The sequence below is a fragment of the Pleurodeles waltl genome, chromosome 3_1 (assembly GCF_031143425.1).
Source record: "Pleurodeles waltl isolate 20211129_DDA chromosome 3_1, aPleWal1.hap1.20221129, whole genome shotgun sequence".
Classification (NCBI taxonomy): domain Eukaryota; kingdom Metazoa; phylum Chordata; class Amphibia; order Caudata; family Salamandridae; genus Pleurodeles; species Pleurodeles waltl.
The window spans coordinates 960,800,900-960,945,078 of record NC_090440.1 but is presented as its reverse complement, the minus strand read 5'-3'; the positions used below and the strand labels follow the sequence as shown (position 1 = coordinate 960,945,078).

At 44.8% G+C, this 144,179-nt stretch overlaps 1 protein-coding gene across 1 annotated transcript; it reads right to left on the bottom strand.

Annotated features, from left to right (window-relative positions):
* Window positions 1-34,199: 34,199 nt before the first annotated feature.
* On the bottom strand, window positions 34,200-94,070 carry PDIK1L (PDLIM1 interacting kinase 1 like). Its single transcript, XM_069223993.1, has 3 exons — window positions 93,873-94,070; window positions 55,545-55,846; window positions 34,200-38,197 (listed from the first exon to the last, which is right to left on the bottom strand). Exons 2-3 carry the CDS (start codon window positions 55,827-55,829, stop codon window positions 37,457-37,459), a joined length of 1,026 nt encoding a protein of 341 aa, XP_069080094.1. The 5' UTR covers window positions 55,830-55,846; window positions 93,873-94,070; the 3' UTR covers window positions 34,200-37,456.
* Window positions 94,071-144,179: the final 50,109 nt, after the last annotated feature.

Below are 144,179 nucleotides of genomic sequence, written 5' to 3'. Positions count from 1 at the left end.
CAGAATAGGTTTTATCCCCTCCCCAACATTTTTCCTTTCACAGTGCCACAGGCACCAAATTTATGTATCGGTCAGAAGGGGCATGCTGCTTTTGATGGTGGGCGGCCTGGATCTGTCAATCAGGCAGGGATTGCAATGTCTCTCCCCTTGCTCTGCCTGTGTGGCCCAAGTCTCCAACTATTAATCCTGCATACAACGGCAGCACCTGTACCAGGAGAAAAGGAGGCTGGGCTTTGGTTACGGTGCTCATGGTCCAATGGATCATGCAATTGAGTTTTTCATCATGCCCAGACACAAACCAACCTTCCCCTAACCCCTTCCAAACAACCTAGATGCCCTCCCAAAGATGCAGCAGTGAGTGCTTTGTACTAGTTGGAATCCCCTCTCTTAGTGTAGCACCTCATGCTTAGAGGTTTTTCTGGGGTGTAGTCAGGATTCTCTCGCACCCTAATCCTTCTTGGTATTCAGTCACTTCGGCAGAACTCAAAGCACTGAGTTGTTATACAAGGAGTTTAAGTCACATGACAGAATTTAAAACATGAAATAATGTAATCAATCAGTCAGGGATTTGTGAATCGCGGCTACTCCCCTGTGAGGTTCTCAAGGCGCTGGGGTGGGGTGCTGAGGAATGTGTATGTTCTAGTTTGTTTGCACATCTATTTGTGGACAGCATGCATCATCAAACGAAAGAGGGTTGAGAGCTAGTATGGTGTCATCTTTCTATCAATGTGGAACACACTAAGGCTAAGGTTTTGTGAGAAAACATCTTTTAGAGGGAGGGGGAATAGCAAGATTAGACCTCGTGGGTGTTCAGAAGAGTTTGGAATTGCCTGGTTTCAATCAGTGAGAGTGCTCATCTATAAGCAACAGCAGATTAGGGGAGATGAACTAGTACTCCTAAAGGATTAATAGTGAGGTGGAGCTATTAGGGTGAGAGGTGTTGCATTTGAAAATCTTTTTAGGCATGATCTGAAAGATAAGATGATTGGATTCTGCCTTATCTCGATAGGTATATGGTTTCAAATTATGGGTGCATAGCCTAAAAAAGAAGGGCAAAGTAGAATTTTGGTTGTACAATTTGGTTTCTAGCAATGATTTAATAGACAAGGAAAATATTAATAAGTCTGCTATAAATATAAATATATATATATATATATTTTTTTTTTTTGCCTTCTTTTTTTCTAAAGGGTGCTGCTCTCTACGATTCCCTGGTAAGCCATGAGGAGTCTGTGACAATGGGAGGCTGCTGAATTGAACATATTTTCTGGAGGCATAGAGTCAAAGATCCCCAGGACGGGCCAGAGGAACTGATCCTTTGTGTTGATCTGGGCTTTAGCCTCACTAGAAGTGCATTGTAATCCGTACTTCTCTTCCGCAAGCCAGTCCAGCCCACTAGGTGGGTGTACCAACTAAGGACCTAGTAATGATCTTATAAAGCCATGTGAATGTTCTCCTCTTGATCAGAAGTCTGTTAAAAGCATTTTGGATGGCTTAAAATCATCCTACACAACAAAAGGAAATGCTCAGGGTGGCAACCAGTCTGCGCTGATGAATCCTAACTTCTCAGTATGGCATGTTTGCTTTAACCAGTTGAATGAGAATCTAAGCCCAAACACAGTATGGATTACCAGATTCAGTTTGAGAGACAGAGCTTGCCCTGAGACACCATCGCCCAATTTAGGGTCCATATTATTGCCACAGTGGTAATATCTTGGTGAAAACACTCGGGTCAGCTTTTCGAATGGAGCTGGAATTTGGCAACTAAGTCCTCCAAACAATATCCTGTAATCCTTTGGTCCTCTTCAAACAGGGATGGGCAAGTCGGAATACCAGGAGTCCAATAAGTAAACCTTAACTGTATTCATTAAATTCAGCATCTGAGCTAATCATCCTCTGCTACACTGAAACAGCAAGAGTAAACACCCAACCAAAGCGCATGAAACAGTATGATACCCAAACCAAGTACACCCTCCCCTTCTTGAACAGATTTTGAAATGCTTTGTGAAATCCTAGTTGGAACGCTGACTGGAAAACCTGAAAGCAAATTAATCACAAGGATTCTGTGTTCCCAAAAAAGTCCTTCATTTAAGCCTCAAAATATGTTACTTGAAGGGAAGCTGCTAGTTTGTCTTCAGGGCTGTCAAGGACAACATATTCTGCACGTTTACATAAACTTGGAAGGCAATATCAATGAAATGAAGAGCTGAAGTTTTGTATCAAAACAGGGGAACGAATCTGCGCTAGGAACGCGGCAGCAAACAATCTCCTCTAGCAAAGAACAGCAGAACGACACACAGGGACACTTAATTTAGGAGTAATATATTTTTTGTTAGAGGTAATCGTGGGACTTGGAGGGAAGACCCAGACTTAGTATGTAGCAGTGTCTTACACAGTATGTGGAATGTAATAAATAAAAAAAAAAAGGAAGAAAGGCAGAGGGACTGGTTTGTAGGCTGTCTATACATACCAGTGTGACTCACTGTGCAGTCTCGAGAGTCCGGATTGGGGTAACAGCCATATCTTTTGCTTTGCTGAAGTCTTCAGAATTCTGCTAATGCCATTTCTCTTCATAAGCGTGATCCATAAACAAGGATAAAAATATACCCAAGAAAGCACTTTCAGATTTAACAAATTATCGTGATTGGACATATAAAATGAACCTACCGGACTGCGAATCTTTCATTACAGATTTTTCCTTTCTTGTCCCAGCACCCCGAGCCGAGGAATGTGGCTCAATCTCAACCTTTGATATATTTTCAAGGACAATGGGGTCTCCAACGTTATGTTCCCTCCATAGAGAAGTTACGGCGGGTACAAAGGTTCTTTATGATTTGCAGTAAGTGGGTCACTGTACTAGGAGGTGGCCAACTAAAAGTGCTTACGAGTGGACATGTAAGTCAACCCGCCGGTCCATTTTTCTCAAGGCTCTTAATACACACATGTTGTAGTATCTCCGAAAGACCAAACCAGAACTTTCTTCCTCTCTAGTACTCTCTATTCCTATATTTGTTTTAAAGTGTTTCTCTTGATTAGATTTAGAGTTATCTGCTACTTTCTGATTAGGCCACACGGTAGAAGGACTTCAATAATGAACCATTTGGCAAAATGCTCTTGAGGGAAAGGTCAGAACTTCCTATTCCAGATACAAAAACAGTAAAGAAGAAAATCTCTACGCTATCTTCATAACTGCAACTTACCCTGTAGAGTGTGTGGTCTAACTCTGCTGAGAAATGTGACACACGCAGAAGCTCAGAGATGCTACTTACTCACAGGTTATGCTTTGCACAAGGGGAAAACCTTTCGCCAAGCCTTTTGCCCCCCCCCCCCCCCCTGTAATCAATGCAGGTGGAACAGGTCACATTTAACTGGTATGGGGGTTCATGCCCTCTTTTAGGCTCACCTTTATGACCAAGACAACTTTTCTTCTTCACCAGCTTTTGTTCATCCTCACGGGACAGAAGGCGATTATTTGGAGTGTTGCTCGACACAGACTGCTAAAAACGCAATATGATCGGAGAGCCATGGAAAATGATCACACTGAGAAGAGTTACAAGTCAAATCAAGCTGTACTACTGGGGTTTATAATAATAAACAAATTGTTGCTCAAACCCTTCATAGTTTAAACGGTAGTCCCAGCAATGCGTCTTTCCACTCCACTTGCAGTGACTCTTCTTGAGACGTGACGGCGCGTGGTGTGCTGCTGCTGCTTTCAGTCTCCAAGCAACGGTGCGTCATAAAGGCATAACATCATGAAAGGAATGTAATTGCCAACACCCTAAGTGACAACATGCACATGCAGGAACTGACATCAGGACAGCTGAACCTGCCAACCATTTCAGTGGAAACCTCTGGCTGCACCTCATGGTGCGTAAGAAGCCAGCGCGACTGGCCTAGAGCTTCGTCATTTCTGGCGTTAAAGACAGGGAAGTACTTACCACCGTCACATAAATTGATCTTAAGTATACAATAGCTGTAGCTTTATTTTATTTTCATGTTAGGGTACTGCAGCATTATTAGAGAGCCAGAACCTTTTTATAAACTGCAGAAAAGTCTACACAGATGAAGCTGATGTGCAAATAAACAGAACCGAAGAACAACAATTTGACTTTAAAAAACATGAGTAGAGTAGTTTTTAGTTCGAGCGCTGGTCACATTGTTCATAGTTACCTAATCAGTCATTTCTTGTGGCTCTCCCCTTAAAAATGGGAGAGCCGATACTACAGTTATACTACCACAAAATGTGCGGCATAATTTGCCTTTTTATTTGCTGCATAATTTGGACAGCGCCCAATTTGGTACTCCACGTCTCATAATTCCAGTGGCCCTGAAAATAAGGAACCGGGGCATAGGCGAAGGTGACTAAAGCCACTGGTTTCACTTCTATGGAGCACCAAAGCCCTGGAAGTAGCCGGGCGTTGGTTAATGACACCTCTTAAGGTATAACAAGAGGCAGCTGCCCGCATAGCTCCATGAGGACTACAACTGTTGGCTGGTTCACGGTGCTGCCCCAGTCTGCTAAAATTACGGGAGCTGGAGGCCTTCCACTGCAAGTACCAGAACGGGGTTCTCGCTGCATGCATCGCCTTCCACCCCCTCCCCCCCCCAGCGGTGTGCCCTACGTCACCTGGAGCCGCAAGAGTCCGCGCCTAGCACCAGTTCAACAGCTGCGCTGCGTGAGATGGCCTGCTCGCTCTGCACCGCAGCAGAGATGCCTGGCACAGCTGGAAGAGCACACTATGCCCCCAGCCCAAAGCTCGGAGTGTAACGCAGCCGCCCCCAGGCCAGACTGATACCGCAGCGGCCATTCCTAGAAACGGCCTTGCTAACGCGCACACCCTACTCTCAAACAGCTCTGCGCTGGACACGGCCCTCCGCTCCTCATGGAGCCTGGCGTGCACCACTCTCCATTCCCAATGGTCATAACAACCCATGCTGTGACAGCGTTGCACTGACAGTGTCCCTTACTTGTGCCAAGACAGGCATCTACCGACAACTCCCATAAACAGCTTTACTGCGTCAAGTGCACCCCGTTTCCTACGCCTTTCAGAGACAGCCTTCTCAGGTTTTTAAATGGGCATCTTCCACCACTTACCTTTAAGAGTGCAATACTGTTAACGGGGTGGTACCGGCAGTTCTCAGCAGCAAAGAGGCACAATTGAATAGTTTGAATGCCTACAGCGATATGTCCATTTGTAGCATATACTGTACTGTAACACGTATTGTGCCTCCTACTTAGCACTCAGGGAACTGGCCTAATAGATCTACAGACACACTTATACATAGACATCAACTCTCATTGTTAGGACAAGAACGCAAGCGCTTTGACCTGCTGTAAGTATTGTGGGCTTTTAACCACGCCCATGTTCAGACCAAACATAACATCCTTATTACACTATAACTGTTTGAACACTCTTGATCTGCTTGGGTGACCCTTCTAGTTTATTTCTCCTCTGTGGCTGTCTTGTGTCTTTTTTTTTGGGGGGGGGGGGGGGGGGGGGGGGGGGGGATTATGTTAGCCATCCAGCAACTCCGACGGTGGGGTGGTCTAAGTGGTATTCTATTGGAATTAGCATGGCGGGTTTAAATTAGGATGCTAAATGACATTTCCATTTTTTGCTGCAGATAGAGAAAGGTAAATGAAGGTGCTTTAGTCATATGCAGGGGTACAGGAATTATATGGCAGGAAAAGACAAAATTATGAGGCAGGGCTGACCAATTTGTGTGGCAAGAAAAGTCCAGTTATGAATTTACAATGGCAATAGCTCTAACGCAAGCAAATGCAAGAGCTATTGAATTGCAAATGCTTGTTTGGAGTTTGTGATCGTCCTGGTTCTCCAGTCTGTATTCATTTCAAACGTTATTCGCTGCACTTCTGCACAATAAAAGCACAGAATAAATAGCACAAAAACATTATAAAAAAAAATACAACAGTACACAGCAAGCAAGGGTACACAATTAAAAAAACAGTCTAAAAAACATGCATATTATATAAATGCTTTAAAAAAAAAAAACACAAGTTAAAAGGGACCGGCCTTAATAAAATGCTGACAATGAGACAAGCAATATGACGGTCTGGGATATCACCCATCTTAAGCTCCTCATTTTCAGTGCTTGCCAGATAAAATTTAACAAGGGAGACCGTAACTGCTGGAGAAACAACAGCGCCGGTTTACACTGCCAAAAATTAAATCGTTTGAGAAGTGGAAGCAGCAACTTTTTCTTGAGTGTTGTATAAAAAAAAAAGCAAAATAACAATGTGCAAGTTTGACTGGGTGTATTAACCATCACAAGGACAGGGGCAAGCTCCAAAAAGGAGTTACACTTCGCCGGATAACCACTATGATTGGAATATAGCTAAAACAAAATCTGGCGAGAACAAAACAACGCTGATGATTCTGAACCATAAATACACACTTTGGACCCCTACCTGAGGCGGTAACTGATTATACATACTGTTGATTTGTTACAATTAGCAGCTTCTCTAGCAGTCAAAATTATTCCCCATATATTTCTCTTTCAGCCTTAATTTAGAACCGCTGCTACATGTACTAGGGCGTAACCCGATGATCTCAAGCTCAATGCAGTACGAAGCCAAGGGATCTCCAAGGCTCCAGACAAACTTAAGCAGTCTTTAATGACTAAACGATTCAAAGGGCAGACTCCCTAGCCCAGATGGCCCGCCAGAACAAAAGCGGAGCTAATTTAATTCTGTTCTCAATATGTGGCATGCCAAGCTCCTTATGGAACAAGATGGTGGAACACCCAAGTGGGACAGCTAACACATTACTAAGGAAGGCGTTTTCTGCCCTTTGTGTCCACTATACCCCAAATACCTGTCCCATACATGGCAATAGACACTGATTTGGATGCATAGACTGTCAATACCTCTTTCATGGGTTTTGTGTCCAATTCCTTTTTTTTTTACAAAAGTTCTGTAGCCCTATTAGGGTCTTTTCCATCAATGCCACTATTTGCCACCATTGGCTTCCATAAGAATTTACTATCAAAAATAAACTCCTAGGCAGGAAAAGGTCAGTGTCTCCTCAACTCTAAAATCGTTAATTTAAAAATAAAAGGGATTTTCTTGGGGCGCTTACCACACATCATGATGAATGTTATGCTAACACTGACCTGTAGTTCGAGATTTTTCAAAAAACTAATATAATCATCAATGAGGCCCTGTACCGCTCGCCCTGTCCTTGCAACTAAAACCGCATCATCCACGTCAAGTAGGGTCGAGAGGGGGCAGAATCCCACGTAGGGGTTATCTCTTGGTCTAAAAGAGAGCTGCCTCCATTTTATTTGTATAAAGCGAGAATAGAAAGGGAGCAAGATCACACCCTTGCCTCACACCCTTAATATCAAATGGGTCCGTACCCTCCCCATCCCTTTCAAAGTAGACGGACGTTTTGCCTTCGAATAGAATTGTCATTTAAAGGTAATAATATCTTCTACCCATCCCGGACATAAGTACCCAAAGATTATAGTTTGTGACAGAGTCAAAAGCTGCTGATAAGTCCATGAAAGCCATGAACAGAGTACCTTTTTTAATGACAGCTTATTTTGCTATGATCGAACTGGGTTCAGGCACTGATCCATTGTGTCCATTCCATTCTTAAACCCATATTGGGTATCCACAAGGATGTTATTAGTGTTTGCCCACTCCTCTAGTCTTTGGAGTAAATTACGTCCCATTATTTTGGCTGTAGAGTCCAGAAGAGATGTGGGCCTGTACTTCATTGGGAGGGTCCTATCTCCTTTTATATAGATATTGACAATGACAGATTTTTTTCCATGCGGGGGCTGGGCCGACCTTTGCAATCGCATTAAAAACATCGGGTTAATAGTGGGCCCTACAGTTCCTGACAGTCCAAGTATAGGTCAGCAGGGACCCCATCCGGATCGGTGCCTTCCCTCTACAGCACCCCCTAAGGGCCATAATTACCTCCGCTTATTCAAACACCAGAGGCGTAGGTGCTACAACATTGATCACATCACCTCTACGGCCCACTGCTTACATGAGTATGTTAGAGAACTACTCAATCCATTGCACACGCTGCACATGCACCACGGTAGAATAATCCGACTGGTCTCTAAAATAAGGGGAATTCAGCACCCTCCAGAAAGCGGCACCATCTTTGGCTTGGGACACCACCTAGAGGTCTTCCCACGCCTTTTCCCTAGTCTCTCTAACCCGCTCTTCCCTTGTTATCCTATATTCAGCCCTGGCCCTCTTTATCAGGTTTCTAGCCCTCGGCTCAGCACATAAAGCAGTATGGAGTTCAGCGAGGGCTTTGGTGCCTGCCGTGTTAAACCAGCCCCTACAGTGTGACTTCACTAGATCAGATGCTCTTGTAAGTGCTACACTGATCAATTCTGTAATTTCCATAAGTCTCCTCGATCTCGCTGGATCCAGATTCAATACTAAGATAGAGGGAAACGGCCCGTTTATCATGAAATAAGGAGGGCATAAAGTTATCCTTATCCACCTTAACCCATTTATTTAAAAATAATAATCATTTTTTCCTTCCTAGGATGGGGGTAGTAGGCTTTTTCACTCCCACCCCCTTTAAACTACAGCACAGCAATGCATGATTGCTGAAAGCAGTGAACTTGACTTGAAATCCCACCAGGAGAGACCCTACCAACTCTGGACTGAGAATGTAATCAATAGTAGAAGGGCAATTCCTACCCAAAAACGTCTGTGCCAGACCACCCTCATCCCTCCCATCAACATTTTGAGATTACATTTTACAATAAACCGGTTGAGGGTATTATAATACTCACCATGCCTAAAATGCACAAGTAAATCTTCACTTCTATCTGTAAAGCCACAACTCAATTTCGAAAATATTGGGCAGTGCTGAGCATTGAAATCACCAACCCAGAGTATTTCCACTGGTTTCTTGTGAACCTGATTAAGCAGCGGAATCACAGTCTCTAAGGCATCGATCACGTGGGAGGCAGTCCAACTGAAGCACGTATTATAATAATTAATTAAAAGGAGATCCCAGTCTCTATCGAACTCAAATACAAATGCACAGAAAGAAGGAAAACTTGCTAAAATGCATGGTAACTCTCCCCCTAAAGGAGTTTATGATAGGTAGGGCCAAGGGGGGTTTGGCTACATTTGTCTTAGAGGGGCTTTCGGGGGAGAAGTATGTCTGGTACCCATCGATTGCCCACATTTCTTGAAGGCAAATAATCTGGTAATTCCCCACCAATTCTAACTACTCAGGGTCACCCAACTTCTTGATTAGCCCTGTGGTGTTCTATGATAGAATCTTCACCATGTCGGGTGGGGGGGAGGGAGGGAATTTGTTGAGTGGTCATGTTTTAACTGACCCACAGCCATACTAGTGAGCTCTCTGGCAGACTGTTAGCCAGTCAGCCACAGCTCTCCAACCCCTCTAATGGCTCAAACCTAATAGTGAGGGGGAGGCCTATGGCATTACCATAGTTCCCTTTTGGGTTATACATATTAAAATTACCAATGCTCTGCTCTCGGAATGAGATGAGGTTTATAGAAATAAGCTAATGGAAGGACAGTGGTAGCTGATGGCCGGTGGAAAACATTGGATGCCAGATTCATTAAGTTGGCCACCACTCCTGGTGATCTAAAGTTGACCACTACACAATCCCCAGCAACAGACGTAAGAGACATACAGTATTTGAGCTGGCAGAAAGTGCTCCCAGCCAAAGAAAGTAGCTAGCCAGTGTGACCTTAGCAATTAGCTGCTCAAACTGGATTGGCCTAAACCGCGGCACACTTGTCAGAATGAGGACAGACGGGCACAAAGCTGTGGGAAGGCCTAGCCTTAGCTGGTCGCTACCCGTCCTCAGTGCTATGGCTGATATGGGGCCCTTGCTGACAGAATAAGTATTCCTCCCTAAAGGTTCTCTGCTCCTGCAAACAACCCTTTGCTACATTATTGGGTATACCAGGGGAATGGAAGGTGCTGTAATGTTATTAACGGTCATTGCTCTAGTGGCTTTCGTAACCCCTTCAGTGGTGAGACATTAACCCCTGAGGATTCCGCACCCCGGTTCTCTCCCAAGTTGGCAGGGGATGATACCCGATACAAATTCACATGAACACCTCTATCTTCTTGCCCACTTGACATCGCTGGGATGTGCGTGCCACCCCAGAGTTCGGTGGTGATTTAGCACTAAGCCGAGTCGCCAGGCTAGACAATTTAGCCTTAATGCCATCCAGGCAGTCCTGCAGGAGTTTCAGAAGGAGCTTCATTATAAATTAAACCCTAGCACAAAGTTTGTAATTATTACATTGGGATGCTGAGGGGGCTACCTTTCCCTGCATCTCCTTTTGATCCTTAGAAGTAGTAGCAGGCCTTTTCCGCACAGCTCCCCTCACCCCCCCACCACCTTTTTTTATTGGAGGCTCCCCTGATAATGGCAAATGAGAATGCGGTGGACTAAGCCCAGTTGGGAATGTTAGGGAGACAGACAAGTTGTGAACCAGGAAGCACTCCCAGCTCCCTGCCAACTCCACTTTAACTTGGGGAAAGGAATGCTTTGACCAACTTCCCAGGAGGCGTCGCTCAGTTAGTTCAATCTCTTGAGAGGACTCCAGCGGCTCGAGACAAAAAATAATCTAAGGAGGTACTGGTATCCCCCTCCGAGGTACCTGCTGTGGTCTTCTTTCCCCCCCCACCCCCCAATGATCCACCCTCAAGTCCACAGAACCGAGGGGAGTCGAAAACGAACTGCGTATTCAAAAACACAGCCAAGAGGGGGGCCAGGTCTGGTCCGTGCTAGGCCCAAACTCATCCTGTGGCACAGGGCCTTGTAGCACTTTAAGCGCAGAGTGAGTCGTGGCCGCCTCTCCTCCTCACCTGCGGTAGCAGTGCCCTGGAGGATGATGTCCCATCTTAGGGGTCACCAACAGAGTGTGTGGCAACAGCAAGCAGAACACCCACATTGTAGGGGCACTGTAGCGCTTTAAGCGCAGTGAGTCCTGGCCCCCCTCCTCCTCACCTGCGGCAGCAGTACACTGGGGGATGAAGACCCACCCCAGGGGTCACCAACAACGTCCGTGGGCAGCAGCAAGTGGCAACGGACCCTAGAAATTCTTTTGATGGTGCCCCTCTGACCAGTTTTCTGCATGTTGTATCTTCAGTTTTTATGTCTCAATGAATCATTGCAACTGTTGGTTTGGCACCCTGCAGTATCGTTACATCTACTGGTAAAGCTGAACTCTTCAGATGGTCTGCAGCAGTATCTGCATCTGTGACTTTCTTTCTGAGGGAACAGGCCGGGAAGGAGACCGTACCACCCGAATTCCTCAGATAGTTTGCGGCAACATATGCATCTCGGACTTTCTTTCCGAGGGCACTGGCCGAGAGGACACCAGACCATCTGGGGACGACAGAGCATAAGGAAGTCTTCCACAGTATTAAATATGGACTGCAACTTTGGCATGCTTTAGACTTGGACTTGTAAACAACCGACTTAAATCAGGAGAGCCTCCGCCAAGCCCACGATAAGAGGCACCATACCAATCAGCACTTCTCCAGTCAATTGCAGCATTTTCTTCAGAGGGAATAACAATGACAAACCGGTGACAAAGCAAGGAAGAAAGGCAGAGGGTAATTTCTGCGCCTCAAAAAACGTACAATATCAAAAGAAAATAAATATACCAGGATGGCTTCTCAGAATACCCTCCGGTAACACGTGTTTTAAAACAAAATTTCTTGTCAATAGGAAAAATGTCCTTGCTTTGGTCTGGACGATAGAGGCCTGGAAGTCTCATCTAACAGAAACATAGCTTCAGAGGTCCACACATTTAAAATTAAAAAAGGCACTTTCTCACAAGGAGGCAAACAATAACAGCGTTAAGTCACACCAGTGAGCTGGACTAAAATACAGGGCAAAGTAATACTAACTAACAAGCACACCCCATTGTATACTGATTAAACTGGGAAGAACAGTGTAAGAGTGCTGAGTAGATGAGTCAGCCCAGAGGTGAAAAGCACGCTAACTTTGGAAAAACTGACAAAAAGAGATGCGAACTTGAGCCAGAACAAAGACCATATTGTGATGAATTACTGAACACTGGACGCTATTTAAATCAATAGGGCAATGTTTACAGGAAGACAGAACTCTACGTTGCCAAAAGAGGAAAGCCATATCTTCCCATGAAAATCATGATACACATTTCTGTCCTAGAGATGAGCAGTCACTGCAAACACATTTGTATTTGTTCTTCTGTAATTTAATGCAGCACTGTGCAATATATTTGTAATGGCTGTGTGGAAGAGTGTAGTTTTCAGACAATGCAATGCTACAAAACCACTTAGAATTAAGGGGTTTGGAAAAGTTCTTACAGGCAGCTATTTGATTACGATTACCAATTTGTGACTACAACTGTTGATAGGGACAATTGGAGCTTCTACTCTGAGAAATAAAAAATATTAAATATTTACTGTGATAAGGATACTGAAACTGAATTTTGTTTTGAGGATGGTTGAAGCAGTTTATTAACAATTAGTACATAAGGATTATGTATATGGTTAGGGAATTTTATAGCTGGAACCATAAATTAAAAATGGAACCTTAATTTCAGTTGCACAATGGATACTACTGTATGTAGAAGTTTCAAAGGGGCATTATGTTTAATGCAGGGTCCACTCAGCCATGAAAATCATACTTGCTACGGTCAGAACAAACCCCAGGAAACATTGCAACCACCATCACACACATGGATGCCCTGAGACAGTAATGGTATTTCACTCTTGAACACCAGCCCTGTTCAAAATGCTACTACCCCACAACTGTTATGCAACCCTGGGAGTGCAATGCAACAAGTTGATACTAGCAGGCAAGTGGAAACGAGACCAACCCGAAAGGGTTTGGTGGTCCCACCGGGATTCTTCTACTGCAGTAGAGATAGAGATGGTTTTGAGAAGTTTTTTTAGTTTCAAAATGGTTCCAGTCAAGTTCACAATCCAAGAGATACAGGGAAACAAGCGAGTATGCCATGGTTGGTTCTCAAGGATGCTTACAACTATAGGAGCCTGAACATCAGAAGTGGCACTCTTGCGAGCAGTGGTACTCGCTAAAAGGGTAACAGACCGCCCTCCCCCCCCCCCCCCCCTTCACACACCCCCAGAAAGGATCAGTGACGGTCGTGATTGGATTACTGCAGGAGAAGTTTAATCTCAATAGTAGGGAGTCCGCTCAAATCAAATATTATGTAAGAAGTTTCTAAATGTGCGAAGGAAGAAGCCCTAGTGTTCCTTTCGGGCCCCTGCAAAGGAGATAGGTCAATCCCAGAACAACTAGGAGCGACGTCCTCATCCACCACAGGGTCACAGGTCCAGATTCCCAGTACCAAACCACAAGACAGGGGTATAAGGGAGGGTGGGGGTGTTGGGGGGGCGGTAGGCTGGTGGGAACGGTAGTTCAGGCTCATTAGTATGCTGCCCTTCAGGGTCTCTTAATCTTCTCATGAGGTGAATTTCACAGGCTTGATTCAGACTTTTTCCTGGCGAGCTGGGCTGCAGATCGTCAATACCTTTGGGCATTGCTATCTTAGACAGTCAGACTCATGCAAAAGGTCTCGGTTTATGCCAGCTGGCCCTTGCCTCTGCATCTCTGCCAGGGATCTCTTCTCTTCACCCTGTACTCTAGTTCCTAGGTCCAGACTTCGAAAAAGCAGCCACTGAGTGCCCCGCAAGGGTGGAAATTTACATCAGATGGGTAGGACAGCGTCCACAAAGACCAAATGAGTATAAGGTCAGGCTGCAAAGAGATGGTACTCATCTACAACTAGGGCACTAAGGCAAAACGACCTAACAGTCACAAGGTGTGCACCTTGTGTCTTGAACATCGTTTTCTCTCGTGCTCCAGTTGCCTCGTGATATTCCAGTCACACGCTGTGCCATTAGAAATTCAGATTCTCCCCCCCCCCCCTAAGTCTAAGTCAATAAGAACAGGGAACATCAACACAGTTTATTTCCTATGCCTTCTACACTGGAGAGAAGGGGGTAAGCAACGAGTGGCCCAGACAAGGAAACAGGGTCTTAAGTTAACTCAGTAACTCGAGTGAGTTAAAGCATGTGCAAGTGGTGTGCTTGCAGAATAAATTTTTGGAGTTTAGAGAAGCACTGAACACTTTGCAAGAGGGATAATTTCGGAAGCCAGGGACCATCAGCACGTCGTAAAAAAGAGACTTTATCTCGCCACTATAATGTGGCCCCTCAATCAAAATTAGGGATTTGCATAAAGTCCCGTGGTCGACATCCACATCTGTACAATGTTTAGGCAGCTCACTCAGAATCTCTCTCTCAACCGGGTGGGAACACTCCATACTGGCATAAGCAATTATAAAGAGGTTGCCCACACTAAATTCGAGTTTGAAAATGAACACACAAATATTAACAAGCATTGGCAAAAACCAATAAGTCGCCTCTACACAACGTATTAACTTTGTCCATGTTTTATAGTCATGTTGCACAGTAGCTCAACTGCTGTCCGGCATGGGTACAAGTTTAAATACAAAAAAAAGAACTGATGTAGTCAGAGCAACCACATGAGCCACAGAGTTTTAAAATGTTTGCTTTAGTGTTAGTGGGTGAAATCTATATCCTCAACGTAACTACAATGCAGCCAGCGCTGGGCATGTTATAGCACTTTTTGTTTTGTAAACTTTCAGCATTGCTGCAGAGCGGGCTCACTGCTGTGCTACATGGCTAAAAAACATTGACAAAGCCAACAGTTTACATAGGAAAGCCAGCAACATTCATTCATTGGGTAACCTCCTGTGGTCACAAATAAAATACATCTTTCTTTAAGCCTAATTAAGCAAATACAAGTAATTGCCAGATACAATAAGGAAGTTATTAGGGACTAGCATTCGCCTTCTCCCAACTTTCCCTTGATATGAATGTAGATGTAATTTGGCTGGCATCAAACCATTTTATGAAGCTAGAAATGGAACTTGATTCTGCCCATGCACCCACACTATAACTTGGCCACTGTGTGGAAGTCAGTCTGCCCCGTCAATACAGATCAAAATATGTCTGGTCCTTCTATGCTGTTTGTAATCATTAGAATCCACTCAAGTTCAGCTATAGTCAAAGCCTGAAAAAATAATCTAGGTGGTAACTTACCAGTAGGGGTATTTTTGCAACTTAAATAATTTTCTGGATTCAAATGCTGTGCATTATTCCGCCATCTAGTGGATGAGTCCGGAAACAACTTCTTAGTCCTCTTCCCACCCCCCCCTCCCCCAACCCCGGCATCGTCTGTACTCATTTGGTGCTATGTTCAAATGTATTTTTTTCCCTTTGGTGACTTACTCCTGTACTCCCTGGCTTCCCTTTTATTATTTTGTATTGTAGCATCCCTCTCTTCTGGTCTCACCTAATTTCCTAGGGAGGTGGAGGGTCCCATGTGAACCCAGAACATTCTCCAGGCTGCAAAACAACTCCTACTGGTGAGTAACCATTTCATTTATCAGTATGAATCCTTTTTAGGATTCACAAGCTGTGCACTGATTCTGTACTGGTAATTTGGGTCTCTCTTGACAGTGGTATTAAAATGAGACTGAACTTAAACAGATGCTTCTACACTCTCTCTCACACCTGCCCCTCTTTATTTGGATGTCCACACAATACCATTTTGTGAGGGTTGTGTATTCAGGAATATGTGGCTGCCACACGTTTTTGGGCATGTTTGCAGTGGATCGTTTTCTCCTTGTGAAGTGTGCTCTGGGTTTCTATTACAAGCATATTCCAGTCTTTCGGTCTCACAGTTGTATAAGTTACTATCCACCTTGGGGTTTGCAAATGATACAAAGAACTGACTTCCCCTTTCTTATCTCCTTTGCCCTGTTTAGGTAGTACATCACAGCCTTGCGCATAGCTAGCACACATTCAGCATTCTCCCAGCTTGTGTTCTTGGTTGTTGAAAGAAACCCAGTAACAGAACAGCTTGGTTCACGCGGGAACTGTGATGTGATCTTTTGGAGAAAATTTGAGTTTGTCCTCACAGTTATCCTAACCATGTGTATTTGCAGTTATAGTTGTTAGTGCTTGCAGCTCGCTCACCTTGCACAGCAATGTGATTAGGAAGGTGGTATTCTAGGTGAGCCTGCCTTATGCAGTGGACAGAACAGTGCTATCGTAAGTTCTGTTAGTACCAAGATGAGGTTCCACTTGGAATCGGTGGGGTTAATCTCTTCGCCCCTTTCATAGATCTCTTGATCTGCATTGTTATTCCTTCTTTTGTGTAACATACTATTGTTACCAGGTGAAACCTTTAACAAAGTGTACATCCGTTTTTTGTTTTGTTTAGCAGGTGGATGAGGTACCTGATGACTACAGGGTCTTCAGTTCTGCTGAGGAGCGGTCCGTGTTCTTCACACCATAAAATGTAACTGTCTCATTTGGCCATGTAACAATTTGTCACGCTCTGCATTCTGTCTTGCTTTAAGGTATCTGTTGAATGTTTTGGGAGATTCAGGTGCCCAAACTATGTACCAAGGAGCTAGACTCAAGCTGTCTACTTAAGACCATGCCTCCTTCCATCAAGAGAAGGTTGCCTTTTTGACAATTTTTTAACATTTCCCTGCATCATCTCACTAGGACTGAGAACCAGGTTTGTCTTGCCCATTGTGGAGCAATTATGATTGTTGTCATCTGGGACTGTTTGCACTTGCTTATCACTAAAGGTATGAAAAGAATTGGAGGTAAAAGGTACACCAATCTCTCTGACCAGTCTGTCAACAGGGTATTTATTCCCCTCGAAGAGGCGGTTTTGGTTGCCTGGATGTTAAGTCCATTTTAATTTTCTAGGTTTTTTGCATTTTCTAGGGTTACGAATAGGTCGATCTCTAGTGTGCCCCACTGCCAGAAGACCTCTTGAACCACTGTAGTTTAGTTCCCATTTGTGTGATAGAAACTTTCCAGGTGTCCTCTCCCCGCTTATGAACTTACATTCATTATAAGGGCACCCTCTCTATTGCCCTCTTTTTCAGTAGTGCTTGAACTTTGCTCTGCAGACAGCACCTTTCCTCCTCTCAATTTAGTATTTTCTTTGGTTTAAGGGTGGTGTCTTTACCAGTTTTATGCAGTAATAGTTTTCAATGATATTCAGGATACATGTCTGTCGTGCCTCCAAACACCCCCCCCCCCCCCCCCCCCCCCCCCCCCCCCCAATCCACTCCAGGAGGAAGGCCTTTAACCTACCCCCCACACTGGTGTTATGTGGTGGGGTGTCTAGTAAGCAGAGTTACTTGCTGGAAGAGCTGGCTCTTCTGGAAGGATAGCCTCTTCCCTCTGGCTCTGCCGTGAAATGGTTAAGTGCCACTGCTGCTGAACACTTTGGCGCTCAGCCAGCCTGCTGGAAGGATGGCTGGATCGTTGTACCTTGGAAACTTCCCTACAAAACGGATCTTTACACTGGTGCTGTTCTCCTTAGCTGTCCACTTAACTGCAATGCCCCCACTGCCTTTGCATTGTCATCCTTCTTAATTTGCTGTCATGTGTTCCCCACAGCAGATCCAAACAGGCTGTCCCCCAAGAAGGGTGTGTTTATAGTGTTCACCTGAAACCTCATTTCCGAATCCAGAAACCAGCAGCCCGACAAACCTCCTCACAGATGTTCCAGTAACAAGTTGCCTACTAGCTGGGTCTTGCAAATCCAAAGCTAATATCAGACGTGTTGCTACTGTTTGGCCTTCTATCACTGCGGCTACCCTCTTGATTGAAGGTGTTTCAGTAGTTCTCTAACCTTCACCCAATGACTGTGTACTTGGCGATTTAGGAGCTGATCCTCCATTGTGTCACTTACCATCTTTAGGATCTTGCTTTCCTTTTCTGGTAGGCAGTCCTGTGGATGTTGAAACATTAATTTGCTCTCTTTCTTGCTGAGACCACAATGGTGAAAATCCGTCATTGCGTTGCCTTTAACGTAGACAGGGTCTTTGGACTAACGTTTGTATTCCTTCTCTACCCACGGTGTTACTACCATGCCAGATGTTGGATTTCTAAAGGCTTCCCTCCCTTGATCTAGAATGCTTGGCAGCCATGGGGCGGTCTAGGTTTTTGCTCTGAGATGATAGAAGTGTCTATAGGAGGAAACAGGCTTTGTCCGCTCTTCCTCTAACTGTACCCCAGACTAATCTCTACGATGTCGTCCGGTGAGGATGTCTTTTCAGGTGTGTGATCAGCCTCTGCCGTGAGTTTCTTTCAAGGTCCTGTCACTTTTCGCTGCCACTTTCAACGTCCTGGAAGATCCCTATGTCCTCCTCAATAAGAACATCTCCTGCTCCTCGTCTCTTAGTCTTAGAGTAGTTGGTGGCTTGAGATCACAGTGCTGTTCTTCCTCCCTGCTCTCTTCCCCTGGTAGCCTCAAGGAGATTTTGAATTCCTTCACAGACACCTCAAAGTCTTTTTCATCTGAAGTATCACTGCCATTTCAGCCTTAAACCTTCTCTTCTTTCTCACGATTTCTAAGGTTCACTCCTTGCAGTCGACATGTTTTAATCCCTCTTGGTTGATTCCAGCAGCTCTGCTGAGCTTCCTTGGCCCTCTCCTCTCGATCGCCCTTTCGACATCGAAGGCTTCTCCGCGAGAAGGCCTCAGTCCGTGTCTCTCTATCACAACCCATGGGGTTCTTCTTGTGTTTAGACTTTTCTTCTGTCATTGAGTGCTTTTATGCTGAAGCAGTCTTATGTGACTTTGAGCCCAAAGTCTTCACCCTAGGCCCAGTTTTTTTTTTTTTTTTTTTTAACTGATCCTCGAGGTTCTCGATTCCTAGGTTTCCTTCCCTGCTGTTTTGCCTCAACTTCACCGACCTACTCCACCTCGACATCAGAGCCTTCTACCTTTCCCACTTCTGTCTCCAATGTTTTGCTCCACAATCACTCGGTAGGTGGCGGTCTCTAAGTGACAGGCTCTCCTCCCTCTACATAGCTCTCTGGTGCTTTTTGTTTTTCCTCTCTCCCCCGCCCCCCTCACCCCTCTCTCCTTCCCTCCCATGCATCATAGTACTCCTGTAGTCTGAGTTAACAGACCTCTTGGCTTTCTTTTCGCACATTTTTGGTGGCACTCTGGGCAGAACCTAAAGGGAGTGTCCTCCATTTGCCTTTGTGGTTTCTCATCCCTTCCATGCATTCTTCAACTGTGTGGTCGACAACCTATGTAGTATGCTTAATACTTTTTGGTTATCCTCAGGCACTTTTTGGTGAATTGCAATGTCCTCCAGTTTTCACCCCTTTGTTCTTTATATTCATCTCCCTTCTTAACGATCCAGCGTATTATCATCCATGTTTCCTTCGGCATCTGTACAGCTTCAGATATTGTTTCCAGAACCAATAGTAGAAAAAAAAAAAAAAAAAAAAAGAGAATCTGAAGATGGCATACACACACACAGAGGCTTTCCAGAGCATGTCTGACATCACAGGAGGAGAGACAGCACTAAATGGCTACAGATGACTCCGAGGGGGGCGGGTTAATTGGGAGCACACAAAAAATAAAAAAGACTGACAAAAAGTCTTCTGGACCCAATCACTAGGTGGTGGAATGATGCACAGCATGTGAATCCAGAAAACGATCATGATGCAAAAACATGTTTTGAAAGAAGCCCAAGAGTTTAACATATTGCAACACAGGATACATGTATAGCAAAAGGGAAATATAAGCAAGGAAAATAGCATGATTAAGCCAACCAGTGGAACGCAATGGGTTAGCTCTAAGCCCCTCTGCAAGTAAACAAATTAACTTGCATGTGACACCACATGTGCGGTCTCAAGCGAGGCCTAAAAAGAAGTGAGCAGCCAAGTCCTTCAGAACACCCTGTAGTTTGGAGAGAATATCAGAACAAGGCAAACCTACTGCTACAGTTTGTGCTCAACAGAAATAATTTCACTAGACCTCATTAGATATCTGAATAGCCCTGACCCTCTTTAACACGTATGTGGTCTCTATTGTGGAACGGAATACAATCGAGCAGAGAAGAATGAGGGTAAGTACTATGTTGCTTTACATCTTGTGTCACTGAAGTGAGTAGAACAAAGATCCACTTTCGTGGTGTATTTTTTTTTTTTTTGGGCACATGGCTGGCGGTTGATTTCGCATTAATTTTCAGCTCTGGAGGCAGCGGTCATGGTTTTCCCACTGCTGACTAATGTATGTGGATCGTAAACAATCATGGATACATGGGTGGATAAAGTTTTAAAACACGAATGATTTTAGTTTGGGGCCATGGAGTATGGGAAGAAAGATATGTGGTAGGGGCATGCAAAGAGATGACAGAGGTGCCCTACATCACACACCTTCTTTTTATGAGTTTGGTCAAAAAAAAAATACTGGGGAGTTTGTTACATATCAACATATGCCATGTCAATGTACATCACAACATGCAGCTTATAATACATGTAGTTTGTTTCTGTGTCAGGGAAGGGGACCAGGAGTGTAGACAATCTTTCATGACACTCACTGGAACTGCCAATCGATTATTGGGTCACTGATTGAGGAGGGTGAAAACTCTACTCAAGAAATAACCACAATCTATGTCAGAGTGAACCACTAAATTAACCAGAGTTTAACCCTCTTAACTTGGCAGAAAAGCAGTCAGGCTTAACTTAGAAGTGATGTACAAAGCAATTTGCATTACATATAGTAATGAAGTGAAAGCACAAAAAAAATCCCAGACCATTTAGAAAAAGAAAGAAAAAAAAAGTAAACTTCAGAAAAAGTACATTTTGGTAAATAAAATGATGCCAAAATGTCAAAGAGCAAACCAGTAAAACTTGAGATGCAATTTTAAAGTTTTAAATAAGCAAAGCACCTCAAAACACAAAGCTCCCACTCGCAGTCATCTGATCATGCTAGACAAGGGGAAAGTCACAAGTTAAGGCTGACCGTGATGGAGCACAGGCTGTATAAACAGACCATGTTAGTCCTACTGAAAAGATTACCTTCTCAAAATTCAACGCTCAGAGTTCCATTCGTGTTGGTGGCCTAACATGCAGTGCAGATCTTATGTTGCCAGTTGCCGCTATAGTGTGAAGAGTATGGTTCACTGGAGATTTTTGTGGCAGTCTTGCGGGGAACAGTAAGTTCGCAGTTGTAAAGATCTCAAAACTTCATTATTTCATCTTTTCTTGTAGAGAAGTGCCTCTGATGCCCGTTAAGGTCCAGGACTGGGGAGGAACCCCTTGGGGATCAGGAACTCACTCTAGTAGAGGTCAGCAGGGCCTCAAAGTCCAGTTGAAACTCCAAGCCACAAGATCATCTGGTCAGTTACAGACAGGCCTGGACCTTATTGTGTCCAATAGCTCAGAACAGGAGGAGGTCAGCCAATTGGCGTCACTCGGGTAGCCTGGGACGAAGGGAGCAGATGCAGTCTTCCTTCTGTGAGATCAGAGCAGGCCACACACAACAGGGCTGTCCTCTGGGGAACAAGACAGTCATTCTGTAATATTCTCAGGTCAAGGACTGTACTTGAGAGGATCTAATACTTATACCTAGTGCCAACCTTTGAAATGGGGAGACATGGGCCACTGTCACATCTGATTCTTCCTTTCCCCCTGGCAAGACTCTAAAAACTCTGGGGTGACAAAAGGCTGGTGTCAATTCCTTTGTGTGCAGGAGGCCAGCCCTTTGAAGTGTAAGTGGGGCAGGGGACATTTCCACCCCCAGCCATCGAGCCAGGATGGCCCATTCCCTTTTATCTCGCTGACCAGCAGGAAATCGCAAACCCGAACAGGGAAGCCTTTCACAGTCATGTGACCCAGGGCAGAGGGACAAAATGGTTAGGACAGGAAAATGCCAACTTTCTAAAAGTGCCATTTTTGGAATTGTGCCTTAAAATGCAACTTTATAATTGAAGAGGCTTTTAAATGACAATTTATCTGAGTCTAAATATGACATCAACCTGCTCCCAATCATAAGCTAATGCTTATTAAATGTAGTAAGGTAACCTAATGTTATCCAATGGGAAAGGTATGCCTTACGTTAGTGAAAAACAACTGTAGGAGTGTTTCACTACTATAAAGGAAAAGTGAAACACTCACTTGTGTTGCTTTTTAAATACAACGCACCCTGTCATATGGGTGTTTATGACCTACCGTAGGGGAGACATAAAGGAAGATTTATGCCTAACAAAATGTTTGTTTTGTCAGGTCAAAATGGAAATTTACAATTGCACATATTGCTGTGGCAGGCCTGATGCAAGTTTTTGAAGTGCTACTTGAGTGGGTGGCACGAGTGCTGCAGGTACCCTTGTAGCATTTAATTTACAGGCCTTGGGTACCATATACCAGGAATTAATAAATTAAATGTGTAAATCAGATGTAGTCCAATTTTATCATGTTTTAGGGAAAACATGAAGCACACTGCATTTTACCACTCCTAATCAGTGGTGAAGTGCACAAACTTCAAAGGCCAGCAAAAACAAATTCAGAAAATGGGAAGGTTGAAGGCCAAAGGTTTTTTTTTTGGGGGGGGGGGGGGGGGGGGGGGGAGGGGGGGAACCACACCAATGATGTCTGGTTTAACAATAATGTAAATTACAAGTGTATACTTAGAGGTCAATTGGACAAAGTAGCAGACCTCAAACTACACAGACTGTGCCACTGGGACAAATTAGTGGCTTTGGTCACCTTCAGATCTGCAAACCCATCAAGATAGTTGGATGGACTACAAGTATATTGCTGCAATGGCCTGGCTCCTCTACTAGTCAAACTCGCTTTTCGAAAGGCTCAGGCTTCTTACTGGTGATATTCAACCTGCATGTGGAGCTCCAAAGGGACTATTTGGCAAAGGAATCAGTATTCATCTAAAGACATATGACACTCATGTGCACTTGAAAACACAAGGTAATGGCACTGACCTGCTGAAGAAAGGCCTTGCCGCCATGAAGATTGGATGCTGAACTCTACTAATGTCTGCAAATGAAATGACATGTAAAACTGTCTCCTAAAAATAAATATGGACTGGTTAAACACACAACTGCCAGCAAAACATCCAGTGGCTTCCATGCAGATAATGACCTCAGTTGCAAGCGCTACATGCAAAACTCAGTAGGCTGAAGCCCTGTTCACTTAAAAAAAAAAAAAGCAGACTTCAAAACTTATCAAGTTGATTGTTTTTATTCGATGGAGAACACCTTGACAATCAGCCAAGAGACCTTCCTGCCAAGTGCAACAGGCGGGCTTATCCAAGGCCTTCATGACAGAACATGAGTTACTCCAGCACCTCCTGTGGCTTACGTCCATCCAAATGAACTGCTGCATTGTCCACAAGGCAGTCAACAACGGTAACGTTACCTGGTAACCAACATCTAAACAGACAGCAGAACATGTACAAAGTGCAGCCATACTATCTCCAAGCTGAAATAATTAAAAAGGAAAGTGACATCAAAGCATAACAAGTCTATCAGTTTTACTCTGACAACCTTCCTTTCTTCATTTCTGGTTAGAAGTGGATAACTCAAATTTTCAAGAAACGCCAAGTTACAATATAAACCACTGTTCTCAATTGCAAAGTATACCGTTGCTCTCTTGCTCGGTTCAACTTACCATTATCACGTTGCATTTGCTTCAGACTTGCCATCAATCTGGATCCAATGATTGGAGATTGGTGAACTTCAGATCCAATTTTAGCTTAAAGCAGGACATCTTCTACAGACCACAATATATTGAGGGATCAGATAAAGATTAATAGAAGCGGTGAGAGGGTTGTAGGTTTAGGGTGACTAAGGTTGGTTTCTTTTCACAGCTTTCCACGCTAGAAGCGCGGAGCCATGAAGAACACGGACCACTGGTGTGGAGAACAAGGGCCCTGAAAAGAACTAGCCCTGTCCCTAAAAATCCATTCAGAAAGCGGAAAGTATGGATGGGTCAATAAGCAATCTGCAGCTACATATAGTCTCTACGAGATCAGCCATTACAGAAAGTAAATAACTTATTCATCTGAGATACTTCTACCTGTAGATTCCTTACCTCAGAATAGATACCCAAGCAATACCATCCCCGGAGGTGGGTCTGCAGACCCATTTAAAAAAAATGAAGTCCTGCAGCACTAAAGGGCAAAGTGCCCATTCCTACAGACCTGGTTGTCCAGGCAGTAGTGCTTTGTGAAAGTGCGCAAAAAGAACCCTACGTTTCTGCCTGCCAGATATCCTGGACCAGAACTCTGTGTGCCCTCTCTATAGCTCCCTTGAGAAGGACATACTTTTTCTCTGGCTCCCTTGGCAAAAACAGCAGTGACTTTCTGATGGAGAAGGGAAAGATGATCTTCTGTCAGTCGGTCATAAAAGATGGTGGCATGGGGAAAATGGGTGGTCACAAAGGGGAGACAGCAGCCCCTTCGGACTATTTAGCTCTCTGATGTTATGGATTTTCATTGATTAAGCCTATTTGTGTCAAATACTGGTGTTTCTTACATGGATGCGTTCATTTTAAATGTTTTACAAACATTTCCAAATCACATTACTGCATTTCACATTTAAATAATGCGTTTAGCCTTTTTTATTGAAATATTTATGGTGAAGCATCAGTTCATTTACACATAACATAATGGGGCCGTTGATTCTGGTTGAATGTGAGACTAGAGTATTTTGTTTACTTCTGTTGTGCCCATGGTGCAGTTTTCAAGTCATGAGGTTTTAGTTTAATTGTTGGTATTTAAGATGTCTGGTTGCATCTGGTTTTGGTCATCATGGTTGCTGGCAAGGGCACAAGAGGGTGGCTGGACTGGACATCTACAGCAGCGTTTTCTGACATTTTGCGGACATGAAATTGCCACATTCCTTTGTTGGGGTAGTAGGAGTTTCTTCATGACATATTTGAGTAAGTTTGTTTGGTCATGAATGTAGAATTTTTTTCACATGTGCCGAATATAAGTGGGATACCACTTGCTTAGGTGCATTTCAAAATTTAATGTAAAAGTACTTTTGGTGTTACGTTTCGGGTTACTTTCCTGCACGCTGGTGTATTACATACGTTTCTGCATAGCGTGGGGTTTTATTTATGGGGTGGTTTTGATTCATCAGTTGGTTCGGGGAATTCAGGTGTAAAATGGAAGTGTTTATGCAGACTGTTGGAGGATATGTTAAGAGTCAGAATATATTAAATTGTATGATAAAATCGTCTGGTAAACACAGCATTTGATTGACCATCACTGAGCTACTGAGGGTGCATGATTGAGGGAAATGGGTTATCTAATACTGATTCCGATTGAATTCATTTTTTCTGTTTAATACCCCTGCCAAAGACTGAATCTCAAAATGCACTGGGTATAAAATATTAAGAATAAAATATGGATTGTCAAGTGAAGTCAGTAAACTCATGGATTTCACATGTTGGAATCATCATCTGGTCAATAAAAGATGGAAGACCTGAATATTTATGTTTAATTTTCTTTGAAATTGATTAAACACTGATTGAAATGGATGAAGTTAAATAAAAACGGATGAATGATTATTATGTGTCGCTGGATTCACATTGACCTACGGACCTTTTTAAAGGCTGTGCACCTTGTGACTTATCTAATTTGGTCATCACCTTGTTCACCGATGTTATGGACTGCTAGCATGGCAGATGATGGTGAATCCTTCAGTCGACTGGATACCCATGATGGTATGTCGGCAGATTAGGAGGGTTTGGAGACTGCAGCTGCCGGGGAGGTGGTGGAATGACTAGACTGCTGGCTGCCTGCCACACGAGGTCTGAGGGAACTGCGCCATCGGCCACGCAGAGGCTATGGCGTATGCAGGGCACTGTGGCTAAGAGGATACTGGTGTGGCTGGAAGTCACTTCTGTTGTCATGAGAGGAATGAAAGGCTGATTGTGGGTGAGGTGGGGCCATAGAGAGGCCCAAGGACCTGGCTGTAGCTCGATTGTCCTTAACGTGCTCCAGTACCAAATCAGTCTAGTCTCCAAAGAGAGACGGAAGCCATCAAAACGCATGTCCATCGGGGAAGCTTGGACATCCTCGTCCTCAATCAGGTGTCTGTCGATAAAACCGCTTAGCTGCATCTCTCCCACTGGCAACAGCCTGAGAGCACACGGCCTAGGCCTCCTCTGGGACAATTGGCAGCAATTGTACAACTGTATCCCACAAAGCATGAGAATAGCAGCCCAAAAGGGATAAAGGGTTCACAAACTGCAAAGGCAGACTGGTGGATGAAAAAATCTTCCCCAAAATGCCCAGCCTTTTGGATTCCCTGTCCGGGGGTGCAGTACGGAATGCATAAGGAGTTACATGGGACGTAGAGGCCAGGATCACTAAACTCCGAGGTAGGGTGTTGGATGAAGAAATTTGGGTCTCCAAGTGGTGGGCGGCGACAGGCAATCATCCTCTGATCTGTTTGGCCCAAGTCCCCAGAAGAACATTGGAAGCGATTCATTGCACAGGAGTAGCAGTTCTAAGGGGGGATAAGTTCAGGTTGCAGTATTTTTGCCAAGACAGTCTAGACTGCCACCGAAAGCAGTTGAGGTCAAGGAGTTCAGCTGCCCTCCAATACCACCATCGCAAAAGAAGCAACCTTCTCCATAGGTAGGGAGAGAAAGCATACCAGTATCTGGAGAAGTATACAGTTCAGTGGCTTCATCCAGTTCCTAACAGCAGTCCATATTGAGATCTTCATAGGGGTAGTATTCTTCAGGGCCCAGTGACCCCGCTTCTCCCCAAATCCTAGCCCATAACAATGGGGCTCAGAATCTGACCTGGAAGGCATGGTTCCAGTCGGTACCAGAAACTGTTGATAGACGCCCTCCTGGCTTCATATCATCAGGGGATCAAAATTGCGGTGCCGGGAGCATCGACACTGGCACCAGGGAAGGTTCAATGGTATGACCAGTGTCGGTCTGGAGCCAGAAAAAGGATTCTTGGGGCCCAACTGGAGCCAAAATGGCCCCTGTTGACTCCTCAGGGCCTGAAGGCACACCAAAGGAGTCGGCCCGCCCAAATATCAGGAGCACGGCCTCATAAAACACCTTTGAGTGGTGGTCACTTTGGCTGCCAGAAACCCAGGAAGGCACGGAGTCCACCCAGCTGCATGCTCAACTGCAGTCAGGCCTTGGAAGCCAATGCTTTCTCATCGGCCTACGGATGAGTAGTCTAAGAACTCTTATACTACTTTTTCATGTGCCAGAACTTATCTAAGGTACCCAATGACTTGGAAAGAAAAAACAAACTTCCCCTCGACTAGGACTTCGAACGTTGTGGCGTCACACGTTGGGCTGCTATAAACTTGAGGGACCGCTCTGTCAAGGCCTTCGGGTTCATAGTGTGGCAGTCAGAATACAACTTTGGTTCATGGTCACGCTCGAGGCACTAAAGGCAAACACGGTGTGGGTTCATCATGGACATCGATCAGCAACGTGCGCCGCAGGGCTTGAAGCCATCCTTCTTAGAGGACATCCCTGCCACACCAGGAGGAAAACCTCAAAATAATTAGACAAAACGTTGAAAAAAGCTCAGTCAAAAACTGATTGAAGGGGTAGATCGTCTCTCCGATCAGTGCAGGCTGGCACAGAAAGAAAAGAACGGACGTCAGCGCACTTGGGCGGCACCTATACAGGTCCCATGGACGTCACTTCCGGTACAGACAAAACAGAGCCGACTGACGCCACCTACCAGCGTACCACTCATGAAATTTTTTCTGGATCGAGTTCAACGCCTGAGGAAATTATATGGTAAGGAATCTGCATGTAGAAGTCTATTGGATTCCAAAGTCACTTTCAGTAAAAGTGCATTAAGTTTAAGGTGCACTACTACATTTAAATAGCATACCACAGGAAGATCTCGCCTTCCCGGTCTCCAGTATGAGAATCAGACAGCATGCACAGCTCTAGATTGAGTAACCTCCCATGCCTGAACACCAAAAGACCAAAAAGGAGACACCCAGACAGCAAGTCTTTTCTTAGGCCACAACAATTTGGAACAACATTCAAGTCCATGTTCGACAAGCACCTACCCCTTCCTCTTCAGAAAGCAAAGACAATTCCTGTCGGACAGCATCTCACTGCCCCCTGGTATCTCTCCAGGTGCCACACCCCAAAATTACTCCAATAACTTTCATAAACCCCTCCAATGTACGCTTGCCATGTTATGGCCCATCATCTCATAATATTTGATCCTTTTTTCTGCAGAGCTCCAATGACTTGCACTTCATAAAAGCCAAATATACATACGAAAAAAGCACCTGTACTAGACAGATGAACCTCAGGTCTACATCTTAACACAGCAGAGAAGGTGCAATATACCAACAAATATTAAACAAGTCTCTGTTGTAAAGGAGAGGAAACAACACAGCTGTCTAATGGCAAAATATACCAGAGGCTGCCTAGGCTATGCATGCAGAACTAAATTAACAAACCATGTCCCATGACATAAGGTAAATGTGCAACTACACGAGACTTTGCAGAAAAAAAAGACAGTTCTACCAACTGAAGGACGAATAATGGTAAAGTAAAACATTCATACACAAAAATACCAATCAACTAAAGTCAAGTCATATTACCCATCACTTAAATAGTAGGTTATTGTCACAAGTGTGACATCGTGGCTCTCTGGCTGTTCAAAGCAACAATATGCAGATTAAAATTATGTTTGTAGGATGACCTATGTGGGGCGAATTTGGTCCGGGTGTGCAAGATCCCGAGACACTAACTTGTCATATTACAGCAGACTTTAAACTACTAGTATGCAAGCAATAAACCGACCCTCCAGCTTAAAGTGATTTTGCTGTGAGTCATCAATTATGCCATCTATCGCCCTGACAGCCTCATTACGAACCACAGACCTCTCTCTAGGATTACAAACTCTACCCTTCTTTGAATTTTGCATAAAAAGGTGGAACTCCGCTGCTTCAGAATCTCTCTACCACTATACACGGAAACACTGTTTTGCCTGTGATCTGAGCCGTTGCTGTTTCGTTTAAACCACCTGCAGTGCATGACTGAAGTAATTCGCTCAGATAAACTCAAAGTAATCCCACAATCCTGAAATGTTCTTCCCAGGCCAGCACACACCTTAGCATACATTCAATTTGAAACCTGCAACGGAAACGTGTGAAGTTACACTATATACTCTTGCTCAGATAGACTGATCCCGTAGCAATAACTGAAAATCACAGGTTTCACCACTATGCGAAGTTGGCAAACAGTTGAGTTTCACAATTCGTCAGGTGTTTGAGATGCCATCAACTGAGCCATCAATCTCCTTCAAAGGCTCCTTTTAATTCCCACACTGTTCGAGGGAAACTGCAAATCAACGCAGGTTATTTCCTTTTTCTTAATCCATCTATGCAGGATGAATTGCTTCGAAGGGTCTTGCTATGTATAGGGCCACTGGAATTATGCAGTGGGGCAGAACCAAATTAAACGGTAGTATTGACTAAACCATGTAGCAAGAAAAGGAAAACTGTTTGACATTTTTTTTCATAACGTGCCATCATTTTTGACATTTCTACACATTTTAATACTATCTGGGGGGAAAGGTTGCACTTAATTAGTACCAACTTGACACCCAAATACTGCAAAAAGCAACAGCAAGGTGATCAGTCATCCTTTGTGAAGAGCCATCTACTGGGTGACATTACATGTCAATGCATTTAGTAACTTTTGATCTGTTTGCGGTCTAAACAATCTTTTTTTATTAAAATCTGAAAATATGCCGCAGATGGCAGATTATGTGCCAAATTATTATTTCCTAGAACTCTGCAGCTACAAAAAAAAAAAAAAATCACTTAGTTCATGTAGCCCAGCAAACGCACCATCCTCCTTTTGAACCACTTTATTATATACTTGTGGTGGGGAGAATTTAGTTTCCTCTCGATTGCATTAGCTTACTCTGATGTAGCTGGCTTCTCACCAGGCCTCTAAAGTGTTGGGCTGGTGTCAAAATCAGGCATGGGCTGGAAGGCTGGGGGAACCCGAGGCAAAAATCCTCACTGCAAGCGATAGCTGAAGGGCCCATGGACATGGGCCATGAGTCACAGATTCGGTCACTCCATCTGCAGCGGGACGGTGCTGCTCCTACATAAGACGTTAGCAGGACTATGTGAACATGGCCTTGTGCGGTAACTACAAAAGCCCGCTTTACTCCCAAGAAGTGGGAATTGTAATAATTGTTATTATCCTAGGTTTGTGAGTTTTTTTTTTTTTTTTTTTTTTTTATGACCGATGCCTCAAGACTAGGGTCTAGGAGAAATGTTGACTATGTCCAGCTTGTTGGGCGTCACTTTCATGACAGAACGTAAATGGTCTGGCCAGCATGGTCAAAAGGGGCATAGTAGAGAAATCTTTCTACCAACACGACCCAGACTTGATCTTCCTACAAGAGACACTTGGTAAAAAAAATGGCACTTCTTGGAATGGGGCAGGTTAAAAAGAAAGAAAAAAAGGATACAAACAAATAAAATGGGGCAAGTAGAATTTACCTTGGGCTCCTGCGTGACAGTAATCATGGCATGCTTGTGGCACAGACCTGGACAGACGGAGGGCTGCTGTGCAGCTGATTGGCCAAACTGGGAGAGTGGAATAGACTTCAAATTCTGGTTGTCACATGGTACATGCCCCCTGGGCTTCAGATAAGAACCCTTGAAAGGAAGGGAAAGTGGATTTCCCAGGAACTAGATTCAATCTTGATTACTGGAGGCAACAAATTGAACTATGCATCCAGATATAGACATTTAACAAAACTATGCAACAGGAGGGTAATAGACTGATATTTAGTGACCGCAATGGGGTTATGGGATTTGTGGAGAAGGGCTTCTCCCAGGGAGAAACAGTTCTCTTAAATGACACAAGGATTACACGCCATATACAAGACAGTTACTTTCTGATCCTTGTAACAGAGGCAGATATGTACTCTAATACCCAATTCCTATCAAGAGGAATTCTGGTAACAGCCCCACTACGCATTAGTTTATATCTCGAACAGCAATAAATGGGGGTTTGGGGAATCTGGGGATTGAGTGGCAGTTAGTTAGATCCTTGGCACATCAAGTACTAGGTACCTGAAAAGAACAGCAGAGTCCTACTTAGCCGATTATGTGGGCTCAGTGACATCGTGGTGACCTTTTAGGAGACAAAATCGTTATGCGGTTATTAGGGGTGACATCTCATATCACAAATCGTGGGCCAGAGACATGACAGACCCCACACAGTATGGGGGTCAGAAACACAACTCACCCAATAAGAGGGCGGATACATTTAACGTCCCAACAGAATACCTGGTCCGCCATACACAAATAGACAGAACACTACTGACAGATTTTAAACGACAAAGCTAGGCCACTTCACCAAGAGAAACAACAAGCTACACAAAACTGGCAACAGAGCAAGCTAATTGCTGGCCTGGCTAGACTAAAGAGAGGAGGGTCGGAGACGGGTCCACAAAAATCAACACTCCGACCAGAGGTGACTGCCCACAAGGCAGTTATTGCTCAAGCCTTTGCAATGTATTTGGAGGGCTTGTACCTTTTCAACGGGGACTACACAGATGAACTCCAGGATATCATTACGGATATACCCTCCCTGGTTTAGATGTGGAAAACAGAGGCCTGGAGAAGTCAACGCAGTAACTGAAATCGTGCAAAACAGTGGCCCAAAAGGGTTCCCGCACGAGTTTTTTTTTTTTTTTTTTTTTTTTTTTTTTTTTTTAACGTTTATGTGGCACACTCATTGGACACCTTCAGCTGTAAAACTATGCCCCCTGAGACGGCAGGCTCCCTCATGATGCCCGGACAGCCAATATCTTCGTTCACAAAAATGGGAAACTGCGTCTCATATAGACCCATAACTCTACTGAACACAGAAAACAAAATTCAAGCTAAAATATGGGCCAATTACTGGTAATTGACAAATTGATAGTGCCAGACTAATCTGGCCACACAGAACCACTCTCCACAACACCAACACCGGTATGTAGTCCTGGCATGGAAACACTTGATACAACAACCGGTGGTACTTTTATCCTTGGATCCCAAAAAAAGCATTTGATTTACTTGAATGGTTGTATTTGGTCAGGAGTTCCAGGAATGGGTTTAACTACTGTCCCAGGAATTAGTCAAACTGAGGCTTGAGACAGGGGTGCCCACGCCCCCCCCTTTTGTTTGTGCTTGCAATAGAGCCCCTAGCAGTGAGGGTTCGATGGGATGCTCTTCGAGGTGTTTGATGGGACTCAGGTGGGCGCATGTCGTCTCCCTAAATGCAGATTATGATCTCCTCTACTTGACTGACCCTGCGCAATCAATTCCCAGGATCCTAGAAATACTTAGGATTTTTGCACCATTGTTAGGGATCTTGATTAACTGGCAAAAATTGATAGCATATGGGCTGTCCGAATGGGTACCCCTGACTGGAAATGCCCCTGGATGGGCTTTCGTCTGATACAACTGAAAATACTTCCTAGGGAGTACTACATTCGCACTTGACTGTTTTGGATGGGAAAAACAGATACAGACAAAATGTTTTAGGGGATGCAATTGTACAGGCACTTTGATACACATACTGTAGAATTGCCAGAGACTTCCAACATTTATGAGTGGGGGCACAACTTAATTTAGCAAGTTACTAATCGCAGGCAGTAGATCAACGCACAGGTTATATGCTTGGGGATCAGAGGAGACCAGTGTCTGCAGAGACACAGCATTTCGTTTTGTAATATTGCCCATGTGGAAGCGAAAAAGAGGTGTGGTCTGGCTGTGAGGGAGCGAGGACATACCCCAAGTGACCCAGTGGTTCTGCAACCTGGACTGATGCATTCAGGCTCAAGAGGCTGAATATAGGCAAGGGGTTGCCCAAGCACATTCAAAAAGATCTGTGAGCCTGTGGCATGAGGTTTAGGAACAGGATGAAAAACAAGGCCCCCCCATATACTCAGCCAGCAGCCAATTTACAGGAAGGGACCTGTATTATCCCCTAGAACAGTGGGTCCCAGGACCCCTGGGGGTCCGCGAAGCCTCCTCAAGGGGTCCGCGACTGCTTAGAAAATTTAATAATATTAGGTTCCAACTATCAGTAATGACTCAGTGGGGGGGGTCCCCGAATTCCAATAATGATTCATTGGGAGTCCCCGGGCTCCAATATTGATAAAATGGGGGTCCACATAAGTCAAAAGGTTGGGAACCACTGCTCTAGAATATACAAGCCCTGGGAATGGTTGTTTGAAGATGGCTGGGTGGCCGCACAGGAACTTCACCCTAGTGGAAGATGTCACTAAAGACAGACTGTTGTGTTACGTTGTTCTGACATGTCATGCACTCTATCTTTGCTATGTCACTATCAGCATGCTTTGTTTGAGAAAATAAATACACCTGTCGAAAAAAAAAATATAATGGAAGAAAATGCCCCACTGTGAGGTTCAACATTAGTGGTAGAGACATTAACAATGAATGGTGAAATAATGGGATATGTGCCGTTGCCGAAGCGTAAAAATCGACAAAGAAAATCACTGCTCAGATGTACTATACGGAGAATAAGTGCTGCCCCAAATCGTATATCCAATAATCAGGAAAGCGACTGCTAAAGTAAATAAAAAATAAGTACTAAGAAGAGATGGTTCCACAAGGTCCCATGATAGAAAGACTGCTTCAGAATGAGACCCACCACTTGAGAGACTGTGCAACAAGGAGTTAAAATACTGAAGAGGTACTCCCCCAGGTCCAATTCTGAATTAAGGTTGAATCATCTTCCAGTGAAACCGACTCGCTAAAGCGTAAAAGTTCCGTGGCTAGAAAGGCTGACGTGAGAGAAAAGTAAATTCCCTTGGCAAAAAAAAAACACACAAATTGGGAAGAAGAGTACACTCTTTCAGTGAGCGAGATCAGATACTGCGAGAATGGACACTTTCCAGGAGAAAAGTCAGTAATGAAGGCTACAATATTTGGGAGAGAGAAGTCCGACTAAAAACCAAAACCAGTCAGTTCTGCAGTATTACTGCTGCTTCATCCTTCTTCCTATCAAGGCATATATTATGACAAGCCAAGAAACAAAAGCAGGAATTAATCCATTAGAAAAAGCAAACAAATATAACAATCGACCCACGAATGTTTGGCTGTTGTAGGCGTACCCGCACCACACATCATCTTAGCTGTATGGATGGTAGATGGTAAATGGTTCCTTGGAGGATCCAACAGTGAATGAAAGTCCGCAGAATAAGTGCAAGGCCTTAGTGTATAATAAACATTTAGAAAGAAAACACAGGAGTCGTAACTGAAGTCAGATTTTATTCTTAGTCATGAACTGAACAAATAAATTACACATTCAATTTTTTTCCCCTTTTACATTTTTTCATAAAATATAGTTTACAATTTTGCTGGATTAAAAAAAAAACGCTTTTGCTTTCAGGATACAGTTTTCCTCTCGGAGTGGAACAATATCCCGATGTACAGTCGTACAACATGTAGTCGCCGCAGCAGTCTGTATGGAAAAGATTTACAAGCCCCCCTACACAAAAGAGCTCTGCTGGAAAACAAAAGAACAAAGTGTGCACGAGTGTTAAACGTTAAATATGATCTGAAGCATTCACCAATGCAGAGAACCGGAAAATGTGATTTGATCGTGTAAGAATCAGGTTACCCATATGGTGCTCTATACACCTCAGCTCACCCTCCGTGCCTGAACTATTGTAGGAAAAGCTAAAACAGGGTTATTCGTGTACACCTGCTGGTTCACCGTTCTCTACAGTCTACGTCCTGTAGTGCGGATCAAATCACAGCGATGATAAAGAAAAAGGATATTAGAGCAGCAAACTAACCTCCAGAACATCCTTCGATAGGAGAGGATGATTGGAGAATACAAGCCAATTTCACTGCGCAGCTCTCAGTTGGCATCAGCAGAAACCTCTGCCTTGAACAGTATAGGAACCATGAAATTTCAAAAGGAGGGGGGAGAACCGAAGTGTCATTTCTTCCCTTGGTTTCCCTTTATGTAGTAAATACAGTGCACAGCTCTAATCTAACCAACGTGCACATCATGAATTGAATGTGCGTATTCGTAGAGGTAGGACATTTAATACCAGCCAAGACTGAACAGACAGTTGTAGGTGACCACTGACAGAGGGAGCAAGAGCAGATGCTAAGATACCTTGTCACTCCAGATCAGAAACTGTGCGTGGAGTTGGATGCAAGCTTTGGGAAGAGATTTTTTTTTTTACGGTAGCACTGGTGGCCTCGCAATATACGGTTATAATTGTAACAGGTTTGTGCAAAGTTTACCCAAACACTTCTCAAACCCAGTAAATAGAGATCCACTACTATCAAAGATGCCTACAGTTCTGATCAAGGGACAGACTCAACCCCGTAAGCAATCCAAATCAGTGGCAGAAAGACTATCTTAGCAGTTGCTTTAGCTAAACCACAACAGTGCAATGCTGCCGTCTCTCATACAGACTTTATACTTTTATTTTTTAGACAAAGCAGCAAACCCAACATTCTGGAATGGGGTCCCCGACACATAACTAACACAACAAAGCAGCAGAGCAGTCAAGGAGGTACAGGCAGATCAAACCTGGGTCAATAAAGAGAACACTTGGGGACGGGACAGTGATTTACATAAGTAATGTGGAGTCAATAGAACAAAGGCCAAAGGAAGCACAACACAGGAAAATGAGTTGATAGGACTTAAAGGGTTGGCAAACATTAAGAGTTTAAGGCAACTTGCATCAGAGCCAGTCGAAAAGTGGAGGTCCCCAGGTGAGCCTGTTTCAGGTAGGCATAGTACTTGAACGCGTCTGAAATATCAACAAAAAGTCCAAGCACTAACAGTTTAAATGGGTCGGGAGAGTGATGGGCCACAAGTTTATTTTATTTTTATTTATTTAATACGTGAGCTTGAGTTAATCAAGCACTGCCAGCACAGGGACAAAGATAGGTGGAAGGCTGATGGAAGAAGGATTAGTAGGTTTGGAGATTAAATCAGTAGAACAGTGTGAAACGTCTTACCCCATTCACACTGTAGAGGTTCACAGAACGAACTGGGAGCAGCAATAAAAGGTAATTTAGCTGCCTATTAAAATGTACTTTGCAAATTAAAAGGTTTGTGAATTAACTTTGCATTACAAAGTTGCAAATGTTTTTAATCGTGAGAATGTTTAAATGGGATGTGTCATTTTCACTTGCATATACCACATTCCCTTTTTTTGCACTGCAAGATCCACTATGCTAGCAGGTGAATTTTTGTTGGGCAAATGCCATTTTGTGACAATTTACATGGTTCGGGAAAAGTACAGCATTCGAGGTTTTTCTTTTCTTTTTTTTACACTACACCTCTTAATTCAAACTATTTACCAATGACTAACTAATTTTATCACTGGTGGTACAGGTTTGCCCAATACACTAACCCAAGCCAGAACGCTGTTTAAAAAAAATAATAATAATCCAATAGTCTGGCAACGTTGGCACTATTTTGTGTGTCTTTTTCTCCACACCCACCTCTTTCAAAATCTATGAGACCAAGAGGAATCGCTGTTTAAGGATGCCCAGCTAGGATATGCAGCCTGAACCACGAAATATTTTCGGTGGAATAATGCAGAGACGTGTCATCCTATCCCAACACAAAGGGCAAAATTTAAGTTCTAAAGGCCTGGGAGAACGACAGGGGCTAAGCCAAAACCAGAGAACAAAATATGGGAGAACGACAGGGGCTGAGCCAAAACCAGAGAACAAAATATGGGAGACAATACATGGCAGGCACTGCCATCCACCATGGTAAAGAGAAGAAGAAAAAATCCAGTGCACATCAACTTTGCCTCGCCTGCTGCCATCTGTTCAAAGCTGGATAACTATTTAAAAAAAAAAAAAAAAAAAAAAAAAGTAAAAGACCAAGGTTTGCAGAGCCTACTTGACCTCCAACCAACCGCGCCGTATAACGAGCTCGGCAATGCTACTGCAGAACTTAAAATGAAGCAGCGTTTCGAAAAGAAATGGGACATTTCCTGTGTGCAAAATGTAGCTTTAAACTTCAGTCTAGATTGTGGAGCCACCTCACCTTTAAATCATACGTACTTGTGCAAACCATCCCACGCGCTACTTCCCACTGAGCATAACCACCCTAAACAAACACAAAACGCTCAAAGTTGTGTGGAATAGGGAATACCCACAGCCTCGCACGCATACGAACCAACTACCCTAAAAAACAAAACAAACAAAAAAACACACACAATCTCCAGCCCTTTCTCAGCGTAGGGGACCCGCAGTCCAAGCATGCAAATCACCTGCTCACTTAAATATTTCATTGCTCACAGACGGCGGGAGGGCATACTGGAATGAAGCAGCACCATTCACAAACGTTTGTCTACATCTCCAAGGGGCTGAAGGTCAGTGCTGTACACCCAAAAGCAACTTAAGCTAAGAATTAAAAGTTTAGTCTTTCACAAAGCCTCACTTAGCTGCGTTGTTCGGTCCTTCTTCACACAACTGTGTGCTGCAGCTCCTCGCACCCCAACTGGAGGTTGGGGCGCCTCCTTAAACGTCACGTGTCCCAGCAAAAGTCTCTGAAAGCCATTCGCACCAGTCGGAGTTCAAGATCGAAGGCATCTGGACGGTCTTGGGGATTGACTGCCAACATTTCCTTGATCAGTTGTTTCATGCGGGCATTCATTGACTTTTTCTTGAAGGGTATAAGCAGCTCCATTTTGGGGTTCTCCAAAAGGGCCTCTCCGACTGGCACAATTGTGGAGCCTTGCTTCACGTAACTCCCTAGCAATTCTTTCTTAGTCTCTGTGTCGACGATGGTGATGCGCTCCAGCATGGCCCAGATAATAATCCCAAGGGCAAATATGTCCGCTTTAGCAGTGTAATGTCCCTCCCACACCTCGGGTGCCATAAAAAAGTCTGTGCCACAAGCAGTAGAGAGGAAGCATTTGTTAACACTCACAGGCTCTTCAGGGTTCAAGCCTGACGTGCAGCACACTTTGCTCAGGCCGAAGTCCGCTACCTTAAGGGTGGGTTCTAAATCGCTGGCACCGGTCCTGCTCTTGGAGATTAAGATATTGTCGGGCTTCAGATCCCGGTGGATGATCTGATTCTTGTGAAGGAAAGCGAGGGCACTGCTGAGCTGCAGCATGAAGCTGGTGTTAGTCTTACGGCTGGGCTTGCGGGATAGCAGATACTCGTTCATATCGCCCCCGTCACAGAAATCCATCACAAACCACAGGTAGTATGTGCTTCTGGGGTCAAACACTATCTCACCCTTCAAGGAAGACTCCACCAGCTTTGAGAAGAAAAAAAGAAAAGAGTTTCAGCCAACCTGTAACGATACCAAAGATCACGCAAAATATTGGCATGACATATGCCTGCCTGCAGAAGCACCTTCAAATTCATGAAATTAGTGTGCGGATGACACGCTGCATTTCACAGGAAATAAAGTAAACTACTTACTTGTAACACTGTTTGCGCAGCGTCACCTCATTTCTGGATTGCTTAGTCCGACCAGCCAGCAGTTTCAGCGATTAAAAAAAAAGTGTCCGTCAGACCCAAGTGGCACGAGACTAATATTTAGCAGTCAAACTGTTTACTTATTTTTACTTATGCCCGTGGGAAGGACGAGAAAAGTGCATGTCATCTGAAACAGGCCAAATATGTAAAACAAGCACAAATGTGAAGAATGCACTATTTGGGTGCAGAAAGCAGTGCGAGATTTACACAACTTCCATAGAGCAAAACTAGAGAAGGATGAGCAAATGTAAGTCTAGATGTACAGTTTCTTTAGTACCCGGTGCTGCTCAGTTCGTGCCCCTCCCCGTAAATCAGAAACTGCCGACCACTTTCCCATTTCTACAACACCCACCCTCAAGGGTATACAAAGAAAATAAACTGACGATAAATGTGTCACCGGTTGGACTAGGAAGGGATTCCGTTGCGCAATAATCGCAATCCGAAAAAAATAATAATAATAATTAACATTGACTCAATTCAGAATAAAACACGGTTGGCACTATTCGACACTTTAGCCCACATGGCCTTAACAATGTCGAGAATATGGATATGTACTCATGGATTAGTAAACCCGTCACCGATGGGGAACTACGTATTACATGGTGCCACTAAGTATTGTTTTAAGACTGGCACGAATTTCTACAACGCTGGCCATTTCGTTGATATCAATTATCACCTCTAGTCATAACAATACAAACAAAGAATGAGTAGTTGCATGTGCAGTTATGTTTGAACTCTGTCTCCTCAACATTTCATGCTTATTCACCACACCACTCATATCAAACCTCACAAGCCGATTCTAAACCAGTGGTTCCCAACATTCTGACTTCTATGGACCCCCACTTTATAGTTATTGGAGACCCCCACTGAATCACTAGAATCTGAGGGTCCACCACTGAGTCATTACTGGAAGCTGGGGACCCCTGGCCTAAACATTGTTGATGCTTTAAACCACAAAAGATTGCACAAAAACAAGCATTCCATCAAGCACATACACAACAAATTATTATTTTATTTTGTTAACAAAATAATTTTTTGTAAAAAAAAAAAAAAAAAAAAGGAAAGTTGGAGCTTAAAAAAAACAAAAAAAAAATGAATAAAAAACACACACACAATTGAAGGCACACGTTGTCCATACTATTTATAGTCTGATGCACTTGCTCCAACGAACCAATCGGAGGATACTACTTTTTTTAGCCTCCATTTTCCTAGACATTTACAGTATGTTCTAACATTCAACCATTTTATTTATACATACTTTATTAATCTGTTGACGTTAGTTAATTTTCTAAAAAGTCACGGACCCACCAAGGAGGCTTTGGGGAGGCTTTGGGGTCCCAGAACAACAAGTTGGGCACCACTGGTATAAACAGTATCAAGCAGGCAAAACTCAATCTAACACCCGTTCGAGCATTCATTTACAAGGAAGGCCCAGTAACCGATGCAAATTAGAACGCTTTACGATCTCGTAAGAGCTATACATAGTAGGCGCTTACTCAAACCATAAGGAATTTTGGGCCTAGCAAAAAGTATTTAAGAGTTATGTAATTATCAATATATTACTTACACAATTCACTGTACAAGCCATCCAAATCGTGCTCATCAATGCATACCAGAAAGGCACACACGCTCAATATACAACTTACACAATCATTCAACCAAGGCACACTATCAACAGAAACAGGTCTCAGGCACGCACCATCACATACAACACCCTAACTGCTGCATAATATAACATCCTACAGAGAGCAATACAAAAGCCACCTAAGCTCCTACCCTGCCACCTCTACAGACCAGAACAGCCTTCTTCCATTAGATTTACCACCTTAAGCACAAGATCTGAAATCTCAGCATCTCGACCAAGAACATGCAGTATACGTTCCTGAGAGATCTCAACGTGTCAGTAGCATCGGCACAAATAAATCTTTCTACACACATACACTTTGACCTCATCCAGTCAGCCACTCAGATAAGTAACTGCAAGGCCGAGATATCCCTGCACTAGCAATGCACTTCAGGATTACCGTCAACCAAAAACAGAAAAAGTGACTTTATGCTCTTTCAAAGACAAAACTATCTCCAACATATGCTTCATGCCAATTTACAGCACACATCTCGAAGCATGTACAACACAAAGTTCCACTGAAAAAACAATCCTCTAAACGTAATCCTTCTTCACCATGGAACACACAACTCACTAAAAATGTACCAAATGTATGCCAGGAAAGAAATGGAGATGAACCAATTTTCACAGATCACCTCATCCAAGCCAAAGGGCTTTGCTCTGCATACCGACCACGCACCACCACTTCTAAAGCCAATTTCTACAAAGCTGACAGAAATGAACAGAAGCAAAGTACTAAGCTGCCTCAAGCAACTACCAGAGACTGCAAAATCATTAAAAAAAATTCAACACCGCGGCTTCCTTGCTAGCCTACATCAATAAGACAGACATCCATTTCTCTCTACAAGAACTCTCTACAAGAACTCTCTCCAAAGTACTCTCTCTACAACCTACTTGCACACAATAAGCTTTCCAACATTAACACATTCTCTCACAGACACCGGCTATGAAGAGATTCTACAATAATTAAACATCAAGTCTCTTTGAGGCAGTATCCTTGCACCACTGCTCTATAATAGTCACCGGTTCTTAGCCAAGGGACCTTTGCCAGGCACTCAATATAGGAGAGATCCTATACCTGCTGATGAAAGCGACCCCCTAGCCCAAATGGTCTTGTCAACCCCTGCAAAATCACCCACCTAACATTCCTATGCAAAAATCAATGAAAACCTAGTCTCCACCCACCTAAAGGTGCAGATCGGTAAGAATAGTCTTCAACATTACCATTTCGTCAAATCGTGCAGAAGCACAGACAGCAACTCTTCAAATCAGTGATGAAACCTCATATGGGAGAACCACAGGCTTATCCTTCCAGACCCTGCTTGAGTTCTAGACAGCCTTCAACTTCAAGTGGAGCTTCAAGTGCTGATCCTCATCTAGGAAACGCACAGGTTTCTCAAATATAGTTCTTCAAATGTTAAACAGCTACCTCGTTAATTAGTAGCTTCAAACATCCATTTCACTGTGCACCTCAACAACCCCCTCCCACTGACCTACCCGAGACCCAACAAGATCTGAAATCTGTTCGTCACCACCTCCCCTCCCCGCCCCCCAAGCACGGCCAACTCACGCCTGGCTTTCCAGCACGAACCTGGATTTCTCCACATCCGTGTGACAGATTACAAAAAAAAATCACTACGATTTACCCTCAACACAGGCCTAACATTGAACAGGCGTTTTCAGGAAGACTTGGTTAGCATGGTACCATCTCACCCGCCCGAAGAGAAAGTAAAACTCTTCCTAACAAAAGTAGACTGCAAAAAACGGTGTTAGCCCTTGCGGTAAACACTCAGAACCACACGTTATGCCCCACATCCTGGGCAGAAATTGAAATTGGGTGCTATTTACCACACCCGACATATTTAGATTCCTATGGGGTAGGAGTAGATCTAGAAATAAGCATCCCACCTGTTTCAACGCTGAACATAACGGGGGACTTCGTTTGTAGCACAGACAAATGTGAACCAGTGCCGTTACGGAAAAAGCTAGTGAAATAAAGACACAGGTTGGTTCAGTATGCAGATTTCGCCTAGCCTTGAAGCTTGGTAAATTCACAAATGTAAATATTCTCCTTCAGTGAGTGAACTCAGTCAGCCGCGCTAATGAAAACAATGCACTTGGAAGGACTGGGCAAGGACCCAGATGAAAAACATTTACTTAAAGTTGCTTGGTTACACGGCTTGTTTCCAGGTTTATCAGAACTATTTTGACATTCGCCAAGCACGTCCCATGTTGCCGATGTCATACAAAGTAAAGGACAAGCACCCATTAGATTCAAAATATTACTTCCCACTCAGCACAGACGTCAGATGTAAGAAAGTGAGTGAAAGAGCACTTAATTATGCCAAAATGCTGTTGTACTATCACAAATTAAAAATATCCACTGATATATTTGGAGCAACATCACCCCCTCCAGGTCCTCCTGTGAGTAAGCACACAGTAAGACTCCCCCAAATGTGTTCAGAGAAAGACCTATTCTCCATAAACAATACAGCGAGTGCTGCAAGCCACACAAGACTCCTGTCTGGCATTCAACCCCTACACAGTAGTAGCACTCTATGTATTTATGGGTGCATCAGACAGCGCAAAAGCAGAACGAAAAATGCCCTGGGGTTGTTCAGATCATAAACCGTGCCACCAACACCATAACAAAAAGCAAGTAAACTAGCAACTCCAGTTGTCATCTTGCAGATGGCAAGCCTGCATAATGCGGATTTGTCCCTTGCAAATGACAAGTCTGCAAGGGACACCTCAGCATCATGAATTCATGAAGAAGGTACCACTCTCTCAATGCAGGGTAATGTTTTCTTGAAAGGGTCAGGCTACGGTTCACCATAAAAGAGCAGATGCCGAACGTCACAATACGATGCCCATGCCTTGCAAATTGAGAGCCCGCGCCTTTACACAGCTCTCCCTCATTTAACCTTACCCGCACCCTCCACACATACTACAGAAGAACTCACCAGAACATGGGCAAGAGTTAAATAGGTAAAACACAAACTCGTACTATCACTGTAAAGACCGCTATGCTCCGAGGTTCAAGGCATTGCCTCCGAAAACAAGATCCAAAAAATTCCACGTTGATGAACTGCTACATGGAGGGATTGCAACCCAAGCAGAAGAGCCAGCAAGTACTAATACCTAACAGGGACCAACATCAAACTACTGGGTAATAACAGAAATTCAGGATAGCTGTTTGTTCCAAATCTGGTGCATATCGACCAATGGTTTAAAAGGTCGAATCACCGGTGCTCTCCCATATTATATTTTGTACTACTGTATGGCAATACACTACTAAACTGATTTACATCAAGCTTCGAAGAAGACAAAGCTTGCTCCAGAGAATATATTTTACTGCAGTTTCAAGTAAATCAGCTGGACTGATGGCCAGGTGAGCTCTGGATCAGCCACATATTTCTGGGCTCCACTCCTCTCTCCCACCAGGGACCAGGTAACCGCTGATGCCGCAAGTTTGGAGAAGAATGGTAAGTCACATGAGTCTTGCAAATCTATATGAAAACAGTGATCTTTTCCAGGTAGAAGCTTTCCACACAGCACAGCTGTCTGGGTACAAAGACATATTGGTGATATGCTGAAAGCTTCCCTAGGAATGCATTCATCTCACTGCTTACCATTTAATTTTTGTTGTGTAGCTCACATTTGCTCCTTTCTATTTGCTGGCTTTATTTGTTTTAGGGTATTTGTCCCTCCTGTAAAGCACAGCCAGTTTACCGCCTCAGACTGGCTCTTTCTATTCTTCCACAAGTGCTCGATTTCTGGGAACTTTTTTTTTCTCCTTTTCTTGTAAGACACTCCAGGAGAGTTCATGTGTTTTTAGTTGTCTCTCTTGTATGCTATTTCACAGTAGTTCTTTCTGGTTCTGTTGGACCTGTCAGCAGCATTTGATACCATTGCACCCCATATTCTGCTAGGACGTCTATATTATATAGGTATCAGGGATCAAGCCCATTGAATCTTTCCTAACCAATAGGTGGTCTACGGTAAGCAGTGGAGATTTCAGATCCCTCGCTTATCTTTTGCCATGCAGGGTTCGCAGGGCTCGTCGCTCAGCCCTACTCTATTCAATGTTTATGTGGACCCTTTGGCAGAATTAATACGCTCGTTTGGCTTCATCTCAACCTCCTATGCAGATGATACACATCTCATCATTTCTATCAACAAAGACGTGGAGGAAGTTGCGGCTCGTTTTAACGCTTGTATGTTAGCTGTAAACAGCTGGATGAAGGCCAACTGGTTAAAATTGAACTGTGAAAAAACAGATTCTCTGCTTTGGGATAAGCAGGGAACAGTGGTCCTCTAATTGGTGGCCTAAAGAGTGTTGCACCTCTCCTACGCCGGGTTCCAACTCAAGGAATTTAGGAATACTTTTTGACAACTATTTATCTTTTAAACCCCAGGTCAATCAGACCATTAAAACCTGCATGTGGATTTTGAAGAAATCCAAACAATGGAGAACTATTGCTACTCTGGCCCTGGTCCTGTCCAGATTGGATTAGGGTAACGCTCTTTTGCTCAATCTGGACAAAGGATCCCTTAATAAATTGCAGCTGATGCAGACCACAGTTGCTAGATTATTATTGAACTCGCCACGATCGGCTTCTGCAAAGGAGAGCCTTAAAAGTCTACACTGGCTTCCGGTAGCCCAACGGATTTCTTTCAAAGTCCTCTGTATTTCCCATAAAGCCGCCCACAAGATTGGACCTAAGTATTTGACGGCCAAATTACAGTGGTACAGACCCAAAAGACTGCTGCATTCTGCCAGCACCCATCAAATTCAAGTCCCCCGCACCAAGAAGGTGAAGTGGGGTGACAAAGCCTTTGCTATCGCGGCTGCAAAGATTTGGAACTCACCCCTGCTGGAACTTAGGAGAGAGCACAACCACCTTACTTTTAGTAAACCGGTCAAGACCTGGCTTTTCCCATGATAAGTCTGGACCCTGATTCTCTTCGCAGAGATGGCACAGCCTCACCCCAGTCAGCGCTTCGATGCCCTCGGGCCGGAATGCGCTTTATGAATACACTATACATACATACATAGTTAAGTACTGTATTCCTTAGGAAAGGTTTCCTGCCTCGTATATTTCGATTTGACTGATTCTACTCATATAAGCCACTACTAGTTCATCCATTTTGGATGCAGGGGAGGAACAAAGTTCTCTCTTTCAGCTTGTTTATGGTTGTCACTGCTCTCTACCAATAGCATAACTTACACAATTCTCTTCTTCACTGCCATGCCCATTCAATAGCTGCTGGAAGTAGGGGCGTAAAGGGTGCAGAAGCAACCTCATAATAAACATGCTCGAGTTCCTAAGTCCAACGAGCAACAGAGATGCCTTTACATTTTTTATCTGGTCACGCGTTTTTTATTTAAAGAGAGGTCAACTATCTGGCTCAGTTTCCCACAAATCAAGCTTTTTTTTTTTTTTTTTTTATTACATTTTTTAAAATGAAGATTGGTGTTTACTTTTCTTTCTCCAACTGCAACGGAAGAGGATTCTTGTGACAATCTTGCTTGGTACTGAGTGTGTGAAAAGGCTGTAGGATCTCAATTTATTTCTAACACAACAAAATTGAAATGCCTGTAAATGCAATGTGCACATATTTCCGAAAGTGTCAGAATTAGGAAGGCGTAAATGAAGCTTTTTTTGTAATTCTGAAGGACAGAGGAAACAAATATTTTCATACATTAACAAACCAAAACACTAGGTGATGCAGATTTTCACAAGTTATCATTTGTGCACTGTATAGTTTTATAAGTAAAAACTGCATGTTTGTGCAAATGTAATGATCATTTCAAATGTGTTGTCGGTAATGGCAGTGAGCTACCACACCATGCTTTACAAATATATTTGCAGCACTGTTCTCCGAAATGTATCACCAACTACATCCTCTCCTGCTGAATACACTGGCTACACTTTTTGTGCGACATTGATTTTTCACTGTCACTTCAGTGATAACATTAGGGGCAGCACCCAAGGCTGGAAATGATTCAAGTACCACTGGGGTATGTCAACTGCGAAATGTCAATTCATGCATAAGCCTTTGCTGGTATACTTTTTTTTCCCCTTCAACTATTCTGCTCCTATGCAGGTCTTGAAGGGAGCAGCATACTCTAAATAACATTTGCTTGAATATCTGGCAAGCACTTCTCAGCTTTACTCAGGCACTGAACGTTAACACACAAGTGCTAACAATGACTAGTCTTCATCAATGAAGCATATATACGGTTATATGTGTGGCAACTGGAATTATGCAGCAGGGTTGAATAAATTATGCAGCAAGAAAAGAAACTATGCAGCAAGAAAAGAAACTATGCAGCATTACCTGGCATACTTTTGGACAGCATTACATTTTGTCATTTTTACACTTAAATAACAGTCTGGGCATGGGTTGTACCTATTAGTACCTGGTTAACACCCAAATATAGCACTAAGCAACAGAAAGGTGTCCAGCCAGCCTTTGCAAAGGGTCTAGTATGTGTCTAGTAACTTTTGAACCGTCTGAGCTAGAATTTGTTTGTTAAAATCTACACATTATGCTGCAGATGGTGGATTATATTGCAAATGCGGCAAATATATACGATGCAAAACAATGCTGAAGCCGCACCATCGCATAATTCTTGTGGCCCTGCTTATTTGAAATTCCCATCTCAACAAAACAGAACAGATTTTAATAGGATGAGCCAACAGTGCAGAGACACATTCGGAGGATTGTATCTAAAACAGTGATATATTCAAGAGCAATAAAGGAAGTGTGTGTACTGACATTACTCCACATCATGTAGATCCTTCACTCCACCCATACCCACCTTTCATCCCCATGTCCCCAGATATCCCACCCTTCTGGAATCAATGCAGCCCTCGACCACGCCACAGACCATACTAATTAACTCCTGGGAAAATATTTTAAAGTACCCATGGCGTACAACATCACTAAAAACCAGTGGCAAAGCCAATAAGTCCCAAAAGCGAGACCTATTGCTTACCCAATGCCTGTTTCAAAGGCTTACGTTGTGGTACTGCCATTAGGCTCTGGCTAGAACAGTTAAGGCAGCAGAGGGCTTTCGGAAGAAGGGGGTTATTAGGTATTGTTATTCAGACATCTGCTGGGGTACTATACAAGCCGCTAGTGTCTACAGAGTTTGAAGAGACATCCCAGTTATCCTTTTTGTCTAGAACACAGAGTTAGTTTGAGATTGTTGCTTGATTCAGCCTGTGCTGTGTGCGTCGCCATCACCTACATCCGTACCCTCAATTGAAGGATTATTCTGGTGCTATATTTGTTGGGAAATGCTCTACAGGTGTTGGCCAATCATTTTTACTTCAAGTTTTAAGCTCCTCCCCACCACTGCATGTGTGGTTGTAGGCAGATACATATGGTGAACAGCTTGTCGTGAAGTCTTGAATGGTAAGGGCAGCTCTTAACACTCCACTGGTGTACTAGAGAATGTTCATAACCATCATGGCATTAACAAACATACCTATTTCCAAGTTTGAGCTAGAACTGAAAATAGCTTCAACACTGGCTCTACTGGAAAAGCCTGTGAGGAATACGGGGTTAAGAAGATAAGCTGTTCTTGATAGTTTAATATAGCATTTATTAGCTCAGTTCGTTAGTTCTGTAGTGGTAGACTACAAATAAACAGTATTTACCCTATTTAGAACTGCAGTGTAACTGTTGGTACATGCCACTACAATGTTTGCATGTTAACTTTTGTTCTGGTAAGAGTGTCCTATGTGCTCTCAATGTTATGAAGACATGTTGCTGTTTTATAAATTTCAGCAAGATGGATAATATCTAGAATGTCTCTGAGAGCCACTTAATCACCATATAGAGCCATTCGAAGAGACAGCAGAACTTCCATTAACAAAACATAATATCTGAACCAAGCTAAAGGAGAAGCCATGCTTTGGAACACCCCCGAGAGACACAAACTACAAAAAATTCAATGTTAATGCCATATATTTTTCAGCCATCAAGTTTTAGATACAACCTAGGACTATGGAACAACAGGCACTAAAATACACATGCTAACATGCAGTCTTCATGACGTGCACCTACATCCCCATGCACTTAGACCACACATCCAGGGACAGTAAACATACATACAGGTAAAACATCACGTACAAACACACATGGATAGACATACAGAGGGAGGAAAAGGAATAAGTGCATAAAGATGAAAACTATAAAGAGAGCACCGAACAGAGGCAGCCATACATCACATGTACAGCCACCAAAGCACATATGGAAAATGTCACTTACCCAGTGTACATCTGTTCGTGGCATGGGACGCTGTAGATTGACATGCTGTGCATTATCCTGCCATCTAGTGTTGGGCTCGGAGTGTTACAAGTTGTTTTTCTTCAAAGAAGTATTTTCGAGTCACGAGACCGAGGGACTCCTCCCTTTCGGCTCCATTGCACATGGGCGTCGACTCCATCTTAGATTGTTTTCCCCGCAGAGGGTGAGGTAGGAGTTGTGTATATAGTAAAAGGTGCCCATGCAATGGAGTGAGTACGTATGTACATAATATGTATAAAAATAGTATATATTTACAAATGTACAAGTTTCATCAACTTATAACGGCTACAGGAGAGGCCGGAGGGCGCATGTGAATCTGCAGCGTCCCATGCCACGAACAGATGTACACTGGGTAAGTGACATTTTCCATTCGATGGCAATAGTAGCTGCAGATACACATGCTGTGCATAGACTATTAAGCAGTTATCTCCCCAAAAGCGGTGGCTTAGCCTGTAGGAGTTGAAGTTGTCTGAAATAATGTTCGTAATACAGCCTGTCCTACTGTGGCTTGTTGTGTTGTTAACACATCTACACAGTAATGTTTTGTGAATGTATGAGGCGTAGACCATGTGGCTGCCATACAGATTTCTGTCATAGGTATATTTCCTAGAAAGGCCATTGTGGCGCCTTTTTTCCTAGTGGAGTGCACTTTTGAAGTAATAGGTAGATCTCTTTTTGCTTTAATATAGCAGGTCTGAATACATTTCACTATCCATCTGGCAATGCCTTATTGGATTTCCTGCATGAGGTTTTTGGAAGGCTACAAACAATTGTTTTGTGAAATTGTTTTGTTCTATCAATGTAATACATTAGTGCTCTTTTAATGTAACGTATGTAAGGCTCTTTCAGCTACTGAGTCTGGTTGTGGAAAAAAGACTGGGATTTCCACTGTTTGGTTTAGGTGGAACGGTGATATAACTTTTGGTAAGAATTTGGGATTTGTACGGAGAACAACTTTAGGTTTATGTATTTGTATAAAGGGTTCTTGTATAGTAAATGCTTGTGTTTCACTTACTCTTTTAAGAGATGTGATAGCTATTAGGAAGGCTACTTTCCAGGTTAAGTACTGTATCTCACAGGAGTGCATGGGTTCAAATGGTGGACCCATGAGTCGTGTTAATACAATATTGAGGTTCCACGAGGGGACTGGTGGTGTTCTCGGGGGTATGATTCTTTTTAAACCCTCCATAAATGCTTTGATGACTAGGATTCTAAAAAGTGATGTTGAAAGTGTAATCTGCAGATAGGCAGATATTGCTGTGAGATGTATTTTGATAGAAGAAAATGCGAGTTTAGATTTTTGTAAGTGTAATAAATAGCTTACAATGTTTTTTGCGGAAGCATGTAGAGGTTGAATTTGATTATTATGGCAGTAATAAACAAATCCTTTCCATTTGTTTGCGTAACAATGTCTTGTAGTAGGTTTTCTAGCTTGCTTAATGACCTCCATACATTCTTGTGTAAGGTCTAAATGTCCAAATTCTAAGACTTCAGGAGCCAGATTGCTAGATTGAGCGATGCTGGATTCGGGTATCTGATCTGTTGTTTGTGTTGAGTTAACAGATCTGGTCTGTTTGGTAGTTTGATATGAGGTACTACTGACAGGTCCAGTAGTGTTGTGTACCACGGTTGGCGAGACCAGGTTGGTGCTATTAGTATTAGTTTGAGTCTGTTTAGACTCAATTTGTTTACCAGATAAGGAAGGAGTGGAAGAGGGGGAAAAGCGTTAGCAAATATCCCTGACCAACTCATCCATAACGCATTGCCCTTTGACTGAGGGTGTGGATACCTGGACGCGAAGTCTTGGCATTTTGCGCTTTCTTTTGTTGCGAATAGGTCTATTTCTGGTGTTCCCCAGCGTAGAAAGTAGTTTTGTAGTACCAGGGGATGAATCTCCCATTCGTGTGTTTGTTGGTGATCTCGACTGAGATAGTCGGCTAACTGGTTTTGAATCCCTGTGATATACTGTGCTATTAGGCGAATGTGAATCGCCAAATGCCAAATCTTTTGTGCTAAGAGACACAGTTGTGATGAGTGTGTCCCTCCTTGTTTGTTTAGGTAATACATTGTTGTCTGTTTTGACAAGAATGTGTTTGTGGGCTATTAGTGGTTGAAATGCTTTCAATGCTAGAAACACTGCTAATGGTTCTAACTGATTTATGTGCAGTTGTTTTTGGTTAATGTCCCATTGTCCCTGTATACTGTGCTGGTTGAGGAGTGCTCCCCACCCTATCAAGGAAGCATCTGTTGTGATCACGTATTGTGGCACTGGGTCTTGGAATGGCCACCCTTGGTTTAAATTTATAGGATTCCATCACTGAAGCGAGAAGTGTGTCTGGCGGTCTATCAACACTAGATCTTGAAGTTGACCCTGTGCTTGTGTCCATTGTGTTGCTAGGCACTGTTGTAAGGGCCGCATGTGTAGTCTTGCGTTTGGGACAATGGCTATGCATGAAGACATCATGCCTAGGAGTTTCATTACAAACCTCACTTGATAGTGTTGGTTTGGGTACATGTTTAAAATTACATTTTGGAAGGCTTGTACCCTTTGTGCACTTGGAGTGGCAATCCCCTTTTGTGTGTTGATTGTTGCTCCTAAGTATTGTTGTATTTGGCATGGTTGTAGATGTGATTTCTGGTAGTTTAGGGAGAACCCTAGTTTGTGTAGTGTTTCTATGACTTATTGTGTGTGTAGAAGACACTGTTGCTTAGTGCTGGTTTTTAATTAACCAGTCGTCTAAGTAAGGGAATACAGCTACTACTGCAAGGCACTTTTTGAATACCCTTGGGGCTGTTGTTATGCCGAATGGTAATACTTTGAATTGGTAATGCACGCCTTGGATTACAAACCTTAAGTATTTCCTGTGTGAAGGATGTATAGGTATGTGGAAATAAGCATCCTTGAGATCTAATGTTGACATGTAGTGATTCCCTTGCTCAAACAGGACATCTTGAAGTGTCACCATGTGAAAGTGATCTGATTTGATGTGAAGATTCAGTGATCTGAGGTCTAATATGGGTCTCAGTGTTTTGTCCTTTTTTGGAATTAGAAAATACAGGGAGTAGACACCTGTTGCTTTTTGATGGTTGGATACTAGTTCTATTGCTTATTTTTGTAACAATGCTTGGACTTCTAGTTGTAACAGGTCTAAGTGTTGTTTGGACATATTGTGTGGTCTTGGAGGCACATCTGGTGGCAATTGTAGGAATTCTATGCAATAACCATGTTGGATAATGGTTAGGACCCATGCGTCTGTTATGTGTTCCCAGTTGTGGTAATATGTGGTAAGTCTCCCCCCCCACTGGTGTTGTGTGGTGGGGGTTTGTGACATTGAAGTCACAGTTTGGTTTGTGGGTTTTCTGGGCTCTGGAATTTCCCTCTTGCTTTAGGGAACTGTCCACCTCTACATTGTCCCCGAAAACCTCCTCTTTGATACTGGCCCTGATATGAGGGTCTGACTTGTGAGGTGGAAGGCTCTGTGGTTTGGGCACGAAACCCCCCTCTAAAGTGAGGCTTCCTAAAAGTGCCTCTGCTCTGTGGGGAGTAGAGCGCACCCATGGCTTTGGCAGTGTCTGTGTCTTTTTTCAGTTTTTCTATTGCCGTATCCACCTCCGGCCCAAACAATTGTTGTTCGTTGAAAGGCATTTTCAGCACAGCCTGCTGGATTTCTGGCTTAAATCCGGAGGTCCGTAACCATGCGTGTCTACGAATGAATACTGCCGTGTTCACTGTCCTTGCCGTCGTGTCTGCTGAGACAATAGCCAACCTTATTTGGTTGTTAGAGATAGTTTGGCCCTCCTCAACAACCTGTTGGGCACGTTTCTGGAACTCTTTGGGAAGGTGTTGAATGAGATGTTGCATTTCATTCCAATGTGCCCTGTCGTATCGAGCCAGTAGAGCTTGAGAATTGGCAATCTGCCACTGATTGGCTGCCTGCGCTGCCACCCTCTTGCCTGCTGCATTGAATTTCCGACTTTCCTCGTCGGGCGGTGGTGCGTCTCCTGAGGTTTGGGAGTTTGCTCTTTTCCGGGCTGCTCCCACTACCACCGAATCAGGAGTTAATTGTTGTGTGATATATACAGGGTCAGTAGGGGGAGGTTTATATTTCTTCTCCACCCTAGGCGTGATGGCTCTGCCTTTTACTGGGTCCTGAAACACTTGTTTGGCGTGTTTTAACATGCCTGGCAGCTTTGGCAAGCTTTGGCATTGGCTGTGAGTAGATGACAGGGTGTTGAACAGAAAGTCGTCCTCTATGGGCTCTGCATGCATTGCTACATTATGGAATGTAGCTGCTCTTGAAACCACCTGCATGTATGCAGTGCTGTCCTCAGGTGGTGAAGGCCTTGCCGGATAGCAATCAGGACTATTGTCTGAGACCGGTGCATTATACAAATCCCATGCATCCGGGTCATCTTGGGTCATCCCTGTGTGTGTCGGTGACTGCATCATTGGGGATGTTGCTACCGGGGACAGATGTGGCGAATGTGTTGGCGATTGCTGTGGCGAGAACCGTGGTGGTGTCTTTTCTTTAGCCACTTTCGATTTTGGTTGCAGTTCCGTTTCTTGGAATGCGAGCTTGCGCTTCATCTTTATTGGAGGAAGGATTCGGATTCTCCCCGTGTCTTCTTGGATATGCAACCTCCTCTGGGTATGGTCTGGCTCTCCCATGCCCAGTTCTTGTTCAAATCTGTGCCCTTGTAATTGAGTTGAAAGGCCTTGTTCTTCTGTATAGGAGCCTGGTTTCGGCTCCGAGGCCGCATGTTTCGGCACCAAAGTTTTTTCTACAGTCTTTTTCGGCTCCCAGGAAACCTTCTTGACTTTCGGGGTGCCAAACTCTCGGTGTCGAGTTTATTCGGAGCCGGTATCTCGACCGGAGTTGGATGTCTTCGGCTGCTGGGAGGCCTTTTTCGGTGCCGATGTTTGGTCACCGTGTTTTCGGGTTAAGCCATGGCCTGTTGGCAGTGGCGTCCCCTTGGCCTTCATTATTTTTGAGTGAGTTTTTGCCGGGGCTGGTTTACTCACGGTTTGCTGCGCCTTCGGCAGCTCACTCTCGGACTCGTCCGAATCTCGAATAGAGAATCTCTACTCTTCTTCGACGTCGACGCCATCTGGAGTCTTCGATCTCGCAGTGTTTTCTTGGATCAAAATACCCGACAGGCCTCGCAAGTATCCTCTTTGTGTTCAGGAGACAAACACAGATTACAGACCAAGTGTTGGTCTGTATAAGGATACTTCGCGTGGCAGTTGGGGCAGAAGCGGAAGGGGGTCCGGTCCATGAGGTTTGAAGATGGACGCGGTCGGCCCAACCAGGCTCCGCTGAAGAGTGGAAGCCCCGAAGGGCCGCCGGAGCGCTTCTTTCTTCGGTGTCGATGTCCTAGCACTAACCCGGTACCGAGTGCAAACAATACCTATCTAACTTTTCCGAACCGAAATACGGAGCGAAGAGGAACACGTCCGAACCCGATGGCAGAAAGAAAACAATCTAAGATGGATTCGACGCCCATGCGCAATGGAGCCGAAAGGGAATATATATACACACACACACACACACACACACACACACACACACACACACACACACACAGACACAGACACAGACACAGATTCTGTCATGGATACCGTAAAAGGAGTCAACACATGCAGGAACGCATTTAGGACAGATGGTGACAGGCTTAAGGGCTGATGGATATAAAACATGCTGGCATGAAAGCAAGCACAGACATTCCAAATTAGCAAGAGGAAAGCTACACAATATTAAATAATGTAAAGGAACCAACCACATAAAAGGAAAGACCAGGCATAGACACGTGTGGGTTTGGGGTCAAGGTCAATCTTCCTGGCAATACAGTAAGCTTCCAACTGAGTCTGTTGCACCATGCAGACTCCAAGGAAAAGTTGAGGTAAGAATTACAGAAATCAGTTGAAAGAAAAAGTACGCTACAGGAAGGACGGGTTGGAAAAGTCAAAAACACCTAAAAAAATATTTAAAAAGTTCACTGCACTGGTACCTTCTTTGCACACGCAAGGAATCCTCTTAGAAACATCCCAGACCAACAGAAATATGCAACCCATTCACAAAGGCCATACATACCTGAACATGCCAGCATTCAAGTTCAGTTTTTGCCGGACCCTTAATACACATGCAACACTGCAATTTAATACAGGTACCAACTTGATGCACCCAGGATTGTAAGATCGCTAAATGTGTGTGTGCGCGCATCCAGACCTGGTTTTTTTGTTTCCCCACAGATAATGATCAGGAGGTTTAATGACAGAACAGGACTGGGAACGGGAAATGGGGGGGTGGGATGAATGCGAAATTCGAGTAGAGTGTCCAGTAAGCAAAGATTTGTTAGGGGAACGCATTTAGCTAAAAATCTGTTAGAAGTACAAGGAACTATCTGCTGATCCTAGTTATGTACATTCTGAGTACACCCACTTCCTACACAATAACACATTTGGGACGCATGTTGTTAAAGTAGATATATTTGTTCATCCACATTCAAAAGATGTGTTTGATTTTCCTATTCACATTTTGTGACAATACAGGTAAAAAAAAAGCAAACTTCCAACGCAAATTGTCACTGTGTTCTTAATCTTTATTAGTCTGCAATTACATATCTCCGCAGACAAGCATTTCATGCAGTAAACTGTTCTGATGAAACAAGAGAAAGACAGGAACGCAGTGCCACTCAAATTTAGGCCTTACTAAATAACGCATTCTAATCATGACAGACAAGACAAACATCTAGCTCCAAAACCGAGAAAGGGCCTTCCCCACCCTCAACGCCAATAACCTCCCAAAAATTCTCAAGGTGCCACATCAGCAGCTTAAGAGTTAAGCTACAGTCAAAGTGAAACCGTGCATACTTCTCTTCAACCATAAAATCTTTAATTTCACTCTGGACATCTGTTTGCCTCAAATCTGGTTAAGAAGCCTTTACTGAGTTAGACCTAAAATGTGGTTAAAGAGCCGCTATTCTCCTTATGCAAGGTTATTACACGAGTGGCCACCATACATAATCAATACATGCATATGAACCATTTTAAAGTAGTGACAGCTGAAGGGAGCTGACCACCGAACCTTTAAACCGGGCGTTAACAGCTCGAAGGCATGAAGGACAGTTGGGCACAGGGGAATTCTGATTCCTGGGATCACATCCCAGCACGCACCTGCAGATAGAGAGAGGAGCTGGAGCCATGTGACATCCTCTGCACCATGCCGTCCTTCTGCAAGATGCACTCCTCTAGGTGGATCACGTTAGGGTGCTGACTCTGAATGCTGCTGAGAGCCCAGAACTCACGCAACGCCAGTTCCACATTTTCAGGTGCATGACAGCGGATCTTTTTCACTGCCACCCGTGCAGATGTCTTCCTGACAATAGCTTCGTATACTACACCGTAACTGCCACGACCAACCTCTCGAATTAGGTCGTACTTCGGCTGGCTACTCACCATCTTCAAGGTCAAAGTTCCTGAAAATGCAAAATGACAAGTCAAAAACACTATACAGAGAAGCATTTTTCTTACTTTTCCGACTCCGACAAGCTCATTGCAATGGGAGAAATGGTCCCAGGCCGTTATTTTTATTTAGACAATACAGCAGGGGAAGAAGAGAACAGTGCTGAAAGAATGTATGAAAAGAATGCTGCAAGTGAAAGTTTAAGTTTCCAGGCAGAGCTGCCTTTGTGGTCAAACCATCGGTACAGAAAAGAGGGAACAGCCTTGGACTGACGTGTTATGTTAATAGACCCCAAGCCGCTGGAAGGCTTGTAGGGACGTACACACATTCACAAATCAATGAATCTGCCAACTTCTGAAGGTGTGGGGGCCCAGTATTTATACAGCAGGTACTGTAGTGTGCTGGGATGTCGGGCATTGGCAAAGCTCCATCGAAGCAACCCAGAAACAGAATAAGATCGAACGATGCAGGTCAGCATTAAAGTATGTCGAGTCTGACATGGTGGCTCAGTGGGCAACGGGGAACTTTACAGTGTTAACAGATTTAATGGCAAACCTATGTTTGGTGTCTGAATGGGAACCGCTGAATGTACAGACGAACTTGTGATTTCCCGAATAAAGCATTACAGCGTATTATTATTACTATTGTTACGAAACTATAGTGTGTATTCGTCATTAAACCACTAAAGCCAGTGAACATTAGGAGCAATAGCTGGATATCACACAACCATGGTCGGAGCTTTCAACTAAACACGAGGCCTCAGCAAAGCTATATCTGTGCGTGAGAGGCCGATGTGCCCATCGAATCAAACCTCTATATCACATACAGGATTACCACTATGCAGTAAGTATAAGGACACTTTTTTGACAATGCCACCAGTTCGTCGACTAGGCAGGCTACACAACTGTGTCTTTAAGAACAGGCTCTGGATTCAGTCTATATAATTTGCCATAACACTATTCTAATACTTTCGACCAACACTTGTGTAAGAAAATCACAACATAGCCGCGCTTTTTTTCATTGCCCATTAAGAATTTGGTATGAACTATAGCGGTGTATTTACAAACCAGTTATAGATACAAGAGCATAAATGGAGACTCGCTTGTGCACACAGTAGATTAGAGTCTGTTCACACTACTGGACAAGTGACACAGGGGAAGTAATAGCAGCTTTGAAGAGTCGGTCCTATATCTGACCAATGCCTGTCTGCTCTTACTACGCACATGTAAATGACTCAAAATGTATTTCTCGCTCTCTTGGCACTACCGATTCTGAAACATTATTTCGGGTAAGAGATATAACCCTCCAGCTTCCCCTTTTACCACTCGCGCGTCAGGAACAAAAATCCCAAGGCCTTTGTCTTGACATCGGTTCTAGACATAACTTCCACTGAATAATGCGGCTCAGTTTCATTTTATTTCTTGTAGGCACGCGAATACCCAGTGTGTACATGTTGAAGTAGCTTAACTATTTTCTGTTCTGCCACTCCTTTAAGATCTTTAGGTTCCCCCAGAGACTATCCATTTTTCAAATTCAAACTCAACTGCAGGAAAGGGCGTTTCAGTCACGAACATTAATTCATACGAAAAATGTTTGTAGACACATTAATAGCAACACAACCTTTACATTTCTAAAAGTGCTGCAAAACATGCACTGTTAATGAGTATTACTGTTTGCGATGAAGCACATCCGAAATTGTTTCCTACACGTACACATCTGCACTATGTAGTATCTCATAACTTAACTGTACAACTGTAATGTTGCATTGTAGAGTTGAGTGCAAATAGCATTTCGTGTGCCCTACAAATGGACAGAAAATGCACCAGAATCTTAACGTATACAATGGCAGTCACCCATGTCTAAAGTAGGCACGTAAATTAATGAAAAGCTTTTACTATTCGTTTGAACGCTCTAAGGAAATACTGTCAGTCAGTTGTAAACTCGGCTTGCATTACCGGCATAAGTACAATTAAAACATGCCCACACGTTTGCAAAATAGAATGCAGTTCTCCTTAATTGCTTGTGTATACATGAATAAGAATGGAAACAAGGCAAAGTTTATGCTGGTTTCATAATGAACTCTACACAAATAGTTACGGAAAGTTTTTACTAAACTAGCATAACATTTTTCAGTACATCTAACGCTTCTCTGAGGCACCATTAAAAAAACATGTTTGCATTCCAGTGCAAAAAAAAAAATACTCTATGTAACAACTGTATGTGAAACATGCAAAACAAATATTGCTTTTTCAACGTTTTTATTTTTTTTTTTTTTTTTTTTTAAGTCAAAAAGGGAAATTCCAGGCCAAGCAGCCAACTGAAATTTGAAATAACCGAGCCAGTCAAATGGTAACAATATGGTAATAGAATCGATGTGTCGTATAATTTCCATACACTAGTCAGCTTTTAAATTAAAAAATAAAGAACCATTCATTAAGGAAAAACAGTAAAAGGGGGCAAAGTTTTTTTTTTTTTTTTAGGAATAATAGTGACAGGTTCCCAAACAACAGATGCCTACATTCCTTTCTGCAAAAAGGGACCCTAGAACAAACAGCTGGGTTAGAGATTCAAAAGGTAGTACAACGCGTAATAAATTACGAACCATCACTCAACATGAAGAAAAAAAAAAGTGTTCAAGGCAGATGAATCTACACCTCCATAGTACACTGCAGACTGTGGAAACCTACAGGACTTAATGGACACGAAGTAGGTAGCAGCAATCTCGACTTCTAACAGTGAGGTCTCGCCTGCTCACTAAAGATACCCTTGGATGTGCCAAGAATATAGGATGCTAGCTTGAGGTACAGCATTAATTTCTGATTCGGTCGCTTGAGCGAGTGTCAGGGTTTTTTTTTTTTTTTTTTTTTTTTTTTTTTTTTTTAAAGGTGGGGGGGGGGGGGAGAGCTGAAAGGTGCACTACTTTCTCCTACCTCTAAACCTAAAAGAAAAAGCCATTTTCCTACAATACTACTTCAATTTTTCGGAGGCAGTGGTCCCGTCCCACACCGACAACATTTTATTCTTTCCCTTATCAGTAGTGAATTTTCTCTTTCCACAAGAGGAATGAGTTAGAGATGAGTTGGCGAATATATAAGTTTGTAGGCATGGGAGAAAAAGTGCACTATGACCCTGAAGAACAAGTTACTTACCTTCGGTAACGCCTTTTCTGGTCGATACACTAGCTACCTGTGGATTCCTCACCTAAAGAATTTTCCCCTCGCACCAGCCCTCGACGTAAGTTTTCTTCTAGCTCTGCACGTCGACGTCACAATTGCCCAACTCCACACGACGCCGTATAACGTCACCCAGGCAATAAGAAGCCCTCGTCGACGTGCAGACGTCAGTTCCCTTTTTTACGTGCCTTCGAGTAACAGTTTTTCTTCGAAGCTACTAGGGAGCTACAGTTTCACTCCGGAGTAACTATGTCGCAACCGAGGAAGTCGGGTTCTAAACCCTGTAAACAGTGTGGAGGTCGCATGTCGGTCACGGACCCACATGAGAATTGCTTGTGGTGCCTTAGTTCCTACCATGAAGTCGAGTCATGCGGTTCTTGCCAACGCATGAATCCTAAGGCCCTGAAAGAACGGGAGGCTAAGTTGTTTCTTGCTCGTTCTAAAAAGAGGAAGGAGAAGCATCATCGTAGAGTGTCTTCAAGATCCTCGAAGACTCATCGGTGCCATCGGGATTCTCAATGTCATCATGGCTCACGACGCCGATCGAGCAGAGAACGCTTAGTGTTTTAAATAATCTGTGTAGGGTCCTATTACTGGTCAAGATGACAGATGCATTGGCTCCTTTGTAGAGAGTACCTGCCTGCTGGGTCGTATGAATGCAAAGTCGGGACACAGAGGGTCCCACACGAGCCTGCGCCATGAAGTCGCTGAACAATAAATTTATACAAACCGAGGACAAAAGTAGGTTTCCATGCTGCATCTCCATTTTTGAGGTAGTACACAGCCGGCATTGCAAGGGCTTTGAGCAATGTTAGAGCATTTCTCAATACATTTGGTGCCATTTATCTTCAATTAATCTCATATACTTAAAGTACAATTTTGCTGGACCACATAGCAGTTGATTTACAGCAGCCACTGTTTACTGTTTTTTTATTTTAAAATGTGTAATGATTCCAAAGTAACAATGACTACAGCACGAGCCCTCATTTGGTCATAAGCATTCCCCATTTCATGGACTTAAGGGATCCCAATCTAGCGGCAATTTACTGGAAGAGAACAACCAGTGTTCAGACAGGAAGACTACCCAAAAGTCTAGAAAATTTAGACTGACTGCATTGTTCAAAGTCCACATAAAATTGATTATCTTTTTACTAAATCAAACTGTGGTACTGTGGTTCTGAAGATAGTCAGAAAAACTTTTTTTTTTTTTAAGCAAAAATAAAAAAATAAAAAACTTGTCCCTATTGGTGCCAGTAATGAAGTGACAAGATACATAAAAAGGGCGGTGCGGAGGGATGTTCTTATTCCATATCTCTGTTACCAACTTCTTTGATTATGTTGGGACACATCAGGGTTTGGATCCTAAGTTGGTGATATTTTACCACATTTATGCAAATATACATACATGGAATGCTGATGGGAAGGAAGCAGCAGTCCCAGGGTTGGAATGCCCCACAAGACTGCACACACCCAAAAACATGTTTAAGGGAATTCCCCATCTCTTCTTAAAACTTTCCTCACACTGGAGAAGGTTGGAGATTTACTAAGGACAAGTAGGACCAAAATTTTTTCCAGTGAGAAAAAAGGGCGGTGGGGAAAGTGAATTTGCAACTCAAGTGGATTTTGTTAATGGGAAAATATATACAAGGGTATATTTCTATTTTACTTTATAAAGTGCATGGCTACCCCAATGGGGTTCCCCAGCGCTAATTAAGCTGCTTACACTAAAAATTGAAAAATACAATAGCCAGGTTTTCAGTACCTTGCTAAACTTCACAAATGAGGTGCACACATGGAGCTTCTCAGGGGAGAGCATTCCACAGTGGGACCCCAGGGGGAAAGAGGAGAGAAATTTTTTTTTTAAAAAAAGACACAGCAAAGGGCTGCCCTCCTTGCCTCACTAGCTTCCCTCTGGGAATCATGGAGTCATAATGCTTGCGCAAATGGTCTGAATGGAGATGTAAGGCTGGGCTGCTGACCTTAAATATGTTGGTCCACAATCGAAAGTAGCTTTGTGCATGTAGCACAGGCATTTGGAGTGAATGTGTTTATTAATAAACACAGAAATCCTATGCCAACCCCTGGGAGATCACTGGGGGCATGCAGAAACAAGGTACCAGAAGCAGGCCAGCACATCATGGTCCTGTGGGTGAAGTGCCAGTCGCCTCTTGTGCTGACCTGTAGCCTGCAGGGTCACAACAAGCAGGTCGGTCCTAATGGCAGTTCCTCCTATCAGCATAATAGTTCCTTCTGGCAGTGTACAAAACCAGCAGCATCTCTTTACAAGTTCATGCAGTGTCTAAAAACATAGGGTACAACCCCTGTATTTATACTCAAAATATGTGATCTAGGGGGCACTTCAAAAGAATCTTAAAAGTGCACAACACCCCCTTTCACCCCCAGCCCTGGCTCCAGACATTCAGCAGGGAGTAAACAATGCCTTTATGTGAGGGCAGGACACAGTCTATCAGTAGCAGCCGATATCAGGGAAGGGTGGTGGGGCAGGAGACAAGAATACATTTAAACAAGCATTTGAAATGCAATAGGTCTCACATTTGTCAGAGTTAGAGCTATTGGCCTTGTGTAATAAGTGGACTTTTTTGCCACATAAATTGGTCAACCCAGCCTCATAATTTGGTCCTTTCCTGCCACATAATACTACTGACCAAGAGCTTTACAAGATCATCAGTGACAAAAGCAAACTTTTAATGAGTGGAACAAGAATTGTGAAGGATAGACTATCACAGCTCTATACAATGATGAACAAAATGTAAGTGCTTTATTTTAGTTAAAGAAGTATTGCAGACATTTTATAAGCTGTGCGCGAATGGGATGCTCTGTTCTGAGAAGAAATGCAGTTTAAAAACTTAGGGCCATATTTATACTCTGTTTGCGCCGGATTTGCTTTGTCTTTTTTTTTTTTTTTTTTTTTTTTACACAAATTCGACGCAAAACAAACTCCATATTTATACTCTGGCGTTAGACGCGTCTAACGCCAAAGTTCATGGAGTTTGCGTCATTTTTTAGCGTGGACACCTACTTTGTGTTAATGATATGCAAGGTAGGCGTTCCCTTCTAAAAAATGACTCTGAGGCATGTGCGCCGTATTTACACTCCCAGGCAAAAATGACGCCCGGGAGTGGGCGGGTAAAAAAAAAAAATGACGTCCATCCGCTTTTGTGTCGTTTTTTAGCGCCTGGTCAGGGCAGGCGTTAAGGGACCTGTGGGCTCGGAAGGAGCCCAGAGGTGCCCTCCCATGCCCCCAGGGACACCCCCTGCCACCCTTGCCCACCCCAGGAGGACGCTCAAGGATGGATGGACCCATCCCAGGGAACTTAAGGTAAGTTCAGGTAAGTTTTTTTTTTTTTTTTTGTGGCATAGGGGGGCCTGATTTGTGCCCCCCTACATGCCACTATGCCCAATGACCATGCCCAGGGGACATAAGTCCCCTGGGCATGCACAGCCAGGAAGAGAATAAATCTAAGAGCCCGAAAAGTGAAATTCTTGGCGAGTCCTAGTAAGAAAATAATGCCCTCAATTTGAGATACACGAGCGTTCAATCCAGTAGGCAAACTTAGATTGAAAAACGATTGTAATTCCCACCCTTGACCGACCAAATCACATCTAACGCCACAGTAATTGTCAGGAAGGATAAGTCCCCTGAGCATGGCCATTGGGCAAGGGGGCATGACTCCTGTCTTTGCTAAGACAGGAGTAATTTCAATGGGGGTTGGGAGTAAAAAAAAAAAAAGAATGGCGCAAATCGGGTTGAGGCGAAAATTTTGCCTCAGCCTGACTTGCCCCATTTTTTTACGCCCAAGCTCCATATTCCCCTACGCCGGCGCTGCCTGGTGTAAGTCATTTTTTTTTACACGCACACCAGGCAGCTCCGCCGGCTAACGTCATGGCACTTCAGAATGGCGTTAGATTTTATGACGCACAACTGCGTTGACGCAGTTGTGCGTCGAAAAGTATAAATATGGCCCTTAATGTGCTCTCAAGCACAACGGGCAAGATAATCCTTGCACAAAGAACTCTTCACACTCCCCACAAAACATAAGTGACAAGCTTACTTGTCATGAGGGAGTTCATAACTGAGGTGGCCTTGGCCTTTACCACAGAAACCTAGAAGATAGGGTTACAGAAGTCAGGGCACTAGAGTCTCCTCCCCAATCTTTTGAAGGTGCAATTTAAAAGGACAGAGAATAAACTATTAACTTGATGATAAAACAAGCTTCAACCTGATTGCTATTACATCCTCAGTGCGAATGGACTGTAGAAATTTGAGAGTCAACGGTACTGTACATTACCAAATCAGTCTGTGTGTGTGTGTGGTGGGGGTGGGGCGATAAATTAAAAATAAACGATGACCGGAGTAAATTTACTAGCCTCTTCTACATAAGAAATAGGAGATTGGATGCTAGAGAACCAGATAAATACTAGGGAGGTTTTCAAAACAACTAAATACAACGATAATGCAATCAAAACTCCATATGGGGCAATAAAACGTAGGGCCTGTCTGTACGCCCCAGAAACACTGGTTAAGATCAATTAAGGTTCACACAACCTGCATCACATCTAGGAAAACAATAAGAGCTGTGCGATTATCCTGGGGGACGTCTACTGATGCTTGACAGAAAACAAAATACTTGTTGGCAACTGCCCCAAACTCACTTAGCTTCCTGTAGCCCACAAACGTAGTGCACATAAGACAGTCAATACATGATTGTAAAAGCTTTTCTTTTTCATCTAAAACACACGCTGCGATACATGGGATGACCTATGCAGGAAGTACATTACTGAATAAAAAAAAAAGAATACTAAGCACAAAAAATGTCAAGAACTCCCGCAAATACATTATATAATGGAAACTAATTAAAGTCAGTACAGATTCAGATCATGAACCTTGCACATAAAAATAAATTTTAAAAAAAGGCAAAGACAGAGAGGCATGGCCCCATTTTTATGATGTAGCCATTTAAATCGAAGCACCCTCTGCTGTCGTCAGGGCAAGGACCGCACTCCACTATGGAAAAGAGGATAGAGCAAGGCAGACTTCTAAACTGATAATTTTAAAGGCCAAAAAATCCAAACTCCCGGTTTTCTTTGAAGTGCATCAGCACTTTGAACAGAAACTTCAAAGATCGAGTACGCGAAAACATCTTAGCTAGCATGCCGGGTTAGCACACAAATCAAACGACTGTGCGATTTGGCGGGTAACAATCTGAACGCAAGCCAGAGGTGCAAATAAAATGCTGGCCAGAAATTTGAAGATATTTTTTCTAAGGGAAGAAAGTGGTTTATAACACGATTTCTTTCTTGGTGGGGCACTTAACTGGGAAACAAGAAAGGGGAACCAGATGGATAAAAAGCACAGGAACCATATCAAGTCAGAGGGGAAAGTGGCATGAAACCTAGATTGCCGATAAAAAAGATTTTATCAAGAATATCAGGTTGCAATGATGTCAAGATAACGCCAAGATCCAGGACCTCCCCGGAACACCAGAAAACTAGTTACCTGCATCTAGATAGAAAATCTTTTTATTTTTTTTTAAAATCAGCCTAAACATACAGTTTAGCTAAAGCACATTAACACATTAACTAGTAAAAAGACAACACAAAACATGCAATCCGTATAAGCGAGGAGGCACACCAAGCAGATTTGGCAAGGCTGCCAAGCAGAACTGCCAGCACGAAATGCACTAGGGTCAACAATGAAACAAATGCACAACTAAAGGCAAAATGAATGCCAGTTCAATCAATAACAATTAAGCCCACAATACGTACAACAGGTCAAAGTGCTTGCGCTCGACCTAAAAATGAAAAAAAACAATTTTTTTTTATTTATTTTTTTAAACATACCTGTCTCCTGACGGATCGCTGCTTTTCTGCTCCTCTGGCTTATGGCAGTCACAGGCTCCCAGACTGCCCTGCGGCTAATGCCAAAGCTGCCCTCGTGCTGCTGGCACCATAAGAGCAGCATCAGGATTGGCTCGAGAGCCGTCAATTTGCACTCCCAGGCAGACGGGGAATCTGTGCCAGCTCGGCTCAGGGACAGCTCAGTGCACTTGTCGGTTTGGCCGCCCTAAGACGGCCGGCCAAATCCACATTGAGGAGTGCACATCACTCCCCCTCCATGGCTGTCGTGATGACCCCACCCCCAAAGACTCAGCCAGAGGTGAAAAATAAAAAACCTGTTATTTTTAATCATTTTATTTTTCAGATTTTGCCTCTTCCGGCAGGGGAGCGACCCTCCTCCACCTTAACGGAGGAGCTGCCCCTGCAGCCTATACAAATGTAAGTGTGCCCCACCTCCCACTCTCCCAACCCAGGAAGACTATTGAGTATGAAGCTGTAATCCTGTTACACCTCCACCTGCCCTGTGGGATGGCTGTTTAGAAAATGTGCACAAACGCCAGCTGACGCTCTGCCCTAGATGTGGACTGGAGTTATGCTGCAAAGCACAAGAGGCATAAGCACAGTGAAATTCCCAATTCTGAAAGTGGCATTTCCAAAACGGCAATTAAAAAAAAAAAAAAAAAAAAAAAAAAAAAAAAACACCCTACACCAATAGGCAGCATTTCTCACTACTATTCCAAATATACCCACGCTACTCCACACAGAACCGACATGACCACTTAAGTACCTTTAAGGGAATTCTTTGTCACTACTAGGCCATGCCACATAGTGAAGGCACATGTTCTACCTTTTACCAACATAGCACCCTGCCCATAGGGCTACCAAGGGCCTACCTTAGGTGTGACTTATGTAATAAAAGGGGACTTCCAGGCTTGGCAAGTAACTAAAAGCCAAGTCTGCGCACAAAGGCCCTGCAGTGGCAGGGCTGAGACAGGTTTGAAGGGCTACTACAGTGGGTGGCTCGAGCTGCTCAGGCCCACAAGTAGCATTTAATTTACAGACCCTAGGTATATGGGATACCACTGTACAAGGGACTTATAGGTCAATTAAAACGTGCCACACAGGTGTAAGCCAATCAAAGCAAGTTGCTAACAAAAAGGTCAGAAAAACAGGAGGAGGAAGGCAAAAAGTTTGGAGATAACCATGCAAAAAGGGCCACTTCCAACAGTGGGCTTCTGGAAATGCAGACACATGGTGATTGATGTTTTTTTCTAAGGTTCTTCAGGCAGATAGGCAGTAGCGATACTGGGTGACAATTCGCCCAGTCAGTTGAGACCAGACTGCATTATTTTTTGGCGCAAGGGGCAACCATAGCTTATCACCAGGCCAGATAAACTGTGCCAGGAGACACAAACGTTTTGCAGATTATCCCAAACTGGAGCCAATCTAGGGCTTGCCAATCATGATTCCCCTGCAGACAGTATAATTTGATGGCATCCATAAGTGTCAAAAATAGTATTGTCTAAGGGATGGAAAGAATCCAAGACAGAATTAGGGGACACAGGTGGATCATCACTACAATGCACAGTCAATAAGACATTAAGAGGACTGGATGTCCACAACCCTTCTAGAGAAAAATAAGTTGATTACAAATGGGTCTTTGGGGGTAGATGGAGAGCGAGAGATGGCAGCATCTTTGAAGGGTCCCTGAGAGACCTAATTTAAAATGCTCCATAGAGGAATGCTGGGTGCTATCAATTGTTTCAGCGTAATGTGATGCCCAAGCAGTGCAGCAAGCCCTGTGATATGCCTTAATAGCTGCCTCCAGCTTAATTTTATCCTCCTAGGAATAGTGATTTTCTTTTACCGGGTACACTCCAAGCAGTTACATTGCTTCTTTAAAACCAACAGGAAATCACAATCATAGGGCTTAAGTTCAAGATTTGTATTTAGACTCCGGTTTAAATGGTAGTGAGGAATCTAAAGTATAGCAAATCCAATTAACTTCAGTCTGGCGGTGTCGCCCACTGTGCCGACTAGCAAAGGTATTATCTCTTGAAGAAGGGAGCAGAAAACTTCAGGGTTGAACTTAGACCTCCTTCCATAAACAGTAGCTGGCATTGAGGTAGGCTCTCCAGGATCAAATATACATATCATGACAGAAATAGCAAAATGATCTAACCAAATGAGTGGTGTAGGAGAATCGACAGTCAAAGAAGAAAGAATAGAAAAAAACAAAAAAACAACATCTCTAACTAGGACGAGGTACATTAACCAGCTGCTGAAGACCCGGAGTCCTGAGATTTCCAATAGGAGAGGAAACAGGCTACACTTAGCATCATCAAAATAAATTTTAAGAGCATAGAGAATGGTCAAATTGTCACACGAATAAAAGAGGAAACGGCCTCAGCCAGTAACAAGCTCCACTTACCTGCACAGCCAGGAAGAGAATAAATCTAAGAGCCCGAAAAGTGAAATTCTTGGCGAGTCCTAGTAAGAAAATAATGCCCTCAATTTGAGATACACGAGCGTTCAATCCAGTAGGCAAACTTAGATTGAAAAACGATTGTAATTCCCACCCTTGACCGACCAAACAAATCACATCTAACGCCACAGTAATTGTCAGGAAGGATCAGTACAATATGGAGGTGGATTACGCATTCGGCTATGTTCTGTCAAAAAGAGCACACCAGGCTTATTGTCAATTATGAAGTCAAACTTGTAAATGTTTTACCAGGGAGAGGCAACTCAGACTGAACTTGTGGTATGTTACTTGCCTGCAGGGGGAAGGGTAATCTCCTTATATATGAATTCTTCCCCATGCTGAAACCCACAATGATGACAGCTGCCCTTGTTAAGTTCGAAATTCAGACTGAGCTGGCAGGCGGAAGGCATAACGATCAGACTTGAATGTCAACTAAACAAGGCTACCTGCAAGATTGCCTCTAAATGTGGTATCATCAAAACGGCCACCTTGTCTATCTGCCATTTGTATATTTGCGGAGAGAAAAATTGAATTCACAATAGTACAGTTTCAAAGCTGCCTTTGTAAACTTCTAGGAATTCTAAAAAAGTTGTACATCTACACTTGTGTAAGGACATGTACCGAAAGGTTCATTTTTGTGACTTTAATTGAGAACCTTATTTTCATGTAGCCCATAATGGTTTTAGATTATTTAAATGTTAACATGCATCAAGCACGTTCAGAAAAACAGTATCTGATGTTACACAATACTTGCTAAAATGTACCCCTAAGTTTCACTTTTTTTTGTGTAAACAGAATTTTCAAAACAAAGCCATCATTCTTACTCTACATCATCTGCGTTTATCTGAACAATCTGGAAGCATTGTAATAAGGGTTTATAGTTTCATGTTTAAAAAAAATAAAATAAAAAAATAAATAAAAAAAAAAAAAAACTTTTCCATCTCTAACTCAGTTTATTTTTTTACTCCTTCAATCTGCATTGATTCCTATTTACAGTGAGTTTAGTGTAAAAACTAAGCTATAACATGTACATTTTCAAATGTATTTAACCAATAAAAACGCAGCTTTAAACGAAACGAGGTTAACTATGAGTATCCATACAAAATAAATTCCTCATGGGAAACATAAAAATAATATTGATTTGAGTGGTTTTACAAATCCACATACAAAGCTAAAACATGTGGTCATTTAACCAATGTATGCACATGCTGAAAAGGGTGGGGCTGAGTGAAGATTCTAGGGGGACTCCGCAGATGATATTCTTGGGTTCTGAAGTGAATGGTGAGAGGTAGATACTCTGGATTCTTCCAGAAAAAACTGAGGCGATCCATATAATGCAGTCTGTTGACCAGAATGCAGTGACAAACAGTGTTGAAGGCAGCTGGCTGGTCTAGGAGGAGGAGGGCTGCCGGTTCATCAATGTCCAAGGGGGGCTCTGATGTAGTCAGTGGCAGTGATCAGGGCTGTCTCAGTGCTGTGGTTGGCTCGGAATCCAGATTGTGAAGGGCCCAGGAGGTTGTTGTGTTGCAGGTGTTTGGCCAATTGTTAGTCGATTGCCTTCTTGAGAACCTTTGCTGGAAAGGGGAGTAGGGAGGTAGGTCGGTAGTTCTTTGGTTCTGCTTGATTTGCGGGTGGTTTCTTCAGGAGTGTGGCCTTACTTCAGTGTGTTTCTGGTCCTCAGGGAATAAGGTGAAGTAGGTGTAGAGGGTCCCAATGGGTGAGTAGGTGTTTGAGGTTTTTGTTTGTGACTGTTAGCAGGTTGATGCTGTCTGAAGCAGAGGGCTTGGGATAGAAGTTTTTGTAGATGACATATCTTGTTCTGGGAGAAGTCTGCCAGGGTGTTGCAGAGTTATTGGCAGGGGGGTAAATGTTGTTCACAGCTGCTGCTCGGGTTGGAGAACTCCATCACAATGGGAAAGAGCTCCTTGCTGCTCTTTCAGCTGACTTCTATGTGGTCTGTTAGAGCATCCTTTTTTGTTATTTTCAGGAGGTGACTGTACTGGTTGAGTTTAGTCTTGAAGGTGGAGAGGTCTCCTAGCTCTTTGCTGGTGTGCCACTTCGTTTCTAGTTGCATTTTTTTTCAAGTTCCCATTGAACCAGCTGGCTCTTCTGCCAGATCTTTTGGATTGGTTTGGCAAGGCGATTTTGTCTGCACATTCGGTGATTCACAAGGAGAAGTTCTTTGTGGCCTGGTCCAGGTTAGACATGGGAGCAGTCACGGCTCGTAGGAGGGAAATGGCGGTGTGCTGGGGTCCTCCACCTCGGGTACAGGGACCCAGTGGTATAACATCCTGTCTGGGCAGGAGAGCAGCTGTCGCAGCAGCTAGCACAGTATTTTCGAACCGCGCATGTCTGCACAACTTAAAGATGAGGTGCCCTTCACATAGAAATAATAAATAAAACCATTACAGGGTTCAATTTAGTCCAAACTTAAGTCTGTGGTTGCACATTGTCAATGAGGCATGCACCAAACTAGAGGCACAGGCAGCAGCGCCAAAATAAATAAATACATTAAAATAAGAGGGGTCAGTACTGTGTGCAGTGCTCCAATTCTTGTCAACCTCCCACATATGATCTGAATAGGAATGAGTGGCCAGGCCAACCAGCTGTTGAACTGCAAAAAATAAATATATATATATATATATATATATATATATATATATATATATATACATACATACATACATACACACACACATACATACACACACATACACACATACACACATACTGACAAGCTGCATGCAATAGGGGTGATGTCAGTGAGAGTGGCGGCAGGGTCAAAGGTGTGGTCAAAAACAAAATATTCTGTAATATTTTTTAGGTCTCTCACTGTCAGGTAGCTACATATAAAATAACAGCTTAAAAGAAAAATGTAATTTAAAAAAAATGTTGTTACTCATTGGGAAATGCACAATAGTATGTTATGAAACCTCTATTAGTTAATGCACTTCAGTGGTCTGTGTGTAACCAGAAAGCCACTCAATTAAATAATGGGTGGTGCAGTGGAACATAGTGACTTGTGTATTTTTAGTGTTATGAGGTCACAACCTGTGACAGAAAGCACTGTGAATATGCAAGTTATTCTTTTAAACTTGGATTTAACACAGTATGAATTATACTGCTACAAAATGCATTAAAAGCTTTGAGATAAAATGCTGCTTCCAAAATATAGATTTGATCAATTAAAGCCAGTACTGGCTCCCAAACATCCTTTACATTCACAGATGAGACCGCCCTCCTCGCCGCCACAGATGACATCAGACATCAAATGGACAACGGCGAAACCTCAGCCCTCATCCTCCTCGACCTATCAGCCGCTTTTGACACCGTCTGCCACCGCACCCTACTGACCCGCCTCCAGGAAGCCGGCATCCAAGATAAAGCCCTCCACTGGATCTCATCCTTCCTCTCCGACAGAACGCAGAGAGTCCGTCTCTCCCCTTTCCGCTCCAAAGCCACCAACCTCATCTGCGGCGTCCCCCAAGGATCCTCCCTCAGCCCCACGTTGTTCAACGTCTACATGGCCCCCCTCGCTCAACTGGCCCGCCAACATCATCTCAGCATCATCTCCTACGCCGACGATACCCAGCTCGTCCTCTCCCTGACCAAAGACCCGCTCACCGCCAAAACAAACCTCCACGAGGGACTAAAATCCATCGCCGATTGGATGAACAACAGCTGCCTGAAACTCAACTCCGACAAGACGGAAGTCCTCATCCTCGGACGCACTCCCTCAGCCTGGAACGACTCATGGTGGCCCTCCGTCCTCGGACCCCCACCCACCCCTGCCAGCCACGCAAGAAACCTCGGCTTCATCCTGGACTCCGCCCTCACCATGTCCAAACAGGTCAGTGCCGTCTCCTCCTCCTGTTTCAACACCCTTCGAATGCTCCGCAGAATCTTCAAGTGGATTCCAACAGAAACCAGAAAGACGGTGACCCAGGCCCTCGTCAGCAGCAGACTTGACTACGGCAACGCACTCTACACAGGCATCCCAACCAAAGACATCAAACGCCTCCAACGTATCCAAAATGCCTCCGCCCGACTGATCCTCAACATACCCCACCGAAGTCACATCTCCCCTCACCTAAAGGAACTCCACTGGCTCCCGGTAGACAAGAGGATCACCTTCAAACTCCTGACCCACGCTCACAAGGCACTTCACAACACCGGACCCTCCTACCTCAACACCAGACTCAACTTCTACACTCCAACACGTCAACTCCGATCTGCCAACCTCGCCCTCGCCATCATACCCCGAATCCAGCGCAAGACATCCGGCGGCAGGTCCTTCTCCTTCCTCGCCGCCAAGACCTGGAACTCTCTCCCCACATCTCTTCGCCAGACCCAGGACCTCCTCGCATTCAGAAGGCTCCTCAAGACCTGGCTCTTCGACCGCTAAACCAGCAGCGCTCCCCCCCCCCCCCCCCCTCTCAGCGCCTCGAAACCCTGACGGGTACATAGCGCGCTTAATAAATATTATGATTGATTGATTAGATTACCTTTAGATTTGCAGACTAACTCTTAGCGCACATTTGCATTTCTTTCAGGCAGCTGGGACCCTGGCAGGAAGTTTTATCTGTCTGCCCTGCTTCGGTTTCCAAGCACAGGATATTGCCTGAATGACACTTCAGCTGAAGCATTTACAATATCAAGATGAACGGTCCCCTGATTGTTGTTCGACAAAAAGTGGGAGAACAGTTTTTTCATAAATCCTTTTTGTGCTGACAGTACAGCTGGGAAATGCACGACCCCATTCCCATGAATCTACATCCGCCCAGGAGGTTGCACCGACAGGATGGAAGACCTCTGTTATAGATGATGGCAATTTCACCTCCATGTTTGTTGGTTTTGTTTTGCTGTGTTATTTTGTAGCCTTCAGGGATGGTGAAGTACAGTGCTGAGGCAGGGTTCACCCAGATCTCTGTGAGAAGATGGCTCCGGGGTGAAAGATGAGATTGTGTCCCAGATTTTCAGAGCACGTTTGCTGAGCGGTCGTGCGTTGAGTACGATGCACTGGAGTTTTGCCGTGCATTTGTGGCTGGAGTGGTGAACATGGTTATGTTTGCGGTGGTTCTGGCGTTGCTGGTTGCTTTGGTGTAGTAGGAGAACTGGCAGTGCTGGCAAGTGAACGGTCCTCTGGTGGTGCAAGGAGATGTCTAACAACAGTGGCTGTCATCAAAGCGCCCGGGGTCCAGGGCTCGGAGTTCTGCAGCAGTGTAGCTAAACAGGATGGAAGAACCAGGGTTCAGGGTGCTGGGCTCAGTCCAGGCGCGGATGGGTGCTGCGGCCTCCATTAAGTAAGGTCGGGGGAGGCAGGAAAGTGAGCGGCACAGCAGGCCAGCTTGCAAGAAAAACAAATAACCACAGTGACAGAAGACCCAGAGTGGCAAAACAAACAGTAACAAATAACCTACAAATAAACAAAGGGACAGAGTGACACAGCAGATTAAAATCAGGCACATGACAACTGACAGAGTGAACTGACAAATCTGCAACTGAATACAGCATGCCCTTTGGGAGTCACGCCTCTTGGTTTAGAACGGTGCATTTTAGTACTGGTGTTCATATCATCGTACTAAAATGCTTATGTATCACACATTATAAAACACACAGTGCAGCAGCTTCAAGCCTGTTTGCAGGTTGTTAGTGTTTGCTAGTCAGGATTTGTCAGCCAGGCTTAGCTTAGGTTTAGATGTGACTGGTTTGCTACATTGATCTCAGTGTTAGCGTGGCTAAGTTGTTTATTTTGTTATTAGTAACATACAAATGTCTCCGGGCCCAGGTCAGTCCTCATCTCCTCACATGGTTACTCATGAAATGATCCTAACTGCCACCGCCCTCCTGCCGACAGCCCCTAGTGGGGTTGGGCATGCAGGTGGGAGCTGACAGCTGCAAATACTGCAGCAGCATGGTGACCTGAATTGACAGCGAGATCTCAAGTGCAGGAGTGCTGGTGGGCCCTGGGGGTGCAGAATCAAAACATGGTAATGGAGACTCTCCCTTGCAGTAATGCCAAAGTCAGCTGAAGAGAGCAGCATGTGCACACTTGAGGGTGGCTCTGATTAGCAATAACTTTACGCAGACAAGTAATTCCAACACTAGGGCCTTTAGGAAAGAAGCTGTACCAGAAGTTGGTGATGTTCTATTTCAGGGGGTGTGCAGGAGATCCAATGCCTTTTCAGAGCTTCTCATTGCTCAAAATTGGGTACTTTTGGATATTTATCCCTCTACACGGAGTTCACTGCTTGGGTTTGATCACAGAGAAGGGGCACTCGCAGTGTCAAACATTCAGCAGTGGAATGTCTTGTTTACTCTGAAACCAGGGAAATGTCACACATGAGCAATCTGAAAGTTTAGCAGCTATGTGGCTGTTCCTAGTCACACAACATACAGAAATGACTTTAGAAACGAGTCCCATCAATAAAAGATGTTTAAATTAGATGCTACTGAAACAGTGATATTTTCATTTGTGTCATTCCCTTATCAACATTGTGATTTTGTACTCAATTTCACAGTCTTGTGTAACACTTTGAGTGAGATTTTCACACCAGTAGCATGGCAATGCTGGACTGCAATATTGAGCTCTTGTGCCCCCGCAGCGATTTGCAAACACTTAGGTACACCTGCAAACCTCCTGAAATGCTTCTTGTGAGGATTGCCATGGGCAGTTTGTTTCCTGACATGACAAAACCACCCCAAGCCAACAACTATCTGTTATCATAATACACTTAAAACAGCAAAAATAGGAAACTGTGTTCTTAAGCTACCTCATTCATGCCCGATAGGCGGTGGTAGCAATGCCATGTTAAAAGTGACTATGGACAATATCATATAAAGTCCTATTTAAGTATCATGCCCAGGCCTTTGCAGAATCTTAAAACAATTGGCCGGTATTTTTCTCTGGGAAAAGTGTCAACCCTACTTGTGATAAGTTGTGACCTATTTTCCTTTCAAATTAGGAACTTGAAAAAGAAAAAAAAAAAAAACGTTCACAGCACCAAAATTAAACATAAATTTGTCCGACAGTGGCAAAAGTAAAGTGTGGGCTGAGTTTGTGGCTAAACCTACCAGAATGCCACTAAAGTTGGTAATGGTAACATCTGTCAAGCACAAGCTGAGAAAAAGGAGTTCAGCATGAAGCACTCTTGGCCCAAACATTGGGGTAGATTTACTAAACTTTGACGCAACGCAGAAAGAAGTTGCTGCATTGTGTCAAAGGGAGACAACAGAAATATGCCATGTCTGAGATAAGGTGCAGTTCTGCTCTTGAAGCACTGGTACATTTCAGGCGGCGTGGTGCCAACACAGACAAACTGCCACAAGAAGAAATTAAGATATTTCTCCTGGTTATACCAGCTTCAAGGAGGCAGACCGTTTTGGTACAAATCCACGTTTACTGATTAAGTAAATATGAATGTGTCAAAGTACATAGGTGGGTCCACAGGAACACTCATGCTTCACCCACTTAATGCCCCCCCCCCCCCCAAAACACAAGGCAATGCACCACTGTGCACTGTCTTGTATTATTTTGTGGGGATAACTCCTATGCAAAGCCACATAAATCTTGACTTGCATGGTTTTGTAAAATTACTGCCATTCTGTATACTGCTAACTTTGTGTTTTCTTTTCAATTATTTTAGTCTTAGTGGTGAAACAGCTGTGCAATGGAGAGTAGTGTACTTTAAGCTCTTGTGTACGGGTGTGGCCTGCTCATAGGAGAGGGAATGGCGAGTCAAATCATGAGCCTGCTCATGTTGTCTATTCCAGCCTACCTAAAATATCTTGTAATGTTTGAGCAGATGGGGGTGAGCTCATTTTACTATGCGTTAAATGGCAGTCATAGGTCATATATGGCCTCTGCCTGGGCCTCTAGACACCAGTTCCCTAATGCAAGTGGCAAGCTATTAACTGAGTCACTGTCTGAGGGAAGGGAAAAGGGATTTGAGGGAGTGGATGCACTGTACAAATGTGAATTTATGCTATTAAGAGACGGTTGTCTCATGTTCTTTCTTCCTTCATTGCACTATTGCTCTCTAGTAGGGATGGCTTTAAAATGAGAAATGTGATACCAAGATGTTACTTTTGTTAATCACTAATATATAGTTATAGGCTGAAATATTTTTAACACCAAACGATATTACATGTTACCCCAAATAGCAGAATACAAGTATCATCTCATTGGTTGTGTGCAGAGCTCTATAACGGGTCATGCCACCCCTTGTGAAAACAAATCCTGTTTTCTTGCCACTGTTCACGAGGAAACCAGCGGCATATAGCCTGAAGAAGAATCTTTTTGCGGAATGTTCAAAAGAGACTACTGGTCTCATCCGCAAAGAAAAGGTTAATTTGCTCAGAAGATAATACCTGGAGAAGGAATATAACACTTGGCATTCTGACTTCATAGAAAACTTTCCATTGTCCTTAAAATAGTGTTCTGCAAAAATGACATCACTGAAGCAGGCCCTTCTACCCCAACAAAACCACTTTCTTTGCCAGATGAAAGAAAGTGAGGCTGTAAATGAGGAATCCTTTCAAATATGCTCCTTGCTGGCAAAACATAACAGTTTACAGTGGCAGAGCTGGTTAAAAATGTTTTCTTTTGGCTGCAGACTATATTTTCCAAATATTCTGATAAATCTAATATTATGATGGAAATAGGGGCATTGCAATTGTCCAATTCCACATGCGCACGAAGAATTGAGTCAATGGGTGACAATGTTACAGCACAGGTCACAACAGTCAAAGTGTTCCCTTTCTTTAACATTACTGTTGATGAGTCAACACATGTTGGTCATGCAGCTCAATTAATGGTTTGGGTGAGGAATTCAGAACAAGCAATCATTCAAAAGGAACACCTCATTTGCCTTTTGCCACTACATGGTCACACAAGAGGAGAGGCTGTATTGACCAGCACATGTAATTCTTTCGAATATCAGTAGCTGGCATTTAATTATCATTACAAATGGTGCACGCTCAATGAGTGGACATGAATTCCATTGATTTTCTATGCAGAATCCATCAGCAATCGCTAAGCACAAAAATAAAACTATGACAACTAGATGAGGTTATGAAGCAAGTAGCGAGTACTGTTAATTTTACTCGAGCAAAAGCACTCAACCACAGACTTTTCAAATGAGAGAAACCGAATATGCAGACTTGTTGCATACCGAAGTAAGGTGGTTGAGTGAAGGTAAAGGTCTAGAAAGGTTTATTAATTTGCTATTGGAAACTGAACAGTTTTTAAAATCAGAGACCAGCCCTTCCCAGAATTGTATGACTTGCAATGCCTCACCAGGCTCCATTTTTCACATTTCAACACTATCTGGCACTTCAAGGTAGACAGAAACCTGTGTCCTCAATGACGAGTACCATATACTCCTTCGAAAATAAACCTGACATGTTCCAAAAGCATACGGAAGACGGCGATCTAATACACTTTCCCAGGTTGCAGGTTTTAACTTCGAGGGTTGAAAAAGCTCAGAAAATGTTGTCTCAATCTGTGTCCTTATATGGAGGAAATTTCTGGGGACATCAAGAGGAGACTTTTTCAATTTAGAGTTCTCACCCCATTGTTCAGATAAGCCAAGATGAAACTGACTGACATACAATAGAGCTCTTTGCTCAAGTCCTCTTTCTTGGGGAAGGAACCAGAAGATTTCTGGCAAAATAGGCCCTCAGAAAAATTCCCTCTTCTTTTTACCTTAACACAAAAAATACTATATATGTTTGGCTCCACATATATAGGCGAGTGTTCCTTTTCCACAATGGGTGTTATAAAAAATAAATTAAGAAACAAACTGACTGATGCACACCTGGATCACTTCTTGAGACGTGTACATTCTGAAAAGGTTCCATAGTACGAGAAATAATCGCAGACACGAAGGTGCAAAACTAGCTCACAAACACTGCCTTAGAAAGACATTTTCTGCATCCTGTGAGCCTTTGTACTTCGTGTTCTACTTTCACTAAAAAGCCTTAAAAAATCAGAGTAACACTCCTTGTGCAGCATCAAGATTGAGAGATTTGCACTGCAACTCTTGCACGCTGGAGAACACTGCATGTCTTTTTCACTGAATCTATTCATGTGTGGTATGAAGGAACTAGTTATACCTCTTCTATTTTCCGTCTTTGAATATTAATTTAAGTTTTTCCAACATTGCCAGTGATACCCAATTATCAGAATGCATAAATACCTAATCTGAATGATACCCTTATCAGAATAAAAGGACATTTAGAAAGTGATGGGTTGCATGTGCTTTCCATGGACAGAGCTTATTATTCTTACATCAATGTGTGTGATTTGTTTGAAAATGCAGCACACTCAATCTTTTGAAAAGTTTAATTAAGTACTGCGTCAATTCCATGCATGGTTTCACTCCACTTGGTACAATTTATGCATCAAACTCCCCACCGTGACATGTCCAGCCCAACTAAGGATCACCCAATGATGCAGGCAGGGAAACAGATGAAAATATTGCTCCTTTCTGGTGCACACATATATGGGAAAACTTCACTGCATGCAGTGTTCAATCGGTATACAACTGTTTAGAGAAAGCCAAGTTCTTATAAATACTGAACGTCTTTCAAAACTAAAGCCCTACTACAGGCAACTTATGTCTGTATCAAACCCCTGACAGTCACTGAACCTACATTGAGAAATGAAGTTGACATGAGAGGAGAAGTGGATACAGTTAACAGTATTCGCTCTATGGAGAGAGTTTACCCTGTACCACACTGTGCGCAGTCAATAAAACTCATGAGCAATAGACTTCAGAGTATTAAAAGCATCTAAGAACAGAGTACACTCTGTGCAACACTTGGCAAAAAAGGTGCTATTACCTTAACATAAATAAGGCCTAAAAGTGCTAAAGATCATACTACCTGCAGCCTTTATACTGTGGTGAAAACGTTAGAGATAGCTCATCTTCTGAAGCAAAATAAGCACATGTACATAGCTTAATACCTGATGTACAGTCTAATGATATTACTTTGAAATGGTCATGCTGAGACGATTTAGTCTAATAACTCAATGCTGATTCCATTATTTAGTATGTAGAATTATTGTCCTGCTGGAAACTTTGTGCAGTACCGAAAAACGTGTGTCAAACACAATGAACACAAATCAACTGCCACTTGCACACAGTTATTTTTTCAATACAAAAATGTAGAGTGTTCAATATCTCTACACACCTATGATGCATTAACAGCACATTCATTTTTCAAACACTTACATTCAGTAGTTGGACCCAGGCTGTATAAAAATATGTAGAAAAGTAATATGGTAATTATCCACCACTATAAAACAGACTAGCACAATCAATGGATTCTATCAGTGATGTCATTTAAGATTCAAACAGTAATGTGATTAATGATGTCCGAACATGACATGATTGATGCAATAGGCGAGGCCAAAAGAAGTACATTGTGGGGGTACAGTGAAAGTTAGATCAGATAAATAAACGTTGAATTTCTGTGCCTTTTTCAGGTCAAAACATTAATTCACCTAATATGTTACTTTAACATATATAATTAGGGTTACAAGTTTTTTGCAGACCCACAAGCAGATCTTCAACCACCGATTTTAGATCTGTGAATTCCATGGAAAAACACAGACTTTTTGGAGGGGGTGGGAGATCTGTCTCTATGGGAACCCATAACATCCTCCTAGTAGGAGGGAAAGGTGGGTGAGGTGGTCCGGGAACTTCTTGCTGTAGGAGGCTGGCCTAGTGTGTGGTGGGTACCTATGGTACTTACACCAGGTCCAGTATCCTTGCTAGTGAAATTTAGGGAGTGTACTTTATTTTGGTGACACCAATGCCAAAAATACCATAGAGACTATACTCCTTTAGTAATACACAAATTATATACACTATTATGCAGAAATAGGCATAAACAAGTTACAAAACAGTGCAATTAGTGAAAATCACCCTAGTTAGAAAAGGGCCTGGGGGAACACAAACCATATACTAAGTGGACTGCAAAAGCTGGTCTCCAGCCTAGGCAAGTGTAGTAAGTGTAGTGTGTAAGGGGAGTTGGGAGTACTAGAAAACCCCAAAAGGTAAGTACTAGAACCCACCCCAGTGACCAGGAAAGCAGGAGTAAATCACAGTAACTTTCCCAGAACAAAACACAGAAATTAGAAGAATTATCCAAGAATCAGAAGAGACTGCAAGGCACCAACAGTGGATTCCTGGCCACGACCACATGTGGAAGAAGGGGACCAAGTCCAAGAAGCACAGATGAGTCCAGGAAGAACTGGAGCCCCTGCTAAACCGGACAAAGATGCAAAAGGAGAACCACCGGTGAAGAAGAAAAGTCAGCACTGCACCCATGAAGACAAAGTCAGGTGCAAGTGATGTCCCACGATGTCCCACGCTGGATGGAGAAGTGCAGTCTGGTTTGCGTCGATGAGTCTGCCAACAAGCCTTGGCACACGCAAAGCTTGCAGTTAGTGGAAAAAGGCGCTGCCCAAGACCAGGCGGACTCTCTTACCTCCATCAAAGTTGGACGAGAGGACCTTCGGGATAACTCCAGCCCACCACCCGTGATGCAGGAGTCCACACAGCTCTGCAGGAGAGGGATTCCATGCAGCTGGTCGTTGTTGCAGTTGATGCCCGATGAAGCAGGAGAGTAAATCATTCGCTCTTCTGGTGCAGGCTGAAGACAGGCTGTCCTCAGAGGAGGCACGACCGGGAAACAGTTGCAGTTGCTGGCAGGAGCCGGAGATACAATGTTGCAGAAGGCGTCCTGCTTCTTTGTTGAAGCTTTTAGAATTTCAAAAGGGTTCAGATGCAGCTTCTTCAGTGAGAAGTTGAAGTGGACGATGCATAGGATTCCTGCTAGAGTCTTGCAATCCGAATCTGAGGATCCACTCTAAGGTGAGACCCTAAATAGCCCTGAAAGGGGCATTGGTCACCTAACCAGGTAAGCACCTATCAGAAGAGGGCTGTGACGTCACTTACTGGCACTGGCCACTCAGATCCTCCCAGAGTTCTCTGCCACCCTTGAATACGAGATGGCAAAACCCAGGGATCTTCTGGAGGAACTCTGAGCACCACCCCTGGGGTGGTGATGGACAGGGGAGTGGTCAATCCCCTTTCCTTTGTCCAGTTTCCCCGCCAGAGGAGGGCTGGGGCTCCCTGAACCAGTGTAGAGTAATTGTTTTGGCAAGGAGGGCTCCACATATGCCCATCAAAGCATTTCCAGTGGCTTGGGGAGGCTACCCCTCCTAAGCCTGTAACACCTATTTCCAAAGGGAGAGGGTGTTACATCCCTCCCCCAAAAGGAAATCCTTTGTTCTGCCTTCCTGGGCATGATATTTTCAAGCAACATGAGCAGAAACCAGTCTGCGAGGTGGCAGCAGCTGAGGCTGCCTGGAAAACCTCAGAAGACTGAGATGACAATACTGGGGGGTCCTCTAAGGTGTCGCCAGAGTGAATGGAATCATACAACCATGTCCAATACCAGCGTAAAATGTCATCCCCACACTCACGAAGTCTGGGAAAATGGCCCTGGAGGACGTGGGGGTACCTCTGCTAGTGCAGGGGTGCCCTGACACACAGGTACTTTGCACCCTGCTCTCAGGGCTGGAGGGCCTGCTATAGGGGTGACTTATAAGTGACCTGGTGCATTGTAAATGGCAGTGAAAGGGTGCTTGCGCTTTTTCACGCAGGTTGCAATGGCAGTCCCGCAGAAGCCTTTGCATGGGTTCCCTATGGGTGGCAACATATATGGTGCAGCCCATAGGGATCCCCTAGAACCCCAATGCCCTGGGTACCTAGGTACCATATACTAGGGATTAATAAGAGGGCACCAGTATGCCAATTGTGGGGGAAATACTGTGTTAACAGTAACCAACAACCAATCTTTAAAGGAGAGAGCATAACCACTGGGGTCCTGATTAGCAGAATCACAGTAGAGAGTCAAGCATACAGACAAGCAGAAAATGGGGGTAAACATGCCAAGAAAGAGGCTACTTTCCTACAAAACCACCCCCCCACCCCAACAAACGAGGGACAATAAGTCTAACCTTGCCCAGATGAGTCTTCATTGCCTAAGTGGAAATATCTGGAGAGTCCATCTGCATTGGAGTGGTTACTCCCAGGTTTATGTTCCACTGTAAAGTCCATACCCTGTAGGGAAATTGACCAACTCAACAATTTGGGGTTTTATCCTTTCATCTGCTTGAGCCATAGGAAATGTTTGCAGTCTGTCTGAACAATGGAATGAGTACCAAAGAGGTATGGTCTCAACTTCTTCAAGGCCCAGACCACAGCAAAGGCATCTCTCTTTCTCTATGGCTGACCAATGCTTTTCTATGGGGGTCCACCATCTGCAGATAAAAGCTACTGGTTGATCCTGGCCCTCTGTATTAATCTGTGAAAGAACTGCCCCACCCCTACCTCTGAAGCAGCAGTCTGAACTATGACCTTCTTGGAGTAGTTTGGGCTTTTTAGAACAGGTGCAGAGCACGTGGCTTGTTTAAAATGCTCAAAAACATTTTGAACACTTGCTGTCCTTAATGACTATTTAGGCATTTTCTTGGAGGTGCAACAATGGATCCATAGGTCTCAATGAACATCCTGCAATACCCAGTGAGACCTAGAAAGGCTCTTACCTGGGTCTGTTTTACAGGGGGGGGGGGGGGGCATAATCAAAAATGGTTTGGATCTTCCCCTGTAGTGGCTGAATCTGTTCCCCACCTACTATGAGTCCCAGATAAACCACTATCTGCCCTAGATGGCACTTTGAAGCCTTGAGTGTAAGGCCTGCCTTATGCAGAGCCTCCAAAACTTTCCTTAACTGGACCAGGTGGTCATCCCAGGTGGAGCTAAATCCAGCTAGATCATCTAGATATGCTGCACTGAAGGCTTCCAGAATTTGGAGTACTGTATTCACCAAGCTCTGAAAAGTGGCAGGTGCATTTTTCAAACCAAAAGGCATAACAATAAATTGATAATGCTCTCCAATGGTTGAGAATGCAGTTTTTAATTTTTGCATCCTCTGACAATTTGATCTGCCAATACTCTGCAGTCAAGTCAAAGGTGCTTAGATACTTGGCAGATGCCAGTGAATCTATTGGCTCACCTGCCCTGGGAGTAGGGTGAGCATCAGTCTTAGTGACTGTGTTGAGCCCTCTATAATTACACAGAACCTCATCTCCTTCTTCTCATTTTGTGAGTGAGGTTTTGGTACCAGCACCACTGGGCTAGCCCAGGGGCTGTCAGAGTGCTCAATCACTCCTAGGTCAAGCATCTTTTGCTTTGATGCAATCCCTTACATGATCAGGTTGCACGTAAATTTACTCTTCACAGGCAGGCTGTCTCATATCGATGGTGTGTTTACACCATGTGATTTGGGCAGGTGTAAGGGATAACAGTTCAGAGAACTGCTCTATGAGATTTCTGCAGTCTTCTTTTTGAGACTGAATAAGGCAATCTGCTAAGACTACCCGACCCCCTCAACTGAACCATCATCTGCGGAATTAGAAAAGAGGTCAGGGAGAGGGTCACTCTTCTTCCTATCCCTCATCAGTGGCCATAAGCCAGTCCTGTCATAGTAGTGCTTTAGGCATTTCACATGAAGAACTGACAGGATTTCTTGGAGTGCCAAGGTAAACTAAGCATTTCTCTCCATTATGATGTGTGGTCCACTCCGCTTGCCTTGGAGTGCTCTCAGTGCCATAGGCTCCAGGACCCACACTTTTTGCCCTGGTTGGTACACTGTCAGGACAGCCATCTGGTCATGCCATTGCTGTTGCAATTCTTCTTGGCTTGCCTGAAGGTTCTTAGTGGCCTTTTTCATGTACTCAGCCATTCTGGATCTAAGGCCAAGTACATAATCCACTATATCTTGTTTAGGGGGCTTCAGGGATTGCTCCCAAACCTCCTTTACAAGAGCCAACGGACCCGTAACATGGTGACCAAATAGAATTTCAGAGAGGCTGTAGCCCTCTCCTTTCTTGGGTACCTCCCTGTAGGCAAAGAGGAGGCATGGTAACAGGACATCCCATCTCCTCCTGAGTTTTTCCCAGAGGGGCCCATTATCATGCCTTGGAGCAGTGATACTCAAAGTATGGCCCGGGGGCCGCATGCGGCCCTCCTGACATTTACCTGCGGCCCCCAGGTCAACAGCAGCACTGTGCTGCTGTTTATTCGACTCAGCACTGGCACTAAAAATTGTCAAATAAACGGGCAAGTATTTATTTGGAGTCTAATTGAAGTTAAAGAAAAGGAGTAACTAGGGTGTTCTGGAACTCTTAACTTTAGAAACACCATTATTAAAGACATCTTGCAGCAAAAATATAAGTATGATCTGTGTGAAATTCAAACAGTGCATTTCATTAGCCTGCAGAACCATTTCACATTTAGTACACAACATTATATTCGAAGCATTTTTTAAAGTGATAGTTTTCAAAAATGAATTTAGAAACTTTCATCCCCTTCCATCCTACCCACCCTGACAACAATGTGAACTGTGAACTAAAAGGCAAGTCAGTTGTTATGTGAACTCTTTGGGAGAGCTGGGTTTCTATAAAACACGAACAACATTACAGTTTATTAAATCAGACACAGAAGGTTTTATACAGCATACATCCTGAAGACATATTTCAAGGTTCTTATATGTGATGAAGAAAAAGGAAACAAGGAGGTATAGTGAAATAAAACATTTGCCTAGGATCACACAATATGGTTAAATAGAGAAGCCGGTATTTATACCCAAGCTTCTGGTTTCATATTGGACAATTCAGACCCTAGATGTGTATGCTTCACTTCCCCTACACACAATTTACCACTACCCCTCCCCGCCCTACCCCCAGCCCTCCGACCACCACCATGCTGGCAGCAATGCGGCCCTCGGTCACATCAATGACCAAACAGTGTGGTCCATGGGATAATATTTGTGAGTACCCAATGCCTTGGAGTGTTTTGTTAAAAAGCTCAACCAACTCATTTGTCTGGGGATGGTAAGGTGTAGTGAATTTATATGTTACACCACACTCTTTCCACATTGCTTTCAAGTATGCAGACATGAAGTTGCTACCCTTGTCTGACAACCTCCTTTGGGAAACCCACTCTGGAAAAGGTTCCCAATAGGGCTTTGGCCACTGCAGGAGCTGTAGTGTTCCTAAGAGGTATGGCTTCTGGAAACCTGGTGGCATAGTCCACCACTACAGGAATAAATCCATTTCCAGAAGCTGGGGGGGGGGGGGGGGGTTGAAGAGTGGGGGCAACAATATCAACCCCTGCCCTTTCAAAGGATACCCCAACCACTGGGATTAAGGGGTCCTTTGGAATGCCACCTGTCTTGCCACTGGCTTGACAGGTGACACACAAGAGCGACAAAACTCCTTGGTATCTTCAGACATGCGAGGCCAGTGAAAGTGAGGGACCAGTCTGTCCCATGTTTTGCTTTGCCCCAAATGACCAGCAACGGGAATGTCATGCCAAAGGCAACAAAAATTCTCTGTATTGCAGAGGGATGACCAATCTCCTGGTTGCACCAGGTTTGGGATCCCTTGCTTCTGAATACAAGAGATTGTTTTTCCCCAGTACACCCTGTGGGTGACACTGACATCCCCTGCTTCTTCTTTGACAGCTTGCTGTCTCAAACCCTCAAGTGTGGGGCAGGTTTGCTGTGCCACACTTAACTCCTCCCTGGCAAGCCCCTCTGCACCTAAGAGTTTAGCTGTATCAGCTTGAAGTTCCTCAGGTGTAGGTTCTGTCCAACGAGTTCACGCCTCCTCCTCAAAGGGGGGACTCATCATTGGAGGGAGGGATAGTGGATAATTTGTTACCCTTCCTAGTCCTGCTTTTGGTCCACAGTTTCAGGATCCAAGTTTCCATGTTCTCTTTGCTTCTTGGCCTGAGCCCTGGTCAAAGCAAACATATGCCCAGGAATGCCCTACATGGGCCTCCAACTCTACTTCAGCCCAAGCTGAAGTCTCCAAGTCATTCCCCAGTAGACACTCTACAGGTAGGGCTGTGGACACAACTTTTTTTTTTTTTTTTTAGGATCAGTTAGACCCACCCCCAGAAGAGATTTGTGTGCCTGATGAAGACTTTGTTTTTATCTGTCATATGATTTACCATCCTTCTTGCCACCCCCCTGTATGAGCTTTTCTGCTCACCCTTGTTCTGACCTATGTGTCAGCCTTCTTTCCCAATTCTTGGCGAGAGGTCAGATCCGAGTCTACCAAGTATTTGGTGCAACAAGTCAGACACACAATTATTTAAAACATGCTCTCTCTGTAACAGATTGTACAAGTACTCATAGTCAGACACTTTGCTGCCATATAACCAGCCTTCTAAGGCTTTTTTTTATTTTATTATTTTTATTAAATTAAACAGAAACAGCCCACCACATAGAATTAATGAAGTTTGTGCCAATATATACGTCGTTCAGATTAACAGAAGCAGACATAAGTTGAAGCCCCATATGCCCATATCTTAAACAATTAGATCAATGGACATGCCAGAAATAGACTTAGAGCCTTCTAAAGCTTTAACAGGACAGTCCACAAAGTCAACCCAATTCTGTGAGGCCTCTTTTCTGGTCTCCCTGAACATGATCCTATATTGTTCAGTGATGAGACAAAAACCTTTTAAGAGTGCTGTTTTTAAAATATTGTAGTTGTATGCATCTTTTTCTGACAGTGAGAAGTCTATCCCTCCTGCTGTCAGAGAAGGACAACCAGAGAATAGCAGCCCACTGCCTTTGAGGGACCCTCTGAACTTTACAGGCCCTCAAGTGCAGCAAACCAATTATAGATGTCATCCCCCACCTTGTATGAGGGATCAATTTTGTGAAAGTTTCTAGAATCTATGGGGTCCTCCCCGACTCTATAATCCCTGTAACTATTGCTGCTGCCACCATGGGGTGACCCCTTAAGACACTGAAGTGACATGAGTGGATCTTTCCCTAGCCTTGGTGATCCTAGCTACTTGCCCTCTGGGTGTAAAGGGAGCCCTACCTGAGCGACTTCCCCACCAACCAGCAACACTAGTTGGTCTGCTAGTAACAAGATCCTTTGAAGAACCCTCCCCTGAACCTGAACTCTAGGTGTTTCGAGTCTCCCTCCAACTCCTGGCTACCAGCATGCCCCTAGTCATCCTGAAGAAAGAGGCTCAGAAGTAAACACTTATTAGGATTTCTCCCATGTCTAACTTCCTCTCTGAACACAGCCCCTTCAATTCCTTGAAAGTAATGCCCTCATAAGGAGAGTCCCTGACCTCGGAGCAAGGTCCAGCTGCAGCCAAGGTTTGTATGTTAGGGTGGTGTGGGCTGTACCCAACCTCTAGTCTCTTAAAAAGAAGTGTAGACTAGATTCCTGTATTAGGTACTATATATTGTCTCTAGATATAGAGTAGTCTTTCCTGGGGAAAGCACCAGGTGACAGAGCGATTAGGCAATTACAAGAACTTATCCCACCAATGTAGGAGGCTGGCCTGGTGTGTGGTGGGTACCTATGGTACTTATACTGTATACCAGGTCCAGTTATCCCTTATTAGTGTAATATAGGCAGTGTCTAAAAGCCAGGCTCTCTAGAGTAAGCTGTGGATGAGCAGCCAAGCCTTTTCTAGGAGAAATGCAAAGCTCAAGCAATACCACTCTAGTCACACAGTACTCACACACATGAAAGAAAATACTCAGTGTTACAAAAATAAAAAAGGTACTTTATTTGGGTGACAAGTGCCAAAAATACTATACTTCCTTAGGAGGTAAGTAATACACAAATTCTATACACTAGTATGCAGAAATAGACATAAAAAACAGCTACAAAACAATGCAATTTGTGAAAAATCAGAGTTAGAAATGGGCCTAGGAGGAGCACAAACCATATACTAAGAAATTGGAATGCGAAAGTCTGTTTCCCACCTAGAAAAGTGTAGTGTGTAGAGGGGAGCTGGGAGTACTAGAAAACCCCAAAGGTAAGTACTAGAACCCACCACAGTGACCAGCTGAGCAGGAGTACATCAAAGTAACTTTCCCAGAACACACACAGAAATGAGAAAAATTATGCAAGAACGAGAAGAGACTGCAAGACACCAACAGCGGATTCTTGGGTCAAGAAGATCTGTGGAAGAAGGGGACCAAGTCCAACAAGCACAGAAGAGTCCAGGAAGAACAGGAGCCCCTGCTAACCCGGATGAAGGTGCAAAAGGAGAACCACAGGGGAAGAAGAAAAGTCAGCACTGCACTCAAGAAGACAAAGTCGGATTCCTGGAGGGTGCAAGTGATGACCCACGCCGGATGGAGGACTGCAGTCTGGTTTGCGTTGCGGAGTCCGCCAACAAGCCTTGGCACACGCAAAGCTCGCGGTTAGCAGAAAATGGCGCTGCCCTAGACCAGGAAGGACCAGGTGGACTGTACCCAGTCAGGAGTCAGAGGGGGCCCTCAGCAACTGAGAGCACCCACAGAAGACCAGGCAGAGCACACAGGAGTCCCACAGCACGGGGACAAGAAAGCTGAGGAAGATGCCCATGCTGCACTACAACAAAGGCTCCCAGGCCGCTGGAAAACCACTCAGAAGCTGCGCATCTCAGGATAGAGTGCTGGGGGCCAGAGCTGCAAGATGCACAAAGGACTTGGAGGAACGATGCCAACAAGCTTTGGTAGCTGCAAAACACGTGGTGCACGCTGCTACTGTCTTGCGTGGGGAGGCAAGTTCTTACCTCCACCAAAGTTGGAAGAGAGGACCACTTCAGCCCACCATCTGTGATGCAGGATCCACACAGCCGGTCGTCATTGCTGTTGGTGCCTGCTGAAGCAGGGGAGTGACCCCTTTATCACAAGGGAGATTCCTTTACTCTTCTGGTGCAGGCTGAAGACGGGCTGCCCTCAGAGAATGCACGACTAGGAAACAGTTGAAGTTGCTGGCAGGAGCCCTAGATACAATGTTGCAGAAGGCATCTTGCTTCTTTGTCGCAGCTTGTAGAGTTCCTATAAAAGGTCCAGATGCAGTTTCTTCAGTGAGAAGTCAAAGTTGAGGATGCAGAGGATTCCTGCTGGAGTCTTGCAATCCAAATCTGAGGAACCACCCAAAGGAGAGACCCTAAATAGCCTTGAAAAGGGGATTGGTCGCTGAACCGGTGTAGAATGGTTTATGCAAGGTGGGCACCAAGTGTGCCCTTCAGAGCATTTCAAGTGGCTTGGGGAGGCTACCCCTTCCAAGCCTGTAACACCTATTTCCAAAGGGAAATAACTTGCTTTTTGTGGCCAATCATCCTGTAGCGGCAACTGCAAGAATTTTTAGTTGCTGACAGGTAATCTGATAACCTAGAACCTGCCAAAGATTTTAAAGACGCTTTGAAGTCAGCTTGACACCTTTTTCTAATGCAACTATCTCAGGAACTAATTGATTTACAGCAAAGGAATAGAATGCTTTGTTCTGAGTGAGGCCAAGTTTAGTGTAGTCGGTTTTATTTTTGCCAAGTTCCTGGAAAAGAGCTAAACTCCCTGTCCCTCGGGAACTTAGACACCTATGCAATTTGATTTAAACGATTTGTGCTAAATTCGGCAGATGGTGCCATATTTATTAGCAAACAAAAATATAAAAAACAATCAATGACAGTCACATTAAAACCATAGTTACAGTGGCACAAACCGTAGTACTCAAAGAACATTTATAGGTATTTTCAATGTGCTAAATCATGGGTACTCGCAAACATTTTCCCAGGGGCCAAAAAGTTTGGTCTGTGACGTGTCTGGGGGCCGCATTGATGCCAGGGCGGTGGCGGTCGGGTGGGGTGACTAGGGGGATTGGTGGCAAGGTAGGTGTATGGGATGCAAAGGATATACATCTAGTGGCTGAAATAAACAATGGGAAACCAGAAACCTTGGAATAAATCCAGGCTTACCCACTTTTCCAAATTGTGTGATCCTAGGCAATTGTTTAGTGTCACTTTCCATCCTTTTTCTGCATTATAACATTTAAGATGACCTCAAAATACATGATTCATGGTGTGCGTTGCACAAAACCTGCTTCTATGTTTGATTTAATAAACTATAATGTTTATGTATGATAGGAACCCAGGCCACCAATAAGTGCACATACCAAGTGACATGCCTCTTTAATTTACTATTGGTGGTGTTCTCAATGAAAGGGAAATAATTAATGTTTCCAAATTTATGTTTGAAAACTATCACTTTAAAATGAATACATCTTAATGCACTGATAAAATAAATTGTACTAAGGCGAAAAGGTTCTGCATGTTAACTAAATACAGTTAATTAATTTTGAAGAGTGTCTTAGTTTTACACTTATGCTGCAAGATGTCTTTAAAAATGAAGGCGTTTCTAAAGTTAAGTGCAGGAGTCCCTAGTTACTTCCTTTATTTAACATCAATTAAGTTTGAAATAAATGACTGTGTGTCTAATATTTTTATTGTTAGTGCGGAGTTGAGCAAACAGCTGCCAGTGCTCCTGTTGCCCAAGGGGTCGCATGTAAAGGTCAGAGGGGCCGCATGAGGCCCGCGGGCCGTACTTTGAGTATCCCTGTGCTAAATGCAATGGCATAAAAAGGCACGTCTTATGGGATCTTTTGAAATACGGGTTTCATCGTGACAGGTCTTACCACTCTGTAGGGTTTTACCACATCCTAGCAAACATTCAAGTTACTGCAAGTAAACAAACCACCAACCCCACACTGAATATGAATCATATACTTGTATTTTATAACAGTGCACAAGGTTGTTTACCATTTAGCCATGCCACACACCACCAGAAAAATATTGTGCAGCATGACAAAAAGCTTAAAATATATATATATATATATATATAATAACAATAACAAAAAAAAAGCACAACGTGGAAGCGGACAGGGAAGAAAGAGCAATAGCAAAAGAGATAAAACAACTACACGTGGGAGGCAATTGGAAAGCACATGCACTTTCATGGAGTGCTTAATCAAAAAGAAAAACGTAGCTTCTGAAAAAAGAAGAGGTGGAAGGGCACAAGCAGATAGACTATGCTCCAGGAAAGAAGCAAACACAGAAGAAGACATTAAGACTGCACAAAACAACAAATACAAAGTACACTAATGACAGTTACTGAGCCAACCTACGGTAAGCAATGGGCACGCGCCAAGTCAACTGTAATAAAGCATAGGTCTTTTGCAACCAGACAGCTTGCTGTATGGGAGGAAGCTCGACCTAAAAACAACCTGACGCTTCTAAACAGTTTAACTATCAACTGCTGATATGGTGAGACATGAAATATAACTTATATTGTCCCCCACAGCTTTAATTAAATAATTCAGCTCTTATCAATTAGGGAGAACACATTCACATAGGAAAAAGTCTAAAATACACCCAAAAAAATAATTCCTTCAGCCTATAGGTCTAGTGGGTTCTCCTGTCTGTAGGACTATGAACTGCCAAGCAGAATATGACACTCCTAGAATATTGCTCAAAAACTGTGGGATGGAACTGGGTACATCCTGGTTGGGTTCTATAGCATGTAGCTTATTCCTGAGTAAAAGGTACATGTAAGCTTCCTGTGTCTTAACAGCACAGGACCTCGTATTGTAACAAGGACTCAAGCCTGAAATAAAAGTGGGGAGGAGGGCAGTTGTAGCTGTTCATGTTACCTCCATACATTGGTGTTAGTTACTAAATCATGCCTCTACTGTAGTAGAAACCCTTTGGCTCCAGTTTACAAGGAAGGAAAATATGTGCAGTTCAGGCAATATTTGCACCCATAAGTTAACCCTGTTCAAACGTATTTATGGTTCATTAACGCAAAGCCTTTTTTATTAGTGTGAGGGCTTTAAATACACGAAAGGTCAGACTGCACTGACAGTGGTTCCCTAAAAAATGTGTACGCACAAGTTTGAAACATTTAACAACATAAGGGTATGTTAGTGTTCCCAGAACGCTCTGATTAGATGCAAATGTTTGCAGAAGCTTGTAAGAAAGAATTACGATTCTTTGCATTCAAAATAAAATGTTTAAAAAAAAAAAAAAAAAAAACATGTTGCTAAATTACTTTGAAATGTTAGGTACCACTTCTCTGAAGCATCAACTAATAACATTTTGTTGACGCATGTTAGAATTTCCCAAAAATATTTACAATGAATAATCAGTGTAATCATTTTGAAAAAAGATTATGGGAAACATGAAAAAAACAAGCACTGGCAAAGCCAACCAATCTGACATTGGTGGGCTGTCTTTTGGTTTTGTTAATGCGTGTCTTGTTTTGACATGGCTTTTATAACAATTACCATGGGAGCTGCCAGACCCTCACCACTGTAAAGAAAAGGGGAGTCCAGCCAATCGACTTCCTTAAAATGCCTATTCTAATAAGATGATTAGTGGGTTAAGCAAGGTGTGGGAGAATCAAACCGGGGGGCCTGGACCCTAAGCCTCCCAATAGTAACGGTCAAGATAATGCAGAGGTGATTCCCCACAAAGATTTAATCAACTCATAAGTACATTACTTCAAAAGATTGTTTAATTGCATTGTAGAGAGAAGGAGAGTTCCAGAAATATTTAGTCCATTTGAAGTAAAGACGAACTTGAAGTTGAAGTAATTTTTCTTTAGTCAGCAAGTTGGATACAAAATCAGATAGAAGTATACGTTGATGCAACAGCCAACACGTGTTTCGCCCCTTTGGCGCGTAAGCGGGGGCTTTCTCAAGGCTAATTCAGAACGCGATTTACCGCGGGACGCGCCGGCGATTTCACTGCACCTTTCTCTTTCCCTTAACATTGAATAAGGGTTCTATCTACAACTGTGACAATTCAATGTCTGAAGTCTTTTGTAATATGTTCTGAATTAGCCTTGAGAAAGCCCCCGCTTGCGCGCCAAAGGGGCGAAACACGTGTTGGCTGTTGCATCAACGTATACTTCTATCTGATTTTGTATCCAACTTGCTGACTAAAGAAAAATTACTTCAAGTTCGTCTTTACTTCAAATGGACTAAATATTTCTGGAACTCTCCTTCTCTCTACAATGCAATTAAACAATCTTTTGAAGTAATGTACTTATGAGTTGATTAAATCTTTGTGGGGAATCACCTCTGCATTATCTAGACCATCACCACTGTAACAAACTTTGGCAAAGAAATAATAATAATTGGTCTCAAAAAAGCATACATTACCACAGTAGTTCTTGGCACTGAACAAAACTACTTTATGTGCTAATATGCTCTTTGTTGAAGAGCAGGATGCTATCACTCACAGTAAAGCCAGCCGACACATGGATAGAGAAAAATAATTTTTATAAAAACAAAATGCCTTGGTTAACACCAGACCTAATTAGGAACCCAGTTCTTAAAGAAAGTCACAAAAGTGCACTCATGTATATGCCTTAGCATTAGTTTTTTCCAATAAGTCACAAGAATTTATAAAAGTAGACCCGAAAATCATACTCTTAAAAATCATTTGTTAACTGTATCTTAGCACGAGCAAATGTGCATGTGTAGATTTGCTAATGCAAAAATGTATTGAGGGCTTACAAGGTCACTCTCCCTCCAATCACTTCTTCCCAACCCTGGAAGAACTCCCTTGTCCGGAGTAAATTTCAAACCTTTCTCAGCATGGGAAACGATTAGAGAAGAGGTGGTGAAAATCCTTAAAACATGCAAGTTAGTAGGTTTGCAGAAACTCAAAGGCATTCCAGCCATGGAAACATCTGCTTACTGCTTCCTCCAGCCCCAGTATGTAGATCCGCAGAAAGGTGCAAAATAAGGAAACCGCTATGGTACAGCTTGAACTTGCTAGTACTCAAGCCCCACTAAAGTATTAGTCCTGGCATAATCAGATAGCTTATTGTAAGAGCTCTTACATAACGAGATTGCTGCCATAATGTCACTATTACATGGCACCAAATGGACATATAGTTTTTTTTTTTTTTTTTAAACAGGACAAGTAGATTCATGAAGCAACTCGTCCAATAGAGAAGTAGATATTTTATTAAAATGTCACACCCCTTAAGTAGTAAGAAAATAATAATCCAAAAGAGTACTACATTATTTTTGGATTACTACACTCGAGACGCGATGCCCGCCGAACCAGATAGCTGCTGCAGGTGATGGGCCTCTACAAATGATTTTAACAATGCCCCTTGCGTTGATTCGCACAAAGGCACAATCACCAGCTCCACCTCTCGCTACACATACTAATCTCACAGCACTCTCGGCAGACCGACTCAATTTAAAAAGGTATGCCGCCCAAAGCCGGTACCACACCCGATTTATAAACGGTCATCAAGCCCCTCAGTAACCCGTTAATCATTCTCGGTGTACCCTGGGTGGTTCCCTTCGCCCTGACACTCCCCGCTTCATGGAAACCCACTGTGCGTTAGACTTTCTTTTTTTCGCCAGGTCCGCTTCTAATCTGCACTCAACGCCACTTCGCTATTTAACTGTAACCCTTTAGGCCTTGTCACACCTCCTTACGTACCTCCTCAAATATTCTACCCAAAACATCCCCACCCCCTTTCATACGGATTCAGCCCTTTCATTCTGTCTCCCGGCAAATCCACGACATAGTTTCTGCAGCACGTCCCCGTACCTCAGCGGAGATCCCCTCGCTCTTCTTCCGCCGCCATTGCCTTGGGCTCTCGCGCGTCTTTCTCCGTCTCTCCCGCGCGCTCGCCACCGCTCTGAGCCAACCAAGAGCGGGTACATGGGCTCGCGCACCAACAGAGTCCAGCGCGCAAGCTCAAAAGCCAAACTGGATCACAGCGCACGCGCGTGAACTCCCAAACGATACACGTACCTGCGCATTTGTTGCTGCCTTCATTTGTGCGCACGCGCGTTCGCTGTCATCGGGGTCGCGCGTAGTCTCACAATGAAGCTCGCGACTTTCCTTTCTCTGATTGCGGGCTCTTTGTACGGTCTGCGCATGTGTGTTGATGAAGTGTCGTCTGTTTCTCATTGTACGCGCCTTTCCAGCACCTCTACTTCCGAAAGGGCAGACGGCGGATATCGTCATTAAAAGTGCGACAGTCCCAGTAGATAACTGACTCTGAACATTAGAGCTAGAGAAAGGACAAAAAAAAAGGTGGTGGTGTTAACCCCTTCGATGCCAGCCCTTTTTCCCCCCTCCTGTGCCAGCCTTTGGCTATTTGGGGCAGTTCGCGCTTAGGCCTTCATAACTTTTTGTTCACATAAGCTACCCACGCCAAATTAGCGTCCTTTTTCCAACATCCTAGGGATTCTAGTGGTACCCAGACTTTGTGGGTTCCCCTGAAGGAGACCAAGAAATTATCCAAAATACAGTGAACACTTTGTTTTTTTTTAAAACATGGGAAAAAAGGGCTGCAGAAGGCAGCTCGTGTTTTTTTCCATGAAAACGGCATAAACAAAGGGTTTGCGGTGGCAGGATCACCATTTTCCCAGCTTTCAGGATCAGGCTGATTTGAATTAGAAAACCCAATTTTTCAATACAATTTTGACATTTTACTGGGACATACCACATTTTTACTATTTTTTGTGCTTTCAGCCTCCTTCCAGTTAGTGACCAAAATAGGTGAGAAACCAATGCTGGATCCCAGAAAGCTAAACATTTCTGAAAAGTAGACACAATTCTGAATTCAGCAAGGGGTCATTTGTGTAGATCCTACAAGTGTTTCCTACAGAAAATAACAGCTGAAATAAAAAAATATTGAAATTGAGGTGAAAAAAACAGCCATTTTTCTCCACGTTTTACTCTGTAACTTTTTCCTGCGATGTCAGATTTTTTAAAGCAATATAGCGTTACATCAGCTGGACTCTTCTGGTTGCAGGGATATATAGGGCTTGTAGGTTCATCAAGAACCCTAGGTACCCAGAGCCAATAAATGAGCTGCACCTTGCAATGGGTTTTTATTCTATACCGGGTATACAGCAATTAATTTGCTGAAATATAAAAAGTGAAAAATAGGTATCAAGAAAACCTTTGTATTTCCAAAATTGGCACAAGATAAGGTGTTGAGAAGCAGTGGTTATTTGCACATCTCTGAATTCCGGGGTGCCCATACTAGTATGTGAATTACAGGGCATTTCTCAACTAGATGTCTTTTTTACACACTGTCTTACATTTGGAAGGAAAAAATGTAGAGAAAGACAAGGGGCAATAACACTTGTTTTGCTTTTCTGTGTTCCCCCACGTCTCCCGATAAAAATGGCACCTCACTTGCGTGGATAGGCCTAGCACCCGCGACTGGAAATGCCCCAAAACACAACGTCGACACATCACATTTTCACAAAGAAAACAGAGCTGTTTTTTGCAAAGTGCCTAGCTGTGGATTTTGGCCTCTAGCTCAGCCGGCACCTAGGGAAACCTAGCAAACCTGCGCAGTTGTGAAAACTAGACACCTAGGGGAATCCAAGATGGGGTGACTTGTGGGGCTCTGACCAGGTTCTGTTACCCAGAATCCTTTGCAAACCTTAAAATTTGGCCCAAAAAACACCTTTTCCTCTCATTCCGGTGACAGAAAGTTCTGGAATCTGAGAGGAGCCACAAATTTCCTTCCACCCAGCGTTCCCCCAAGTCTCCCGATAAAAATGGTACCTCACTTGTGGGGTAGGCCTAGCGCCCGCGAAAGGAAATGCCCCAAAACACAACGTGGACACATCAAATGTTTCCACAGAAAACAGAGGTGTTTTTTTATAAAGTGCCTAACTGTCGATTTTGGCCTCTAGCTCAGCCGGCACACAGGGAAACATAGCAAACCAGTGCACTTTTGAAAACTAGACACCTAGGGGAATTCAAGATGGGGTGACTTATGGGGCTCTGACCTGGTTCTGTTGCCCAGAATCCTTTGCAAACCTCAAAATGTGGCCAAACAAACACTTTTTCCTCTCATTTCAGTGACAGAAAGTTCTGGAATCTGAGAGAAGCCACAAATTTCCTTCCACCCAGCGTTCCCCCAAGTCTCCCGATAAAAATGGTACCTCACTTGTGGGGTAGGCCTAGCGCCCGCGAAAGGAAATGCCCCAAAACACAACGTGGACACATCAAATGTTTCCACAGAAAACAGAGGTGTTTTTTATAAAGTGCCCACCTGTGGATTTTGGCCTCTAGCTCAGCCGGCACCTAGGGAAACCTAGCAAACCTGCGCAGTTGTGAAAACTAGACACCTAGGGGAATCCAAGATGGGGTGACTTGTGGGGCTCTGACCAGGTTCTGTTACCCAGAATCCTTTGCAAACCTCAAAATTTGGCCAAAAAAACACTTTCCTCTCATTTTGGTGACAGAAAGTTCTGGAATCTGAGAGAAGCCACAAATTTCCTTCCACCCAGCGTTCCCCCAAGTCTGCCGATAAAAATGGTACCTCACTTGTGTGGGTAGGCCTAGCGCCCACTAGAGGAAATGGCCCAAAACACAACATGGATACATCACATTTTTTCACAGAAAACAGAGGTGTTTTTTACAAAGTGCCTACCTGTGGATTTTGGCCTCTAGCTCAGCCGGCACCTGGGGAAACCTAGCAAACCTGCGCAGTTTTGAAAACTAGACACCTAGGGGAATCCAAGATGGGGTGACTTGTGGGGTTCTGACCAGGTTCTGTTACCCAGAGTCCTTTGCAAACCTCAAAATTTGGCCAAAAACACTTTTTCCTATCATTTCGGTGACAGAAAGTTCTGGAATCAGAGAAGAGCAACAAATTTCCTTCCACCCAGCATTCCCCCATGTCTCCCGATAAAAATGGTACCTCACTTGTGGGGGTAGGCTTAGCGCCCGCAACAGGAAAAGCCCCAAAACACAACGTGGACACATCAAATTTTCACAAAGAAAACAGAGCTGTTTATTGCAAAGCACCTAGCTGTGGATTTTGGCCTCTAGCTCAGCCGGCACCTAGGGAAACCTAGCAAACCTGCACAGTTTTGAAAACTAGACACCTAGGGGAATCCAAGATGGGGTGACTTGTGGAGCTCTGACCAGGATCTGTTACCCAGAATCCTTTGCAAACCTCAAAATTTGGTCGAAAAAACACATTTTCCTCTCATTTCGGTGACAGAAAGTTCTTGAATCAGAGAGCAGCCACAAATTTCCTTCCACCCAGCGTTCCCCCAAGTCTCCCGATAAAAATGGTACCTCACTTTTGTGGGTGGGCCTACTGCCCGCAAAAGGAAATGTCCCAAAACACTATCTGGACACATCAAAATTATCAAATACAAAATTACCTGTTTTTGCGGGGGGCATCTGCGTTTTTGGTCCTGGGCTCAGCAGCCTTCTAGGGAAACCTACCAAAACCAGACATTTCTGAAAACTAGACACCCGAGGGAGTCCAGTGAGGTGTGACTTGTGTGGATCCCCCAATGTTTTCTTACCCAGAATCCTCAGAAAACCTCACAATTAGCTAAAACGTCACATCATCCCCACATTTCTGTGTGGGATCACTGCACTGGGGCACATTTCATACCACCCAATGTTCCCCTCAGTCTCCCAGTAAAAATGATACCTCATTTGTGTAGGTGGGCCAAGTGCCTGTGAAAGGGAAGAGCCAAAAACATGTTGATATTGAGGGGGAAAAAGGGGGTCCAAAAGGGCAGTTTGCAAAAAAATATTTTTAGGCTGACAAGTGCAGCAGAATTTTTATCGGTATAGATGAGAAAATGCTGGGTGGTAGGAATTTTGTGGATTCCTGCAGATTCTGGAAGGTTCCATCACAAAAATGTGGGAAAAATGTGTGATTTCCAGCAAAGTTGGAGGTTTGCAGGGGATTTTGGGTACAAAAATGGTGTTGGGTGCATGTGAAACACACCACCCTGGAATCACCCAGATGTTTAGTTTTCAGATGTGTCTAGGTCTTGTGGATTTTTCTACATGGCAGCGTCCCAAAGTCCATAAAGTGCAGCCCTCACCATTCCAAGTGAGACGATTTTGAGAGTAAGCCAAGCTCTCATGGCCCAAATGTAAAACTAAAACCCCAAATAATCAAATGTCTTCTTGCTTGCTGTGGGATAAGATGTTTTAGAGTGCGAGGGAGAGCTGAAAGACTGTTACAGTTGAGGTGGGGCGTAACCAGGCCCGTACTGGTTGGTAGCCACCACCCCAATATATATATATATATTTTTTAATTCCCTGACATCTATTAGACTTTCTGCCCCCCCCCGGGGTGTGGATCAGGGGTAATTGCCCCATCTGCCCACTGGTGGGAAGAACAACTTTTGCCCCATTTATTTTGGGTGGGGATATGGCCATACCCCCACCCTCTTATTTTTGAAAAAAGAACTTCCCTGGCCTCTGGTGGGCTTTCTGCCCCCCCTTGGGGGCAGATGGGCCTTCCAAAAATAGACCCATCTGCCCCCAATGGGGGGCAGATATGGCCAACAGTAATGTGCCCCCATGGAGAGCCACCCTTACCCAAGGGGCTGCCGCCCTAAAGAAAACACACGCATACACACACACCAATCCCTGGTGCCTAAGTGGTTTCTGCCCCCATGGAGGCAGATTGGCCTAACAAAAATCGGCCGATCTGCCCTCAAGGGGGGCAGAAATGGTCTAAATACAATTTGCCCCCCAGGGGAGTGACCCTTGACTAAGGGGTCGCTCCCCACCTCTAAAAACCAAAACAAAAAAAAATATATTTTTTTTTATCCCTGGCGCCTAGAGGTTTCTGCCACACCTGAGGCTGATCGGCCTAATAACAATAAGCCGATCTGCCCCCAGGGGGGGGCAGAAAAGGCCTAAAATAAATATGTCCCCCGTCCCCCGGGGAGCGACCCTTGCCTAAGGGGTCGCTCCCCACCTCTAAAAAACAAAACAAAACAAAAACATTTTTTTTTTTTTATCCCTGGTGCCTAGAGGCTCCCCCCCCCCCGGCGGCAGATCAGCTTAATAACAATAGGCCGATCTGTCCACAGGGGGGGCAGAAATGGAATAAAATAAATTCCCCCCCACCCCCCCTGGGGAGCGACCCTTGGCTAAGGGGTCGCTCCCCACCTCTAAAAAACAAAAATAAAAAAAATAAAATGTGTCCCTGGCACCTAGAGGCTTCTTCCCCCCCAGGGGCAGATCGGCCTAGTAACAATAGGCCAATCTGCCCCCGGGGGGGGCAGAAACGGCCTAAAATAAATTTGCCCACCCCCCACACCACACCCGGGAGCGACCCTTGCCTAAGGGTTCGCTCCCCTTGCGTGACATTGGCGCAAAAAAAAAGATCCCCGGTGCCTAGTGGCTTCTGCCCCTCTTGGGGGCAGATTGACCTAACAAAAATCGGCCGATCTGCCCCCTATGGGGGCAGAAATAGTCTAAATACAATGTGCCCACCAGGGGAGCGACCCTTATCTAAGTGGTCGCTCCCCACCTCTAAAAAACAAAACAAAAAAAATATATCCCTGGCGCCTAGAGGCTTCTGCCCCCCCTGGGGGCAAATCGGCTTAATAACAATAGGCCAATCAGCTCTCGGGGGCAGAAATGGCCTAAAATAAATTTGCACCCTACCCCCCCGGGGAGCGACCCTTGGCTAAGGGGTCGCTCCCCATCTCTAAAAAAAAAAAAAAAAAAAAAAAAAAATTAGCCCTGGCGCCTAGAGGTTTCAGCCCCCGATCAGCCCCCAGGGGGAGCAGAAATAGCCTAAATAAATTTGCCCCCTCAGGGAGCGACCCTTGCCTAAGGGGTCGCTCCCCTTCTGTGGCTTTGACGTAAAAAAAAAAAAACTCCCTGGTGTCTAGTGGTTTCTGCCCGCCTTGGGGGCAGACTGGCCTCATAAAAATAGGCCGTACTGCCCCACAGGGGGGCAGAAATGACCTAAATATATTTTGCTCCCTAGGGAGCAACCCTTGCCTAAGGGGTCGCTCCCCAACTAAAAACAAACAAAAAAAAACACAAAAATAAATAAATAAATAAATGATCCCTGGCACCTAGTGGATTCTGTCCCCCGTGGGGTGCAGAAGAGGCCTTGAAAAATATTGCCCCCCTGGGGAGCGACCCTTGCCCAAGGGGTCGCTCCCCTCATGCCAGTTTCAATTTTGAAAGAAATCCCAGGTGTCTAGTGGGCATTTCAAAAGCTGGATTGCTTTACAATCCGGCTTTTGAAATGCACTGAGAGACTTTAAAGGAAAGGAAATTCCTTTCCTTCCCTTTGAAGCCTCTCAGGGCCCCCATCACATGATCGGAAGAGAAATGCTTTGCATTTCTCTTCTGATCGCGCTGGAAGCTGATCTTCCAGCGCAATGGGGAAGTGGCCTATGATGAGGTCTGCGCGCAAATGCGCTCTGACGTCATCAGATGTTACTGGGAGGGTCAGGGGGGCCAGGGTGGAAGGGGAAGGTCTTCCCCTTCCATCCCTGCCTTGGGGGGGGGGGGGGGGGGGGGAGAGAAGCCCAGCTAGCTAGCGCTCCCTCTGAGCTCAGTGCCCAGGACGTAATGGTTACGTCCTGGGCACATGAGCACTGTGCCGCAGGATGTAACCTTTACGTTCGCGGCACAGAACCGGTTAAACTGTTATCCTTTTGATGAGCAGTGAGCTTGGATGAGAGTAAGATGAAACCGCTGCGGGAACTTTTCGGTTTTGGACGTTTGTCTGAACTAATAATGTGGCGCCTTTCACAAACGTGAAACTCTTAGTCAGGGCTTCTAAATAAACAGTACTCTAAGACCTGCTGGATACATCTAAATCGCTCAAACTTGAAACTGATTTTCTGAGCTCCCTTGGATAGAAATCGTAAAAAAACAATTAGTTGAGACAACAGGAATTATTAATGAGTGTTGACGTATTTTGAATCATGACTTATGTAGAAAACTGAATAACGTAGAACAATAATGTGCACGTTTGAAATTGTGACCTCGAAGAATGGCCACCAGGTTCACGAAATGTACTAAATAATGATTCATATACATGAAATATTGAAAATGTATTAGATTAATGTAGTAATATTTCATATTAAGGGTTATAAGGTATGTTCTAGCTTATTAATTGTAGGCCTTAAACTAGCAAGTGTCTTGGCCTAGTTTTGCCAGGCCTCATGCAGAAGCTGTATTTCTTAGCGTTTAATGAAAAATGCTGACAGAGTGAACTAACTGTGAAATGCTCATTGTCTTGTTAAAATGCTTAGTAGAAACTTTAAATGGGAACCGACCGACAGGAGATGATGTCTCTAATAATGTATCAAAATGTGTGTAATGTGTGTTAGAGGTTCTTTCCCAGGACGTGAACAATGAAGACACTGACTGGAGACGAAGATGCAATAAATTCGATACCTGACGAGCCGGATGATGAGAACATTGTAAATCAGACCAATCAACGAAGTGTGAAATACTAGCATTCATAGAATTGATATATGAAAAGTATTGGACAGTGTAATAACGTACGATTAATTGACCATTTGGAAAATTAGGGTTAGTTTGGGTGACTTTTGATATAACAACGTGACAGAGGAGACCAGAGTCAGGCCAGATGTTTAAGCAGACCACTGTCAAGAAGAAGAGACTTAGAAGAGATCTGAGATTCTGTCATTGGGCTCATACTCTCTGATTAAGAGCCTGATATTTTGCTGATTAATCGATGACCTAACGACAAAGACTGATTATGCTTGCTGACCCATACTGTGGATAGGTAGATATGACAAAGTGACTGAATTGCATTTTTGTGCCTCTCCTTTCTAGGTACCAACTGTGCAGTTTTAATAGTTTTCTTTAGATAGATGTTTTCTAAATTTGTGTTCTAAATTATTTTTGCATGAAGCCCCACATGCTGATGCTAATCTGAGTTAGTTAAGGCTTTTCACATGACGACTGACAAATTGCAGAGACCAATGGCTGACAAACTATTTTGCTGAACTCTATGGATGTCGTAGTAATATTGAAATGGGTTTTACTAATGATTTGTGCTGATGTGGTAAACCAGCATATTTGTTTTTGGTTTTTGATTAGTGCTCGCAATATTTTGCATTGGTTTTGTGTGAATTGAAGTTTTGGAGGACGAGCCGCAAGACTTTGTCAGCCGCAGTACGTGTGAGTGTGACATCATTGGAGCCGTGCTGGGATCGGTTTGTTAGTAAGAAGGGTTGCGCATGGATTGGCAGCCGTCCGTGAGAGGCACTTGGTTGAGAACATGGGTGAAAGGAATTTTGGGAGTAAAAGTCATTTCCTGATTTGATTTTGAATAAACAAAAAGTAGAACTGATGAAGTTTTTCAAGGCTTTGAAGAGTGCCCTAAGGGGAGATACGTACATTAGAGCGAATGTAAGAGAGCCTACACCGCCAGAAAATACACCGGCTTACATTGTAATGGAGGAGCGAGGTGTTGCGCCATATCTTTGGTTAAAACAGTGGTGCAAGTTGACAGAGAAAAATGGGAGCTCAGGGGACGTTCAATTTGAGAATCTTGGAGCAATTGCGGATGGAGCTATATAAATCAAAGCCCCTTCCAAGACCAGCACAATTTGAGGCATTAGAAGTTTGGGAGCTGGTAGCTAGGCAGCAACAGCAAATTAAATTTGAGAGGAGAGTAGAGAAGTCTTTAGCAGGGGCTAAATGGGATTGGGAGCAGAAAAGGTGGAGAGCGGAGACATTGCAGGGAGTTAAGCTGTTTCCAACAATTACGCAGGAAGATGAGACAGAAGGAAAGAAAGCAACTAGAAAGTCAAATAAAAGTCCATCCGAGAGTAAGGAGGCAAGAAAGTCTTTCTTAGTAGAAGAGGACTCTGATGCTGAAGATCTTGTTACGCAGCTAATGAGAGATCAACCACATCCATATGCGGTGCATGACAATGGCCTGAGTACTATTGTTGACGCAACAGCCCCGGCACAGGCATTGGGAACAGTGAGTCCAGTGCAGGTTAATACTAGCCCGATACAGGGTGTGGTTCAAGGTAGTCCTAATATGTTGACTACTCCAGTAGTTCAGACACAGATGCATCCGCCATCCATACAGAGAATTTATCCTGATGTGCCTATTTTAGAGACAACTTTGAACTTAGTGGTACCTACGGAGCAAGTGGTTCCGAGACCACTGTTGGTTCAGACTGAGCCGACTCTGATTTTGTTGCCCCAGGTACAGCCGCAGGGGATGCCGAGATTTACACCAATGACAGGGACACAGTCAGACTTGACTTCGGTGATGAATCAGGGTATGGGAGTACTCTCCCACAGTGTTCAGGTGCCAGAGCAGCCCTAGATGCAATATCGCTGCCAATTACTGTTGGTCCAGCGGTACTATTATTTGCGAAGAAGAAACCAATTATGAATGAACAAGGAACAAAGTCTCAGAGTCTAATGAGGAGGGGACCAGATGAAAAAGTGCAAGTAATCTCATCCATGCGTCAGACCTTTGATGGGTTGAGATCATTGTTAGATCTTAGCCTACTCGTTGCACTTCCAGATGCTGTGAATGGACCTAGTGCAAGTCAGAGCTTGAAGATATTGACACCGCAGATACTGAATGCAATGGTACAACAGGTGCCACCAGTTAACACGTGTAACATTTAATTACAAGGATTGACAGCTCAGCAGTTGACTGATTGATTAGATAAGCTGAATACTCCACAGAATGCTGCTAAGGGAGAAGAGCAGATCGATTGTGTCAGTTTGAGCATGGAAGCGGGTGAACTAATCGAGGGAACAATGGGGGTGAATAGATTAGAGTCCTATACCGAAGCAGAGTTGAGATACTTATGCCCGACAATCACAAGAGAGGTGGGCAAGGTACATCAGAGATTGGCAGATTTGGCAGAGAAGCATGGCATAGAAATCGAGAAAACAAAGCATTTGAAGAGAAGTTACGGATTAGATTTTGAGGCAAAGGATTTTGAACACCGAGGCGCACCTTAAGGAATTACTGCAGAGTGCTCAGGTTTGGGGAGCATTAGAAAAGTGGAAGACAGATGGGTAAAGAAAAGAGACAAAAAGAAAAGAGTCTCTAGAAGTGACTGAAATTGTACAACAGGACAAGGATCCGGTAAAGATTTTACCAATGAGAGAAATCCCAGGGGGACATTTTGTTCATGTTCCTTGGAGTAGGAGTGATATTCTATCATTTACGAATGATTACCCAAAACTGAGAGAGAAGCCAGTAGAGTGGTATCAGCAGACAGACAGGTTTATGAAAGTTGCAAAATGTTTGTGGGAAGACTTGAACACATTACTGGAGATAGTGGTTCCAGCTGACTTGTGGGTTGAGTGCAAGAGAGCTGTAGATTGGTCAATGAGTGAACAAGAGAGAGATAAAAGTACAGGTGCACCATCTCCTGAGGTAATGAAGTATTACTATAAGGTGATTGAGTGTTTGAAGATAAGGATTGTGCCCAAAAACATTGATTGGCAGAGAATTGACAGGACAGCGCAGAAGGTGAAGGAATCGATACATGCTTATTTTGAGAGATTGTTGAAGGCATTCAAAGAGTAGAGTGGCTAAGAAGCGATTGAACCGAAAGACATGCTGCATTTTGTGTTCAGGTTTGTGGAACGACTGAGACGTGAAATATGTTAGATGATTAAGAGTCATTTGATTTGCTGGCAGGCAAAACCTATTGATGAGGTGCTGCACTATGCAAAATACTGTAGTGATAAGATTGATTTGAAACAGAAAAAGTTGAAAGAGAAGGCAATGGTGATGCAGATTAAGGCAGCTCAAACAGGAATGCAAGGACATTTTGTGCAGCAGATGCCGCAGTAGCAGGCAAATGTCATGTTTCAGACTTAGATGAGAGGTAGGGGCCATGGAGGCAATATGAATCGTACTCCAGATTTGAATACTGTAGTAGTTCAAAATTATGTGCAGGGAATGAAGAAACTATTACCTTGTCACATTTGTGGAGCCATGGGACACTGGAAGCAAGAGTGTCCGATGATGGTGCAAGAGGGTGTTGTTCAGCAAGGTAACAACGTCAATACATTTCTAAATGTGAGAGGACCAAGAATGAGAGGTCCAAATCCATATTTTCAGAATAATGTGAATCAGAAGTGCAACATTTTCAGCCTATGCAACAGGTGCAAATGACCAGTGCACAAGTGCCAAAGTTGTAGCTGTTGCAGCAGCAGGTTCCCATGGTACCTAGACAGCAAATGCAGATACCTCAAGCTCCGATGGAGCAGCAACAGATGATACTTTCTCAACAGGTCAGAGGTCAGAGACAACACAGAAGTATTAATGCAGTGCACCAATTCCCGTTACACAGTGAGAATGAATTAAATGGTGACTGGATTAGTTATAGTTCTGATGAGGAGCCATGTGTGCTTGCAACTTCTTTAGAAGTAGATCAGAGAGGACCCTATGTGAGGGGAAAGGTAATGGGTCACAGAGTCTCATGTCTTGTGGACATGGGAGCTACAAGCTTTACCGTAAGAAGTGAAGAAGTTCCGAATTTGCCCCTTTCAGGTCGAACAGTTCAGGTTGTGGGGGCTGCGAATCAGTTTTTGACAAATCCGATTACAGATCCAGTGGAAGTTGAGATTGGCAATTTCCAGGGACTGCATAAGTTTGTAGTCTGCGAGTCGAGCCCGGTTCCCTACTGGGAAGGGACTTGCTGTGTAAGACAAGGTGTCTGATTATTTGTTCGAATGATGGGATCGAGATCCAGACAAATAGTGATGATGAAGAAGACCTAGCCCCAGAAACCGAATGTGAAACTACAAATGAGGAGTGCACTTTGATTGAGTTTTTCCCGATGTTCACAGTGAGAGAGCTTCATTCTGATTTGCAGGGAACAGTGCAAGAAAACGTGCGGGATTTGACAGGGAAAGAAGTGGGTTTGATCAAGGGAGTGGAGCTGATTAAGGTTACCTTGAAGCCAAATGCAGTGTTCCCACAGCTTCCACAGTATAACATGACACAAGATGTCCTGATGAAAGTGGCTCAGATAATTGCAGATTTTGTGAAGCAGGGGGTTTTGAAGGAGGTGTTGAGCAGCCCATGTAATTCACCGATAATGGGTTTGAAGAAGCCATGTGGGAAGGTTTGAATTGTTCAAGATTTGAGAAAAATAAATGATATTGTGGTTAAGTGTTGTCCCATAGTGCCCAACCCAGCTGTCATAATGTTCCAGATTCCATGTGCTGCAGAGTGGTTCACAGTGGTTGACTTGCCACAAGCGTTCTTTTCTGTGCCATTACACGATGATAGTCAGTTTCTCTTCAGTTTCAGATTCTTAGATCAAGTCTACTGCTGGTCCAGACTTCCTCAAGGATACACAGAGTCACCTTCTTTGTTTAACCAGGTCTCGAAAAAGAATTTGGAGTCATTAGAATTACCTTTCAGACGACTCTGGTACAGTATATTGATGACTTATTGATTGCATCCAAGACAAGGGATGAGTGTAAGTACGACTCAATTGCCCTGTTGAATCATTTGGGAAAGTATGGTCATTAAGTGTCACCATAGAAATTGCAGTATTGTCAGAAAGTAGTGAAGTATTTGGGTCACCAGATTGAGAAAGGGTTGAGGAAAATATCCAGAGAAAGAGTCACAATGACACTGCAGATAAATCCCCCGACTCCACAGAGAGATGTCAGGATGTTCCTGGGAATGGTGGGCTATTGCCGCCAATGGATTCCAAATTTTTGGGAAATTTCAAAGCCATTGCAAAAGTTGACCCATAAGGATGTCACAGACCCCATAGTGCTAGATGAGGATGAGATGAAAGAGTCACTGAGTCGAGAGAGAGTTTTTGCAGAGCTCCAGCATTGGGTATGCCTGACTACACAAAACCTTTCACATTGTTTTGCCATGAGCGTGATGCATGTTCATTGTCTGTCTTGACTCAGGTCCATGAAGGTGCTCATCGCCCAGTAGCATATTTTTCAGCTACTTTGGACCCAGTTGCAGCTGCCTTACCAGGTTGTTTGCGTGCAGTTGCCGTAGTTGGTCAGAGTTTTTCACAGTGTGAAGGAGTAGTGATGGGATATCCCCTGACTGTAATGGTCCCTCACTCGATTGAGATTTTACTGACAAGGATGAAAACCCAATACTTGACTGGTGCTAGGTTGACTAGGTATGAAACAAGCATTTTGGGTGCTCCAAACGTGACACAGTAAAGATGTACAGTGCTGAACCCGGCAACTTTACTTCCAAGTAATACTACTGAAATTGAGAAAGAGGAAGATGTTCAACATGATTGTCTCGAAGTAACTGAGTTGTGCCCAAAACTGAGACCTGACATTAGGGATACCAGATTGGAAGAAAATGACCAAATTGTTTTCGTTGATGGTTCTTGTCTAAGAGACAGTACAGGAACACTGAGAGCAAGATATGCTGTATGCAGAATTACAGGTACCTTAGAAGCTTCTTGGCTTCAAGGAGTGTATTCTGCCCAGGTAGCGGAATAGGTTGCTCTTACTAGGGCGTACCATGTTTCTGCTCGATTGAGAGTCACTATCTATACGGATAGTTAATACGGATACAGAATAGTTCATGATTTTGGTCAATTGGGGTCGCAGAGAGGTTTCCTGACCTCTACTGGATCACCAGTAAGAAATGGTGACAGAATAAAGGAGTTGTTATATGCAATTCAACTGCCTGAAGAAATTGCCGTGGTGAAATGCAGTGCACATCTAAAGTCACAGGACGATGTGTCCTTGGGAAATAGATATGCGGCTCAAGTTGCAAGGTTTTGCACACTGAACTGTATATCGTTCCAAGACAAGTGGGAATTGTTACCTGAAGAAGACACTACATGTACGAGTTTTGCATTAAAAATAGTTGATACTTTAGACGCGTTAAAATCATTGCAGAGTAACATTGACAAAGAGAAGAAACGTTCATGGAGCAAAATGAAATGTGTTCAAAGACAGGATTAATTGTGGGTATCTGAGGAGGGTCAGTTGGTTTTACCAAATAGTCTATTATCCCAGATGACGAAGTATTATCATGGTCAGGCACACATTGGGAGGGATGCCATGGTCCATCTGTTAAAAATTTGATTGGTGCAACCCCAAGTTTAGACAAGCAGCTGAAGCAGTTTGCCATCAATGTATCATTTGTCAGCAATTAAATACGGGGAAAGAGACAGTGGTTAATTTGAGCAACATTGGAAGAGCAGGAGGTCCATTCAGCAGAATGCAATTGGATTTCATTGAGATGCCTGTGTGTGGAGGTTTGAGATATGTGTTGGTGTTGTGTGCATCTTTAGTCATTGGATTGAAGCATACCCTACACGGAGAAATGATAGCCTCACAGTAGCGAAACTGCTGCTTAGGGAACTGATACTGCGCTTTGGATTTCCGATCTCTTTAGAATCAGATAGGAGAACACACTTCAATAATGAGGTGGTTAAACTATTGTGTGCAGCATTGAACATCAAGCAGAAGTTGCATTGTAGTTACCGTCCTGAAGCATCAGGACTAGTGGAGCAGATGAAGGGTACCTTGAAGTCAAGAACTGCAAAAATGTGTGCCTGTTGGATTGCCTTTGGTGTTGATGTCAATGAGAAATACACCTGACAGGAAGACAGGATTGTCGCCTCATTAGATTCTCATGGGCAGAGCAATGAGGTTGCCAGCAGTTCCAGCAGATTCACTTGTGAACATTACAGATGATATGGTGTTGGATTACTGCAAGGGTCTGGCTGATGTAGTCCGCTCTTTCTCTCAGCAGGTGGAGGCCACCACACTGCCACGATCCATGATCCATGATCCAGGGCACAACCTGAGAGCGGGTGACTGGGTTGTCGTCCGGAAGCACGTGTCCAAGATGTGTTTAGAGCCTCGTTGGAAGGGACCATATCAAGTGATCTTGATAACTATGACTGCTGTGAAGTGTGCTGGGATCCCGAATTGGATTCACGCGAGTCACACGAAGAAAGTAGCATATCCACTGGATCATGAAGAAGCGTTGTTGAGAGTACCAACGACTGTGTGACAAATTACAGCACCAGAACAGGAGCAAAGAACAGAAGCTGAACCTGAGCTCATTGAAGACGGTTCTATCACTCCTGTGAGAGTCGAAGGTGCTGAGGAACCTATTGCAACTGAACCAGCAGGAGAGCCTACTATTGAGGGCCTTCTCTCAGAAGCAGACGATTCAGAGATTCGGACAGAGCAAGTGCCAGATCCAGCAGGGGAAGGAGTTGAGGTGGATCAAAGTCAAAGTGATCTGACTCCTCCTGAACCTGTTGCAGGTCTGTCAAGAGAAAACACCACAGAAAAAGATAAGGATTCAAGTTCAGTCCTGAAGAGAATAGCGACAGAAGATACACGAAAAGGAGATAAGTGGCCGAATTCGCAAGTGGAGAAAAGGAAAGAGGTGATTGTCGAACCAATAATAGAGGAAGAAGTAGATACTCAGAGAAAAGAAGAATTAAGTGAAGGAGAGTTGAATGGTGATTGAACGTTGAAAAGAAAGAGAATAGCAAGTTAAAGATACGCAGGTCCTGAGTGGGCGTATGCAACTATAAACGAATGGCAATAAGAGTTTATGGGGGTCATTACAACATTGGCGGTAAAAGCCGCTTACCACCATGCAGAAGACCGCCAACACACTGCAGCGGCCCCGGAATTCCGCCACAGCTATTATGACCCACATCTCGAAATCCGACAAAATTCAGACACCCACACAAGTCCGCCACACCAAAGGTCAGTGATAAACTGGCGAAAACAAATCCTCCACCATCACGCCAACAGAAATACGCCCACGCTATCACGACCCACGAATCCACGCGGCGGTCTTTCAACCGCGGTATTCCATTGGCGGTACACACCGCCGCGCTCAAAATACACACACTTCTACAAAACACAGCCACATTGGACAATTCGAAATACACACACCTGATACACAAACACACACCACACCCACACACCCAATACAATATAAAACACACCCACATCACCCACAAACCCCTACAACCAAAAATTCAGAAAGAAGGCCAGAGAGAGACACCACCATCCACAAACTAGCAGCCACAGGCATTCAACACCATCACCCACACAACTTCCACGCACCTCACACAACACACCACTACATATCACCACACTTATCACCACACACACACCACCCCACACATCACCCACACCACCCCATGGCACGGCAAAGACACCCCAGGTTCTCGGAGGAGGAGCTCAGGGTCATGGTGGGGGGAATTGTCCGGGTAGAACCACAGCTATTTGGAGCACACCTCCATAGCTAGGAAGATGGAGCTATGGCAAAGAATAGTCGACAGGGTCAACGCAGTGGGACAGCACCTAAGAAATAGGGACGACATCAGGAAGAGGTGGAACGACCTACGGGGGAAGGTGCGTTCCGTGGTCTCAAGACACCACATCGCGGTACAGTGGACTGGCGGCGGACCCCCACCTCCTCCCCCACAACTAACAACATGGGAGGAGCAGGTCTTGGCGATTCTGCATCCTGAGGGCCTCGCAGGAGTCGGTGGAGGAATAGACTCTGGTAAGTCAAAGCTTTACTATTACATCCCCCACCCTACTTGCATGCTATCACAGACCCCCACCCTCGCCCCCTACCCTATCACTCCAACTCCTCACAAATGTACTAATAACACAAACCACACATCCTAACACCAAGCCCTGCATGACACAACAAAGCATGGACACCCATCACTAAAGCATGCCCACTGCACATACCCATAACACCCCCCTCAACCATCATCACACAAGCCCCCACACAGGAATGCCAGCACTGGGGTACACGGTCACCCACCCATTGCACACCATGACACACACAGATGCAATAATCATGCTTTTACACCCCTGCAGGACCACTACCCAACGTCACCAGACAGGAGGGTCCAGACATCTCCACCCCACCCACAGAAGAGGCCCACAGTGATGACAGCAGCTCTGTCCAACTGGATCTAGATGACCAGCCCGGACCATCATGGGCCTCAGGACAGTCGGTTCCCCTCACACAGGCACAGCCCACCACAGACCTTCCACCCTCTGGTAACACCAGCACAGCACCTACCCAGCGGGCCCATATCTCCGTCCCCAGGACACGTCAATCAGCTGTGTGTCCACCACTACAGGGAACCCAGGATAACCCACCACCCCAACAACAACAGGGACCTGGGGGCAGTGGCAGTGGGCACACGGTCCAGGGGACGGAGGCCCAGGAGAGGAACTGGGAGGGCTGCCGTGCAACAGGGGGCGGACAGGCCAAGGGAACCCACTCTCCACGAGGCCCTCTCCTCCATCATGGGAGCATACCACCACTCCCAGGAGACGATGGCAACGGTCCTGGCCAAGTTTCAGGAGACCCAGCGCATGCAGGAGGAACAGTATTTGGGGTTCAGGGAGGAACTCAGAACCATCAGCTCCGCCCTGGGCACCATCGTAGGGGTGCTGAAGGAAATACTTAACACCAGGAGGGACACTGTGGCACTACAAGGGGCCCCTGACACTAGCATGGATGATGAACTGCCCACCACCTCCGCCAGCGCTAGTGGACAGGAGGCACCGCCACAGGACCACCACACCAGCACCCCACCCCCCTGCAGACGGAGAACCACCCCGCAAGCGGTCTCTGAGATCCAGGAACAAGACAGAGCATGATGCTAAGACCCCCGCCAAGAAATGAGACCACCCTGATTGTCAAACCACTGTCCCACTTTGTAACCCTGTCTATATTAGAACTGCCCCAGCTCCACTTCCTATGCCCATATGGGCAATGCACCTGTGAGACTAATAGACTGGACTCTGCCATGGACATTCCTCCACCATCCCCCCTCACCATTTTACTACCCCCTCCAATATTGAGCACTTCAATAAACACCCTTAAAGCACAAAACAATCTGGAGTCAGTCTGTGATTTTGAAATTGTGTTTTAGCAATGACAGTGACAAAATGCTTTTTCAAATGTAATGTCAACATACCTATTTCACACATCTCAAGTCCATGATGAATCTAAGCAGATGACACACGTTGGAAACCACACCTGTGAAACCGTAAGGGAAAATGACAACTCAGTGACCATACACTGGTTGAAATCGACAGACAGGATAGAGGTAGAAGTGTTGAAGTACTTGTAGTAATCAGGAATGTTTTCTCACCTGTGTGTCACTGGAAATATTGCTGGATGACTGAGTCCCTGTTGTCAATGTCTTCTTCCTCTACTTCCTCCTCATCACTGTCCACAGGCTCCACAGCTGCCACAACACCGCCATCTGGACCATCCTCCTGCAGAAAAGGCACCTGTCGTCGCAAAGCCAAGTTGTGAAGCATACAGCAGGCCACGATGATCTGGCACACCTTCTTTGGTGAGTAGAATAGGGAACCACCTGTCATATGGAGGCACCTGAACCTGGCCTTCAGGAGGCCGAAGGTGCGTTCGATCACCCTCTTAGTCCGCCCATGGGCCTCAATTTGGCATTCCTCTTCCCTGGTCCTGGGATTCCTCACTGGGGTCAGTAGCCATGACAGGTTGGGGTAACCAGAGTCCCCTAATCGCCACACACGGTGCCTCTGGAGTTGCCCATCACATAAGGGATGCTGCTATTCCGCAGGATGTAGGCGTCATGCACAGAGCCAGGGAACATAGCATTTACCTGGGAGATGTACTGGTCTGCCAAACATACCATCTGTACATTCATGGAATGATAACTCTTCCGGTTCCTGTACACCTGTTCACTCCTGTGGGGGGGGACCAAAGCTACATGGGTCCCATCAATGGCACCTATGATGTTGGCAAGTCCTCCACCTGAGGGAAAACGATATAGCTCTGCATGTGTTTCAGAAGGGGAAAGACAACACTCTGGACAACACGTTGGAAAACATAGGCTGGGACATCCCTGATGCCATGGCCACTGTTGTTTGAAATGACCCACTTGCAAGGAAATGGAGCACTGATAGCACCTGCACTTGAGGGGGGATTCCTGTGGGATGGCGGCTTGCTGACATCAGGTCAGGCTCCAACTGGGTACACAGTTCCTGGATTGTGGCACGGTCAAACCTGTAGGTGATTATCAAACTTCTTTCCTCCATTGTCGAAAGGTCCACCAGCGGTCGGTACATCGGAGGATGCCGCCATCTCCTCACATTGCCCTGCGGACGGTGCCTATGAAGGACAACAGCGACCACAGAGTCAAACAACTCAGAGGTATGTACCCACAGTCTACACAGAACACCATTCATACACAAAATGTGGCCTGTATTTGTGTTGTGAGACAAGGCCGAGGTATGTGCGACACAGTTGGTAATTAGGCCATGTGGGCCCCTGAAATGGCGGCTGCCTGACCTCTAAACTGGGACAATGGGATGTGAAGTAACTGCGCTGGCGTTGTACACCGTCGCGGTAGGCAGTCAAAGACCGCGGCGCAATGCTGCATTGGTTAACATTGGACCCTATGGGTCCCAGGAGCCAATGACGATGTACGCCGGCGGTGATGGACCGCCATTTTCTAGCTATTGAATCACTCGATACCCGATCTTTGACAGGAAAGGACCTACACTGCAAGTGCTGCTGTGACCTCGGTCTGGAAGAGACAATGGCTCGTGCGTCTGGGGAAAGGGCCCCTGCCTTCACTGCAGAGGAGTTGGAGAAGCTCGTCGACAGGGTCCTCCCCCAGTACACGCTACTCTACGGTCCTCCAGACCAACAGGTAAGTACACAGGGAGCATGTTGTATGGACTATGCCTGTGTGGAGAGTGCTGGTTGTAAGAAGGAAGGGGGCACAGTTCTGCGTGCATGAAGGACTGTGAATGCATGTGCCACATGGCAAGGGTAGGGATGTGGGCCACTCACTTTGACGGTGCAGTTGGTAATGACTTCTCTTCTTCCCCTGTACATGTCATGTAGGTCGGCGCCCACCAGAAGAAGGATATTTGGCGTGCCATCGCCAAGGACTTCCGGACCCTGGGGGTCCACCACAGACGGAGCACCCACTGCCGTAAAAGATCGGAGGACATTTGCCGCTGGAGCAAGAAGACAGCAGAGGTTCAGCTGGGGATGGCCTCCCAACGTGGGAGGGGTGCCCGTCGAACCATGACCCCCCTGATGTTCCGGATCCTGGCGGTGGCCTACCCGGTGTTGGATGGGCGCTTGAGGGCATCACAGCAGACACAAGGGGGTGAGTACACTATCATTCAGCAGACTTTGCGCGCAGTGAAGGTGTCTGGGTGGGGGAGGAGGGCTGTGGGTTTCCCTAGGCCAGGGCGAGTTCAGTAGGCTAGGCCCCTCCATAAGGCAGGCCATGTGGCACCCCACCCCACCTCTGTAGAGTGCCAAGTACAGGTATTCATGCCCCTGTGTCATCTATGTGTGCAGATGTCATCCATAGCCTTGTAGGCCATTTCCCAGGAATTGCATCTGTAGAGCCCAACAGCGCGACGTAGTGCAGGGGGCTGCTGTGTCTGTATTGTCCGGCAACGGTAGCGGTAAGCCATGCACTCAACCTGTCTTTCTTCTGTCGTCCCCGCCCTTTTTGTGGTCTCCCTGTTCTTGTGTGCATTAGCATCATCAGGCGGAGGTACAGTGGCACCGGAGCACGAGGGAGCTACATCCCACATGGCCATGGAGGGCCACACTACGGACTCAGAATACACCAGTGGGACGGAGGGCGAGGGGAGCACCACGGCGGTCACAGGATCTGAAACCAGCGACACGGACTCATCCTCCGATGGGAGCTCCCTTGTGGTGCGGCAACATCTGTGCCCCCCACTTCTACAGGTACAGCCGCCACCCCCCCTACCAGCATCGCCCTCCCAGCAGCCCCTCAGCCTTCGCCCCGTGCCCGCTCACCCAGGAGGGTGGGCATCACCTTCGCCCCAGGCACCTCAGCCCCTGCACCTGTCACCTCTGCTGCCCTCAGTGAGGAGGCCATTGACCTCCTCAGGTCCCTCACTGTTGGGCAGTCTACCATTTTGAATGCCATCCAGGGTGTATAAAGGGAGTTGCAACACACAAATGCATTCCTGGAGGGCATTCATTCTGGTCAGGCTGCCCTTCATCGAACCCTTCAAACTCTGGCCTCAGCACTGATGGCAGCCATTGCCCTGTGTCTAGCCTCCCCCTCCAACTTCCTCCACCCAGACCCAATCCCCTGTACCTCTGCCTATCCCAAGCACACCATCAGACATGCCTGCACACACCTCACCACACAAGGGAAGCTCAGGCAAACATAAGCACCACACATCCCACAGGCACTCACGCAAGCATCACACACATACAGACACACCAACATCCACTGCCTCCACTGTGTCCTCCTCCTCCTCGTCTCCCTCCTCCATCCCAGTCTCGTCTACACTCACACCTGCATGCACTACCACTACAGCCACTACGTCCCGCACCAGCACACCCACCACCACACCCCGCTCACGTGCACTCACCACCCCCACTACCATTTCCACGTCCCCTGTGTGCTCTTCCAGTGTCTGTGACGCCCCCTCCGAAGATACACAAACGCAGGCACACATCCACCCAACAGCCATCCACCTCACAACAGCCTCCAGCGCATGCACCGTCACCCAAAGTCAACAAACGAACACCTCCTACAACAACCACCTCTTCCTCCACTCCCAAACCCCCTCCAGCTACCCGTGCCAGTGTGTCAAAAAAACTTTTCCTGTCCAACCTTGACCTCTTTCCCACACCTCCCCCACCCCGTCCGTCTCCTAGGTCCCGAACTAGCCCCTCAGCCACAACATCTCCTGGACCAGTGGTGCCTGTAGTCACCGGAATCCGGAGTGCACCGGCCACCAGGGCAGCCAGTGTGGCACAGAGCCACATAACAGACAGTCCCTCCAGCCCATGCACCTGCACCCAAATCCACAAACGTTACACCTCCTACAACCACCACCTCTTCCTACACTCCCAAACCCCCTCCAGCTACCTGTCCCAGTGTCTCCCAAAAACTTTTCCTGTCCACCCTTAACCTATTCCCCCCGTCCAACTCATAGGTCCCGTACTAGCACCTCAGCCAAAAAATCTCCGGGACCAGTGGTGCCTGTTGTTACAGGTATGTGGAGTGCACTGGCCACCAGGCCAGCCAGTGTGGCACGGAGCCACAGCACAGCCAGTCCCCCCCCCCCCCCTGTGAAGCACCAGAAGTTGGACAGTGCCCGGCGGGAGAGGGGGAAGACTCCAGCCAGCAAAGCCGCTCATAGGGGTCCCGGGGGGAGTGTCGACTCAGCTGTGACTCCTCCCAAGGTGGGGAAGGGGCAGAAGAAATCTCCAAAGTCTGGGAGGAGCAGCACGGCGGAGAAGACCGCCATCATCCCCGCTGGCCAGGAGGCCTCCGCCAGCCCCACCGTCACTGCCCAGGAGGCCACCGCCAGCCTCATCGTCACTGTCCAGGAGGCCACCGCCAGACTCATCGTCACTGCCCGGGAGGCCACCGCCAGAGTCACTGCCCAGGAGGCCTCCGCCAGCTCCATCGTCACTGCCCAGGAGGCCACCGCCAGCCTCATCGTCACTGCCCAGGAGGCCTCCACCAGCCTCATCGTCACTGCCCAGGAGGCCACCGCCAGCCCCATCGTCACTGCCCAGCAGGCCACCGCCAGCCTCATCGTCACTGCCTAGGAGGCCACCGCCAGAGTCACTGCCCAGGAGGCCACCGCCAGAGTCACTGCCCAGGAGGCCACCGCCAGCCTCATCGTCACTGCCCAGGAGGCCACCGCCAGCCCCATCGTCACTGCCCAGGAGGCCACCGCCAGCCTCATCGTCACTGCACAGGAGGCCACCGCCAGAGTCACTGCCCAGGAGGCCACCGCCAGAGTCACTGCCCAGGAGGCCACCGCCAGCCACAGCCCAGCTGGCCAGGAGGGCCCCGCAAGCCACAGCCCAGCTGACCCATGAAGGACCGCCAGCCACAGCTCTGCTGGGCAATGAAGGACCGCCTTGGCAAGGACCGCTGAACAGGGCAAAGACCGCCATGGAAAGCACCGCTGAACAGGTCTGACACTGGCAACTCAAGCACCACTGAACAGGCCAAGGACCGCTGAACAGGGCAAAGACCGCCATGGAAAGCACCGCTGAACATGTCTGACACTGGCAACTCAAGCACCGCTGAACAGGCCAAGGACCGCTGAACATGGCAAAGACCGCCATGGAAAGCACTGCTGAACAGGTCTGACACTGGCAACTCAAGCACCGCTGAACAGGTCTGACACTGGCAACTCAAGCACCGCTGAACAGGCCAAGGACCGCTGAACAGGGCAAAGACCGCCATGGAAAGCACCGCTGAACAAGTCTGACACTGGCAACTCAAGCACCGCTGAACAGGCCAAGGATCGCTGAACAGGGCAAAGACCGCCATGGAAAGCACCGCTGAACATGTCTGACACTGGCAACTCAAGCACCGCTGAACAGGCCAAGGACAGCTGAACAGGGCAAAGACCGCCATGGAAAGCACCGCTAGCCCATTTGCGGCAGGGCCAGTGACGCAACTGGGATCGTCACAGGGTGTATGCTGGACTCTGTACACCAGTCCCCCTCCAGAACCAGTGGAGAACAGCATCCACTCCGTCTGTCCTGCACAGGATGAAGCACTCTGGACACCAGTCCCCCTCCAGAACCAGTGGAGAACAGCATCCACTCCGTCTGTCCTGCACAGGATGAAGCACTCTGGGCACCAGTCCCCCTCCAGAACCAGTGGAGAACAGCATCCACTCCGTCTGTCCTGCACAGGATGAAGCACTCTGGGCACCATGCCCCCTCCAGAACCAGTGGAGACCTGCATCCACTTGAGAGACTGTGGCTTTGCACTCCCCAGGATGGTACAGTGGGCAAGCCACCCACTGTAGAGACTTGAGAGACTGTGGCTTTGCACTCCCCAGGATTGAACAGTGGGCAAGCCACTCACTGTAGAGACTTGAGAGACTGTGGCTTTGCACTCCCCAGGATTGAACAGTGGGCAACCCACCCACTGTAGAGACTTGAGAGACTGTGGCTTTGCACTCCCCAGGATACATCAATGGGCATGGAGCCCCTTCGTGGATCTGGCGTGGTGCACTCATCCGGCTGAGGTGCCCCCCCTTCCCTTCCCCCTGAGGTGCCTGTTGTATTTCTATCTGATGCCCCTGCAGTGTTCTCTCCGTTTGGATCGGGTATCTCGCTCATGCATTTTGGGCCCAGTGGTCCACGGACTATGAATGGTGCAATACCTGCACCACTAATCGTGGTGTATATTCTGTTTATTGTGTATATATATATGTATATATTTGCTTACTGTATTTTGATATATCACAATGGTTCCACTCATTTCCTTTTGTCTTTGCATTCTTCCAGGGGGGTTGGGGGGTGTTACTGTAATGTATAGATATGCATTGGTGTGTGTGTTGTAGTGGGTGAGGGTCGGGGTGGGGGTTGGGGTGTTGAGTGTGTGTGTCCCTGTGTTTTTGCCTCCCCCTCCCCTATGTCGTAGGTGCAGTACTCACCTTGGTCTTCACCGCCGGCATTGATGATCCTCGTAGAGGAGCAGGAAGACTAGCGCTGGCAGGATATGGAGTTCCGGCTTCATGGTGCCCTCCTTCCCCGTGGAGTGTGTAGAGGTGAGCGTTTTCCCTTTGAAATGGCTGTTTCCGCCGTGTTTTTATCTGCGGTGAATCCGACCCGGAAAAGGTGGTGGATTTGTAGGTTGTGATACTGTGGGCGGTACATTGTCTTCCGCCTGTCTGTTGGCGGTGACCACCGCGCTGTTTGTTTATACCACCGTGGCGGTCGGAGTGTTAAAGTGGCTGTCTTTGTTGGCGGTTTCCGCCACGGTCATAATTGCAATTTTTTTACTGCCGGCCTGTTGGCGGTCTTACCGCCGCTTTAACACCGTCCGCCAGGGTTGTAATGACCACCTATGTCTTTTTGATTTAATAGGGAAATTCCAAGTCAATATTTTGAGGTGACCTGAAGAAGATCAATGAACTGAACTGTTGAAACAATCTGAGAAATCTTTTTGAAAAAATAAACTGATGAAAGTAACCGGAAAGGACATTGATAACCTGATTTGACAAAAGCTGCTAACTGATTTTGACAAGGAAGAAGGGCTCCTGGAAGCGAAGCTGAACTGCTGAAAGAAATGCCTATTGTTTAATTTTGCTGACAATTTTTGAAGTTATTTCTGCTTTCTGATTCTTTACAGATCATGGCTGACATAGATAAGCAAATTAGGGATGTTAGGCGCTGTAAATATATGAGCATTGGTTTGGCAATTGTATGTGGGATATTGTTTATAGTACTGATTGTGGGAATGTCTGTTCTGGATGTGAAAGGAGCCAACCATACTGTTGCTTTTGAGACTACTACACTGATGGCTTTATAGAGGTTTAAGTTAGATGAGAAATATTTGCATTACTTTACTAATGCTCAAGGAGAACTTTCTTCTAATGTTTTCTATCGCTTATTGAGGGTGTATGTTGAGACGATCAATGCAGAAGATTATCTTGTGTGTATGTAGATTCCTTCATCAGTCGAGGAAGGAATCACTTATCATAGTTTTCCATTAACATACGGGATAAGTTGCAGTCTGTTACTAACAAGGTTCTATAACCAGGAATACATTCAGTATTTGTACTCTAATCAAGACCTTGTGTTTCCATTTCTTCCCATTATTAGATACTTGATAATGACATAGTAATAGTCAGAGGATTCTACGAACCTACACAGACGTTTGGGACAGCATATTTGCACAAAAATAATCTCACATGCTTGCTTTCACCTTTAGAGAAGAGCTTCTTAAATCATACTGATGACAGGAGAAAGGAGTTGAAGGAGAAATTAGAAAAAGGCTTAGAGAAAAGGATGGTTATGCTTATACTGCAATTAAAACGCTAGGGAAATTAGCTTTAGATGCATTACATGTAGGGAAGCTTTGCATATATAGGCCAAAATTGCGCACTGACACTTTATTTGTGGGTACGAGTGAATGTAGGCATGTGTTTCTGTTTCAGAGTAAATGGACATTTATGTTGAATGGGCAGGACCCTGCGATTCAGGGAATAGATTACATTTGTGGACTTAATGCTTATTACCGCCTTCCAACAGAATCGGATGGGACATGTTGTTTTCCCAAAGATTTACCAGATGGAGGATTTGAAAATGTTTCAGAAGATGACAGAATTACATCATAAGAGACAGAGGAGGGAGTCCTCTTTTGCGATAGTGGGAGATATATTTGGTGCAGTGATTTCTTCAGTGGGAGTCATCCTGAATTCAATCAAGATTCGAAAGTTGTCTACTATTGTGGATAATATGCTGACAAATTTTTCAGGGGCTATACTCCTGATAGATACTGAATTGGCTGAGGACAGAGCTATGACTCTTCAAAATCGTCTTGCTTTAGACAGTCTTTTAGCGAAAGATGGCGGAGTCTGTAAAATTATTAACTCTAGGCATTGCTTTTCTTACATTCCTAACAACAGTAAAGAGATAGAGAATTAGGGCCACATGTACGAAATATAGGTTTTGCGAGTCGCAAAACGTTATGTACAACAGTGTCAATGACACTGTTAGTGATTCACAAGGGGGTCGCAAATGACCTACCTCATGAATATTCATGAGGTAGGTCTCAATTTGCGACCCCATTTAGAATAGCCACCCTCACCGGGATGGTGGCATGCTGGAGACATTTTCCTTAAAGGAAAACGAGATGCATTTCAAAAACAAAAAATGAAAAGTTAGCTCATTGTCTTGTTAAAATGCTTAGCAGAAACATTCTATGGGAACCGACCGACATCAGATGATGTCTCTAGTAATGTATCAAAATGTGTGTAATGTGTGTTAGAGGTTCTTTCCCAGGACGCGAACAATGAAGACACTGAATGGAGACGAAGATGCAACCAATTCGATACCTGACGAGCTGGAAGATGAGAACATCGTAAAGCAGACCAATCAACGACGTGTGAAGTGTAAAATAGTAGAATTCATAGATTTTGTATATGAAAATGATTGGACAGAGTAATAATGTACGATTAATTGACCAATTGGAAAATTAGGGGATGGTTTGGGTGACTTTGATATAACAACGTGACAGAGGAGATCAGAGTCAGACCGCATTTTTAGGCAGACCGCTGTCGAGAAGAAGAGACTTAGAAGACATTCGACATTCTGTCATTGGACTCATACTCTTTGACTGAGAGCCTGATGTTTTGCTGATCAATCGATGACCTAAGGACGAAGACTGATTCTGCTTGCTGACCCATACCATGGATAGGTAGATATGACAATGTGACTGAATTGCATTTTTGTGCCTTTCCTTTCTATGAACCAACTGCGCTGTCTTAATAGTTTTCTTTAGCTAGATGTTTTCTAAATTTGTGTTCGAAATTGTTTTTGGATGAAGCCCCACATGCTGATGCTAATCTGAGTTAGTTAAGGCTATTCACATGACGACTGACAAATTGCACGGACAAATGGTTGACCAACTATTTTTCTGAACTCTATGGATGTTGTAGTAACATTGAAATTGGTTTTACTAATGATTTGTGTTGATGCTTTAGAATGCATTGTGATTCAAGCTTTGATTAGATCATGTTTCTTGCGTCTTTTTGGTTAACAATTATTATTAATTGAGTTTGATTTGATTTGGAGATTAAGCTACATGACTTTAGCATTGTTAACAATAGGGAAATTAACTTACTAAGGGGGTCATTCTAACCCTGGCGGTCCAAGACCGCCAGGACTAAAATGACGGGGGCACCGCCAACAGGCTGGCGGTGCCCCGCTGGGCATTCTGACCGCAGCGGTTTGACCGCGGTCAGAAGTGGAAAACCGGCGGTCTCCCGCCGGTTTTCCGCTGCCCATTTGAATCCTCCATGGCGGCGCAGCTCGCTGCGCCGCCATGGGGATTCTGACAGCCCATACCGCCATCCTGTTCCTGGCGGTTTGCCCGCCAGGAACAGGATGGCGGTATGGGTTGTCGTGGGGCCCCTGGGGGCCCCTGCAGTGCCCATGCCAATGGCATGGGCACTGCAGGGGCCCCCGTAAGAGGGCCCCACAAAGAATTTCACTGTCTGCATTGCAGACAGTGAAATTCGCGACGGGTGCCACTGCACCCGTCGCACCTTCCCACTCCGCCGGCTCCATTCGGAGCCGGCGTCCTCGTGGGAAGGTAGTTTTGCACTGGGCTGGCGGGCGGCCTTTTGGCGGTCGCCCGCCAGCCCAGTGCAAAACCCAGAATACCCTCAGCGGTCTTCCGTCCGCGGAGTGTTATTTTGGAGGGGGAAGTCTGGCGGGCGGCCTCCGCCGCCCGCCAGACTTAGAATCACCCCCTAAATGTTTAATTAAAGGTGTGGTTATTCATGGATGAAAGGTCATGGTGTGTGAAATTTACTGACTCCATTGATTATTGATTTGACTAATGATTATTGATTATTGCGTACTGAATTATTGTTTCTGCTCTGGAACTATGGTGAGAAGATCTTAAACGAGTCAAAAGGCTCATCGACTTATACGCATCCCCTTGTAAGTTTACTTATTAAGAACCGACGCTCTAACAATACATTTCCCAAGAACCCAACAGCCACAATATGACTCCCCCAATCAGGGCCCACTATATTTTATAGTCCTTAACAGACGAAGTCCATCCTCTTTCTTTGCTGCTTACGCAGAGCTAAGCCTAAGCACATTTCTACTAATTGCATTGTCTATATTTACATACCGTTTTAGTGCTCGCAGCGCGGCTTATTGCCTTCAGGCACCTGAAATTTACATGTTTCTTTAACACGCACATCATGCAACCTTCAGCTTTCCCTAGCGCCATACCATGGAATTTGCTGATTTATTGTTGGCTGGTAAAGAGTGGATTTGGGAGGCTGCGCAACTTATTTGGAGCAGTCCTCTTTCTGCTGCTCGTCTCACACATGCGCACAGTCCCGTTTTGGGTTTCGGTGTGAGTGCAATTCATGGGCAGAAAAAGGATCCCTAGTGCTCTGTGCGCCCCCCCCCTTTACGCCTGAAGGGGCTGTAATAATTCTACAGAGCCTTCTCTAGGGGATTCTGGTGCCCCCTCCTCCTGATTTCAAATAATAAATACTGGCAAGGGCCTTTCAGTTGCCCTCTTATCACCTGGGTGTTCCCCCCATAAAAAATTACAGTGCAATCAGATTTGGACCTCTGTTTAATTGCAAAAAAATATTGCACCTAAAAATGGCCCAACAATTCACAGATGATTGGGAATATGCTGCAGGACAGTATGATCAGCATATGGAAGAGCGCCTAGTGGAAGCTTTGGACTTCCATGTTCAAGATTAAGTGAATAAGGCGTTAGTTAAAGCCTTGCGCACTTTTGCGCAACCTATATATAACTTTGACTTTAGGCACTTTGGTACAGGCTCGGGGTCCCCCGCCCTCAGTAGAGATCAATATAAATGAGCCTGGCCGGTCAAAATTTGACCCTTTTGAACAGACCATCAAGTTAGTCCTGAATGATCATGGTTATGGCTCCTCTATGAGTCACAAGGCCGCCTCCTCCATTCAGGCATCCCATCATACAACTGACAAGACTTCCTCTTCTGATTCTAATGAGAATTTGGCTTCTGAGAAACAAAAGGGCAAACGTAAGTGCAAGGCGCACAATACTGAGGAGTTGCCTACCCCTCCTCCTAGTAAGAATTTGCAATTTCAGCCAGATAATATTGTGCACCCTAGGTCCACATAGTGGACCTCATGTCAAGAAGCGGCATTGTATGTTCAGTCCCACCTTAGGAAGCGTTTTGAGAAAGACATTTGCTACACGTTGCGGTCAGAGGGGACTCCGGCTATCAAAGTAATTCCAACTTCTATCCATTGTGAGGCAGAGGTTATAGAGGCTGTAATCCCAGAGGGTCTCACCGAGGAGGACAGTACTACCAGAGCTCTTCTCAAGTAGGTAACAATTATTCCTTCCCGGGAAGTTATACTGGGGGCAGAGAGTATGCTTGCCCAAAACTGGTTACTAATTACGCAAGATGCATGGGTCTTAGACACAATAGCAGGTTACCATCTGGAATTTTATTCAACTCCCTGCCAAATGTTGATTCTGCCTCCTCTCAGTTTTTCCCATCAGGAGAGTGTTTTTATAGATCAAGAAGTAGAAGCTTCTCTTTGAAAATGAGCCATTGTCCCTACTCAACCCACCCCAGGGGGTTCATAAGTAGGTCTGGGTCAAAAGAAGGGAGGAGGCTCTCGATTGGTGCTCAATCTTCAACAATTCAAATTGTCTACTGGCACTTCATAATGGAGGGCATTCCTCCTCTGAGACCTATTACAGGAGGGGGACTGGGTGGTGCATCTGGACCTCAAAGACGCTTAACTGACCATTCCTATTTTTGCTCCTCATCTCCGGTTCCTTCATTTCTTTTGGCATGATGGGTGTTACAAATTCTCAGCCCTACCATTCAGTCTATCATCCGCCCCCTGGTGTTTCACGAAGGTTATGTGTTTAGTAATGCTGCGGCCCAGGGAGAAGCGGGTGCATCTGATAGTTTATCTAGACGACATCCTCATCAAGGCACAGGAAAAACTTATTTTTCTTCTTCATTTTTCCTTGATGATGTAGCTGCTTCAGGATCTGGGGTTCATTATCAACATAGAGAAATCCCAGTAGAAGCCATCCCAGAGTATAGGTTTTCTGGGCTTCAGGGTAGATTCGATTTTGGCCCAACTAAAACTCCCTCTGTCCGAAAGACTAGCTATCAAAAAGTAATTGAGGAAAGCTTTGTCTGCTCCTTCGATTTTCTTGAGGGTACTTGCTCAATTGGTAGGCTTCCTAGCTTCGTCCATCCAGGCCATATTTCCGAGTCCTTTAAATTATCGGGCTGACTTTGTGTTGCACCACTTTGCATTGGGATTAGTTGTTTAGTGTTCACCAATTGCAGATTACATATTGTATTCAGTTTAGCTGCCTATTAACTTCATCGTGGCGTTAGCCATTGCAGTTGAGACATTGCAGTTGAGGTGTGTTTTTCCACATGGTAAACTGTGCTTGTTTTTCGTATTCTTTCTCACCGAACAGTTAGTCAGTCAGCATGATAAGAATGTACATGTTTTTCAGTGCAGGGAACGGTTCGGCCTTGGAGGAGAGCCTTGAGATGTTGGCCAGTTTTCAACGTTTTTCTTCCACGCTGACCTACAGTAGCCAGCATGTTTGAATATTTCTCTTTCATGGGAGATTTTTTTTCCAGAAAGCCCTTTCAGTTATTTAAGATATAAAAGGTGGCCCTGCTCAGTAGCGGTGGAATTTCCGAGACCTCGGTCAGGATTAGACGTCGAATGCCTGACACACATGTGTCCCGTGAGGGAGGATATCTCTTTCTCGCAGTTGAACAGGGTCACCGTCTTGCTGGCATGAGAAAGATGAAGAGCTTGGCAGGCCCTACGGTGATGAATTTTTACTTTATCCTTTGCTTTGCGATTATGCTATAATATAATCACATATATTTGCTGTGTACATTGCAGTTGAGAATCATTTTGGGTATATTTTCCTTTCAGTGCTGTGACTATTTTTAAGCGTGTGCTTTCGACCTACTAATCTCCTTTTTTAGGAACCTCGTGGTGAAATAATAATAAATGTCTTCTTTGAACTGAGAAGTGCATTCCAGAGATTTTTATCAGCTCTGTCATTAGTGAAAGCAAAACACGGGCTCTGCAGAGGTTAAAGATTCTACATCTCCGAAGAGGTCTCTCCTACTCGGAATTGATTGTTTTGTCACAGGAAGCCCGAACTGAACTTCAATGGTGGTTGACTCATATGGGTGCCTGGAATGGGAAGGCGATTTTCACATCAATTTCGGAAATAGTCATAGAGTCAGATACCAGCAGATGGGGCTGGGGGGCAAGATGCGGACAGTTGGAGACTTGGGGATGGTGGTCCCCGGAGGAACTTCAACTACATATCAATTGTCTAGAACTTCTGTCAGGGTCCTTTGCAGTGAAGACACTATCTCCAGTCAACACAAAATGTTGTATCCTCTTGAAGATGGACACCATATAGATGCAGTAAGGTACATCAAAAAACCTGGTAGGACGGGGTCCCAGATGCTAGAGGAAATTGCGAAAGACTTTTGGCGTTTCTGTCTGGAACATCAGGTTTCAGTGACAGCAGAGTATATTCCGGGCAAGGCGAATGTAGTGGCAGACTGGAACTCTCTGTATCTCCGGGATTTTGGCAATTGCATCCAAGAGTATTCCAGTGCCTGGATCACCTATGGACCTTTTTGCGTCCCTTCTAAATACCCACCTTCCACGATTTTACAATTAGAGGCAGGATCCACTGGCAGTCAATTAGGACGCCAACTTCAATCCTCGACGGGTTAATTGAGTTATGCGCTTGCCCCATTTTCCATGATTCACACGGTTGTCTCCCAAGCTCCTCGTCAAAGGGTGGAGGTGGTTCTAGTAACCCCGTTCTGGAGAGCTCAATTGTGGTTTCCAGTGGCATTGGATCTGTGTTGTGTTCCCCCGGTGCAGATCATGCGGTTGGAGGATCTATTGTTAGATCCGATGGGGCATCCACATCTTCTAATTCTAGAGGAGCAATTGTCTCTCATGGAGTGGAGGATTTCAGGGCACTGGAGCAAGTCTCGGAAATTTCGGATAACACTAGATTCTTCCTGGTGCCTAGTATACATAAGAGATACGCCTCTGCCTGGAAACGATGGTTGGATTGATGCAGTCAGAGGGGTTTGGATCCCATGTTGGATCAATTGAGGTTAGTAGCCTGGAGGGTTTCAGGAAAACATGGAAACTGCCAGGCATTTCTCCACAGGCTTCTGCCTACATCGACCAGGCCTGGGCATCTAGTACCCACAAACGGTACGCTTCTGCTTGGCAAAGATGGGTATCTTGGTGTAACAAAAGGGGTGTGGATCCCTCTTGGGCAGATGCCTGCCTCATAATCAATTTTCTGTCCTCTCTGGCAGAATCAGGGTTGGCTTGCAGGCCTGTAAACAAATACAGACCTGCCATTTTGGCAAGTCAAGTCCAGGTTAATGGTAATCCTGTTGGTGAGGATCCTATGGTGTGTAAACTGATGAGAGGTATCCGTTCTTGTAAACCTCTGCAGGCTAGATATTTTTCTTTGTGGGACGTGTCCATAGTGCTCCACTTTTTGAATTCGTGGCCCAATAATAAATACTTATCATGTAAACAATTATCGGCCAAGTTGACTATGCTGTTATGCCTGATCTCTTGCAAAAGGGTCTCAGAAGTCCCAGACCTGGTTCTCAGGGGAAGAAAATTTTCCCTTGATGGGGTACGTTTTTTCATATCTCGCAGGTCAAAAACCAACATTAAGCTAGTTTCTTATCCATTTTTTCCTAATGACAAATATCTCTGTGTGGTGCAGTATCAAGCCCTATAAAGCGGCTACCAGCGAGTTTTGTGTAGATCCTGCTGGAAAGTTACTCATCGCTCTCTGAAAGCCTTTAGGGCCAGTATCATCAGTCACCTTGAAAAGATGGATGTGATGGCTGCTCTCCGAAGCAGACATTGATGTCTCCGTGTTTGGGACTCATTCTGCAAGGGCGGTATGGCGTTGAAATCCTTTGCTTTAGGATCTCGTTTATAGGGCATTATGAAAGCAGCAGACTGGTCCTCAGAATCCACTTTTAAGTAATTTTATCACACGCCGATTGTGGATGTGACATCAGCGGTGGTGGCACAGCTTTGAAAAAGCATAATTGAGCCTCTGGTCCTGACATAGAATAAAACAAATTATAGCTGTTGTGATAAGAATTTTCAATTCTATTAAGGACACAGAGCAAAGTATTATCCCATCCTGAGGTCACTGCATTACTACGTAAGGTATAAGTATATTGTTTCTTCATACTTACAATATATGAACTGTTCACTCCCACCTATTTTGACTGTTGTTAAATGCTAAACATGCTATGACCTCATATTTCACAGCTCTGGTTCCTTTCTTTAGGTAATGAGCAAAAGCAACCTTGAATCATTGCATAGGCTCATAGGTTTGGCAGTTACAAAGGTCACCTTCAGGATGACACTGTGGGACGCTGAGTTCGGAGGGTCTCCTGCGGAGCTCCGGGTTCCTGTTTCGTGACTCTGTTTGAGTTTTTTCTACATATTGTGTTTGAATTGAGTTAGACTTTCTTACTTGGTGGCAGTGGCTCTGTTTTGCTTTACTGCTGACTGAGCCAATATACACACACTGAAAGGAGTCAAAAAGATTCTCTGGAATGCACTTCTTAATCTGAAGAAGACATTTATTATATTTTTTTGCAAGGCTTGTGAAGGAAGGCCTATATAACCAAAAGTGCACTTTTGAAAATGTGCAACAATGGACTAAGACCATGTGCAAGGAATCTTCAACCTATAAACAGCAAATATATACATGCAACAATACAAATATATTGATTTATCTATATATATTCATACACAATGCAAAACAAATAATTAATAAAAATGCCTCACCGTAGGGCTTGTCTGCTGCTTCATCTTTCTCCTGCCAGCAAGTCGATGACCCCGTTTGACTGAAACGAGAAAGAGAGAACACTACCCTCACAGAAAATATATCAGGCATTCGACGTCTAAAGTCCTGATTGAGGTCTCTGAATCTCCCACTGTCGACCTGGGTCTCTTATATATCTTAAACAAACGACGAAAGGGCTTTCTGAAAAAAAACCTCCGGCTGCACAAGAAGTATTAAAAAAAGCTGGCTATTTTAGGTGAGGGTGGAAAGAAACAGGTTGGAACTGGCCATTTTCCCAAGGTGTCTCTCCCAAGCCTAAGCCGTTCCCTGCTGTACCATAAACATTATTCTAGTACATCCTTATGGTGCTGACTTGACTGACTCCTCCACGTTATGTCCCTTCTCTTCAGTGAGAAAAAGAACATGCAGAATAGAAAACACGTTGCATAACATGTTTTGTACGGAAAAATACTCGTACCTTTAACGTGGCAGTGAAGCTAAGGCTAAGCTAAATACAAAATGGAGTCTGTAACTGGTGACTACTAATGTGACGGTGGACAGCTAAGCCAAGTGCAAAGTGGTGCGACACAAAGTCAGTGGTCAAGACACAACTATCCCTACAGGCTCTTGAGGGACAGTGTTATTGGCGATTGGACCATGTGACATGCAAAATTGGGTTCATGGGGGTTGTAGGTTTTTCATTCATGTTAATCTGTTATGAAAATTATAGTAAAGAAAGAGAAGCATAATCAGAGCCTCCGGTCCTGACATAGAATTATGCTTCTCTTTCTTTGCTACCTAAAATAACAGCACCCAATGAAAACATTTTAAATATAACACAAACTTCATATGCCATGAACCATAACCACCAATCATGGCCCAGTATACCACATAAGTATAGACAACACCATTTTGAGAACCTCTTTCTCTGCTCAACACAGTCCAAGAAATTCGAAGGCCAACAATAATCAAACACTAAAATTGAGGAAAACTCCACTGATTGCCACCAATGCGCGAACAGCAGCTCATCCAGCAACCGGATTGTGAAGCACCAACTAAGGAAACGACATCCAGATGTTTTCAATCCATCTTCTGATCAGATACTACAAAAAAAAATGCACCGTAATCTCCACATACCACAGCTAATTACAAAACAGTGAGAAAATAACAGTCAAAATCTTAATATTCACAATTCAGTGACTGATATTCCTGGGTGGGATAATCCTTGCCTCCATGTTCTTAATAGAATGAAAAATTTCCTAGCTAACATAAAGGAAAGTTTCAATTCTATTAAGGCTACAGAGGTGAGGACTATGCATTTCTTTCTTTACTTTTAATGTACAGCAGGTTCAAAGGTCAAATTAAAAAAATACTTTGAACACTACACATCCCATGAGTCAAAGCGAACATATCCATGACAATCATAAACCAATGATAACACAGTCTGTATGTCCATGGAAATGCGTGACCTGTCCAGTCCTTCCTCTTCTTCACTGTAGGAAGTTAAGTTCAAGCGGCCTAAATCAGTCTTGGACTTAGATCCTAGAAAGGAGATGTAAAATGCTAAGCACTACACTTCATCACATGATGCAATTCAAGGACATAGTCATCTTAATTGAATTAGAGACGAAAACTTGTCAACATCTTCTTGAACAATACATATAAAGGCAATAACTTGGTATAAACAGTGTACGCATTATTTAAGAATTAAGATGAGACATATCTGGAACATTATTATCTGTACAAGAAAGAGTCTGAAAGAACGATACTACCTGTAAACTTATAGTGCTCCGCTAGTATTTATCACCAGAAGTTCAGTAACGTCCATGTAAGCATAAGAAAAGGGTGGGAAACATAGGCCTTCATTACGAACTTGGCGGTTTGGCCCGCCATGCCAGCAGTGGCGGCTGAAGCCACCAGCCGGCATGGCGGGCCAAACCGCCATATTTTGAACATGGTGAGGGCCACCATCAGCAGCCCTCACCCACCGCCAGGCTCCAGCCATCAGGTAGCCTGGCGGCGAGTTGAAACACCATCCGCCAGGGTAGCGGCGCTGCCCTGCGGATAATGTTTCATTTCCCGCCACCCTTTTCCTGGCAGGATATCCCGCCAGGGAAAGGCTGGTGGAGGGGGTACCCCGGGGCACCCCTGCACTTTGCATGCAGTTTGCATGGTCAGTGCAGGGTCCCCGTGCAGAGCCCCGTCGCGCAGGTCACTGCCTGAAGATCTGCGCTACGGGTGCAACTGCACCTGCCGCACAGAGGCATTGACGGCGGCTCCATGTGGAGCCACCGTCAATGTCCCGGCCGAGCCTTTCTGTGAGACGGCAGGCGGAAACAATGAATGTTCATTATTTGGCCGGCAGAGTTCCGGGGTCGCTGGCGGTCAGTGTTTTGACCGCCAGCATGAACACAGCAGTTGTTTCTGCCGTGTTCATAATGACCACCAAAATGTCAGATGTAGAGGGTGGAATATTCCTCGCCTCCGTGTCCTTAATAGAATTGAAACTTTCCTTTACGTTAGCTAGGACATTTTTCATTCTATGTCAGGACCGGAGGAGAGGATTATGCAATTTCAAAGCTGACTCACCACCAGCGATGCTGCCTCATGGACCAGTTTAAAGCATAATTTGTTGAAAATTGCTTCTGATGGCCAATCGGCCGCATTCATAATGTCTTCCAACCTGCCACCTACCTGGACAGCCTTAGATGCTATGGTACCCCTGGTTGAGTGCGCACCAAAAAGATGAATATCAATGCCAGCCTCCTCCATGACCCAGCCGTAGGAAGATGGCCTCGTGTGTGGTGAGCAACTATGGTGTTATCACCCTATATCAGGTCCAGGTATCCCCTATTAGTGAGGTGTAGTCAGTGTTTAGGAAGCTAGGCTCTATAGAGGTAGCTGTGGATGACCAGCCAAGGCTTATTTAGGAGGCATGCAAAGCTTATGCAATACTACTGTAGTCACACAGCACTTACACACATGAAAGAACCACACAGTGTTACAAAAATAAAGGTACTTTATTTTAGTGACACAAATACTAAATTACTCTATAGGCAATACCCCAATTGGAGGTAAGTAAAACACACTATTATATGTACATTAGAAGTTATGAGGAATTAGCATAGAATGCAATAGAAAACAGTGAAAGCAATAGTAAGTACTGAAGGCCTAAAGGGGGATCAAACCATATACTAAGAAAGTGAAATGCGAACGCTGGGCTCCCACCCAAGGAAGTGGAGTCAGTAGAGAGCAGCTGGAGGAACTAGGAAAACCACAAGGTAAGTGCCAGAGTGCTCCCCAGTGACAAGGAGAAGAGAGGTAAGTACCTGGTTCTCCCCAACCCCAGCAAAAGGACTTCAGAGAAGGATATTGCAAGACCCAGACAAGACAGCAAGAAACCAAAGGTGGATTCTGGATCAGGAAGAACTGGAAAGGAAGGGGGCCAAGTCCAGTTCACGTTGGAGTGTCCGGTGGTGGCAGGAGCCACTACCCATCCATCTGTGGATGCCGGATCTGGCCGATGGTGAGACGAAGTTGGTCAGCAATGCAGCTCTAGAGCAGCTGAAGAGTTCTTGAGTGATGCAGTTGAAGTCCCACGCTGGATGAAGACTTCCAGTCGGTCTGTGCTATGGCAAACCACCAACAAGCCTTGGCACAGGCAAATATTGTGAATGCAAAATAGTGGAAATGTAGGGGACCAGCAAGGTCCAGGGGGACTCAACCCTTAGAAGGGAGTCCCAGGTGACCTTCAGCGACCAGAAGAGTCAGAAGAAAAGGAGGCAGCCCGCACAATTGACCCACAAGCAGAAAGCACAGGAGTCATGGTGAGGCCCACGGAGCACACCCTGGAAGGAGTCCCACGTCGCAGGAGGAGCACGCAGAGGGCTATGCATCGTAGGGAAGAGTGCTGGGGGCTGGGACTACACGAGCATGAAGATCCCTTGGAAGAGATGCCAACAAGCCTTGGTAGCTGCAAGAGACATGGTGCATAGGTGTACTGTCCTGCGTAGAGAGCCAAGGACTTACCGTCTCCAAAGTTGGACAGCTGGCAGAGAGGATCAAGGGGACCACTCCAAACCACCACCCATGATGCAGCATCCACGCAGCTCAGGAAGAGAGGAGATCTACGCAGCGGGTCGTTGTTGCAGTTGGTGCCTGCAGATACATGGGAGTGACTCCTTCACTCCAAGGGAGATGCCTTCTTGCTTCTTGGTGCAGACTGAAGACTTGCCACCCTCAGAGGATGCACAGCTGGGGAAATGTTGCAGTTGCTGGAAGGAGCCAGAGAAACGATGTTGCAGAGCAGAGTCATCACTGTAGCTGCAGATTGTAGGTTCCTGTGGAGTCCAGTTGCGGTTCCAGTGGCCAGAAGTCGAAGTAAATGTTGCAGAGCAGTCCTGCTGGTGTTTTGCACATCGAATCTGAGGGGTATGAGTCTGACATGTTTGATACCAACCATGTCCAGGTTCGGAGTTTCCATTATATAGCTGGACATAGGTAGTGACCAATGTTCAGTACACGTGTAAAATGGCGCCCTTGTACTCATGAAGTCCAGGAAAATGGAGCTGGAGTTCGTGGGGGCACCTCTGCTCCTGCAGGGGTGTGCTCACACACAGGTACTTGCACCCTGCCCTCTGAGGGGGAGGGCCTACCATAGGCGTGACTTATAGTGACGCGGTGCAGTGACCTGAAGTGAAAGGGCCCATGCGCCTTTTAACACAGACTGCAATGGCAGGCCTGCAGACACACTTTTCATGGGCTCCCATGGGTGGCATAATGCATGCTGTAGCCCATTGGGAACCCCTGGTGCCTCAATGCCCTGTGTACTTGGGTACCATATAATAGGGACTTATAAGGGGTCACCAGTATGCCAAACGTGGGGTGTTTCAATGTTTTAAAGGGAGAAAGCACAGCCACTGGTGTCCTGGTTAGCAGTATCCCAGTGCCCACAGTCAAAAACATATTGCAACAGGCAGAAAAGTGGGGGCAGCCATGCTAAAAAGAGGGCACTTTCCTACACCAGCGAAGGAAAGTACGTGGCGAAGCCACCTGGCAATAGAAGGGGAAGTAACCACCTTGCATGGTTTCTTGATGGCAATCAACAATTGCTTCTCACCCTCACTCAGCAGTCTTATTTCTGCCATTGTTTCCTCATACGCCTTAAGGCATCTTACCACACAGAGTTTAGGATGACTTTCAAATATAGGATAAGATACTGACCTGGTATTTGTTTTTTTCCATCTGGATGTACTGAAAGTAACCCCTTCTATAGTAAATACTCTTGCCGTGATGTCCAGGGCCCTAGCATCTGAGACCCTTGTGCAGGATATGAGGCATAAAAGCATGGTCAATTTGGCTGATATCTCCCTCCTGGATAATTGTCCTGTCACTCAGAAAGAAGATCCAGGACTCTACTGACATCCCATAGCCCAGTCTCCCTCCCAGGCTTAGAGAGGAAGAAAGGGTACTGCTTTCCATTGAGGCCTCTGGTGGCATTCCTCCTCTGGCTACACAGTTGGACCTGCCCTTTCTGCTTCCCCGATTGGGGAAGAAGGTGCCCCCTTGGCCGTTGTTCCACCCGTTGTTTCTGTGGGTGGGACCTCTGGAGGGGCCTGGCTGGAGGGGTGGCTGGAGGAGCAACCCATGCCTCTTCTGGCCCCATTGAAAGCCTTCCCAGGAAAGATCCTCTTGATCGATTCTTGCGCTTTATCCAGGGAGTAGAAGGATGTTACAAATTTTCCAAGCTCCTTCCTGAATGGTTCCCCAAACAGGTTGCCCTGTGCTACTGACCTTACCTCTGACATTGACAGCTCCCCAAGGTTGGGGTCAATTTTAATCAATAGGGAGCCTCTTCTCTCTGTGGGGAGGGCACAGCTGGGGTTGCATTAAAGACACACTGCCCGCTGTGCCCAACCCGCCACAATGTCAGTGGGTAAGGGTGAGCCTGATTGTCTTGCTTGTTCTGCCAATTCAATTATCTTGGTCAGGGGGCCTAGTGTGTCTAGGAGCTTATCATGACACGCTTGTCAGGAGTGGTCAATCCCCTTTTTGGGGTCCTCCATATACTTGGCAAAGAAAGTGCAAAGTTTGGCGTCAGTATCCAGAGTGGCCACTACCTTGCCATCTATGGCCGGTTTAGGGCACTCCGCTCTTAAGCGGGCATGCACTTCTCTATCTAAGTAGTGACGGATCTTGATAGCCACATTTTCATTCAGCAACTTTCTGGTCAGGAACCCATTTTGAAGACGTCAGGCAGTAGATGTCATCTGGGTCGAACATGTCGGTGCCAGTCAGCTCCCCTTCCAATGAACCTGAGGTGACCGCGGTTGGGGGCCAAGGTCTGCCCGAGTCGCACCCCTCACCGGATGAACCGTCATCCTCCGTGTCACCCTCCCGAATCGGGGAGACCATAGATCAGGGTTAAATTCCGGTGCAACATAGTCAGGTAAAATGCCCCCCGGTAGGGTAGATTCCTTAACATTTGTGCACTCTTGCAGAAGGGTTCCATTAGCCGATAAAAGCCTTCCAGGTGCCCTGTGTCACGTTTCAAGGTCCTCATGGAACCCTCAACAAATTAACAGCTAGGACCTGCCCCCATGTCCCTCCTAGGATCCCAGAGCTGGTGGAAACCTGCGACATGAGTTTGTCCACGTTTTCCTTCAGTGGTGTCAGCGTCTTGGCAATAGCCTGAGAAAGGAACTTGTCCACGCCTGCAGGAAGTTGATACTTAGGGGGCCATTCCTCCTCCGAGGCCAAATTAGGGGAGTATTCATAATCCTTAAAATAATTAATATTATGGGGTGAGAGCACCAGGAAAAATTCTTACACCCTGTAATATATATTTGGGTGGGCAGACCCTTGCAGGTGCTCATAGAGTGTATATACAAGCAGACACCACTAGAGGTCGTATTCCAAGGCCTGCATTATCTTACTGCTTTGCAGTGTCAGCGAGGGTTGGTAGAGAAGGGCTACCGTCGGTGAAAGGCCCCAAACAGAGTAAAGAGGCTTGCTGCTGCCTTCTCCCTATTGGACGACGTATGCCTGTTAAAAAACGCTAGTAAAAATGCGTTCCAAGTGGGCTGCAGAGTGCCTGACAGAATCCCTTTGACGGCGTGAAACGGTGCGACCTAGAGGACCCACGTTGTATAAAGAAAAACGCTCAGGTCGAAGACTACTACGTGCAGGAGTGAAAATGTACAATTCAAATAAGCACTCAATAACAATGAAATCACACACGACTTCGCACTAAATATAGAAGGAAACCCCCTCAGCAACACAGAACAGTCGTTAAGGATGCGAAGGACTCAACTGATTGGAAGCAGTAAAAAAGAGGAAGGACTGGAGGAGTCACACATTTATAGGGACATACAGACTGTGTTATCATTGGTTTGAAGTTGTCATGGATATGTTCTCTTTAACACATGGGGTGTGTAGTGTTCACAGTATGTTTTTTATTTGACTTTTGAACCTGCTGTACATTAAAAACAAAGAAAGAAATACATAATCCTCACTTTTGGTCCTGACATAGAATTTAAGATTCTTGATGCGAATGCTAGTAAATTTTTTATTCTGTTTCAGGCTCTGATCATGCTAGTTTAAAGCTTATTGAACACCACAGAGGAAATATCACCTACCGGTTTGTAATAGAATTGCTTAATAGTAGAACTTGAGGACCTGTCAGTCTATTTCATGATATCTTGAATAGTCAAACCTTACATAAAGGACTTTGAGGCCATAGCCACGCTAACAGAGTGAGCCCCAAACACCTGAGTACGATTCCAGCTTCTGCCATTACAAGCATTAGTGGCAAATGCCACTGGGTTGAAGGGCTTTTGCAAGGCACTCAATAACTGACAAGATGCATCATTTCTCAACTCAAGCATACAATCTTCATATGCCTTTAAACATTTGACTACACATAGTTTGCCATTAGCAGGAAAAGCATGACAATTAAAATGATTAGACAAATTTTTAGTTCTGCTAGTAAGACTTACAGAAAGTCCCTCGGGAATAAATACCTGCAATATGTAAAGCTCTTACATCCGAGGTCCTTCTGCATGCGGTGAGTCATCACAGCTTGGCTAACTTAGTTGATAACTACTTCCTGGTTAACTGGTCATAATTGGGCCATCTTGTAAAGAGACATAAGACCAACTTCAGGTCCCATAAAAAAGAATACTTAGGTCTGGGGCGATTAGTAACTCTGATACCCTTAACAAGCCTTCATATGTCAAGGTGCTTCCCCACAGGATTATTATTGACCTGCACTTGTCCTGCTGAAATAGCAGAACAAAAATTGTTCACTGATCTGTTTGATAAGCTCTTAGTTGCCTTCTGAGACAAAATGTTTTGAATGTGAGTTATCCCTACTGCCACGGGATCCACATGCACCAATCCAAGCACCAATCCATCTGTCATCCCCATGTTCAAGAACACCTCTTCCTAGTGGAGGGGGCCCAGGCTCCTTTAATGAATTCTGAAGGTATGTTCGAAATGGCTGGGAAGCACCACTGTTGCAGAAAAGCTTCCAGTGCATCAGGGACACCTTCTCTGATACCACAATTGGATGTAGCTCCCCTTGAGGACCCTGGATCATCTTGGGAGACCAAGGAAGAGGAAGAAGATCACACGTCAACTCCAATAGGATTGTGCCATTCACAGGAGTAGCCCTGTAAACATGTCTCAGACCTGCCACTGCATCGTCTGTGTATGTAGGTGTGGACTGACAATTCAACCTGGCAAGTGTCCCCACTTGCCAGGCCCAAACCTTCTCTTTTACCACTTGTAAGTCACCCCTAAGGTAGGCACTAGGTAACCCCATCGACAGGGTGAAGTGTATTTAAAAGGTAGGACATGTACTGGGGTGTTTTAAATGTCCTAACAGTGAAATACTGCCAAATTTGTTTTTCACTATTGCAATGCCTATCTCTCTCATAGGTTAACACGGGGATTGCATTTACATTCCTTTTAAGTGTAATTTCCCATTGGGAGCAGATAGAGATGTGGAGTTTGGGGTCTCTGAACTCACAATTTAACAATACATCTTTTGGTAAAGTTGGTTTTTAGATTGTCTGTTTGAAAATGCCACTTTTAGAAAGTGTCTCCCTTAAAAATGCTAGGAATTGTTTAGATATAGTTTGTGTACATATTATCCAGTCTTCAATTAACTAATAAGACAACTTCATACTGTTCAAATCCAATATATTAATCAATAGGATTCAGTAAGTTAAAAAAATGCACAACAAATACAACAAATGTCTGCTCCTGACTTTGTCATCAGTCCGTAGTTCGATCTGCAATGTGTGTGACTTCAACAGCCCCATGACCCCTGCACCGGCCTCTGGAACCAATGCCGCCTGTAGATCCAGAGATGCCGCACTCTGGATCTCATTGCGAGGATCACAACGCTTTACATTTCCAAGGTACTGTTTGTGGGCCTTCCTGACACCGTAGATGGCCCGTGACCCTGCGGTTGACCTGAACTGTTGGATTTGTTATTCACGACGCCATGATAGCCCCAGATGGACTTATCAAGTTCATTTTTAAGTTAATTCTTGCAAAATTCATATCGTTATTATTGTATGTTGGATTTTTCTCATTTTGGTCTTGTTTTACACAGATAAATATTGGCTATTTTTCTAAAACTGGTGTAGTGTCCCTTTATAGTATTTTCACTGTATTACTGTGTGTTATGTGTAAATGCTTTACACATTGCTTCTGAAATAAGCCTGACTGCTCATGCCAAGCTACCAAGGGGGTGAGCAAGGGTTATCTAAGCTAAATATCTCCTTTGGCCTGACTAGAGTGAGGGTCCCTACTTGGACAGGGTGTAAAACGACTGCCAACTAGAGACCCCATTTCTAACACACTGCAAAAGGAGGAAAGACATAATTCAGATCTTTCTACCAATCCTGAGAAAAAGCATCTGTCGCTTTTGATAGCGGATTTGGCCTCCAGCTGAAGAACTCATCCAAGTGGCAATTCAGTCTGGATGCAAACAGATCTATCCTGCAGGGACCCCATATCTTCTGGACTAACTTGAACAATTGGGGATGGAGCTACCAGTAGCTATGAGTTATCAGGTGTCTGGAGTTCCAATCTGCCACCACATGGGAATGCCCCGGAATATATTCCTTCAGTAGAGATATCCTGTGGCACAAACAAAAATGCCAAAAGTCCTTGGCTATCTCCACTAGTAGACGTGATCTGGTACCCCCCTAACGTGTTGATGTACTTCACCGCTGATATATTGTCCATCCTGAGGAGGATGCAACAAGACATCTTTTTTTTAGGGGAGAGAGTCCATGAAAGAGTCCTGATAGCATAGGACCCTACTAGAAGCTCCAGACAATTGATGTGGAGTTCTAATTATTGAAGAGACCATCTGCTGCCTGTTGAGATATTTCCACAACATGCTCCCCAACCCCATCGGCTGGCGTCTGACACTATTAGCACTTTTTATTGAATTTTTAACCTCTGAAGGGCTCTGTAGTGGAGGGGACCTAGGAATATTGCTTGTATGGATGAATCCAGCAGCCCCACAAGGCGAGGAATGTCCCCCAGAAGGAGACTGTTTGTCAGGAGAGAACTGACTTCTGTTCCTTCTTGAAGCCCCATAGCTTGGTCTTGGGGAGTGTCAACTGAGCCAGCTCTGAGTCGATCACAAACCCCAGGAACTCTATGGATTGGGGTGGACAAAGGATTGATTTGGGTTTGTTAATTATAAATCCTAGGTCTTGTAAAAGAGGTATTGTCATCTGCAAATATAAAGTGACCAGCTCCTGGGAGTGTGATCAGAATGATCATACGTACTCCCTTCTCCCTGAATTGGGCTATCACCGGTTTCATCACCTTGGTGAAGCACCAAGGAGATGAAAAAAGCCCAAAAGGAAGAACCAAATATTCCAGCCATTTGCCTTTCCATCTGAACTGAAAGGATGGAGGAAAGATGCAAATGGATGCAAATGGATAGATAAGCATCTTTGAGGTCTAAACGGACCACCCAGTCCCCTTTCTGCAATAAGTCTGTCAGAAGATGGACACCCTCCATCTTGAAATGTCTGTATGGGATGTAGTAGTTGAAATCCCACCGATTCAAGATCAGTCTGTGCCCTTCCCCTCTCTTCTATACTAGAAAGATGTTGCTGCCGAAAGCTGTAGGATGAGGGTGTCAATATGCCACTGTGCTCTTCTGCAGCAATTCATCTATTTCCTCCTCTATAGAAGTTAACTCTTGAAAAATTGAGCTGGAGAGGAAGACCCTGCTGATGGGGTGTCTGATAGAACTCCAGATGAAAACCCTGAACGGTTTGTAGTACCCATGCATCTTGAGTCAAAAGGCTCCAATTGTGTAGAAAGAAAAATACTTGACCCCCCAACTGAACCACAGAGGCATTGATGCCTCTGACCTGCGGAGTCATTGGATTGGGAGCTGGTTCTGTATCCGCTTTTGTTAAAGTGGCATTTGGAGAAGCGATTTCTGGACAGAAAGAATGTGCCACCTCTCATGGAGTCCTGCCAGTCTTCACAACAAAGTCCATAAGATCTCTTATAAAGACCTTGGTAGTATGGACAAAGTCCATAAGATCTCTTCTAAGGACCTTGGCAGTATGGACAGCCTAACAAGCGGCCCCTGTCTCACCTGACCCATCCAAAATGGTTGGCCTGCATCACCTTTTTCAAACTGGATTGTGCCTTGTTTAATTGTGTAAAAGTGGTTACATATTTTGAGATGCCTTTCACAAATTTGTCTCTGAAAAGCTGACCATCAGCTAAGGAGTCAGCTTCTGCTGCAGCTAACTCAGTCAAGTTCATGTCCATAGGCATCAGTAGGGACTTGCTTCTCTCAGAGGATATTGGCATTATCAAGCAGACCTATGGCCCATTGGGTCCACTCTGCCAGAAGTTTGATGTTGATTGGGGAACCATTCTTCTTGGTGATTAAAGCCATTTCCAGTATTTATGCTAAGGAACCAGAGAGATCAAGCCTCTTTTCTTGGCACGCCCCCCAGGTGCAGTTAATTCCCTTATTGGGGTCCTTGGTGAACTTTTTTAGAAACATTAGTATGCTGGAGTCACTTTCCAGAGTCTCTGCCACTTTTTCTGGAAGATGTGGTCTAGGGCATTAGGCCCTGAGTGTATTGCGGTCTTCTTTGTTGAACTCCTTGCGCATTGTCTCATGTAGATATTCTGCCACTGCTGGAGAGGGTACCCAGTTGGAAGATTTTGACAGGACAGCGCATTCTGTGTTAGAACCGAATAGGTTGGAAGGGAAACAGAAAGAGACCAGAGGCCTAGAAGGGGTGAATTTTTGGGACTTTTTGCGTCCCAGGGAGACATTGTGATCAGAATGAGTGGAGTCAGTGAGCGTAAAATTGGAATCCATGTAAATCATGTAAATCTTGTGCTTGGACTGAGGTCCTCTGACAATGGAAGGTGCCAAACAATATTAGTGATCCCCAAAAGAACTTTGGGAGAGTGGGGACAATACGTCATCATGAGGCCAATCAGATGACTTGGTTTTGCCTTGCAAGGTGGTTCAGAATTGCTTGCAGCAGGTTTAGGGGCAACAGTAATGGGCATCAAGGCTGCTGCCAAGGCCTGATTTACCATAACAGGGACTGCAGTTTCATTTGCCCTGTTGACAGACTGCTGCACTGAACCATCAAGGGCCAGATGTAGGAAACTCCCAAATTGCGACTTGCAATTTGCGAGTCCCTGGAACTCGCAAATTGCAAGTCGCAATTTGGGATGCAGAAAGGTGTCTCAGACACCTTCTGCGAGTCGCTATGGGGTCGCAAAGACCCACCTCATTAATATTAATGAGGTGGGTCGCAATTTGCGACCCCATAGCGACTCAGGGCACTCACGGGGATGGAGGCCTGCTGGGAACAGCAGACCTCCATGTCCGTGACTGCTTTTAAATAAGGCAGTTTTTTTTTTCAAAGTGCAACCCATTTTCCTTAAAGGAAAACGAGCTGCACTTTGAAAAATAAACCAAAACCTTTTGTTTCTGTATTTTTCAGGTCAGGTAGTGGTCCATTGGACCACTGCCTGCTCTGAAAAATTATTATTAGGTCCACTCACAAAGGGGAAGGGGTCAGTGGATGGTAACTGCGAGTCCATTTGCGACCGCTTTTGCGGTCGCAAATGGAATTGCATACCACTGCGACTCGCAAATAGGAAGGGAACACCCCTTTCTATTTACGACTCGGAAATGCATTTTGCGAGTCGGTTCCGACTCGCAAAATGCATTTCTACATACCAGATGGGGTTTAGCGACTCGCAAACGGCGTTTTTCGCCGTTTGCGAGTCGCTAAACCTTTCCTACATCTGGCCCCAAGGGTGTCTCCTAACTGGAGTCCTTGTCCCTCTTCATGGTAGGGTTCATCGTCCTCCTCAGCAAAAGGCACCCACTCATGCATGCTGAACAAAGGAGGGGGGATGAGTGCTGATAGCCAAGTCTATCCAAAGGATAATAAGAGGGAGTCATGCCCAAGTGCACATTTAACAGTGTGACCTGACACCTCAGCTTGTGCTGTAATCAGGATTCTTGCAGTCAACGTGGAGAAACGATTGTGGGTGTTGAATAGAGCCTGTACATAAATATAAACAGAGCATTCACTCCACTCGAATATGGGCAAAACTCTGTTTCTGCAGCATAAGCAGACATCCAGTCCACGCCGATAGCTTCAAATTATGCACGAGTAGCTGAGCATTAAAAGAATGCATTGGCGAGAATGAGCAGAAACAGGACTCTGCGTAAGGATCTCAAAAGTAGCCCAATTGGGGTTCAAGGATCGGCCCCGATTAAGGAATGCGCTGAACCACACCGTGCGGGGGGAGCAGCGTGATAGACTCAGAGCGGGTCTGGGCGATGAGCCCATAAACAAACTGAGCTACTTAACGGTCAGCCGATTCCGTTTACCTCCTCCCAGTTGCGAAGGCTGAGGGAGGGATACATGCAAGGCTTCCCTGCTCGATGAGAGTTGGCTCAAGCAGGGCAGTGGGTGTGCGAGAATGTCAGCCCACAAAATGTATGCAGAACCCAATTTAAAATATATACATTTAAAGGCTATCTGACATAAGCATAATGCCTAAGGTAATCGCAATAAACAGAGAGGCAGTTATCTTGACTGTAGAGTAGCAAAGAAAGATGCTCTCAAGATGGTGTTGACTGTAGTTATGTGGTATACTGGTCCTTTATTGGTGGTTATGGTGCAGAGCATCATGGGATATGTAGTTCATGTTATATTTAAAATGTTTCCATTAGGTGCTGTTTTTTGGGTAGTAAAAAAATAGAAGTGTAATCAGAGCCTCTGGTACTGAAATAGAATTATGCTTCTCTTACTTTGCTGAACAATAGAACAGCAGCCAAGTAAAAACATTTTAACCATACAGAAAACTACATTTCCGATGAACACTGTCATAGTCTCATACATGCCAACATTTTAGAAAAAGAAAGTGAGAGATTTAAAAACATAAAGAATCTGGAAACTATAATTCCCCTATTAACTTCTACTGACTCAGAGACAATCTCAGGCGGAAGACAGACAAAATAAAACATTTTTTGGCTTAACATTGTGAGTCTCCCTCCTGAATCAGGTCTATTGGCATGTATGTGGTCCATAGACCAGGAGCACGCACGCCACTTGATGCCTGAGATGAGACCTCACCCTGGGGATCGTGACAAATGGGAAAACCCATAATTCAAGTTCTGACCCCAGGTTTTGTGAAATGCATCTTTGCTCGGCACCAAGGTGTCTGGCCTCCAACTGAAAAAGTCAGTAACCGAGTGTTCAACTGTGTTGCAAACAGATCCCTGGCACATGGACTCCAAGTCTTAATTAGAATTCGAAACATGTAAGGTCACAACATCCAGTCATTGTTGTTGATCAGATATCTCGAGTTCTAGCTGGCACTTTCTTCTGCCATAGCAGATACTCTGCAATCACTGTAATGTGGTGTTGAAGATAACAGTGCTAAAAATCTTTGGCAATCTCCAACAAGCAAGATTTCAGCCTCCCCCCCCACAGTTTGTTGATGTACTGCACTGCTGAGATATTGTCTATCAGCAGCACAATGTAACAGTTGTCTCCCGAGGCGATAGGGCCTTGATGGTGAAAGAACCTGCCAGCAATTCCAGACAGTGTATGTGTAGTTGTAGTTTTAATGCTGATCATCTGTTCGTCATGGATAGAGGCACGCGACCCACCTCCACTTCCTGGCATCTGATTTGATCACTGTCTCTGGAAGGTGATCAAATATAGCCCACCCATTCCAGGCATCCATGTGATCCGACTACCAATTCTTCTCCATCCTGGCTTCCTGTGATAGGGAAATCTGTTGTGTGTGAGATAGTCCCTTGGAGAGATTAAACATTTTCAATTTTTGGAGGGTCCTGTAATGTATGGGATCCAGGAATTTTGCTTCAGTGGATGAGGCTAACATACCCATTATTCTGGCAAGGGCTCTCGAAGATACAATCTGTCTGGATAGCACTAAACTCAAATCTTTCTTGATAGACCTCACCTTCTAGAAATTACATGTACTGGATTAGTGTCAAAACTGACATTGCCTCATTGATGACAAACACCAAACTTTTTAAGAGTTGAATCATCCAAAAAAGTGCAGACTTGTTGTGAGTTGGTCTTGATCCATA

What these genes read in the sequence shown, in the direction of transcription:
- PDIK1L (XM_069223993.1), bottom strand. Translation starts at nt 55,829, where the DNA reads ATGGTGAGTAGCCAGCCGAAGTACGACCTAATTCGAGAGGTTGGTCGT. An exon ending in GCTCCTCTCTCTATCTGCAG is followed by an intron (nt 38,198 to 55,544) that starts GTGCGTGCTGGG and finishes TTCTTCTCAAAG; the next exon opens with CTGGTGGAGTCTTCCTTGAA.